Source organism: Lemur catta, unplaced genomic scaffold (assembly GCF_020740605.2).
Source record: "Lemur catta isolate mLemCat1 unplaced genomic scaffold, mLemCat1.pri scaffold_66_ctg1, whole genome shotgun sequence".
Classification (NCBI taxonomy): Eukaryota; Metazoa; Chordata; class Mammalia; order Primates; family Lemuridae; genus Lemur; species Lemur catta.
Genome location: NW_025423865.1, coordinates 6,249 through 150,427, shown reverse-complemented (window position 1 = coordinate 150,427; position 144,179 = coordinate 6,249). Strand labels below are relative to the sequence as shown.

Here is a 144,179-nt window from a genome sequence, read left to right as displayed (position 1 = left end):
CCTAATGTTTTTGAGGTTTTCCCACTTTGTAGTATGTGCTAGTACTTAATTCCTTTGTATGGCTGAGAAATACTCCATTGTACAGATATACCCCTTGTTGTTACCATTTGTCAATTGATGGATGTGTGGATTGTTTCCACATTTTGGTTAATATGAATAATGACAAAGTTTTATTTGAAAATAAGTTTTTATTGTCTTGGGTATACACCTAGGAATAGAAGGAACTATATGCTTAACATTTTTAGGAACTTCCAGTACCTAACATTTAGAAACAATTGTCCAAAGTGGCCACACTGTTTTATGTTCCCACTTGGCAATGCATGAGAATTCCAATTTCTCCCCAACTTCAATCACACTTGTTATTATATGACTTTTTTATTAAAGTCATCCTTGTGGGTATGAGGTGGTATCTCAGTATGATTTTGGTTTGCATTCCCTGGTTGGCTAATAATGTTGACCATCTTTTCATCTGCTTATTAGCCATTGGTATATCTTCTTTGGGGAAATGTTCATGCAGATCTTTTGGCCAGTTTTGAATTGGGTTATTTATCTTTATATTATTACATTGTAGAAGTTCTTTACATATTGTAGATATTAGAATACATTCAAAATTCTACATGCCTGTCCCTTATGAGATATATAATTTGCAATTTTTTCCTCATTTTGTAGGTTGTATTTTCAGTTTCTCAGTGGTATCCTTTGAGGCAAAAAAGTTTTTAATTATGATGAAGTCCAATATATCTGTTTTTCTTATTTGTGCTTTTGGTGTCATTGATCTTTATTCTTAAATAACATAGCAAACATTTTTGAATTGTTAATGCTTAAAAAATTGTTGTATTTTTTTTCCTGGAACTTGTGTTTACTATCATCTTAGAAAAGGATTTTTGGTGGCAAACCAGTAGAAGATTTTTTATACATTTTTGGAGGTTGGAATTCATACTTGTTGCCTAGGGCTGGTTTGAATAGAAACGCTTTTTAAAAGTAATTTTTTTTCCAAGAAGGGAATCAAGGGTACCCAGGAGATGAATGACTTTGGAATAAACCACAGGATAAGAATGTTTGGTGGCTGATTGACATCTGGTTATCTTGTCAGCGAAACCAAGATGATCCTGAGGTAATCAGTCTAATACTGTGTAATTACTAATTCTGGGTCCAAGGCTGGACTAAGTACTATGAGACGCTGACAAGCAATACAGGACAAACTCTGTTCTGTTTCGGATCTTACAAGCTAGATAGAAGCAGAAGCACCCACCAGAAGCAATTCATGCATGTACAGGAAGCAATGCATGAAAGATATTTCTAAGGCCCAGAGCATCCAGTTTAATGCTCTTCAGTAAGTCCTCAATAGGTAACAGAGAGTTGGGTATTAAATTACGCAGCATAGACCGTAAGCAAGGTGTGACCTTAGGCTAGTCACTTCACCTTTTTGTAAACGGGAACAGTAAAAATCCTTAGCTCAAGGAGTTGTAAGAGAGGGAAAATGTGAGAGGCACTGCCGACAAGTGTGCATGTGACTGTCAAGGTTCACACCTGCAATGGATACAAGAACAGAGGCAGCGCAAGGAGGAGTGGTTCAGAACATGGGTTTAGAAATTCAACTGAACTGGATGAAAATTTAGTAGCTCTGTGCTCTTGAACAAGTCCTCATCTGTAAAACTGACTTTGCAGGACTGTGTATTATTTTAAGTGTGTGTATTATTTTTAATGAGCTAATACATGCAAAGACTTAACATGGGAGGATCTTTTAGGTGAAAGAGGCAACAGGTGCAAAGCATAAAAGTATGCAGTTCTCCCAGGATGAGAAAGTGTGTCAGGAAGTAATAAAAACATAGGACTGGGAACACGTTGGGGAAGAGAATGAAAAACAGAATCAGAGAACTTAAACTTGGCCTGATAGGAAATCACTGAAAGACTTTAATCAATATCTATTTTTTGGATGCTGATTTCAGACCAGGGACAAGGCAATCTGCCATGTTGCAAAAAGCCTGGTGATGTTAACCCCTGGCCCTGGGTTTAGTTCTAGCTTGTCACCAGTTGGCAGTGTGTCTTAGAGCAGTCATTTGATCCCCCCTGGGCCTTGTCACCAGATAAGTTTATTCTGAGAAATAGTAAACTCCAGATTGATAGATCTCACTTTCCTAATGGTGCCATTGCTGCTAAAGTTTAGAAAATAAAGAACGTTGTTCACCTTGGACTTGAGTTAATTTTCTAATATCCACAGACTTGGTGCTTTGGAACACCTGTGATGACTTACATGAAAAAAATATGTGAGCATAAGTAGACATCTAATTCCAACCAAGTGATGCTTGGCAAAATGTTCCAGGTTGTTCGTGTGTCTTCCTGCAGGGAGACTGATGTTCCTGTGAAATTCCTACAATGCATTTCTTGAACATTTGTTGACATATAACATACATAGAGAGAGTGCTCCAGTCTTCAGTGTCCTGCTCTTTTAGCTTCACAAACTAAACACACTCAGCAATCAGTTCCTAAGAAGCTGAAAATGACCAGGGTCCTAGAACTCTCTTGCTTCCTCTTCTCATTACTACCACCCGAAAGGACAAACCACTGCTTTCTAGTAGCATGGAATAGTTTTAAAATATTGAAACACTCATTAAAAATAATGATTTCTGGGTCTTTATTTAAAGATCTTTAAATGACATTCAGAAGTCTAATTCTTTGCTTGTGCCTGGATAAGTAGGTACAAACACATTTGGAAAATAATTTGGTGATATGTCTCAACATCTGTTAACACACTTAATGCTATTCTGTTCTTGGAAATTGATCCAAAGAAAAATCAGCTCAACAACGAATCATTTTGCATTCATGAATATTTTCACTTCACAGTTATCTCTAATTACTAAACCAGAAAGTAACCTATTCAACAGCAGGTGAATTAGTAAGTAGTGTATAGATACAAACCATAGAACATTAAGCAGCCATTTAGAGGGAAAGTACTAATAATGTTTTGTAAAAATTAAAAGCACAAAATTGCAATGGGCCAAAACCACATCTATAAAACACAAATGCATAGGAGCAAAATCTGGAAAGTATTTATGAAGGGATGTTGGTTGCTTTCTATATCTGTTCTGTTATAAAAGTGTTAATGTAATAAAAATATGATGGGGAAAATAAGGATATGCAAACATTTATACTTAAAACAAAGAATCTTTAACAATAATCTATTGTGCATTTCAAAACGGCCAGAAGCGAATAATGTGAGTGTTCCTAGCATAAAGAAAATGTTAGTATTTAAGGTGACAAATATCCCAATTACCCTGATTTGATCTTTACACATTATACAAATATATCAAAATCTCACAGGTACCCTGGAAATATGGACATCTATTATGTATCTGTAAAAATAAAAATAATAATATAAAGAATATTCTATAATACTATAGTTGGGACTTTCAGATTACAAAACAATGAGGATTGCATAGCCTTTTTTTCAAATCTATAAGTCAACCAACTATTAGAATGACAAAAATGTTAAGTACAGCAACATCCAATATTGTCAATGACTCAAGGAAAAAGGTACTTTTCTTCATTGATGGTGAGTGTATAAATTACTATAGCATTTAGAAAACAAACAAACAATAACTGGTAAAATAAAAATGCACGTGCCCTTTGACCGAACAAGCTTGCTTTGGGGAATCTATCCCATGTTAGTAACAGCACCAGGACTCGAAGGTATTTGTATTAACTTCACCAAGTTGTCATAGCATTGTTTGTAGTACAAAACATAAACAGACACAAAAAAGCAAACAAACAAACAAGGAGTACTACTCAGCTATAAGAAATAACGGCGATATAGAATCTCTTTTGTTCTCCTGGATAGAGTTGGAACCCATCTACTAAGTGAAGGATCCCAAGAATGGAAAAATAAGCACCACATGTACTCACCAGCAAATTGGTTTCACTGATCATCACCTAAGACCACATTTAGGAATAACATTGATCGGGTGTCAGGCAGATGTGGGTGGGGGAGGGGATGCGCGCATACATAAATAAAGAGTGCCATGTGCACTGTCTAGGGGATGGACACGCTTGAAGCTCTGACTCGGGGTAGGGGGGTGTGGGGAGGCAAGGGCAATATACGTAACCTAAACTTTTGTACCGCCACAGTATGCTGAAATAAGATGAAAAAGTATGCTGAAATAAGAAAAAAAATGATAATAAATAAATAAATAAATAAATAAAAATAAAAGTTTTTGCTTTTAGCTTGGTAAAAAAAAAAAAATACCTGGACACAGCCTGAATGTCTATCAGCTGTGCAGTGATTAGACAAACTGTGGTACAACCAGAAAATGAAATATTTTGCAGGTATGATAAATGACTTCAGAGCTCCAAGACTTGGAGGAATATTCATGAATGATTGCTAAGTGAGTAGAAAAGGTTAAAGGGTAATGTGAATAATACAAATTCATTCTGTAAAAATATTACAAAACATCACACGTATTTGTAGAGTTGTGGAGAAATATGTGAAATGGTTCTCTGGTTACCTAGGAAACAAGGGGAATAAATATTAACTTTTTCTTAATGTATCTTTGCATCAGTGAGTTTGAGTAAGTGCTGTGTAATTTCTGAAAAGTTTAATGAAAAAGTTATAACTTCTAAAAAGTCAAAGATTTTCCCAAAGCAATTATACTTGAATACTGAACAAAAATTCTCTGACATAAATTGCTAAGTATTGAATTAATACTAATGAGACTATTTAATCTAATATTAAATGGCATCCATATAGGAGTCTACACATGATTCCACTTTTGCAGTTTTATGAAGAATCTAAACACTTCTGAAATAAATGTAAACCAGTTAAGAATATTTATTTTTACAGAACGCTCATTTTTTGGTACACACGAAGACTATTATTGTTTGATTTTTTTTTTTTTTTTTAGACAGAGTCTCACTCTGTTGCCCGGGCTAGAGTGAGTGCCGTGGCGTCAGCCTAGCTCACAGCAACCTCAAACTCCTGGGCTTAAGTGATCCTCCTGCCTCAGCCTCCCCAGTAGCTGGGACTACAGGCATGCGCCACCATGCCTGGCTAATTTTTTTTCTATATATATTTTTAATTGGCCAGATAATTTCTTTCTATTTTTAGTAGAGACGAGGTCTCACTCTTCCTCAGGGTGGTCTCGAACTCCTGACCTCGAGGGATCCACCCGCCTCGGCCTCCCCGAGTGCTAGGATTACAGGAGTGAGCTACCACGCCCGACCATTGTTTGATATTTTTTTTTAAAAAAAGTAGAATTGTATAGCATCGTTAATTTTTTTCCCTAAACGTAATATTTTCCTAAATGTAAGAACCTTCTCTTGATTTTGGACATTTACAAATGCCTGAGCCTCACTTTCATGTAGTGAAATACTGCCACCCCTTCCTCTGTTTACTTCCCATGGGGCGGGACAGAAACTTGAACCAGCACCCAGAAATGGCTGCTGGCATTCCCTGATTGTTAACCCTGTTCACACTGGCCCAACTTGCTCCATGGAAGGGGCTGAGCTCCCGTCAGTCTCCTCCTTAGCAACACCTGTATCACAATGACAGATGAGATAAGAGTTCTTGGTTCTCCAGGAAGAACAGCATTGGAGCCATAAAGAGAACAGAGGAAATACTTCTTAGATACATGGAAATCAGATATCTGACTGTTGAGGTCTGTCACAGGTAAAGGCGCTAAGAGTCATATGTTCCTCTTCCCAAAAGATCACCTAAGAACCTCTTGCAGTCAGTGAAGGGGGGTGATGGAGCATCTTTGATGCACTGAAGAAATCAGCACCTATGGACAGAAGCTCAATTATTATTTATTTTTATTGTGGCAAAAACCCTAAAACATGAAATTCACACTCTTAACAAAGTTTTTTTTTTTTACTTTTATTTTTACTTTTTTAAAAATTTCAGCTTATTATGGGGGTACAAAGTTCAGGTTATATATATTGCCCATGCCACCCCATCCCCCCGAGTCTGAGCATCAAGCATGTCCATTGCCCAGTGAGCCTGGCACTCATCACGTAGGTATGCACCCATCCCCTCCCCCCACCCACATCCCCCCAGTCAGAACTTCAAGCGTGTCCATTCCCCAGACAGTGTGCATCGCACTCATCAATTAGGTATACACCCATCGCCTCCCCCCAGCCCCCACCTCTGTCCGATACCCAATTGGTGTTATTCCCAAATGTGCACTTAGGTGATGATCAGGGAAACCAGTTTGCTGGTGAGTACATGTGGTGCTTATTTTTCCATTCTTGGGGTACTTCACTTAATAGAATGGGTTCCAACTCTCTCCAGGGGAATCAAAGAGATGCCATAAAGTTTTAAGTGTATGAGTTGGTTAACCTTTTGTAATTTTCCACCTATATATTTTTTTCAGTGTTTACTACTCAGGTGAGAAAGCTCTGGCACGATTTTCACCTCTCTGTCCTCCAAACCACAGAGCAAATGTGTATGGTGTGTGTTACACTGAATCATGATGGGCCTGGGTTACAGAAAAACAGGAGCTGCTGCCTTGGGTCTCAGGGCACATAGGACCTACAGCCCTTCCTTTCAACCATGCAAAACATCCTGTGCAGACTACCGTTACCTATTAGAAGGCTTTGTTCCCAAAGATCGTTTATAAATTACTTTGCAGAGGGAGTCATTTTAAAGAAGCCCATTGAATGTTTAACTGATATTTTTTTTAAAAAAAAAAAACAAGGGTAATTGTAATAAAAGAAATATTTTTGCATTGTAATATTATAATGACATCTTACAATAATCCTATGAGGGACAAAAGGGCAGATATTTTTGTTCTTATTTTAGAATCTGAACATTTTATTCTTATTTTAGAATCTGAAAATTGAGCCCAGAGAGGTTAACCTACTTGCCCGGAATCCCACCCCATAGATAAAGGTGCACATGCAGTTTTATCTAGGAGTGCAACCTTCAATCTCCCCTAATTCGGCAGGGATGATCCTTTTGAACACTAGAGGCCTAGAGTCTCCCTAGTATGGTAACTTTGCCCATGTCCTGAATTGAAGCCAGAAGGCATGGCATTCCACACCTGAACTCCCCTTTTTTTTCTTTGAGTGTGCTGCCTGTTTGTAGTTTGTGTTGGAAACTGCCTGAATAAATACATTCACTGTGGAACAAAATAAATAGGTATACAAATGCGGCACATAGTGCCCCATCGTAGACACATTTATAGCCACATAAAGGCAAACCCTCATCAGGGATGTAGTAAATGCATATTTATAATGTATATTCATAGAGGTGAGTTTTTAAAGTAAAATGTTTAAAGGGCAGCAGATATATTTTGACAGTGACAGGCAGAATACATTACATGTCTTCTAGAACCTCTTTGGTGATGATTCAGTGCAGCAGAAATCGCTGTACAATATATTCAGAATCCACTGACATTGCTCCACTCAAAGAAATTATTGTTCTCATCTTTACTAGTGCTTTCTGTGCTAGCCCCATATATTCCATAACATCATGTTGTAAATGTCAAAATGCACAAAATTAGTTTTAAAAAGACATTTAGACCACTTCATCCAATGACCTTCATGGTGCGTTGGTTAGTGTTTTGGGCTGTTACTTATAATCTCCCAATGAGAAAAATTATATAATTGTGTTAGGGAGCTGGTTCTGATTTGAGATGCTTATATTAATACTTACTGTGGGACAAACTACATAGCTTTGGTGGCAGACCAACGTGGGATGAAATGTGAGATCTGACCTAGTATTTACGAACTCTGAGCCCTTAGCCATTCTGAGGCTCAATTTCCCCATCTATACAACATACAATACATATGATTCACATATACAGTACACATAGTTCATTCTATGATTTCCAACTCTTCAGATACTCTGTAGTAGGAAGACGTTTCCATTTATGGAAGTGATATTGATGTTGATGGGAAATAGAATATTGGCTTTAAAGAGAGGACACAAACCCCACAAAATGACTCAGAAACACTCTCGGAAACTGGGTGTGTTTAATCTTCCATAAATTACAAAGCAGGTCATGGAGGATAGACTGCAGAGAACCACAGAGAAGCAGGAGTATTAATGATTAGTATGGAAAGAAAATGCCTATGGTGATGCTGAGGGCTCAAACTTTCCATCCACCACAGCCAGGTTGAAAAGTTCCAGATGGAGCAAAAAGAGGAGGAGCTCTTGACCTGTTGAATCCCTGTCAGGCCTGCCAGGTTAGTGCTGTGTTTTGTTCCATGTCAATGAGGAAACTCTCGTCATGTGACAAATTATGTAATCTGGATGCAATACTGTGTCCTCAAAGTCTCTATTTAGTGCCACTTTCATCATCAAGTCCCCAGTTACTAGTTCGTGGTCAGTTTTCCTTCTACTGGGATTGACCTATTACGAAGACCCATCAGTATAGAAACAGAAACCTTAATCTGTCCCATCTCCTACCTGTTTATATGTGCCAGTTCTGGCAAAACTCAATCTTTTCATTTAGGCTGTGGGAAGCAATCTCAATTTTGATGGTGTTGAACACTCCTTTTGCAGTTAGGGACACTGACACCCAGGACAGTTGTGTGACTTGCACAAGCAACTGGCTAATGGTAGAGCTGGGATAAGAACCCATTTCTCCTGACCCTGAGCCAATGCTGTTTTCACAGAACTATGCCTATTGTCTGCAAAATGGAACTCTGATGTAAACACTCATCTATATTCCTAAAGAAAATATACATGTTGTGTGTTTAGTAGCAACAGCTTTGGGAGAGGACCCCCTGTGGATGGGCCTGTCAGGTTTCAGTCTGAAAATGTCAGTTCTTAGGGTGCTCATGGCTGAAGAATGGCCAGACATGCCAAAGTAATGCAAGCAAGAAAATGAGGTTTATTGAAGAAAAATAGGATTATAGAAGAAGGGCAAGATATAGGATTACAGAGTGTGATACATAGCCACAGGTGACAACCAGACCCATTGTCACAGCAAAGGGAGAGCGAAAGGAAGGGCACAAAAAAAGGGACTTGGTTATGGTCTGAGTCTTGTGTTATAGTACTCAGATGGGGACCTCCCTAGTGGCTCAGATGTCACCATGGAACCACTTTGATTGGACAGTTGGAAGTTGCAGTACTGTGCATGTGGGTTGTTCTAGGTCAAGTTCCGGACTGTATGGTACCTATGCTGCTTGGGCCATGGGCTAGAGAGTCCTCTGCATTCTTTTACAGCTGGCATACTAAGTTATCATTGGCAGATTCGTAGGGTATTCCCTCCTCCCCAGACATGGTAGTTGGTTGGGAGATTAGGGTGGGGCAGGACCAAGATGGGGACCTTCTTCCCAGGTGGGACAATTGCACCAAAGCAACAGCACCCACTTTTGTCCCCAGGAGACCTGGAATCCTTCGCTATCTACCTAACAGCCTAGGGCCGAGTGGCTGATTCCCTAAAGTTCCGACTAAAGATTCAATGCCACAAATAATAAGAGGCTACACAGTGAGAGGCCGGTGGTGAGTCTGAATGGGCTTTGGCATGAATTCAAGAATTCAGTCTGAGTCATAGCTGTCTCAGTGCTGGGAGGCAATGCCGCTGCAGCCGAGATATTTATCCTAATGAAGCCTTTTGGGGAGCACCTCCTGCCATTTCCTGTGCTCTGTTTCTGTTTTTGGCTTATGGAATCACACAACCTAAGCTAATTTCTTTGTTGTGATGTGTCCAGGTAGATGCTACATGTCCAGAAATTGTTTTACAGAAAAGAACAAGAATATGAGGCCGGAGGCTTAGCATATTCAAGAGGAAGACTGGCTCTCTTTTAGACTTCCTTTTATTCTATTTTTTTCTTTGGCCATGACATTCCAAATCACGTAGCCAGAATCTCTTCTCCTCATTTATAGGGAATTCTAATAGTTATACCTCATCAGAGCACTTATGCATCAGTACCATCTGGGGTAAATGAAGGACTATTTCTGAACTGTCCTATACAGTAGCCACCAGACACAAGTAGCTATGTAAATTTCAATTAAATTGGTTAAATTCATTAACCAATTAAGTGAAAATAAAAATGCACTTTTAAAAATCACGAATCACATTTCAAGTGCTCAATGGCCACATGTGGCTGGGGTGATTTCCATATTGGTCAGTGCAGATGTGGAATATTTTATGATCACAGAAAGTTCTGTTTGGCAGCAGAGATCTATTTGATAAAGATTAAAGAAGTGGGTTGGGCAATTTGCTGGATTAGAATAGAACAATGAAAGGTTGGATGGAATATTTTTTTAATTAAAGATGCCATTTTATTAAAGAGATCGGCTGGTATGACAGACCCATGCCTTATAGTTCTTGATGAAATGGACATAGCACTTAACATCCCTCAAGTTCTGCTTGATTTCAGCCAGTGTTTTCTTTAGACGTAGGAGAGATCTAATCCATGTTCATTCTCTGAGTCTACTTTTCAGGATTTTCAAGTTCCATCTACTCACTGTTGCCTTAGGATTTACAAGTGCCTGGCTTCTTCCTCTTACTTTTATTCCAGGAAACTGTCTATATCTGTGCTGTCCTAGATGGCAGCCACTAGCCACATGTGGATATTTAAGTTTAAATTTAAATATATTAAAATTAAGTAGCTCATTCCTCAGTCCCACAAATCTCATTTATTTATTTATTTACTTATTGGATGGAATATTTTTAAAAATTATTTAAGTGCCCCATTGAGTTGGTATTTTTTTTTTTTTTTTAAATCTGCGGCCTCCAAACTGAAGTGAAAGCAGGATCCCTGTAATTCAGGTAAATGCAGCTCCTGGAGCTCTCCTAAGGGGTTCTAAGAAGCTTGGGGAACTTGAGCTTCTGACTGGCTTTGTGGGTCATGGGGCATGGGAGGTAAGTCTTAGGCCCACCCCAACTGGACCTCTGCTATGAGATTGCACAATGCTCAGATCCTTAAGGAAGGTCTATGCCCCAGTGGGTAAAGTCAACTAGAGAGAAACTTCTCTGTGCAGAAGGGAACATCAATAGAACTTGTGTTTTTTTTTAACCTTAGTGGTGAATGGCGGGGAAAGAAATCTCTTCTAAAAATGTGTAATCATAAACCAGCTCTCATGTGCATTTTAATACCTTTTCACATGGCCTTTGCAGTCTAGAAAATTTCAATCAGATCATTTAGTTTAAGTGGTAGCAATTTGGTAATGCCCTTAGGCACCTGGCAGATGAAAATGTATATCCTTTTGTAAAAACTCAAATTCAAACGCACATTGAAAAATTCCCACAGGTAAAATTTCAAATAAAAAGGAGTGGCTCCCAGTTAAAAATTCACAATTCACAAGGAAAGGAGATACCACTAAATGAAAACCAGCAGAAAGCATAAAAATGGTCAGGCATGGAATATAAAATAATATATGCCAATTAATTTGAAAACTTAGTTGAGATTGATAATTGCCAAGAAAGTGCAAGTAATCCAAACTGACCCACGATCAAGGGAAAATCTGAATATAACTAGAAACTTCAAAAGATTTACAGTTGGAATTAAAAAACTTGTCACACAAAAAGCACCAGCCCAAATTTTCAATGAGTTCTACTAGACTTTCCTAGGATAAACAGTTCCAGTATATACAATCTAGTCCAGACTATAGACAAAGAAGAAATGCTATCTTACCCATCGATGAAACTGTAGTAACCTTGATAATACAAAATCCTGACAAAAACATAAGAAAAGAACATTACAGGGCCATCTTACTTACTAGCATAGATACAAAACCCTTCAACTAAATACTGGCAAATCAAATCCAGCAAAATATTAACATAAAATTATAACATTTATCATTGTCAGATTTGTCTATCTTAGTTTGGCATTAGAGAACTCATCAATTTAATTCATTCCATTAGCATATTAAAGGAAAAAAACCTAATCATCTCAATATATGCAGAAAACTTGTCTGACAAAAGTTAACATCTAAATAATGAAAACACAGCACAAAACAAACACAACCTCTCAGCAAACTAACAATGGAAGGAAACTTTCTTAATCTGATAAAGGGCCTCTACAAAACTATACAGCAAGCATAATACTTAATGATGATAGATTGAAAGCATTTTCTGTAAGATTTTAGAGCAAGAAAAGATGCCTGCTATTATAATTTCTTTTCAAAACTGTACTACCTACCCTGGCAGGATCTCTAAAATAAGATAGATATTTGAAAGGATAAAAAATATTGTCATTATTCACAGATGCTATGACTATGTGAAATATCTAAAAGAAATTTTAGTTAAATATTAGAAGTAATAATAAAATTAATCAGGTGGCTGGATACATATCAAAATGTAAAATTAATTGAACATTCATAAACCAGTAGTGATCAATTGTATGAAATAATTTTTAACAGGTACTATTTAGAAAATAATACTTCATGAAAATATGAAGTATTTAGGGATTAATATAATAAAGGATGTATAAATCCTTTATGAAAAAATTATAAGATATATTGAAAAACATTTTTAAAACAAATGTAATGCAGAGATATACAACATTTTAAATGAAAGATTCAGTAGAGCAAGGATATAAATTCTTACCAAAGTGATCATATACTTAATGTAATTACAGGCAGAATCTCAATGGGGTTTTTCAGGCACAGAACCTGAGAAGATGATCCTAAAAATATATAAAAGAATAAAAAATAAAAATAGACAAAACCCTCCTCAATATAGATGAAGGTACAAGGATTTTCCCTACTGATGGTAAAAAACTTGTTATGACTTTATACTCATTGAGATAACATACTGTTCATGCCAGGATAGACAAAGCGTCCTGTGGAACATAACACAGAGCTCAAAACCAACTTTTGCCTGCATGGAAATTTGATCCATAAAAGAGCAGTTAAGTCAAGGTCAGACTAGAATATGCAGTAGTAACAGATTCTCCTTCACATTTCTCACTTACAACAAATCTAGTGTGAGTTGGCTGGGGTGGGTGGGGGTGGAGTGCGTAATCTGCTCCCCAGAATCACTCAGGGATCCAGGCAAAAAGAACCTTCATGATCTTGTAGTTGTACCTTTGAGAGAGCCTTGTGGCCGTTTTGGTCACTATGGCCTGAGTAGCAAGAATGAGAGGATCATGTGCCAGCTCGTAAGTCCTTTGACTTAAAAGTGACCCCTCATAAACCTTTTCCCATACATTAAAAGGAAGGCTCCATTTATCTAAAAAGGAACTGGGAAATGTGGAGGACCGTATGGAGATTCCATGAGTAACAAATATTACTGTTAGTGAAGATTGAAGATCATGGGCAAATCGATAGACTCTTTAATAGATTTAAAAAACAACAACAACAATCTTATGCAGAATGATCAGGCGGCATAAGCAAAGCTTTTCACAGAAGAGAAAATACACTGTCTCAAATTATATGACATGATGCTAAAATTCATTTGTATTAATAGAAATTAAAATTGAAACCAAAATAAGGCACCCTGGTACACCATCTTTTTGATAAGGTTTAAAATGCATGAAAATGATCAGAATGTGGAGGAACTAGAACTTTCATCTACTGTTGGTTGGGCTGTAATAGTATAGTAACTTTGGAAATCAGGTTAGCATCAAGTAAGCTATGGAACCTATGCATTTCTGTAACACTAGAATTTGTTTCGACAATTATGTACAGTACTCATTCAAGAGAATATGTGCCTAAGAATATTCATCGCAACATGACTCACAATAGCCCCAAACTGAAAACTACCTAATTTTGATAAAAGTAGACTGAAGCAATAAGTGGTAATATAATTATGCAATAAAATAAAGTTCAGCAGTGAAAATGAATAAATGACAGGTAAATGTCTCAACATGGATGAAGCTCAAGAACATAATGTTGAATGAAGAAGCAAGTCTTAGAACACTTACAGCATAATTCTATTTATATGAGTTCAAAACCAAAAAAAACTAAGTTATATGCATATAATTAACATTATATTTAATTCAATAAAAATATATATATTTTATAGATACAAACATAAATGGCAAACTTAAAAAACTGATGGAAAAAATGACTTACACACAAATCAAGATCAGAGATGAGAGAGGGCTGTGATCTGAAAGAAGCACATAGGGAAACTTCTAAATACTGGTAATTTTAAATGTTTTAAGTGGGGTGATGGAGATACACCAAATTCTTTAAAGTATACATATTACATACCCTTGTATATTTGATCTATGAAACAATAGTGAAAGTTCTGAATTAAGTAAAATGTCTAGAATCATCTGGGTAATGGAAGTGCAATCCTTTTTCCATATCCATTTCTCAGTGTGCATTCTAAGAAGCAGCTTTGCTTCCTCATCTGTTTCTCGCTCATCAATACCTTTTAATATGTTGTCTGTCTTCCAGAAATCTATGGGCACCTCTTGTCCTCTAATTGCAATTACAGTTCCTAGTTTCTTAATTATTTTAGGATAACACTTTCTCTCTGTCTGTCTCTCTCTCTCTCTCACCCTCATAAACACACAGATACAGAGATAATTCAGGGCACAGAAAGAACTTAAAAATCAATTTATACATAAAGCAAGAACAAGATGCCATGAAATGGAACAAATGTATGAAAGATCCTTTTAATTAAAAAAGATAAAAAGTGAAGAAATTCCCAGACTGTACAGCAAGAAGAAAAGAAGACAGAAAAAGTTGTAGAGAAATAATGGGGCAGAGAGAGGATCTATCCAGGAGGTACAACAGCAAGTCCTAGTGCCGGAAAACAGAACAGGGGAAATTGAGGGGACTAAATTATCTAAGAAACAATATGAAAATACTTTTCAGAGCTGAAAGGGAATGTATATTTTTAGATAGATAAGACTCACATCTAAATCCTGGTTATGAAATATGAGAACACTAAGAATGAAAAGAAGAAAAGACATTTTGGCAGTAAAATTATCATAAGGAACATAAGATGCTAAAAAAATAAATGGGTTCCTTTAGGTTGATGAAGAAAAGTAATTTCCTTCATCCCCTTCTTTTCCCTTTTCTTCTTTTTTCCATCCATCCATCCATCCATCCTTAAGGCATCTTTCCTGTTTTTTCTTTTAGAGTCTGTGCATTTCCTGAGCTGTTTCCTTACAGCAGTTGCTATTGGAACTGTAAATAGATCTGCCAAATTTTCCCTCTTAAATCTGACCATTATTAAGTCTTCTAGTATGACATTTGCTAGACTGTTTTTATACCTTATATTGGAATTTTTGCTCTTGTGATTTGTTGTGATCAAATAAATTCTTACAATAATACATTATTCTGAAACTTTGTTTTTTCACTTACTATATCACAAACAGCGCACCACGTCAATATGGATCTGATTAACTCTACTTATCAGCTACCTAATAGTCCCTTGTAGGGATTTACCACAATTTATTCAGCCACTTGGTTGTTAAAAGTTGTTCCATTTATTTCCAGTTACCAAGTTCTAGTCTTTTCAAGTAGTAGACAGATAATTAACAAGTGTCCAGAGGGAGGGCATAGGGAGACCCAAATTATCACAGTGTATTTCAGGAGTTTGCACTCTGCATGACACTCTGCACTGAATCAACTTTTTACACATCTAATTTCTACACAGAGCTATCATCTGCTTATCACTGGAAAACACACCTCCGGGTAACAGCTTAGCTTTCCCCCTAGAGAGAAGTTCATGAGTTGTACACACTGCAAGCCTGTATTTTCCTTCTTGAACAGACTTCCAACTACTCTTTCTTAACTCAGTTTTACTCCCTAAGCAGGTCACTGGAATGAGAGTCCACAGATCTCTATCTTGTTGTTTGAACATGAAATAAAATTTCATGTTTCCAAACAGGTAAACTTAAGTATACAGTTAGAGCTTATCAGGGTGACAGATGATGAATAATTTATTTTGCTTCCTAAGCTAATTGCATAAAACTATATGCTGCTTTTTTTTAAAAAAAAAGCTGAGCGCTATCTACCCAATAGACAGAAGGACACACTTCGTTAAGTACATTCCTTCTCCGTGTGAGAAATAAATGCAACCAAATCAGTTTTATTTCCAAATCCAATTGTATGAACCATGAACTTAATTGAAAAAAATACTCCTTAGAGTCTACAATTATTAATAATACTTTAAATGCAAAAATATGTTACTTGAGAATAATATTGGCTTTTTCTGCAGCAAGATTAAAATAATGTCCCTTTTATTATAATTTTCTTTAAAGACATCTCTGAGTGATTTTTTTCCCACTGACTTTCTAAATTTTTGGCTACAATTTAAGTATTAATTTTATTATATTCATCATCTCTTATAAAAATCAGTAAATTAAGTTTTAAAAAATCTAAGCATATTATTTTATTTTTACTATTTAAATACTGAATAAATAAAAGTCATACAGACATGATTTTATCAGGTATTCAATGTCATGTAGTCAACATTTGTTCTGCTTAATCTCTGTTAGTAGTATCATGAATCCACCAGTTTCTTTAGTAGAGTTCCAGAAATTTTTATTTAGTCCATTGTCCTTAAAGTTATCAGAATCCTGTATGTAAGAGTATTTGTTGGAGTCTTTTTCATGAATCTTACTGTAAATGATTTTTAGAGATTTTAAAAATCTGATGAAAGTTTACAGTCAATAAAGAAACTTCACTATATCTATGACAGATAGTAACCAGAATTATGACTGATAATATATTAAACTTCCATAAACTTTACATGCTTATAGAAATGATATTTTTGAAACATTCATATCAACAACATACCAATAAATGAAACTAAATAAGATCTAGTGTCACTTATCATTGGACCATGTTTCTTATATAATTTATCCAATGAGTCTAATCATTTAATATCCCTTTAAGATGAGATATATATATATATTTTGAATCTTTTCAGGGTCCCATCTGAAAATTAATTCTAGGTTAAAGATGCTTAAGTTAGAATTCAATTTGGGGGAGGTTTGTCAAAGATGTTAAAGGGCTGAAAACATTTGACCAAAACAAAATCAGAGAACACTGTAAAATAGTAGTCATTCATCTAACCAAAATCATAATCAAAAGACTTTGAAAGCAGTACAGAAAGTTACATGGATGTAAAAACCTTCACCAGTAAGCCGGTAAACCAGGCAAGAAAGTATGTTGACAACTTTAAAGACATTTCTAATTTTATGTTATCATTAATTTTTAAAACAATTAATTTGCCAAACTTTTCTTGTCATATGAACTAAAATTAATTTGATTTAATTACTAAATATTTTATGAGTGTTCATTTATTTAAACCAATCACAATACAACTTTTGAAAGGATTTCTTGCTGACTACACAAGATTTTATTATGTAGACATTACATATTATATAATGCATGTGTATATGCACCAATACATCAATATATATATATATATATAGTGTATATATACATATACATATAAAAAAGGTCTTACAGTTTTCATTTTAGGAGTTTAGTCATGAGATAGTAAAACATATAAACTCACCAGTTTATAAAAACCAGTTGGACCTAAATCATTTTTCTGTCAAAATGGGATAAGGTTAAGATTATCCTAAGTAGGCCATCTCATAAAGGCTGTCAACCAAATTTTGGGTAAAGCAGTTTGACTCAGTTTTCAATATACTGCATTGTACAAAGAACACTTAACTGTGAAAATGTGACTGAAATATGTGAGAAGGCTGAAAACATAAGAGTTCTTCTAAGAACAAAAAGACCAGTGTTATTTCCCGAGAGGGTCAGTTTGGAACCTGTGACTCCCAGTGTGGAGTTTGCTGTACTTGCTCTTTCTCATTGGCACTTCTACATCTCCAGTATCTGTTACAGCCCGACCAGGTTCACTGCCTGCTGCTCAAGAGGAGATCAACACACTGAGCCAGCAGGGGTTACAGCAGAGAAACAGTTTTATTATCACAGGCACCATGCGAGGAGAGGGGAGTAATTTCTCAAATCCATCTTCCTGAAGAATTTGGGAGAAAGGGTTTTTAAGTGCAGTTTGGTGAGCAAAGGGCTAGGGAATGGGGTCTGCTGATGGGTGAGGGATGAGCTCTTAGGGTTGGAATGCAAAAATTATCTTCTCAGTTGGTAGGTTTCCTGGGTAGGGGCTTTCGAGGCTGTTGGATCCATTCCCACATCTGTCCACGGGTCTGGTTGGTGTCAGCAGGTCTCCAGGATGCAGAGTTTGAAAAACACCTTAAGGACCAGTCTTAAGATTTAAACAGCAATGGAGTCAAAAGTCTTGGGATTAACAATAGCAATTTTATTTACAGAAGTAGTCAGGGGAGTCACAAATCTTGTGCCTGTCAGGGAGGACAGTGAAATTAAGTAGTAACCGGTTGCAGCAGCAAGGAAGTTAGAAAACATTGGATGGTTGATTTCTGGTTATATCTATACTTCTATAAAAATCAAACTTGGATTACTATTTATACTTTGTGGCTTCACAGTACTTTAATATGGACAGTTTCATCTCCATGTGTCCCTGCCAGTCTGTGAGAACAAAACAGTGTTGTGAAATATTTGATACAAAAGGCCTTTGGTCCAAAAAAACTCTGACAGGAGAATGATAAATGCCTCTGGTGAACACAAAAGTGTTATAGGACCCCAAACGGAAACGTTCACCCATGGCTGCTTGGACCAGGGAGAGATTTGTAGCAAATGTTCATGTAGATCTGAACTTGAGTAGCAGGCAGGATTTGCGGAAGCAAAGATCCATGGTGGAGAGGGCAGGGAAAGGTGACCTTTCCAGAGGGACAAACATGTGAACTTGGACAGGTGTGTGTATGCACACCATTAAGGAGTCCACTTTCTCTAGAGCTGAGGCTTTATGAGGGGCAAAAGCAAGGGAGCAGCCAGGGAAGGCAAGATGCCTGTGCTTCGTGTGCAGCGGATGCAGCTCTCTCAACACTTTGGAGCCAGGGAAGCACAATCAGAGGGTGAAGACAGCAGAGCAGTGAGGATGTGAGTGTCCAGATCAGACCTATCTAGGGAGGGGCCAGCAAGGTGGGGGCCAAGGAATAAAATGAGTTTTGTCTTTCATTGATTGCAAGATCATTGTGACAACAGAAAGCAGGTTCTTACACTCTTGTATCAAGGTACAAACCCAATCATCACCTTGTTTTTGTCTATAAAAGTATAGAATTGGGGTGTTATGTAATCACATAAGGTGAGTGAAGATCATATCACAATGAAAAGTAGCTGCTGACATCTGGCAGTGGCGGTGATGATGGTGGCAGCGGTGATGGAGATGATGATTACGGTGGTGTTGATGGTGATGATGTTGGTATGGTGGTGATGATGATGATGGTGATGATGGTGATGGTTGGGACAGTGACAGTGATTGTGGCGATGATAATGTGATGTTAGTGGTGGTGATTGTGTTGCTGATGGTGTTGACGATGTCAGTGACAGTGATATGATGCTTAATGTCAAAAGCTGAAGCTTGTTGGGGCAGAGTGTAAGCGCCAAGCCTGAGCAGGTGCTAGTGAAGAGATTCCTCTGTCTGCAGATTCACGAAATCGGGACACAGGTGAATCTTCTCAGTCACTTCACCTTAAATGGGAAACTGACCATCAGAAATGAATCACGTGTTCTTGTCCACCACTGGAACAAAAGCAGGCATTCCCTGACATTTGTGCCTCTGACCCCCAGAGATGACCATGAACAAGGAGAGAGGTAGCGTGAGAAAGGGGAGAGGGGAGCAAGAGAGAGAACAGGGAGGAATGGGTTAGAGGGGGAAGAGAGGAGAGAGGACAGAAATCTGACTTGTCCACAGGGGTTTCCACACATTCACTGTCACTTGCCTTGGAAGGTCTTTGTCATCCCAGATGGTCAGTTCTAGGTGCCCCTCCTTCCTGGGGAGGGCCAGTTTCATGCATTTCTGCTAAAGGGTTGGGGAGGTGGCGGGGAAGCTGCAATACCAGAGGCTGCTGCCCTCTCCTGGTGTCTGCTCTGAGCAGTGAAGCCCTGCATACCCAGGTGGCCCAGAGCAGCGAGGAGAGAGCCAGGGAGGGGGGCTCTGCAGAAGCCGGTACAGTGCTCGGGGAGTGTGTAGTTGCAAAGCTCCTTCCTTGAAGGCAGACCCTGTGCCAACCCCAGGGGCCACCTTCAGAACCTGCTGCCCACACAGCGAGGCAGGAACAGAAGGTGCCTGGGGAGGGCTGGTCATCTGTGGGTGATGGCTGCCCTCTGCTGGTCACCGTGGTCAAGTGGCAGACACAGGTGGAACCTGACAGAGGCTGCAAAGATGAGCAGGATTTACAGGGCAGGTGGCTGGGGGCCCAGGAACTGCCTTTTAGCTTGTGGTCTGTCTGGCACCTTCGAGGATTCTTTTAGTGGCACTTTCATCCTCACATGTGATATTTCAGCACATCTTCCTCCCTGTTATTGTGGGGTGGGGGCTGCTTCTTCCCTCCTGACTTTAGGAAGTATGCAGTTGCAATGCATTTCAGTTGAGAGTATAATTCATCTCTCATCAGAACAAGTATTCTGATCAGCTTGGATTCATTTGTAGAATGCTAGTTAATGAAAATATTCATTTTTGCATTAGTTATATGGGCTATTGGTATGCCTACATTTCTTGTATCCTCTGGGTTAGTCACCTTAAACTTTCTTGATATACTCATGCAAGAAGCCACAACAACACATCTAAGAAAAAATGCATAAGTTTTCAATATTGAAATAACAATTTTAGAATTTAAGGAATGAACTCTATAATTTGCTTTCTTTCTAAAATTAGTTTGGTTACCATGTAGTCTTTAAAAGACTTTTATGAAATAATTACCTTACCAAAAATTCAGCTATGTTAAAAAAGCAGCTGATGCTCCTATATTCAAATTAATCTCATTTGATTAACTAATATTAATACAACATGTATATTTGATGGCTGACAGCTATGGGCAGGAAAAATAGGTTACTATTGTTCACTCCCTCCTCCTTCCAGTAACTTTTAGAGCAGCAATAATCTAAGCTTCTGTTTGAGTGTGAACATACTGAAGTCATCTGAAAACCTCCCAAGTTTCCTCATCAACTCCAAAATAACCTTCCTAACTTCTTTTTTTCCTCCCCCCTTACCCCCTCACAATCCTTCTTCCTTCACAACAGTCATCTGGAGATCTGTGGTCCTTATTCTACCCCTTCTACATTTTTTGATGTATTATTCCCACCACATCTTTCCTCTTTATTTAGCAGTAGTATCTTACATCTCTAATTTCTCCTTCCTCATAACGTGGCTCCTTCCCCTCCGGCTACAAACATGCTCAGACATAGAAAATAAATAAATAAATAATGTTTTCCCCGATCCTGTAATGTCTTAAACTGTTTTCCAATGGCTCCTCTTCCAGATTTCTCTAAAAGGAAGTCTATACCCAAGGACCACCAGCACCAGCATCAGCTCAGAACATATTAGAAATGCAAAATCCCAGACATGCTGACTCAGAGTGTGCATTTTTAACAAGGTCCCCAGCTGACTGATGAAAGTTGGAGATGCTCTGGTCTACACTGAGTATGCTTCCACCTTCCTTTACCTGAACTGACCCTTTTGGAATCTAGCCTCCAGTTCCTCCCTATCATGTCACCCAAACTGAAACTGCATTACAAGTCATAATGTTTTGAATGTGCTGTTTATCAGCCTCTATCTTCCCTGATCTCTCCATAACTGACCCTATTCTCTTCTTCTTTCCAATGCTTTTATTTTGAGCTGCATAATTCTATCCTATGAAGTAACACCATTTCGTATGACACTGAATTATACACATGCATCGCTGACTATATATGCTTCTATTCCTCTGTAGGACAGAAAATGTAGTTCTACAGGTTCAGGTGCCTCAATCCTTCATACCTTCCCAACAGTGAGGGAGATAAGAAGAGTGAGAAATGTCTGCTATATTTCTCTGACACACACTGGTATTGGAAGCTCACTTTCTATTGGTCCCACCTTTCTAACACTCTGCTTATCCTTTTTCTGAATAATTATTTTAGTTGACCACCCTCCATTGCATATGCCTGCTTCTTGATGCTGGATGATATTTTTTGGATTGTAGAATATTATCAGTGCACATGTTTTTAAATAAAGTCTTTTAAATGACTTTCTTTTAATAAAATATGGTTCTTACCTTCTACTTGTCCATTGGCTGTATTTTTTTGTTTGTTAACTTCAGCCCCACATAAATCACCACCATAATTCTGTGGAAGATTCGTGGAGATACTCTGTAAAAAGTAATATCAATAATGAGTTTTAATTAAAACAATAACAATGAGTTCCATCAAGATTTCATAATCACATTCTTAAAAATATCTGAATTTCCTATTTTAAAAGCAATTAGATTTAAAAATGAGAGAAGCATATATTGAAAATCAAAGCATTTCAATAGGGAACCTCACATATGTTATCTAGAGCAAGCTTACCTTTTATCTATTTATGGCTATTGACTCTGAAAACCAAGAATGGTTGAGAAAGGGAGTATATTCACAGAAAAAATATTAATGGGTATACACATTTCAACAAGGAAGTAACTTCAAAATACCTAACTGTGCTTTGCAATCCCCACCAAGAATAAGAGTATTTAAAAAATGTATTTAATACACTTACTGTAATAATTAGGTAAATAAATATTTAATATACTTTTAACTATAGAAATTTTTAGTGTTAAGATACTTAGCATGATAAGAAACATTAGCGTATGTCAAGTTCAGGATGAAAAGCTCATTTAACAAGCTGTGCCATTTTGGAAACAAGGGCTTGCAAATATCTAAATATTTTTTAATAAAATTTTTACTAATAGTATGAATGGTTGAATAAGCTCATGAGGTAGTAAGAAAAACATTTCTTTATGTCATATTTCAATAAAACCAAGCAAATGTTAGAGATGTATAAAGTAAAGCAAGCAAACATTAGAGATACACAAAATAAATCTCAATGAAAAAAATACTTCAAAAAAGAATATCAAGCCTTAATAAATAGGGAAGAATAAGAATATTTATTCATGAGGCATCTGAAATGTGCTGGACACTTATTTCCACATTTTTTCCTATACTTAATAATAACAAAAATGAGTAGGACGGTAATTATCCCACTTCCTGGTCATTCTAGGATGTTAAGGGTAAAATGAAGAGATGTGATCCACTGATCTCTCTGTCCAAAATGTCCTCCTAGACTTTTGCATGGCTGGCTCCTTCTCTAGTCATGTGAAAGTGGGCAGCTAAAATGTCACCACCCTCAGAAAGATCTTCTCTGACTACAGAATTCTACTCCCACTTCCATCCCCATCCTAACTACAAATTACCTCCATATTTTCTAAACAAACCGTTTCTGTTTTATTTATATGCAGAACTTATAGTGACTTATATGTCTTTGTTGTTTACTTGTTTTTCTGTTCCTACTCCTATAGCATATTCCCTCCTCATCTTGTATTTTCAATGTCTTACTGCTCAGTATGTAGTTGGTACTCAATAACAGACATTTAATCAATGGCGAAACATTTAAAATCCCATCAGGAGGGTCTCAAGCATCAAATCACTATATTCCTATAGGACATCTCTAGTAATAGTCTGCCCAAACTTAACATAACCCAAATTAGGAATCCATATGCCTGTTATAACTTCCATTCTTTTCTTAGCACTATTGCCTTCTGTTTTGCAAAAAGTACTTGCAAGCTTTATTAAGTCATTGAATATCAGTGTAATCATTTGGTCCTCCATTGGTATAAACACCCTCTAGTTTACAAAATGTTTTCACATTTCTTACCATATTGGTTCATTACACATTCTTAAGGAATAGATGTCAGTACCATGTTTTTGAAGAAGGTCTCTGATATCTGAATAGAATAAATCATTACTTTCAAGATTCCATGGCTAGTAAGTGACAGTACCAGGACACTAACATGTCTTCCACTCAGTGCTGCTGCCACTGTGCAGCAGCTCTTCTATCATCAGACCCTTCCCATCCCTTTCCACAGTTGTCACCTTAATGTACAGTGTCATTATTTTATACTTACACTAGTACAAACATGGGTGCCACAAATATATCCAATGCGTTCTATTTTTAAAAAGGAATTCTACTTACTAAAACAGCACTAAACCAAACTGTTACTACAGTCCTACATATTTACTGTTCCCATACCTTTCCTTCTCCTGAAATGTTGCTTGCAGATCTATACCTGACAACCCAATTACACTAACACCTTCAAGTTATGGATATTATCTTTTTATGTTCCAAGTTGGAAAACGCAATAGTCCAGATGGTTTCTCTCTGAATATCATTAGGACTTTTACACATCTAATGATTCATTTGACCACAGGTTGACCTGGAATAATTCTTTAGATTGTAGATAAACATAACATCGGAACTCAAACTGATTCCTGTTCCAACCCTTATTTTTTTGCACTATACTATAGTAGTTTCTTAAATGAATCCCACCAATGAGCAGAGTTGTACTATGTAATAATAATCACTTTTTTAATTATGAGCTGAAAATATAAGAAAATAATTTCTTATGGGCATATGCAGAGGTGAGAATGTAAAGTCCAAACATCTCCTTTTAGGTTTTAATATCATTTGATACTTATATTTTAAAATAATAACAACAGTAGGCAGTACCTCCAAATCCTGAGGTGATTCTGTGTCTTCATTTTGTCCAGTTCCCAATGCAGACATCTTGTCTAAAACATGTTATTCACAGATACATTCATAAAAACATTTTTAATGTAAATTTTAAATTCACATACAAGTCTATCACCATTCATTTTTATTTCAATAAAATAAAATTAATAGCAAAAATAATTTCAAGGTTGAACCAGTTTTAGGGAGGGGATGGAGGTATGACTACATGGTGAGTGCCAGGCACACTGTCTGGGGAATGGACACGCTTGAGGCTCTGACTCAGGGGGCTGGGTGGGACATGGGCAATATATATAACCTGAGCTTTTGTACCCCCATAATAAGCTGAAATAAAAAAAAAAAGAAAAAAATAAAGACAGCAAAAGAAAAATATTTAAAAGAAATGGATAATATACTTGGGTCAACATACTTTCAATGTTTTTTTCATGATGGCATTTAAGGATCAAATATTGTCAGAGGTATTCACTAACTCACCACTTCTGTTATTTGTGTGCACACATAAGAAATTGACAATATTTTTTTGCTCTCTTGCAGCATTTTCAATAATACCAATACCATTTTCCTTTTGTCCAGATACTGGCTTTGTTGCTTCATCCTATTAAAAAAAAAATCCCAACTTCAGAAAACATTGCACTTATTATTTACTCACTCACATGCTCAGTCAGTCAGTAAGACAATAAACATTTACTGTGTCTGTCAAATCATAGGCACTATCCTGGGAGACGCTGATAATATTCAAGAGGAGGTTGAGATGCAAGAAATGTATGAGATATATCAAATCAGATAAATGAAAGAAAGAAAAGAATAATTCACTGTTTCTACCATTAAAGTGAATAAAGGACAGTAAGAGTACAAAGGAGAGAGCAGTGAGGTCTACCTGGGAAGCACAGGACATGCTGCAAAGATATATGGCCATATTATGAAAGACAGACAAAGTGTTGGAAAAGGACATGAAGGGTTTTTAGACAGGGCAGTGTGAGAAAAAGGATGACTATTTGTAAAATGTATTTAAATATACTAAACTGGGTAGAATTAAATAATGAAAACCTACATAGAACTCTGAAATTTTGAAAATGAAAACAAGAGGAGGAAAAAATATGATTCAATTTTTCAGTTATACCTTTTAATATTTGAATGATATGGGATACAAGAGCATTAATATATGAAAATATTTATTTCTTGATTATGGTAATATGCACTTTTAAATTGAATAAAATTTTAATTGTAAAATGCCAATTTAAGATGCTGCAAGAAGATTATTTTTAAAATTAATCTTAAAATTTTAAACTGTAGAAGAGAAATGCTTATGTGATGCAGAATTATGAGGTATTTCTAAGTACTACCATCATGTAAGAAAGAAACATAAAATCCTCTACTAAGTTTCACATGGTTTTCTTACTCCCACGTAAGCAACATACTCATAGCTCTAATTTCATATTTACATTATATAAGAAGGTAGTTAAAAATTGGGGATATCATCTATTATACAGAAAATAAAGCTATGATTACCCAAATTGAAGATTTAAGAATCTTCAAACACAACTACAATTGTCAACCAGGCCCCAAAATTCACATGAGGAGTGGAGAGAGGATTACAAAAGCAAGTCTACAGGATTTCTGAGTTTTACAGATGAACACACATTTATGTGCAAAATATAACAACTATCAATACTGAACTTGATAAAGCTTCCTGAGAACAATATAAAATGTTCCCAATGCTGGAGATATTTTTCAAGGTAAAAAATCATCTTCCAGAGATGACTGTGTATACTCTGTTGGCAGGTGCCCCTTCTTTGTAATTCTATGATAATAAGTAGGTTATTCTAGAGAACAATGATCAATTATGATTGCATTCATGTGATGTATACACAGGTGTGTCCATTATATGGAGAAATTATTGGCACAAGATAAATCAGAATACCTCCTGAAATAAATACTTGTTACCTTTATTTCTTCAAGAGGGTTAGTTCTTATTTAATGGATACGGATTAAGAACCTCCTTCATATAACCAGGAATTTTAATTTTGATTAATAAAAAGATCAAATAAAATGCTTATTTCTTTCACTCTATTCTCAAACAGATCTAAAATGGCTGTAAAGACTGAATCAAACAGCAAGATAAATTAGTTAAGTTATGGATATACAAAAGACAAGTTAGAAACCTTAAAGAAGAAACAAAAGAGTAAAAAATTAATAATTCATAAAAATCAGATAAGGCCTAAAATATATTTCACTTTGCATTATCTGGAAACACAGGTTTTACTTGATTAAATATAAGATATTACTTCAGTAATTTTTTTAAAAATGATTTTTCCCTTTAAAATTGTTTTTAATTGATATATAAAAGATGTAAGTATTTGAAGGGACATATGGTTTGATACATTCACAGAATCTTAGCATAATTGGGATATGTGTCATGTTAAATATTTATCTTTTCTTTATGGCAGAATCATTTCAAATATTCTGTTGCAGCTATTTTTAAATGTACAATATACGAATTTTCATTATAGTCACCCTTAACTTTTCTTTTTTCATAAAACCACCTAGAAGTCATTCAAAAGAAATTGAGCCTCTTTTTCATTGCCTTTCTTTTCTTAATTTGCATGAAAATAATTTCTAACATATAGAAGAATTCCTGCTCTCATTTAACTCATTTCTGTTGTCTTTTCATAATAACCTCTGTCATTTTGACTCTTATTCAAACTTTGTATCCATCTCACCCTTCCTCAATGAATTCTTCTCCTTCATCCCCCTCCTCATTTCCATATTTGTTGAGCTATTCTTTTGGGTTGCTTTCTAATTCTTTCCTTCCACAATTTCTAACCTAAGAATGATTTACTCTGCTCAACTTTTTACAAATCTCAATCCTGTACATCCTTCCTTCTGTTATTACATTTGTTTTCTATTATGGCCTTGAGGAGGTCCATTTCTTTATACCATTTTTGTCTGCATCATGAGGATGGGTGAGTGGTATATTAAAAAATATAGAGAAAAAATTTTAAATCCTAACTTGCCTTTGTAAGGCCACAGTTTTCCAATGACCGAAAGGAAGGTTTCAGAGGAGCCTCAGGTGATCAAAATGAAGGATGTGAAAAGCTCTGGACTTTGGCTGACGTAGGAAAGGATTCAAACACATCTTCATTTGCATGATCACAAACCTTGTCCTCAAACACGATTCCATCATCTGTTCTCACAGTACAATATTTTGCTTCTACTACAGTAAAAAGTAAACAATATATGAAAATATTTGTAATGAACAATCAGTGAATAACACAAGAATACGTTATCTTCAAATAGCTTACAGTTTTTCCTGGATCTCTGAGAAGCAGTAATTAAGTTTGTTAAGCTTCATTGTGGAACATCCTAGAATAAAAAACAATACGTTTAAGAATAACAAGTATCAAACTGGTAAAATAATTATAACATTGACCATTACTATATGATCTAACACAAAGAAAAGAGGATTTGGAGTCAATCGGATGCAGATTCAACCCTCAATTCTGTCATTTACTAATCTACATCTTCTCATGGGGTGAAGATTATGAAAAGATGATACAAATGTCCTCAAAATTTTACTCCCCTTACCCATACTTGATTATTCTACAAATACTGTAATATCCATTGGATTATATTCTTAACCAAAATAGCCTGGGGCAAAAATGTACCTAGTCAGCTTAGAGGATTATCAAAATAACTATCATTAAGATAGTTAATCAATTTTGAGTTATATTGTGATATGTGTTTGTATCATTCACATTTGGACGAATTATCTCTTGCCGGGGAAAATGTTACAGTTTGGTTTTTAGTAACAATTTATTTTAATGGGTTGGCTTTGCTAATAGTATAAACCACTTCTATTATGTTTGTCAAAATGCTAAAGATAAATTACTGTATAATTCAGGTTCTCTCAAGAAAGAGAAAAAAAATAAAAATAAAACTTGTGAGGCAACGATTGTTGAAAGAAAGCCACAAACAGCTACTCAGTAGAAAGCTGTAACTAAATGTGGTAACAATGAAGACAGAGGCACTGAAAGGATAGACAACTGAGGAAAAGTATTCTGCAAGGAGAACTTTAGGCTGGGGTAAATCATTTTTAAAAGGTGGAGGAGGAAGAAGAAACAAACAAAAAGAGACAGGACCACTCAATCAAGTATGTGCTTAAACCATAGCAGAAAACGGAAAATTGTATGATAAGGCACATGAAGAAATAAATCTATGTATATGTATAGAACAGAGGTTTTAGTTCAGAGTATATTCATAATAAAACTTATTAGTATTTACAGTACAATTTATTTTTGTATATATTTCTATAGTAAAGAATTTAATTTTCACTCTCTGGCTGGCTGGAGAGGCGGCCGGCAGCGGGGCTGGCTGAGACGGCGGCGGCGCGACTGGGATGGGACCGGCTCTGGGGCGCAGGAGCCGCGGCGGCGGCGGGGGCCGCGCAACTCGGGCCAAGCGCGGGGCGGCGGGCGAGAGCGCGGGGCACGGAGCTCCGGCGGCCCCCGGCTCCCCGGCCGCGCACGGCCGAGCCCAGGAGAGCGCGCAGAGGCGCAGCCGAGAAAGCGCCAGCAGAGCCCGCGCCTGCATATGAGGCGGAGCGGCGCTCCGGGAGTGAGCCAGGCCGGGCGCCCGGGCGTAGAAGCCGGGGCTGCTCCCGGGAGCCGCGGGCCGGGCCGGGCGCGCGAGAGGACCAGCCCCGCGCCGCGCCCACCACGTGTGTCGGACCGTGCCGCCCCCGGGCCGGGCGCCGCCGCTCGGGCTCCTGCTGGCGCTGACCACGCTCCGGTGTCCATGTAACGTGTACCCAGACCCCATCCCTGACCCCGGCCGCCGCGCACAAAGTTGGCTCCCAGCAGGAGGCTGCTGCCTCCTCAAGTCCGTGGCAGCTTGCATCTCCTGGACTTGGACAGATCTGGGGAGACCCTGGGAACCGAGGAGCCCTCGGCCCGTTGCCTTTTGCCCAGCGCGGGAGCCTGCCTGCCTTCACGCCCAAACCCCAAGCTTCCCTGCGGACCCTTTCCGGGCGCACGGGGCAGCAGACGGGATGTGCTCAGCCTCTCCAGGAGGGTGGGGACGCGCCTCCAGGCATCTAGCCCCCTCCCCGCCCCGCCTTGGGGCAGCATCATCAGGCCCTGGTTCCTGTGGGGTTTTGCTGTGGTAGCCCCTTTCCCTCTCCCAGCTGCAGGGAGTTGATTGGCTGCAGTTTCCTGCCTTCCTAAAAAGGCTAATCGGTAAAGCTTTCTTAGAATTATCCTCAAACTAAAATTACTCTCAAAGAATCAGGTCTTGTATCATTGCCCAATAGGTAAAAAGACTGCCAAAATTTCCATTACTGTCCCCTATTTTTAGGCTTTGGGATTACGCTTTTAAATCTCATTCTACAGTACAATGTGTTTGACTAAGTTTACACAGGGGATAAAATAAACATCCAAAAGTCTTCATCTTTTTACATCTAGGAAGAAATTTTAAGCTTCTAAACCTTAATCTTGTAACCTTAATTTTCATTATCTCAAATTAAAAATGAAAAAGTAAATATTGGCCCAGAAAGAGCAAGGAAAGGGAGACATCAGGAGGTTTTTGACAACCCAAGAGATAATGGTGGGGCGGACCAGGTAAGAGGGAAAATGAAAACCACCCCCAAAGGTGGAGAGATTGAGTTGTGAGCAACAGGACAGAATAGAATAGAGACACAGTGGAAGCCGCAGGTTCCTCAGGGAGCCGGATGAGTAAGGACTTCTGGAGCTAGTCCCCTAGGGAGAGAGAAATTGGCGCGATGTGCAAGAAGAGAAAACCCAGAGTGGCTGGAGAAAAGAGAAGAAAACAGCAAACCTAAGAAGGGCCAGAGGTGAGGGAACCCAACTACACCTAACCCGGAAGGCAGAGGCAGTGCTGCGGGAGGAGGACAGCTCAAGACAAGGAGCGAGGGGCTCCTGAAAGGCTTTCCATCCCTGCTGCGAGCCAGCAGGTCCCCTGCATTCCCCTCTTCCTCTCCTTACCTGGGAATCCAAGGCGAAAAGAGGTCTACCACTGGGGGCCAGGTCCATTTCCAGGCTCACTCTCCGCCACGGAGACTGAAGTGCTATCACAAGCCTTATTTTGGCCTCGGCAGGCCATTTATAGGCTTTCATATTCCAATAAGGCTTTCTGGAATGTACAATCTGGTTGGATGATAAAAACTGTCTAATTCTGATTGGATAGTGCAATCCAATCAGAACGAGTATTCTAGAAGAGGCCCTTTGAAAAGAGAAATTCACAGACCAATTGTGATTGGATAATGACATCCAATCAGAATGGGTATTTTACAATACCTCATTTGAATATACGAGGCTATAAATTGTCTGCCATGGGTTGAAGCTGTTTCTTTTTTCTTTGGCTCTTGAGAGCTTGCTGAGGGGTCTGTTAGTTTTTCATTTTGCTCTGGCCGAGAGATTTCCGTTGGTGAGGGCTTTGTGGCCAGAACCGCCTTTGAATCTCCTGGGAAGAGAGCATCCTACAGTGAGCAACACCCAAGGAAGGACCGACCTAGGACTTGAGAGGGACTTGCTGGTGAGCATCCTGTCGTGAGAGGCAGGTAAGCAAGGACTCAGTTGGCACGTGGGAGGGATTTGGTCCTCGGTACTCAGAGGCCTTGTAGACCGGGAATGGGCACGTGAGTGGGAAGGGGCACCGAGTGTGTGTGTGTGTGTGGGGGGGACACTGTGTCCAGGTTCTGCTTCTCCTCCCCATAGCGGTTTGTGTAGCTGCTGGGTGTAAGTACAGCAGGGAGATAGATCGGGGTGATGTTCCCCAGACCCGCCCATCGGTGGGCCTAAGTTGTCGGTTGGTTTCCGGTGGATTTTGCAGAGTGGGTGTGAGGGCATCAGGTGAAGCTTAGCCTCTGTACTACAGGGGCCAGTGTTAGGTGATGCCCTTTAGCACCACCACGTTCTCCACTGTGGTTTCATGCTGGGTGGGCTTAGGTTTCTGCTCCCAGGGGTGGCTCTGCAATACAATGTGAATGATGGTGAGTGGCGGATGTCCTAGGCTTGTGCTGCTGCTGGCATTGAAAGTGCAGAGGAAGAGGGAGACTGTTCTGTGAGGGCCCATGGGGCAAGGACAGGAGAAGGGTGTAAGGGCGCCATGGTCGCCAGCCACGCCCTGCACAGTGCTCCTGGTGTCACCCACCCTTCACAAGCTGCCAGGTTCCAGGCAGTATGGCAGAGAGGAGGTCGCCCCCAAAGTCAGCAGCAGAAGCATCTGGTGATGTGTCCACCTGCGTCTCCCACCCAGCCCCAGCCCCGGCTCCTCCTGCTCTCATCCTTAGATCTGTTGGCCCTTGTGCTCTCACCCAGGTGCCTACAGTTAGCAGCTTCTGCAGGGGTAGGCTGCCACCTACATCTGCCCTGTTGATACGGGATTCAGATTCTGGAGCTTCAGCAAAGTTTTTAAAGTGGAGGTGATGGTAAGTTGGCAGGTGGAGGTTTGTGGAAATTCACTGATAGTGAAGTCAGGTTCAAGTTATCGGCTGAGAGTATGTATGGAAAAGGAGGTCTTAGTGGTTTGTGGAGGAGGTACAGAGTCACGGAGGACTAGAAGAATGAGTGGAAATGGGAAATGTTATTGAGGCCTAACTGGAAGTTGGGGATCACGAATTTATATCAAGACCAGTCAAGATGAGTGTTTTCTCCTACTGATTTCTGTTTCTTTTATCTCTTCCAAATGCGAATTCTGGAACTATAGCCCCATAGGGCGCTGAGAAGATGAGTGTGGGGGCTGGCCTGCTAGCAGCGCAGTGCAGCTTGGCAGCAGTGGCTCCACAGATAGAGAGGCCTCCTCGGGTGACCCAAAGTTGGCATAGCCCAACTCCAGGGCCTCTTCCAGACCCTGTCACTTTCCGTGCTGTTTCCAGGAAGAGACCAGCCAGGGCCGTGTTCAGATGGGGTTAGGAAGCCAATGAGGTGTGATGCAAAAGGAAGATGTGTATGCTATCAGGATGGCAGGGACCCTGTCGTTAAACAAGAAGTAAGTCTCCACTGCGTATGTTTCTGTCTATGCCACCATGAAATATTTTTAATAGTACAGCTCCTGGGAGTCAGTGATTTATGCTCTAAGATGATATGCTTATATGAGTTGGACATTATAATTTTCAGTAATGTTATGATTGGCCATTGATAGAAACATCCTGAAAGACTGACTTATGAAAAAGGGAAGGTAAAACCTACATTTGTGGGGGCACAAATAAGCATTTGAATCTATTTTTGATTAACCTAAGATATTAACATGATGAAATAGCCAGAATAGTTATAGTCAATCATGGAAACTCACCTGAAATCCTGTCCCAAACGGGAATAGTGCTTTTGTTTTTGATAAAATAAATTGTAAAATAGAAGAAGATGGTGGTGATCAAATTCTTACACAGTTGGGAAAGAGTGGATGTTAAAAGTAAGGGAAGAGGATGCGAAACAAACTGGTGATGAAACAGAAATCAGAGAAACAAGCTGGAAGGATGACAATTATGGGTCTTAGTTCTGTCAGTACAGTAGTAAACACTGTGTAGCATGGCAGTGAAAGCTGCAACTCAGAGCCACCTTTGCAGCCAAAACATAGTCTTCCATAAGAAACCTCCAGCTTGGCAACTCTGTTTTCAGAATAGTACCAAAGCAATATGTATGTATCATGTGAAAGAATTTATTACAGGTAAAAATGAAAAAGACTTAAGTACAAGCTGTCTCCTGAGAAGGTCAGCACACACCACCGTGCTCATTCGAGAAAATGGAAGTGTATCTGCTCTGTCCTTAATTTCTTCTCCTTCACTCCTGTTTCCACTACAGCCTACAGATGGAGGAGACACGAGCACCATAATCTCACCCATCAAACTTGTCCAAAAGGTGGTATCTAAGATCCCATCGTGTCATCAAATAACAGAGGAATCTGTGTTTTCTTCTGAAGAAATCTCCTTTTCCATGTCCATCTCTTAGAAGCAGAGAAGAGAAGAAGCTCTGGGGGCGTCATCTCCAATATTCCTGACTCTCCAGCATGATGAAACCACAGGAAACATAGTAGCAAAAACTTTCCCCTTCCAAAGGCCACAGCTGGGTCCAGAAGATCTCCTGTCTGGTACCACTTCTGCATATGGCCTCCAGATAATTCTGAAGCTCTCTGTGTTCACTGCACGAATGAGTTCAGCAGAGGAAAGGATGGGAAGGATCTGGGCACCAGCTGTCTCATCAGACACACGCAGAGAGCACAGCGCTCCGCTGTGCTGCAGGAGAATGTGGACCCGGGCATCCTGCCTCTGTACTCCATCCACCCAAGCCAGATACCTTCTCTACTGTCTCCAGAGGTGGATCTAAGGTCTATGTAGTCATCTTCAGGAAAACTGGTCAAAGAGTCCCCTTCAGCTTCCTCCTCCCCTGATTGGCTGACTGAGGACCTGCCATTGCATTTGAACCCTGGTGATGTGCTGATGGAAGCTGTGTTGGTGTTGTCATCCTCCAGTGATGTTGGGGAGGCCGTGATGTCCTTTCCTGAGAAGCATCAGTCCCACGGGTTGAGGCCTGGAATGTTTGAGTGTGGTGATGTCTTCCAGAAGAATAAAAAGGTCATGAAAAGAATGAAATCAGAAGGTTGGAATCACTTTTCATTGCCAGTCTCAAGGCAGCGTGCAGATACTGCAGTTGTGTCATCAGTCTGGGAAAGAAGAGTGATGTGGGAAGAAGCTGTGTGATGAGACACCTGTACAGATGGCATCCTGAAGTAGTCAGGAACCAAAAGAGCTTTCTCTGTGAAAGTTTGGCAAATTGTATGCCACCTTTGTTTCTGCAGAAAGTTCCTTCTCCAGATGAATTGACTTGGGAACAATGGTCATAAGATGTAATCAGGTTATGTTTCCTATGAATAGCAAAAAGACCTCAAAGCTGTGGAATCATTTTTCTGTTTGCTCTGCACACTGAAGTTGTGTGATTACGCTGTGTCCAGATCAGCAGAGGAAAGAAGCCAGTTACCCTGGGCACCCGTTGTCTCCTGAGACATTGCAGAGGCTCCACAGCAATGTGCTGAAACCAATGTCTCTGAGACAATGCAGTCCTCTTCTCTGGACATATGTGTGCCACTGAGCACAGAATTATTAGGACCTCCCTCCTTTGGTGGCACCAATGACATGTTTTATGATTCTCACTCAGTTGCAAAAGTAACATCACAAGTCTAATAGCTGCAATGGTCATACTTGACTTTCCGTCTTTGTAGACAATGTTGGCTCTAACAGACTGCTCCAATACTTGAAAACTCAATGTTCCTTGCCCTCCCCATCTTACTTCTCTAGAACAGGTATCCCAGCTACGTGTGGTAATGTGAAGCAGATAATTGTGTCACATCTTAAGAAAGGTGAGATTCGGATCCAATTCACTTTGGGAATAGGTATGAATAACCGGACTTAAGAGGACCTGACCATTTAAAGGCTCACTGGGTCTCCTTCGAGTTGTCAGTGTAACCACACTGTGAGGACCACCATTGGTCAGCACTTTTTAGATGTGTCACAGATTGTGGCAATAGCAGCAACAGCATTCAGAAAAAGCTAGAATGATGGTGGGATGTCTCGGATACCTCAATTGGCTTTCAAATTGGTATAATGGTGACTGACAATCCAAGCACAGAAACGACATAGAATGAAGTACAGGAGCATGCAGTGCTTCAGCCACATGATCAACTTGGTTGTATATGTGAGGACAGTAAGAGCCACAGAGTGGTGCAGAACTTCCTTAGCATTGCACAGAAGATGTGTTATTGGGTACATCAATCATTGAAAGCCAAAAAGAAGCTAGCAGAGATGCAGAAGTCATATAAATTGCCACAGCACCATTTTATTCAAGACATTCCATCCAAATGGAGGACATCATTTCATATGTTGGAATGACTCATTGAACAAGAAAGGGCAATTAACGAGATGGCAACAGAGTATAATTTGGGAGAACTGATCGCTTGTGACCAGTGGGAGGTCATCCAGTCTCTGATATGCACGAAACTTTTCCATGCTAACAGTCGGGAGACAGCCACACCAGTTTCTGCTTTAATCCAAGTCATCCCCATGATCCACATTCTCAATATAAAAATTGAGGTGCTCTTTGAGGAGACGGTGGACATGGACATCATGCTAAAGTTCTTGAAGGAGTCTGTGGTGAGCTGATTGTCCACCATCCTCCATGACCCCAGATACACATTTGCTACACTGTTGGACCCTCATTACAAATCTTCTCTGTTTACACAGGAGGCAGCAGAACAGCAAAAGTGGGCTTCAATCAGGGAAGTATGGAAATTCTGAGTTCTATCCAGATGACATGCCTTCCTCCAATGGGTGTGATTCATAAGAATTCGTTGGAGAGGATAACTTGTGGTCACTCCTGGCCAAGATGAAGAAGAAAAATCTGAGAGCAAAGCTACCTGAGGACATGGTACTTGCATAGTTGGCGGAGGAAGTGCTTGATAAACAGAGCTCTGAGCTGCTTGCTTACTGGAACCTCAAGAAGTCATCCTCAACAGGGCTGTCAACTTTGGCCATCAGAGTTTTGGGCTGTCCCCCAGTTACCATCCCTTCAGAGAAGCTGTTCAGCATGCTCACTGAGAACAGTACCTTCGGCTAGTCCAGGCTCATGATGGAATATTTTTAAAAACTTATTTTTTTGAAAGCAAATATTTTCTTAATATATTTTCAGTATTGAATCTCACGATGGAGCCACCAGACTAGAGTTGCTATTGCTGCTTAGGCATTAGCAGTTGGTACAAGGGGCTGTGACTGTGCCCCGGGCCATGTATGTTACCAGACCAGACACTGAGGGTCACTCTCCAGCTTTCACCATAATGTCTGCAGGTGCCCTACTCCTACTCCTTCAGGCCAGGTATAGTGGTGTGTTTTTTAAGAAGTCTGTTAGAAATAGCTCGTCCTGTCAACTATGAAATAGGACCACTAGGTTTTAATTTGTAACTAAAGTTTTTTGAAAGTTGGGGTTTAGTAATTTGTCTTACTAGAATGGCAGAGAAAAGTAAATAATTTTATTCTGTAGGTGTTTTACTTCAAATTGGTATTATGGAGACTGACAATCCAAGCATAGGAAAGATGTTGAATGAAGGGGAGCATATGAGCATTGCCGTGCTTCAGCGGCATGATCAATTGGATTCCAGCTGAGGACAGAAAGAGCCACAGAATGGTGCAGAACTTCCTGCACCAGCTTTTGTGCCTGTCAAATAAAATCTGTAAATAGGAGGTGGAGGCCAAGCCATCTGACCTTTGGAGTTTTTACTACAGGCTCTAAAGCTGTGGTCCCCAACCTGGGTACTGGTCTGCCGCCTGTTAGGAACTGGGCCATGCAGCAGAAGAGGTAAGCAGCAGGCAATTGAATGAAGCTTCACCTGTTTTTACAGCTGCTCCACATCACTCTCATCACTACCTGGGCTGTACCTCCTGTCAGATCAGCGCCAACATTAGATTCTCACAGCGTGAACCCTACTGTAAACTGCACACGTGAGAGATCTAGGTTGTGAACTCTTTATGAGAATCTAATGCCTGATGATTTGAGGTGTGGATGAGATGGTGATGCTAGTGCTAGCACTGGGGAGTGGCTTTAAGTACAGGTTATCATTCTCAGAGAGGTTTGACAGCACAGAGACCATAATAAATCAATTGCTTGCAGAGTCATATGAAAACATTATCAGTGAGGATATGTTACAATGGTGGAACAATAGAAATAAAGTGCACAATAAATGCAATGCATGTGAATCATCCTGAAATCATATCCCGCCACCAGTCCCCTGGTCCATGGAAAAATTGTTTTCCATGAAACCAGTCCCTGATGCTAAAAAGGTTGGGGATTGGTGTTCTAAAGTATGTCTCAGGGTACAGAGAATATTCTGGAAAGTAACTGTTTACTGCAACAGAGACATGGCATTTGAAAACAAAACTAAAATTAGATGTATCATGTCAGTTACATGGTTACTTGCTACCGAGAATTTTCCCTTTTCAAGTTTTATGTGGTTTGTTAACTCACAGAGCTCACAAGTTTTTAATGTGAGCTCCTTTGAAATTTGCTCCAAGTTTGTCAATTCATGCTCATTGTGTAGCCAGTGCTTAATATGACAGGTTTCCAGCAGATGATCTGCTGCTTAGTGTCTCTGCGCTAAGGAAGGTGTCTTGTAAAATGTCTGCATTGACCCACTTGTTTGTTCAAATTATGTGTAAAATTCTTTTAAGAGAAGATGGCTTAATAACAGGGAAGAAGCTCATAAAACAGTTTTAAGAATAGCCTTAGGTGTTTGGATTTTTTGTTTAATGGTAGGGAAGATTCAGCCATTGTTGGGATATTTTAGAATCCCAAGGACATCAGAATGAAGTATTGGTTGTCAGATTCTTTGAACAATTATGTCTTCATAGTTTTTGTTTTATGTTTAAAAAGGTGGTTTCTCAATCAAACCAATTAAATGTTCTGAGTTAGAAAAATAACTCATTTACCTATGACCTTTTAGAAAAGTTGCTGTTCTGTTAAAATACTATAGCTATGCTTAATCAAAATTGCATCGCATTGGCTGTCTTGGTGTATTTATAAATGGTGAACTCAATTTCTGGAATTAAATTTATTTACAATTTTAAAAAATATTGTAATATATTATTAATGTAATTACATGAGATTTCTACTGATAAAAAGTTTAGTTCTTAATGGCTTTGTTGCAACATACATACTCATTCTGCAATCTTATTTTTAGAACTTAGAATGTTTATATAACTTCAAACATACAGTGAAGTAAGACAATACTACAAAGGATGCTTCTTAAACCCTTAACCAAGACTCACCAATTTTTAACATTTTGCTCCACTTTTTTTTATCATTTGCTTTGTAACTCTTTACAAACATACTTTATTTTTTACCATTTGAGAGTAAATTGTATACATAATCACCCCTAAGTGTGTATTTCCTAAGAATGATTCTTTTACATAATTCGAGAATAATTACCAAAATCAGAAAACTTAACATATATACAAAATAATTATGAAATTCACAGTCCATATTGAAATTCTACTGTTTATCTCAATAGTCTCCTTTGTAGTGTCCCCTACACTGTGGTTCAGGACCCAATCCAGGATCACACATAACACTTACAGTTTCATATTAGAGAAAAAACTAATTCAGCCTTTTTGCAGGGGCAAGGAGAAGAGGATCTTTCATGATCTTTAAAATTGTGAGGAGTAAATTGCTAATTATTTATAAAATATTCCTTTAGTTTGTCTTTGTCTGACATTTTCTCACAGTTAACATAATTCTTGGTGAGTTTGTGATTAGCCTCCTAATGTATGGTTGTATCATATTTTTTTTTTTTTTTTTGAGACAGAGTCTTGCTTTGTTGCCCAGGCTAGAGTGAGTGCTGTGGTGTCAACCCAGCTCACAGCAACCTCAAACTCCTGGGCTTAACCGATCCTACTGCCTCAGCCTCCCGAGTAGCTGGGACTACAGGCATGCAGCACCATGCCTGGCTAATTTTTTCTATATATATTTTAGTTGGCCAGATAATTTTTCTATTTTTAGTAGAGACGGGGTCTCGCTTTTGCTCAGGCTGGTCTCGAACTCCTGAGCTCAAGCGATCCACCCACCTCGGCCTCCCAGAATGCTAGGATTACAGGCATCAGCCACCGCGCCTGGCTGGTTGTATCATAATTTAACCATTTATATTGAATCGTTATATGGTTTGGAGGGCTTTTTTTTTTTGCTGCTAAAAATAGCAGTGTGATGGTCATGATAACTCAAAACTTTGCCTACATGCTTAATTTCTTTCCTTAGAATAAACTTCTACAAATGGAATTGCTGATTTACAGGATGATATTCCTTTATATGGTGTGTTTTGATACTGACAGATAACCTCATTTGAGAGTTCAGCAGTGAGATAGTTTGCATGAACCTTTGTTAATTTGGGGCTCACTCACCAAATCAATGCTAGTAGGTAACAGAGTGAGTGTTTAAAACCATAAATTTAGTTACACTCTTCTTTCTAATCACAAGGGGTATTTGATAAATTTGTGGAAAAATCCCAAGGTACCAGATACAATCTATAGAAATTAATGTGATTTAAACCAGATAGGTATGGCTAAAACATAACAATGGTAGAACAGTTTTATGACTATTTCTCAGCTGTCCTTATTTTCTTATGTTAAAATGTGGCATTAATATAACTTTGTTGCCTTTATATTTACTGAAAAGTATATATGAGTCATCTAATTCTGTTTTTGTAAGAAAGCTACAGTCATACCACCAGTGTCAACACTTGGACATGTAAGTTGTTTGTAGTTTCTCTGTTTTCAAATAGAGCCTTCCAGAAATTTACATAGGAACTTGCTGATTTAAACATTTACCAAAAAAATTCAGCTACTTCCTGTGTTTGGTACTTTATTTCACTTCCTAAATCATCTTGAAATCAGATATATTAGTGACATTTTTTCTGTTAATAGAGAGTATTTTCTTAATATATGTTACATTATATATTTATATTATGAAATTTAGTTAAGGAATGGTAAGAAACCATAATTCTTAAATGTCTAATTGCTCTGCCTCCCCCCAAAGAGACAAATTACATGTCATAGTAACTGATTTAATAGTTATGCTAAGATTTTTCTCATTTGTTGTAAGTTTCACCATCATATCATTCCAAATATAGACATTTAAAAATTACTCTGTGACTGGGGTGGGGAACAGTTCTATTTGAGCATTATGCACCTATTGGCTAAGAAAATACACTTTTGCCTCATAAAGAATTTTCCTTCTTTCCTAAATTGCCAGTTTTATCTTCAGTCACCTCATGGTCATCTCTATTAAATGTTTCAGCTTTCAACATCATGGTGTCAAATATACCTCAGTGAGAGCTGAAGTGATACTGATAATGGTTTTTAATGCAACTATTTCAGAATTGTATCTGAAGTTGTTTCTTTAGTTATAATTTTTCAATTTACTAGGTGTCCCTGTTGTCTGAGAATGACAGGTGGAATGGAACTGGAGCCCGGGTGCTTGTACAAATCAGTGTTAATATGGGAGGAAGAGTGGAGTTATTTTGACCTGACCATATTACAATAGGTTTGCTTGAAACAATGGCTTTAGTTCAAATTGTGTTTGTAGGATTAAACATATTCTCAAAATCTGAGATACGTGTGTGTGTGTGTGTGTGTGTGTGTGTGTGTGTGTGTGTGTGTTGTGTGTATTTAGTCAGGAGGAGAAACAGTCAGGAGGGGCCTCAGGGTCAAAAACAGTCACAGTAAGGGGAAACCACAGAGCCAAGAAAGGCTGCAGAGCCAGGAGTGTCTGCAGAGCCAGGAGGGGCCTCAGATGAGTGAGAAAACAGAGAGCCAGGAGGGGCCACAGAGGGAAGAGGAGTTTCAGGACCAGGAGGTGCCTCAGAGATAGGAGGATCAAAGGGACAGGAGGGGACCAAGAGTGAGGAGGGGCCTAGACCAAGGAAAGGAGACAGAGAAAGATGGGACACTTGGACAGGAGGGGCCTCAGGTTCATGAGGGACTATAGGGTCACAAGAGGGCTTAGAGCTTGCATCACATAACCAGGAGGGGACATAAGGCATGAGATGGTTACAGAGCCAGGAGGTCACAGAATCAGGAGGAGACACAGAGCAGGATGAGTAATAGAGCCATGAAGGGCCTCAGGGCTAGATGTGACCTGAGAGACAGGAGAGGATACAAAGGCACAAGGGGGCACAGAATCAGAAGGGGCCTCAGGGCCATCAGAGGACACAGAGCTCTTAGGTGCCTCAGAGTAATGACAGGCTACATAGCCATTAAGGGACTCAGAGCCAGGAGGGGCCTCAGGAGGGTTTATAGAGCCAGGAATAACCTCAAGGCTAGGAGGGAAGTCAGGATTCAAAGTGACTTGGGGTACTGTCACAGAGCCAGGAGGGGACACAGAACAAGGACAAATTCAGCCATGAGAGGCCTAATGCCAGGATTGGATACAGGGCCAGGAGGGGAGACAGGATAGGAGTGGCCTCGGGCAGGAAGGGACAGAGCTGGAAGGAGTCTCAGAGCAGGAATAACCTCAGGGCCAGCAGGGGATATGAGCCAGGAGGGGTCTAAGAGTGGGGAGAGGCCTCAGAAATAGCAGGAGGGTCACAGGCAGGAAGGGACACATCCAAGAGGGGCCTGAGAGTTAAGAGGGGACACAAATCAGAAGGGGCCTCAGAGCCTGAAGAGGACACAAAGCCAAGAGTGGCCACATGACCATGAGGTGACACAGAGCCAGGGAAGGTGACTGAGAGCCTAGAGGGCCCTCAGAGGGAGGAGGGCCCACAGAGCCAGGTGGGAATATAGTTCCATTGGGGCACAGGTCCTTTAGGGCAGCAGTCCCCAACCTTTTGTGCACCAGGGGCCAGTTTCACAGAAGACAATTTTTCCATGGACCAGGTGTGTGTTGGGGGGCATCTAACAGGCATAACGGACGCGGTGATGGGAGCAATGGGGAGCAGCTGTAAATACAGAGGAACTTGACCTGCTGCTCACACCCTGCTGTGTGGCCTGGTCCCTAACGTTTAAGTAATAAATCTATATAACAAAACATATGTACATTAAAAAAACTGTATGTAAAGATTCGCTTTACTTCTGAAGGGATAAAAGTAGGCAGAATACTCCAATCCACAAAATAATTTTAAAATAAATTCATGGAAATTAAGAAATTACTTCTATCTGTGCAAGATTCATATTACTGCTCTTCCCAGGATTATATCCTTAATAAACTTTTACTAGAACTTTCAAATCGTACATGCTAATTGCCCAGAAATAACAAATTTTATCACATTGTGTACATATTTTAAGCTAACACAAGATGACAGTGTGTTTGTGTATATGTATAATAATCAAAATGACTTTTATTCTTACTTGATATACCTAAATACTCTTCACATGTCAGCACACATACGTATCTATGCCACCTTTTATGATCACATATTATTCCATCTATGGACACAATCAAATTGATTTACAAAATCCATCATATGCATTCCTCTTAAGACCTTATTATTTTAACTTCTGAGAAAAACAAATTGTATGATCTCTATTTCTTGAGGATATTTTAGTATAATGGAACTGATGGGTAAAGGGCATATACAATTTTTAAATGTGTAGTTACAGTTGCCTCGTTAGTGCAGTAGGCAAGCAGCGCGTCAGTCTCATTTGTATGTAGTTACCACCAAGTTGTCTATTTGAAAAGAAATCAGCAACATAAACTGTAAGTACCAATATAAGTATTTTCCATGTTTAATATTAGTATTTAATATCTTCATTCTTACAAACTTTCTGGATAGATTAATGGTATCTCATTTCTCTTTTAACTTAAAATCCTTCTCTTAGCAGAGACACTTAATACTTTTTCCTATGTGTGTGGGGCACTTGTAGATCTGCAAAAAAAGTACTTTGCCAATTTGAAATTAGAGGTCAGCTTTTTCTTGTTTGATTTGTCACCATCAAGTTCTAAATTCTTTCATATATTTGGGTGTTCCCAGATTTTCTATTCTGTTCCATTCATTTATCTGTCTCTTCAACTGTTAATAAATGATTTAATTTGTGAAAATTAATAGCACATTTCGATATCTGCAAGTGCAAGTCTTATTCACTCCATCACAAAATTTTTCTTCATGTCATCACAATAGTAAAAGACAGACACCATGTGTAACTCAAAAATTTGGAAACCTTATTACTTTTATTTAGCTCCTGTAAAATTTATTAAGAGCTCATATTTTCAGAAAAATGAGTCTTCCTATTGAAGACTATGGTAGCATCTAACCACTTCAAAGTTTCCTTCTAAGTTCCTTGAGTAAAGGACACATTTACATAGTTTTATATTGACGTAAAATGGATATTGAACTTCTTGCTAAGATGTTTTAGCACAGAATTTGATACAGTGTGTGAACTGTTCCTCTTGTTATGTACCTTTCTATAAGGTGTATAACATAATGATTTAAAACGTGTACATTAACAATAAAACACCGTATATACTTGTGTTAGTTAAGTAGCTAAAATTGGCAAGAAAGTGTCCTAGAAGGGGAATCATGAGTGAACGGGGAAGCAGCTGAAGTTTTGTTTTTGTGCTGCTGCCCATGAAGATGGCCTTGGTGCTGGACCCCTCCCAGGTTTCCACATCCCAGGTGCTGCGGGGCCCACAGGGAGGACAGCCGGGTGCCCTCACTGACAGGACTCCGGGCTCCCGCCAGTCTGGGAAGGGCGTTTCCCCCACACCCGCCAACTGCACCCAGGCCCGGAATGGCTGCTCCCATTACCTCTTCTTTCTATCTCTGGCATCCAAGACCTTTTTCTTCAGCGAAAGGATCCTCTTCACTTTTGCTATGTCACCAGCGCTGGCAGCTTGGTGAATTTTGCTGAGATCTTTTTTCCAGATGTGGTACCATGGCTGTAGGAAGGCGCTGTCACCTGCCTCACCTTCCAGGCCCACTCTGGTCTTGTCAGAGCTGCTGAAGGGGTCCAGTGCAATGAAGACAACTCAATCTGACCACGACCTCCAACAAGGGAAATCCCGGTTTCCAACTTCTGACAGGAGCAAATCGCCAGGCAGCACCAAACACAGCCTAGCAAGGACAAGCACCGCCAGAGCCGTTAAAGCAAGTGTGCATGCACGCATCAGAGAGCCGTCACTGCACATGAGCACAACCGCCAGCAGGAAACCGTCCCCCCAGTGACACACTCTAGAGCACACGGACTCCGGGCTGTTCTGGCTCTGTTGCCCACATGTCCTGCATGTGTGGCTGCAACTCAGGCCCCTACGTGGGCTGGCGGAGCTCACCCTGGGCTGCATCAGGGTTGCCGAGCATGGCACCCGCTGGGCCTATGGGTTACCAGCCAACTGAACTCTCTGCTGACCATGGCTATAAAATTATAGACTCTAAATAAAGCTATTTTTCCAAATCTATTAGAAAATGTGTTTTTCTTTTGAATACCTAAAGTTGGTGCAATTACTTTTCAAATATGAGTGGTTTGAAAAGAGGCTGTCCATGGAGAGCTAGAATAAAATACGATCCTCCAAGATTTGGAAAAATAGAGAGATTTCCCATTCTTGGGTGATAGCATTTGGGCTGGGGCTGGTTAAAGTCCCTGACCTGGTGTTTGCTATATAGGAAGGATCACAGGGAACTGGCATGGGTAGACTCCTGTAGCCTTTTGGTCTCTCTCTGCTGACTGTGGCTATAAAATTATAGACTCTAAATAAGATACGCACATCTCATTGATACATTGAAGCTGAAAAAAAAAAAAATCAGTCAAGACCCAAAGATTACCTGGCCACAAAATATTATCTGAAAGCCAGCTTAGGCTCTTATTTCTGGAACTTTTTTCTTCCCCTTTTACAATTTCTCCTCTTAATCATTCCCTTAGCTACTCTTTTTATAAAATCCTTAGCTATTCTGGCAGACTGCTTATTAAAAAAGGAAACCCTCTTGAAAACCAGCAGATTTTTTAAAGAAATATTTTGCCATTCAGACCTTTTTTAAAAGTAAAACATAAAATTCCTATAAAGACACCTTCCCTATACTAAAAGAAATGGTGACATTATTATCTTCAAGGATGAAGAATTGAGTCCAAGAAACTGTCAGAACTTGTCAGAAGAACTCTTGTTTTCAGCCTTCTCACATATTTCAGTCATATTTTCACAGTTAAGTGTTCTTTGTACAATCCAGTATATTGATAACTGAGTCAAACTGCTTTACTCAAAATTTGGTTGACAGCCTTTATAAGATGGCCTACTTAAAAAAATCTTAACCTTATCTCATTTTGTCAGAAAAATGATTTAGATCCAACTGGTTTTTATAAACTGACGAGTTTATATGTTTTACTATCTCATGACTGAAATTCTAAAATGAAAACTTTAAGACCTTTATGTGTGTATATATATATACACATTATATATATATATATATTTAGGTATATTGATGCATATACACATGCACTATGTCCTATGTAATGCCTACATAATAAAATCTGGTATAGTCAGCAAAATTGGTTTAAATAAATGAGCACTCAAAATATTTAGTAATTAAATCAAATTTTCAGTTCACATGACAAGAAAAGTTTTATAAAATTAGAAATGTCTTCAAAGTTGTCAACATACTTTCTTTTTTTAGCAAAAATTATTTTTTATTATAATAGTGAAATTATTTTACTGTATTTCACCACTACATAGTAATGGAAAATTGGAAACATTTTAAATGTTCAACAATTGAGAAGATTATTGTAGTTGTATAAACTAGAATATTACACATCAGTTAAAATAACCAGCTTGAGCTATATAGATCAACATGGATAAATCCCAAAACCATAGAATAGCAAGTTTCAGAAGAGCATACATGTTACCATTGATATAAAAACAAACAAACCAAAAATACACATTTACAGATACAAACATACGAAGTAACAATGTAAATAAGTAGAGAATATCAGCAAACACAGATGAGAGTGGCTGTCCACAGTGGGAGAACTGTTGTCTAGGGGATGATTTTACATAGATACATGAGGACATTGAGTTTTGTAATCTTTTACTTGTTAACAGGGGAATAGGTGGTCATGTTATTCTCTGTTCTTTTCTGTTCATGTGAAATCCTGTAAAAAATTACCAAGCTTCCTATACTCTAAGAGGGTTGGCTGTATCTCATGTCTCCTGCATGTCCCCTGCCCCCACAGTGGCATCACCCCTTCAACATACTTTCTTGCCTGGGTTTACCGGCTTACTGGTGAAGGTTTTTACATCCATGTAACTTTCTGTACTGCTTTCAAAGTCTTTTGATTATCACTTTGGTTAAATGAATGACTACTATTTTACAGTGTTCTCTGATTTTGATTTGGTCAAATGTTTTGAGCCATTTAACATCTTTGACAAACCTCCCCTAAATTGAATTCTAACTTAAGCATCTTTAACCTTGAATTAATTATGAAAATTTCCAGTTGGGTCCCTGGAAAGATTCAAAATATATATTTCCCATCTTAATAGGATATTAAATGATTAGAAAAGATGCCTGCTATTATAATTTCTTCTCAAGATTGTACTGACGATCCTGGCAGGATCTGTGAAGTAAGATAAATATTTGAAAGAATAAAAAATATTGTCATTATTCACAGATGCTATGATTGCTTATGTTAAATATCTAAAGGAGATTTTAGTTAAGTATTAGAAACAATAAAATTAATAAGGTGGCTGGATACATATCAAAATGTAAAATTAATTGAACATTCATAAACAAGTAGGGATCAATTGTATGAAATAATTTTTAACAGGTACTATTTAGAAAATACTTCATGAAAATATGAAGTATTTAGGGGTTAATATAATAAAGGATGTATAAATCCTTTATGAAAAAATTATAAAATATATTGAAAAACATTTTTAAACAAATATGCAGAGATATAAAATATTCTTAAATGAAACATTCAGTAGAGCACATATTCTTTAATGAAACATTCAGTAGAGCAAAGATACAAATTCTTACGAAAGTGATCATATATTTAATGTAATTGCAGGCAAAATCTCAATGGGGTTTTTCTGGCACAGAACTTGAGAAGATGATCCTAAAAATATATAAAAGAATAAAAAATAAAAATAGTCAAAACACTCCTGAAGATAGACGAAGGTACAGGGATTTTCCCTACTGAGATGGGTGTATACATACATAATGAGTGCGATGCGCACTGTCTGGGAGATGGACACGCTTGAAGCTCTGACTTGGGGGAGGAAGGCAAAGGGCAATATACATAACCTAAACTTTTGTATCCCCATAATATGCTGAAATAAAAAAACACTTTATACTCATTGAGATAACATACTGTTCATTGTGCGATAGATAAATGGTCCTGTGGAACATAACACAGAGCTCAAAACCAACTTTTACCTGCCTGGAAATTTGATTCATAAATGAGCAGTTAAGTCAAGGTCAGACTAGCATATACAGTAGTAACAGATTCTCCTTCACATTCCTCACAACACAAATCCAGTGTGAGTTGGCTGGGGTGGGTGGGGGTGGGATGCGTAATCTGCTCCCCAGAATCACTCAGGGATCCAGGCAAAAAGCAGCTTAATGATCTTGTAGCTGTACGTTTGGGAGCCTTGTGGTCGTTTTGGTCATTATGGCCAGAGTAGCAAGAACGAGAGGATCATGTGCCAGCTCATAAGTCCTTTGACTTAAAAGTGACCGCTCAGAGACCTTGTCCCATAAATTAAAAGCATGGTTCCACCTATCCAAAAAGGAACTAGGAAATGTGGAGAACTGTATGGAGATTCCATGAGTAACAAATATTACTGTTAGTGAGGACTGAAGATCATGGGGAAATCGATAGACTCTTTAATAGATTTAAAAAATAACAGTCTTATGGAGAAATGGTCAGGTGACATAAAGCTTTTCACAGAAGAGAAAATACACTGTCTCAAAGTATATGACATGATGCTAAAATTCATTTGTAGTAATAGAAATTAAAATTGAAACCAAAATAAGGCACCCTTGTACACCATCTTTTTGATAAGGTTTAAAATGTGTGAAAATGATCAGGATGTGGAGGAACTTGAACATTCATCTAATGTTGGTTGGGGTGTAATAGTAAAGTAACTTTGGAAATCAGGTTACCATCGAGTAAGGTATTGAACCTATGCATTTCTGTAACACTAGAATTTATTTCAACAGACCATGAGTACAGTACTCATTCAACAGAATATGTGTATAAGAATGTTCATACAACATGACTCATAATAGCCCCAAACTGAAAACAACCTAATTTTGGTAAAAGAAGACTGAATCAATAAATGGTAATATAGTCATACAATAAAATAAAGTTCAGGAGTGAAAATGAATAAATGCCAGCTAAATGTCTCAACATAGATGAAGCTCAAGAACATCAAGTTTTTGTTTTTTTGAGACAGAGTTTCACTCTGTTGCCTGGGCTAGAGTGCCCTGGCATCTGCCTAGCTCACAGCAACCTCAAACTCCAGGGCTCAAGCAATCCTTCTGCCTCAGCCTCCCAAGTAGCTGGGACTACAAGCATGTGCCACCATTCCCAGCTAATTTTTTTCTATATATTTTTAGTTTTCCAGCAAATTTCTTTCTATTTTTTTTTTTTTTATTTAAGTAGAGATGCGGTCTCGCTCTTGCTCAGGCTGGTCTCGAACTCCTGAGCTCAAACGATCCTCCTGCCTTGGCCTTCCAGAGTGCTAGGATTACAAGTGTAAGCCACTGCGCCTGGCCCAGTGAATGTCATTTTAAAAATTCAAATATTAGCTTGATTTAACTATTTAAAAAGTACTATCCAATTGCCCATCAACAGGCAAACCTTGCAGTAGTTGAGATAAAAATGCTGTAGGTAACATAAGAATTAGAGATGTACTTTTATGTAAGAAAATGACAATTAGTAAGACTAATAGGTTGTGAAATATATGTTTTACAGTGTTGATAATGAAAAATAACACCCTATTAACACTCACTTTATCAGTGCCTCCAATGCATTATTTTTTAGGATAATCAAATGAAGTTGTCAAATAGAATGAGTATACTCTTTTTTGTGCACGTGTGACATTGATCAATTTTTCTCCCCAGGTGGCATGTTAATTCCATCCAGGCTGCTCCCCAACAGATTAAAGTATTAAAAAAAAATACTTGATTCCTGTGGGGGAAGAGCTGTTGAATTGATCCTCAAATTTGGACCCCAGCCCTCAGAGCCTCTCTTCCCCACACCCAAGCCCCCAGGCTGTGCCTCCCCAAAGCTGAGCACACACCTGGGGGCTCAGTTTCTCCTGGTTCCTATTCCTCACAGCTATGTTCGAGCTGATTTACTGTCACCCTCCGAACTCATGGACGTGGCCGGGAAAGTGCCTCAAAGGGAGGGGGGGGGCAAATGCTGGTGGCAGAATCAGGACAGTAGACAGCTGCAAGTCTCCGACCCCTCCCTACCCTGTGTTTTTGTGAAGCCTGTCCGCTTGGCTCCTGGGGCCCAGTCATCCCAGCATCCTGGGAATGAGCCTCAATTATGAGCCACCTGAAAACTTGGGACATCTTGCTCCGCTGGACCAGTGGAGGCGGCTAGGTGAGAGGGAACGGCTCGAAGGACATAAGGGGTGAAGCTAGTGGGTGCCCCTGGCACAGGGACAGCGAGAGGAGGACTTGCCTCCATGAAATAACAGGTGGGTGGGGTCAGGAGTGGGGGAGTGTGAGGTCACAGGGGTGACATTGTGACGCACCTGGAGCGGAGTTGGGGATTGGCCGTGCAGGCAAAGGGTAGTGATGAAAAGCTGGTTGCTGAGCTTGAGTGCAGCAGAGCCCGCATGGACTTGAAGGGCTGAACTTGGGCTCCAGCACCCGCCCTTTGGGTGTGACCACCTTCCTGTGGTCATGTCTCAAGGTCACCCTCTTGCCTGCCACTTCCAGTGAGTCTCATCTATTCTACAGCTTCCTGCCCTCTGCTTCCTAATCCTCCATGACTTCTCAGTTTCTGGCTGCCACAGTCCTCCACTTTGCCACTTTGACTTCCAGAAATTTCGTCCGGAGCCAGCCCTGCTTTCCAGAGTCTTCGGCTTACCTGCTTATCCTCCCTTGTGTGTCATGTTCGCCTGGAAGTCCAGATGACTGCAATGGAGATGGCCACTTGAGTTTTCTGGATCACTGTGCCTGTGAGGGATGCGTCCTATCTGCGTGGACAGAGAGAGCTTCATAGCAAGGTCGGTTTTCTTAGTGAGAAAGCCCACGCAGTTCCCACTGTAGCCTGGGCTGCAGAAAGAGAATTCAGGTGGTGGGAATGAAAGTGGCCACCTGAGAGAGGTCCTTAGAAAATAAACCATCAGAGAGCTCAGCTTTGTTCCTCACAATGAAATTGGGAAGTTTTCTGCTATCTCTCAATGATGTCCCGACTTGTGAGGTCTTCCTCTTCTGGAAATGGAGGGGTTGGGCTTATATCTGAGGTAAGGCCTACATCTAGTCCTAGTGAGTCATCAAAAGGGCTCAGTAACTTAATGACCTCAGAGCTGGGCCCTCTTTTGGCCACATCTATAAGTCCAAGCAGCCTGAATTCTTCTGGATGGAGGAGTGATGTTTTTCACATTGATGCTTCTGACATCAAGTTTTTCCTGAAAATGCCAAGAATGATCTCACTCGCTAGGAGATTCCCACCCCTCATGTAGCCCATTTATTTATTCATATGTTTATTTAATGGTAAAATTTTGTTCATTTTTGTTTTATTTTGATAGAATAGGGTACAACTTGAATTCTGTCACATGTATATGTGATATAGTGAAGTCTGGGCTTTTGTACCCATCACCTGAATAGTGTGTATTGTACCCCATAAATAATTTTCATCCCTCACCCCCTCCCGCCTCCCTCCTTTTAAGTCTCCATTATACCGTTCTGTGTGCCCTGGTGTAGCCATAGTTTACACTTATAAGAACATACGGCATTTATTTTTCTGTTTCTGATTTTTAAGGTTATAAATGAGCTTAATAACTCTGTAGGATACAAGATCAAACTACAAAAATCAATTGTTTCTATATACTAGCAATAAACAAAATGAAATAAAAATTTCTTTCAAAATAGTATGAAGAAGAATAAAATAGGAATAAATTTAGCAAAAAATTTGTAAACCTGTACACTGAAAATTATAAAACATCACGGAGAGAAATTTAGAAGATAGGAATAAGTGGAAAGACATTTTGTATTCATTGATTAGAGATTCAGTATTGTCAAGATCACAATTCTACCCAAATTAAACTCTAAATTCAAAGCAAGTCCTATAAATATCCCAGTAGACATTTTTATTGGAATAGACAAGTTGATTTGAAAATTTATATGGAAATGAAAAGGACTTAAAATAATGAAGACACATTTTTTACATAAAAGAATGAAGTTGAAGGACTTATGTACCTGTTTTCAAAACTTACTATAAATCTCCAGTAATCAAGACATCATGGTGTTGACACAAGGTCAGGTATATAGATCAATGAAAATTATTTGAGAGTCCTTAAAAAATGTTTAAATTTATGGTCAGATGATTTTTGACAAAGTTATACAGTCTTTTAACAAATAGTGCTGAAACAATTGAATACCCATAAGCCAAAAAAAGCATTATTACTTCACACAGCACATAAAAACTAACTGAAAGTGGATCATAAATCCAAATGTAAGAGCCAGCACTTTAAAATTGCAATAAGAAATAGGGAAAAAATGCATTACCTTGTGTTGTGGAAAATGTTCATACAGACAACATTAAAAGCATAGTCCATAAAAGAAAACATTAAAATGGATTTTATAGAAATTACAAAGTTTTTCACTTCTAAAGACACCATTAAGAAAACTAAAACACAAGCCACACACTGGAAGATGAAATCACAAATAATATATCTGATGATAGACTTGAATCCAGAATATATAAAGAACATGTAAACCTCAACAATAAGAATAAAACTAAAAAATGTTCAAAAGACTTGCACAGACATTTCACCAAAGAAGATATAAGAATGGCTAATGGGCCTGTGAATGATGAGCACATTGTGATAATACTCAACATTATTGACCATTAGAGAAGCTCAGATTAAAACCATAATGATATACTATTACATACCCACTAAAATGACTGCAGTAACCCAGAAAATAACAAGTGTTGATGAGCATGCAGAGAAACTGGAATCCCCACATGTTGTAGGTGGGAGTGTAAAAAGGTACAGCTACCTTGGAAATCAGTTTGGCAATTTCTTAGACTTACCACACAACCTGGTAAGTCTACTTCTGGGAATCTCTTTAAAAGAAATGAAAACACATTCATACAGAGACACATACGTGGATGTTTCTAGCAGTGTTGTTCATAATGGCTCAAACTGGAAGCAATCCAAATATGCATCAATTGGCAGATGATTAAAGAAATGTGGTATATACATACTATGGAATACTATTCAGTAATTAAAAGCACACTACTAAGTACTAAAATATGGATGAAACTTAAACATGCTGAGTGAAAGGAGCCAGACCAAAAACGTCTGCATATTGTGTGATTCCATTTACATACAATGTCTAGGAAAGTAAGTTTATAGAGACAAAGCAGGTCAGCATTTGTCTAAGGTGGGGAGTGGGAGACGGGATTAACTGCAAATGATTGTGAAGGAACTTTTTGCATGTGATGAAAATGTTCTAAAACTGGATTGTGGTGATGTTTGCATAAGTACAAATTTATCAAAACAATTTGAGTTTACATTTCCAGTGGGCAAATTTTAGGGTATGCTAATCATACATCAATTAAGCTATAAACATAAAAAGGAAGAAGAAAAAAGTTATTAAGTGGTGTTTCTTTTGGTAGACGCTTAAAAGCTTATTTACATAGTAAGCTTCTGTTACGATAGTTAGGAGCTAAGAAGTAATGGCTTTGGTTTCAACATCAAAAAAGTTTAGTGTATGGTATGATTTCATGTTAAAAAATCAGCTTACAATGGAAACATTTGTTAGGAACAATATTTTTGTTTGTTTAATAAGAGGGTAAAATTTCTTGTGACTTAAATTTTATAAATTTCCTATATTGGATTTATAAGTAAATTACCACTGATCTCATCACTGCTTAAAACACAAAATTATATGTACCAACTTATATTGAACTAAATGAAATAATAATGGATCCCATTCTAAACGTTTTAAATTCATAATATTTTTACAAGCTACAAATCATAAGGATTTAATGTATTAGATAAATTACAATTTCCCTATCCTTATCTACCTTTAAGATCTTAGATAAATCATTCAGTTAATTAATAAGTTTTGAAAGCCTGGAAAGTTTCTTAGTAAAAAACAGACACAAAACACTTATAAATAATGATAATATCTATTCTTGTTATTTTTGAATGGCAATGGCTTAAGGACAAAATATATATCCTCCAGTTGCCCTCAGAGGAGATATATATATATATATATATATATATATATATATATATACATATATATATATGCATGCACATACAGTATGTTCAAAATTATACAACACAAATAAATATGTATGTGTGTGTATATGTATGTGAATATGTGTATATTCATCTATTTCAATTGTTAATCAATTGTTAATATGTGTTGATAGAGAAAAAACAATAAAACAATTCATGTTTTTTTATTCTCTAGTTCTTTTTTTCTGTGTGGAAAAGGTTATTTTAATTAAAGATGATATTTAATATAAATATTATATAATTTCATTTATAATATATAAACTATGTTTTATGATATATAACATTTATATTTAATATGAAGACACTTAATTTAAATAATTATATAAGATACGATAATTAGAGACATGAAAATATGTATACAAGAAACTAGATATGATTTCCTTCTTATTTAAGAAATTAATAGTTTATCCACAGGACAAATTTAATATGATATATATGTATTATTTAATATACTGATTAGTTAATTATTTGTTAAAACCATAGGGAATTTTTATTATTACCAATTTTTATATTTATATATCTGTGTATGTCTAAACATATAAGTCCTTTCCTTTAAATTATTATATAAATACTTATAAAGCAGAAACAAAATGAGTGACATTTTTATTTAAAATGACTGGGCTATTTTATGCTTATGTGGAAGTTTCTTCTTGTAATTCTGTTAAATTTTGGTTATTGTTTTTTACACTCCTAAATCAGTTTTTAAAAAGAAGTCTTGTTTGCTTTTCATAATTTATTTTCAATACAATTGTTACAGTGTTTTTAAAATGTATGAAATTATTTCTGACATTAGTTATGATTTATATCATGTCTTCTGTAACTACTATTTTTTGTTTTAGCTTTCCAAAATTCAAAACAGTAATTTTGTTCTACAAAACAAAGGAAAATAGGAATAATTAGGTTTGTTAAAACTCTTTAGGTTTTAAATAATTCAAAACTGTTATGAGAGCCATTGTCCTTCAACCTTGGTATTTAAAAACAACAAAAAAGTAAGTTTTACTTCCCTCTGTGCAAAAATTAAAGTGCTCCAAACCTGGCAAATCCAAAAGAGAGTTGATATTAGGTTAATTATATATTAGTAAAACATATTAATAGAAGTATGTTTTAATAACTGTGTACTTTTCAAGTTAAAAGAAGCATGCTGCTATTTAAACATAAATACTGAAATATAAACTATCAGATTTTTCTCTAGGATTCTAGGCTCACAAATCCTTTTTCATGTTTTGTTCATGAAAACTCTGACCAAGTGCTGACTCAAGTATGTGGGAATCATTAGAGACCTACTGCTTATTTCAGTATTTTGTTAGATCTAGTGGCCAAGCCATATCCACCTTGTTTGGAATCTATAACAGCAATAGAAAAATGTATGAAAACTTCCATTGATTTAATTCCAGAGTTTCTACTACACTTACTGATTCCTATCCTACATAGACTATTTTATTGGCAGTCACCTGACATCCTGAGAAATATTACTGCTTTCCTCTTCAGAGGTCTCTGTCCATTGCTGCTTCACTCTGAATCCAGCCACCCTTCATTCATCACCTAAAGAAAGAACCCAGCAATTACTTGCCAGCATTTTGGGAACTATTCACAATAATTTAAACCTTATAGACAAAACAATCATAATTTTAATGTGGTTTTATGTGGTTGATAATTTAAAAAAACTAAAAATTATGAAGCTGAGTATGCTATAAGAAACTTAAATCAGGCCTTGAAATATAAGCTTCTCACAGAAATAAAATAATTCCAGATGGTTGCATTAATTGCCATCATCCAGATATATCAATTGCCAAAAGATAAAGAAAGAAATATTTTTTTATTATGGTAGGTATGATTTTAGGTTAGTTCACGACTATGAAATGTTTTAGAAACAAAAAATGTCCTATTATAAGATGGTGCATTAAAAGCCCTAGTATTTCTATAGGCCATGCTCCCTAGACAAGCAGCTGATTAGCAAATCACAGAAATGGTAGAGGTCATTGATTTACATCCAGAAACCTGACTTTAGCTTGGTCAAAAGGAGACACTAAGAAGAGAGAAGCAACCTCTAATATTTGGAAACTCACCTAGCACTGTTAAGATTTGGTGTTGCTAGGAGTAGACCAGGTATTCATAGCAAGGTGATAATATTTTTCTGCTTAATGTAAATAATTCCGCAGAGCACTAGCTTCAGAAGAGGCCGCACAGTGATTGTGGTGGATCAAGAGAAAAAGAACAACTCTCTACAGTCAGGTTTGTATGAACTAAAATAAAATCTTAAGCCCCCCAGCTGTGATGGAATGGACGCCCTCTTGGCAAAGGGGACTGCAGAAATAACCTAAGGCTCAGATACTGGCTATGAAACGGTAGGTGCTCCTTTATCCTTTTGGAGACATCATACTTTATGACAGTGAGACACCAAATCATGAGCAGACCTAAGGCTATAGAAGGAAAATAGCCTAAAACAAACCTATATGCCTTCAATTTACATAAGAGACCTCTTGAGTTTCAGTAAACATCCAATGGCTTATCTCTCATTAACAGATTTCTTTTTATTTTTATTTTTTTATATTTTTTATACTTTAAGACAGAATCTCACTCTGTTGCTCAGGCTAGAGTGCCATGGCGTCAGCCTAGCTCACAGCAACCTCAAACTCCTGGGTTCAAGCAATCCTCCTGCCTTAGCTTCCCGAGTAGCTGGGACTACAGGCATGCACCACCATGCCCGGCTAATTTTTCTATATATATTTTTAGCTGTCCAGATAATTTCTTTCTATTTTTAGTAGAGATGGGGTCTCGCTCTTGCTCAGGCTGGTCTTGAACTCCTGAGCTCAAACAATCCACCCACCTTTGGCCTCCCAGAGTGCTAGGATTACAGGCGTGAGCCACCGAATCTGGGCAACAGATTTCTTAAGTTAAGAAATTCCAAGACTTAAGACAAAGCTTCATACTTTAACCAGTTACAAGTCAAAGAAACTGTAAGTGCACATATAACATATAAGAACACACTTTAAGATGTCCTGCCATTTCAGGGAAAACAATACATGCCCTCCACATACTGACTTAGGGAGTTATTTGTAGTTCCTACCTGCATGAACCTATACAACCAAACTGCACCGCAGTAGTGTGGGCACATATTCTCAGGACCTCCTGAGGCCATGTGCTCCAGGTGAGCCAGTCATGCATGTTCAGATCAGAATAAACCTCTTTAATTATTTTAAGGAGTTTGGGTTCTTTTCTTTTCACAAGATGGTGCTCACACCTGAGGTTCAAAGAAGACTCAGGATTCCTTGAAGGAGGAGCCCAAAATCAGCAACAGGTAGCAGCACAGCATCCAAAGCCACCCACCTCCAAGCTTTCCCTTGGGCTGAACTGGTAAGTCCTCCTGTGTCCCCAGACCTCACAATCTTGGTTGATGGTCCTGGTATATTCTGAGCCGTGGATACTTTTTCTAGGAAGCTGTTTTGATGGATCCTAATTTTGACTTGGAGGTGCACTCTGAAGGGTCTTCTCCATTCATTGCCTCTTCCTCACCAAATTTCTCTGAATTGGCCTTTCTGGGCCTTTGTGAAATGAAAGAGGAAACTGAACTGTCCCATTTGTAAACAAATAAGAGTCTCAGTTGCTCAGCTCCGAAGAGAAAGGGCATTTTCCTCCTCCCAGCCAAAGGGAAACCTGGGTGACTGCAGGTGCAAGTGGGAGTGCTTGGGGTGACTGCCCCCGGTCGGACATGTCCCTGCAGGGAATCCCCAACAAAATTAATTAAAAGAAGGATCAGCCTGGAAATGCACATAAGAGCTGATCACTTGGCATTTTGAGCCTTCTCAGAGGTGGTAGACCCCTGGAGAGAGAACCTGAGACACGGGTGAGAGGCAGCAACCAACTCAGTGGTGAAACCCTGTGCGGTCCTGCCCACAATCAGCACATGCTGATCCAGTACACTGACCCGTAGACCGCCGTTCGGTTGCTTCCTGTAAAGAAAAATGGGAAGCCAATCCTCTACAAGTGAGAAAAGGCAAGGAGAATGATCCTATCTGGGCACCCCGGTCGCATTCCGGCAACTCTACTCACAAGTGTGTGTGTAAATGGCAAGATTCAAAGGCGTGCCAGGTACGCTAGGACTGCAGCTGGTTAGGGCCAATTCTTGTGCACATGTTTTAACTGAAGGGCAAATTGCATCCATGAAAATTCAGAGCTCAAGTGCTCGACCTGCCTCTATGAATTTAAAATGTCCAGTTTTTCAAGCTCTCTGTCTCTGTTGTCTGTTCTGTCAACTCTCAACCTGCTAAGTTTTCCTGTTGCTCTTGAGGTGGACTCAAAGTTTATGCTATTTGTCATTCAAAGCTACTTGGAGATCTTACAGTGAGTTCAAGCTAAAACACAAAGATTGAGCACTCTTTTTCCTCTAAGGAAAAGAAAGAAAAAAAGGATAAAAGGGTCTTTTTAAAATCAGACTGCCACCAAACTCTTTTATCCAACACTTTGGTCCATAGGCTTAATTAGCTTAACTCTCACAGCCATGAAAATTCAAACATATGAAAGAGACCAGTTTTGTCAGAGGTAATTCTGGTCCAGTGATGTTTTGTAAACCGGGGAGTTTCTATCAGAACCTCATGGCTAGAATTGTGAGGTTAAAGGTAATGGAACATTGTGTGTGTGTGTACGTGTGTGTATGTTTATATGTGTGCATGTGTTTAGATTTATTTGTGGATATCCATGTAGTATGTGTTGTGTTTACATGATGCCAGACTGGTTTATACATAAGGCAGCACTCCTAACTTACTTAAAAAGAAGCAAGATTACTCTGTATTTCCTATGAATTTAGTAAACTTTGGTAAATGAATTGGCTTATTTAAACAGGGTAAGTATGAATGGTGAAGTGAAAGTGAAAATTTTTTCAAATTGTGAGCATACATTTTTATGTATGCTCCTGGACAGTTTGATGTGTTTAAAGTGTCAGTTTTTAGCACAAAAATCTTACAACTCTAAACCCATCCTAAAGCAAAATGGTCTGTGTTTGTATCATTTCTGATAAGTTAGGGATATTTAATGTTAGTCTCACAATAACAGCAAAATCTCCTGCCTTATGAACAAAACTGCCCATGTGTTTAATGTTCTTAAGTATCTAAAAAGGGAGACAGGCTGAACTAAAATAAATGGTCAGAAAATTAACATAATGGAAACATGAAGCACATAGGAGCACAGAAAGACATACTTATGGTCAAAAGCTTATGAAGTTATTATGGTTTTGGCCATTGAATCCTAGATACGATGTATTTTCTTCCCCTGATTTCAATGTCTCTGCAAAGGTACACATAAAATGTGTTTCTAACTCCCTCTTTCTATCATTTGATATGAACGTTACCATTAGGGATTTGAAGCTGTGGTTACAAGGGCTTAAACTGGCAGCTTCAGTTTTCCCTTTGGTCTTATCCACTGTTCATTTGTCCAACTCTTACTAGCTAGGACGTTATGTGTCCACTGCACAGACACAGCACAGTTTCTGCTTAGGAGAACAAATCCCTAAGCTGTTAAATTTTATATAATACTTTATTTTAGGATAAACACAATGGTTATTACAATACAAAGAGAATCTCCAAACAGTATCCTTAAACCCACCAGTAACCTGTAATACCCCCCTTTGACATGTCATGCCTTTTGGGGCAAAACCAATGTATACCTTCTGTATACTGAATTATGGGCAAACCCTGCCCTTCTGAAAGGTATAAAGCCAAGATGTAACCCAATCAGAGTGAGAGCACTCGCTGAAAACCTCTTGCCTGTGATTTTCCGGTCCATGGTCACACGTACTCAGCTCAGGATAAACCTCTTTCATTTACTTTTCCGAGTTTGGGTTCCTGTCTGTTCACAAGATGATGTCAACCTGTGTGGCACCCAGAAAACTCACCAACCCCTGAGAGAGTAGCCAACCATGAGTGCCAGGTAAAGGCATGGCCCCCTCGGGTGCTCACCCTGCTTCAAGATTTCACTTGGTCTGAACAGGTTAGTTCTCTTGAGACTGCACGGCCCTCACGATCTTGGTTGATGGTCATGGATTTTTCTGATCTGTCAATACTTTTACTGGGAAGTAGTTTTGAGGGGTCCTAATTTTGACATGGTGATGAACTCAAAAAGGTCTTCTCCATTCATGGCCTCTTCCTCCCCAAATTTCTCTGAATTGGCTTTTCTGGGCCATTATAAAAGGAAAGAGGAAACTGAACTGTCCCGTTTGTAGACAAATGAGAGACTGAGTTGCTGAGCTCCAAAGAGAAAGGGCATTTTCCTCCTCCCAGCCAAAGGCACGCCTGGGTGACTGTGGGTACAAGTGGGAGTGCTTGGGGGGACTGCCCCTGGTGTGACGTGTCCCTGCAGGGAATCCCCAACAAAATTATTTAAAAGAAGGCTCATCCAGGAAATGCACATGAGAGCTGATCACTCGGCATTTTGAGCCCTCTCGGTGGTGTTAGACCCCTGGAGACAGAACCTCAGACACAGGTGAGAGGCGGGAACCGACTCAGTGGTGAAACCCTGTGTGGACCACCCACAATATCCATCTGTGTCATAAAGAAACTCCCAGTAAATTGTTAGGGTACAATCCATGTTAGTCATGTGTTCAAGAATTCACAGATATTTCTGTATTGCATTCCTTTCTTTCTTATTCTTGTCTGGTTTTTATGGAGAAATAATGTTTTAATTGCTAATGGAGACCTATGAGTCACAGCCAAGATGCAGCCAAATATGGGATCCTTAAATTAACTACTTTACTTCACCTACCTATGCATGTATACATACTAGGTGTTTGTCTAAGCAAACAGTTACAGAAATTGCAAAAATTTCCTAACAGCGAAGTGTTACCTAGCTAGCAATTGCTTAAAACAACAAAATATGCAAAGATTTGTAGTTAGATTAAAATATAATTTTAAGATCCATGGAAAAAAATTGTTTGTAAGACTGATTACATCTTCTTCCATCTGTATAGCTATATTTCCTTGTGTCTATATATGTTATGTATATAATATTTTGCTACCAATATATACAAAGGTACTTTAATTATCTTAGAAATAATTGCTACATCAAATATTTTTCTAGAAAATAGAAACTAATTGAAATGCTTTTTTAGAGTATGTGACTTTAATAGTACAATAATTGACCTCTGCTCAACTTTTTTTTTTAATTCCATTTCACTCTACTTCACAATTTCTGTTACATTCACCTACACAGTGAGACTATTAACATGGACCTGAGTATTCAGAGATACTGTGAATGTCCTTCAGTATTCTCTCAAATTGTCACAGCTGATTCATACTTTGACGTTTAGCCGGGGATCCATTCTTTTTCCTTACTTGTTCAGCATATGGACAATGTTTTACTCCATAAACCAGGTGTCCTCTTAGACATCCTCATTCTTTGAAAGTCTCTGACTGAGTGACGCCATAAAGCCTCTAGGTCCAAACTCCAGAGGGTACATGCAACTGTTACTTAGTTTTAACATAAAATATTTCTGGGCACTCAAAAGCTCACCCAAAAATTCCTTGAGTCAATTTTGTTATAGCCCTCATTAGAGATTATATATTGGTAAAAGGAAATTTTGCCACTATTTACACAGACTCCAAAGATGCCTGTGGAGGCAGGTGATATTCTATTGCCAGGGTGTCTGGAAACTGTTGGGATTTAAGTGAACAATTTGATACCGGGACTAGCTATATGCAGACACTGACTAATATGCTTGAAACATATCATCAGCAGGTGAAAGGATCATGGCTTCCACCAACTGATATGCTCTGCCATCCTTTTTGACCAAGAGAGTCTGTATACATCAAAATTTTTAGAGAAACACATGTACTATCATCTCTCCGGGCAGGCCCCTTTGAAGTACTGTTAACTACCTACATGGCCATCAAAATAAAAGAAAAATTTTCCCGGATTCATGCGAGCTACACCAAAGTGCACTGAGACAGTAGGAAGATCACCCCTACAGTGACCTGAAAGCAAGGATTTCCAGGGCTAATTCCCGGGCCCCTGAAGCAGACATCACATCAAAAAGTAGACAGGTTTCTCCCAAGATGTTAGATCAAGAAACCACATCTTCTATCTAACAACTCCTTTTTGTGTTTTTTTTTTTTCTCTTTTTATCCCCTCCCCTCAAGAAGGGTTCTTCATAAACCCTTTTTCTTTTGAGCCTCCCTGTTCGAGGATTGCACATGGGAAGCTGAGTGGGGATTGCCTCAACCTATCCCAATTTCCCTTTTAATCTTCCACTATGACTTTTCTTTCAAACTATGACTCACTCTTACTAACTCTTACTGTTTTTCCAGCAGGTCAGACACAGACCCAGCATCCCTTTGCACCAGTTTTTCAAACCCTGGCCACACTTACTAATCAATCCAATTGCTAGTTATGCCACCATGTAAATCATACAAAGGAACTTGAACTCATTTTTGTTTCTGCCAAAGTGAGTGCCTGGTGGGACTGGTCTGGAAGATGGAGATATGACAAGCAGTGGCATCCACAGCCAAAGAAAACATGTTATGGTACTGCTGCTGTTGGTGAGTAACTGAACACAGAAAAAGTGTCTTTTTCTCAGGTAAAGTCACTAGAAAGAAAATTTTTATCTCTTCTGGGTGACATTCTAGGGCAATATTGTGATCAATGGTTTGATTCCACAGAAGGCATTCTTGCACCTCTTAGATGATGTTGACACTACCCCTCATGATGTCAATGCTTGCTAAATGATAAGATGTTCTGGATGGCTCGCAAGCCAGGCCTCTGCAGCTTGCTCCCTTTGCTAAGTTGACGGACACTAATGATTACATATGGACAGACCAAAAGTCTGGACTGACTTGGTTTCGTGACAAAACCAAGCCCTGTATCTGCCAGAACTGGACCAAAGGCCTTTTGTATCAAATATTTCACAACCTGTTTTGTTCTCACAGACTGGCAGGGACACATGGAGATGAAACTGTCCATATTAAAGTACTGTGAAGCCACAAAGTATAAATAGTAATCCAGGTCTCATTTTTATAGAAGTACAGATACAGACAGAAATCAAAGAGCCATTGTTCCCTAACTTCCTTGCTGCTGCAAAGGGTTACTACTTAATTGCACTACTTGTGCCTCCCTGACAGGCACCCGATATGTGACTCCCCCCACTATTTCTATAGATCAAATTGCTATTGTAAATCCCAAGACTTTTGACTCCATTGCTGTTTAAGTCTTAAGACTGGTCTTTGAGGTGTTTTTCAAACTCTGCATCCTGGAGACCTGCTGACACTAACCAGACCCGTGGACAGATGTGGGAATGGATCCAACAGCCTCGAAAGCCCCTACCCAGGAAACCTACCAACTGAGAAGATAATTTCTGCATTCCAACCCTATGAGCTCATCCCTCACCCATCAGCAGACCCCATTCCCTAGCCCTTTGCTCACCAAACTGCACTTAAAAACCCTTTCTCCCAAATTCTTCAGGAAGATGGATTTGAGAAATTACTCCCCTCTCCTCGCGTGGTGCCTGTGATAATAAAACTGTTTCTCTGCTGTAACCCCTGCTGGCTCAGTGTGTTGATCTCCTCTTGAGCAGCAGGCAGTGAACCTGCTCGGGCTGTAACAGATACTGGAGATGTAGAAGTGCCAACGAGAAAGAGCAAGTACAGCAAACTCCACACTGGGAGTCACAGGTTCCAAACTGACCCTCTCGGAAAATAACACTGGTATTTTAGTTCTTAGGAGAACTCTTATGGTTTCAGCCTTCTCACATGTTTCAGTCACATTTTCACAGTGAAGTGTTTTCTGTACAATCCAGTATATTGATAACTGAGTCAAACTGCTTTACCCAAAATTTGGTTGACAGCCTTTATGAGATGGCCTACTTAGGAAAATCTTAACCTTATCCCATTTTGTTAGAAAAATGATTTAGGTCCAACTGGTTTTTATAAACTGGTGAGTTTATGTTTTAATATCCCATGACTAAAATCCTAAAATGAAAACTGTAAGACCTTTTTTATGTGTATATGTATATATATATACACACTATATATATATATATTTAGACGTATTGGTGCATATACACATGCATTATGTCATATGTAATGTCTACATAATAAAATCTTGTGTAGTCAGCAAGAAATCTCTTCAAAAGTTGTATTTTGATTGGTTTAAATAAATGAACACTCATAAAATATTTAGTAATTAAATTAAATTATTTTTAGTTCATATGACAAGAAAAGTTTGGCAAATTAATTGGTTTAAAAATTAATGATAACATAAAATTAGAAATGTCTTTAAAGCTGTCAGCATACTTTCTTGCCTGGTTTACCGGCTTACTGGTGAAGGTTTTTGCATCCATGTAACTTTCTGTACTGCTTTCAAAGTCTTTTGATTATCACTTTGGTTAGATGAATGACTACTATTTTACAGTGTTCTCTGATTTTGTTTTGGTCAAATGTTTTGAGCCCTTTAACATCTTTGACAAACCTCCCCTAAATTGAATTCTAACTTAAGCATCTTTAACCTAGAATTAATTATGAAAATTTCCAGTTGGGTCCCTGGAAAGATTCAAAATATATATCTCTCATCTTAAAAGGATATTAAATGATTAGACTCATTGGATAAATTGTATAAGAAACATGGTCCAATGATAAGTGACACTAGATCTTACTTAGTTTCATTTATTGGTATGCTGTTGATATGAATGTTTCAAAAACATCATTTCTACAAGCATGTAAGTTTATAGAAGTTTAATATATTATCAGTCATAATTCTGGTTACTATCTGTCATAGATATAGTGACGTTTCCTTGTTGACTGTAAACTTTCATCAGATTTTTAAAATCTCTAAAAATCATTTATACTCAGATTCATGAAACAGACTCCAACAAACACTCTTACATACAGGTTTCTGATAACTTTAAGGACAATTGACTAAACAAAAATTTCCGGAACTCTGCTAAAGAAATGGGTGGATTCATGATACTACTAATGGAGATTAAGCAGAACAAATGTTGACTATATGACATTGAATACCTGATAAAATCATGTCCGTATGACTTTTATTTAAAACATTTTTGTTTGTCTACTTGAAATGTTTGTTTTCCAGATTTATTACCAAAGCTTTGACTAAAATATCATATTTGAAAATATGCATACAATGCCTGACTTCAAAGGTCCCTAGACTTAAAAAAAGTAAATAAAAACTCACTTTCTGTCAGAGCCAGCATCCTTACAACAGTAAATAAAACCTGAAGTCTGCCTTGGTTTGGCTTCCCAGCCTTAAGAAGTTATTAAACCTGAGGTTTCTATGTGATCAATATAGAGAAAAAAAAGTTATACTTCTAAAAAAAAACAGGTATAATACATTCATTATTTGACTGTAGCTCTGTATACTATTTTCTTAATTTTTTCGGGTTCTTCTCATCCAAATTTCTTACAAAAAATTACAAAAAGGCAAACTTCTTTGTGCCTTAACCCCTATAAGTTGAAACTAGATAAATTTCAAGAAACAAGTCTGTGGGTAATGTATGGGCCACACAGAAATTCACCAAACTATCTGATGCTATAGCCAGAGACATGGAAATGTAAACCAGGACAAGTTGAACTTCCCATGCTATAAACGGCTTTTCCTAAGTGGTTGAAGCAAGACTCCATATAATAATTCTCACCACGTATGTCTGGACTTTTTAATATGTTCAGCTGATTACCTTTAAAATTAGTTTCATGGTTTAAAGCTATTATTCAAACTGGGCTTATTATGCCATTCTGATTTTAACTTTGTTCTTATTGTCTGCCTAATCTCTGTAAATCCAGCTCTCTTCACAACATAATTTGCCTAAATGCTTCAAGATAATTTCTGATGCCTGTGGAACTGATAAGATGGAACTTGATGCTGGAATCCAAACAGCTGTGCTCAGAGAACATGTTTCCTTCTGGCCTCTTTGTTACTGTAATGTGTCCTGGGTCCCTGACAGGGCCTCATACTTTCTCCTGACTTGGGACAGAGACCACCAGGACAGGTTCATTTTCGCACCTGTCAGGTGCCAAGGGACAGGGTTTGGCACTCAGTTTTGTACCATTTTCTGCACAATTTCCCACGTGCCTTTGTGGCACCCCGACATGACTGTGTGATCTCTGGGTTAGAAGCTATGTCTTTACAGTCAATTACATTCTTAAAGCCTTCATGGGTCCCTTATTACCCTGTGGGTGCAAAGCAGTGTTTTCAGGGTATATGTGCGTGTGTCTGTTAGAGTATGCATGTCTGTGTTTGTGACTGTGTCTGTGTGTGTGTCTGAATGTTGGTTCGCGTCTATATGTGCACGTGTGTAAGCGTGTCTGTGTGTGAGAGAGGGACACCAAGGTGAATGAGACACACCCTGCTTTGAGGAGCTCCGACTGGAAGACAGGGCCATCCAGGGCACAGGTGACTGTGGTGGGAAGCAGACATGTGGTGGAGACGGGGTAGAAATCTGGGAAGGGGTGGGAAAAAGCTCCGTGGAGTGACGGGCCTCTGGGCTGGGTCTTAGAGGTGAAGCACATCTCACCTGGGCACAGCGCAGGGGGACAGGCCTTCTGAGGAGGGAACTGCTGGAGCCAGGCTCAGACGGCAGGGCCAGGTGTGTCCAGGGTCAGGGAACTCCAGTTTGACTGGGTGTTCTCAGAGTCTCCTTTGGTACTGGGACATCTGATGTGGTCACGAGGCCCAGGCCACAGACCGAACCCTCCTCTGTGTCCAGGAGGTCGGCAGGAGTCAGGAGGGGACATGGCTGTTTGGACTCTCTACAAGCCACACTGGGGGCCCAGGAGACTCAGCTGTGAGGTGTGATGGAAGATGGGGCATGGATGTGCTCTGGCTGCACCTATGTTCTCAGGGCCCCCCGCCAAGCACTTCTCACCCCTCAAGCCAGGGGCCCCAACTGAAGTTTTGGGGGGAAGCCACAGCCCACAGCTGAGTGAAAAAACTGGGCACAGACTCTGATAGGAGCACACCCTGATTTTGTCAACCCATGTCAGTTTATTTTCCCTCACCCCAGAAAGTTCAAGGCAGAATTGAGCACAAGCTGAGGTCCAGGCTCTGAAAGAAATCCAGGTGTTTCCCATTAGGAGCACGTCGTAAAACCAGCACACACTCCGGGCCCCAGATGCCCACTCCTTCCTACCAGGGGAGCCCGTTCATGTTCTCGGTGAGAAGGCACCTCCCGGAGGTGGCCACCATGCAGCATCTGATGTGACTCAGTGCCCCTTAGGCCGCTGTGTCAGCTGGGCCAGCTCCCTCCCATGCTCGAACTGCTGTTGGCCGCCTGAAGGAGCAAGGACAGCTCCCACTCCAGGTCTTCAATCCTCTGAGCGAGGTGGACTCTTCTCACCTCCAGCTCCAGGGCCTGGTGGCTCTTCAGGGCCCAGGGTCCCAGCTTCTCTCCATCTGGGCCACTTGTCTCCAGTGGATGAAGTTTATCTTCCTGCCACTCACAAGGGGAGATGCTGGGAGACACCTGGGAATGACAGATGCACAACATGGACAGGTGACCCCTGAACGCTCTCAGCTCACTCTATTCTGAGCCCTCTCTGTGGTCTTGGCCCTGACTTTTGTCATTTAGACACTCTCTAGGCACCAACATCCACCCCAAACATGGGAATATGCCAGTGAGCTCCCTCCAGGGACTGACCTCATGATTAACAAATGAAGACACAGTGTTCACAAGTTTCTGTCACCACAGTAATGCACAACAGTGGCCAACTATATCATTATACAATTGTCATGTTTAATAATTTAGAATGATTATTGAATAATTAAATCTCAGCATATTTTATAATCCCTCATCTAATCCTAATTTTCCCTTCCTTAAAACCAGGGATATTTGTATAGAATGTATTTTTAAGGATGATCACCTGTTACTTTATCCTCACCGAGTCATGCTCTTCTGGCCCCTCAGTGCAGGTGAGGACAGGCTCCTGCACCTACCTAGTCCCTCTGCTGTCGAGCTACCTTCACGACTGCCCCTCTGAGGTGGACGGAGGGCGGGTTCACAGAGGAACTGACCCCTCAGCTTAGAGCAAACGCTGTGGAGGAAGTCCAGATAAAGCTCAGGGCAAGAATGATTGGTGCGATGAGATGACAGGAAGCCAGCATCTGCATTTGGGTTTCCCGAGGGGACCCACCTCTGGGGCTCAGGGACCCTGGAAGGCCGTGAGAGACACAGTTCCCGCAGCCTCACTGGGAGGGGCATCTGTGCCTCTCGTGGCCAGTCCTTGGGCCACACCCTGCCTTGTCTGCTCACAAGAGAAATGTCCCCTCAGCTGTTTGTGGACACAGGTGCCCTTTCTTATCATTTCTGTACTAAGAGAGAGGTCAGTTTGACCAAGAAAAGTTGATATTCCAGATCTTCAGACATCAAGACCCAGATACCCACGATGTTCTCCTGAAACTCTCCATATTGAGGGACCAACCTGACTTTCCCTGCTGAGTAAGAATGAGAAGAAAACCTGCCCCTTGGCCCGGACTCCTGGGGTCACCGTGGCAGAGGGTGTTCCCTGGCAGGGGAAGAGGGGATTCTGTGGTATTTCAAGGTATCCCAGCCCAGACGCCCACACTGGGAAGGCGGATGTGAGAAGGTGCCTACCCATGCCCCTCCGCCACCCAGGGTGCTTCGCTAATTTTAGCAACGCACGGACGAGGCTGGGACAAGTGAGGCACTGGGCTTCGGTGTGAAAGTCCAGAGGTCCAGGGTCTAGAAGAGAGGATTAAACATGACCCGATAGCAAATTGGGGACATGACACACAGAGATAAATGACATAAAAGGTGTCAGAAACTTCAAGTCTGGTTGAATAGTATGTTATGCAGTACGAAAACAATCAAACTGGTGAACTAACACCCAAAGACTGGCTGTCAGCTTTAGCAAATAAAGTTGGCTTTTTTGCTTTACTTTTTCTTTTTTTTCTTTTTTTTTTGAGACAGAGTCTCGCTTTGTTGCTCAGGCTAGAGTGAGTGCCGTGGCGTCAGCCTAGCTCACAGCAACCTCAGACTTCTGAGCTTAAGCGATCCTCCTGCCTCAGCCTCCCGAGTAGCTGGGACTACAGGCATGCGCCACCATGCCCGGCTAATTTTTTCTATAGAGATTTTTAGTTGGCCATATAATTTTTCTATTTTTTTAGTAGTCACGGGGTCTCGCTCTTGCTGAGGCTGGTCTCGAACTCCTGACCTCGAGCAATCCACCCGCCTCAGCCTCCCAGAGTGCTAGGACTACAGACGTGAGCCACCGCGCCTGGCCTTGCTTTACTTTTTCTATATTTTTAAGGAAATAAAGTTATCTTGAGCTCAGTGCAGACACAATGGCATGATCACTTCTATCTTTCATCCTCCTTTCTTCTCCATCGTTTCATGTGTCTGCAGCTAGGACAGGGAACAGCCTGGATGGAAGATGCATCTTGCAGAAAGCTCCTGGTCCCAGAGGTGTGCACTATTAATTAGGCTACATCTACAACAGCCATTGTTAGTGCTCCTTTTCCATGCCCGTCCTCAGTATTTTCAGGCTGTGAATTAATTTAGAGAGTTTCAACCTAATCTGACGGTGTGGGCTTCCCTGTCTCCAGCCCCAGCTCTAAGCTTTCCATTCATGAAACCAACAAAACAGAACCTGACTTTGACTGGCGGACATTCTGGTCAGAGCTGGCTATTGCAGTCCTAACACCTCTCTGTGGAAGGGGCCGTGACTCCATGGGTCCCACCCCCCTGGACACCTTAGGAGCTGAGATGCTCATCTGCTGGGCTTACCACAAATGTGGAGCATTCACCTGGGGGCAGTGGGTCTGGCTCATCCTCCTCTTTCTGGAGCTCCAGGGCTGGAGAAGAGAGCTGGAAGAACTCCTCATTCACCTCATGCACAGTGTCTTCCACATGCCGTATCTTTCCCTAGAAACAAGGAACATGTGGTCTTTATTACTTTCATTTGTATTCTAAGTTCATTGAAAATTTCTTGTGCTCCTACTCCATGATTGACAGCGGGGTCAGTGCAGGGCACACAGACTCAGAGTCAGGTGTTGCTCTCGGACAGCTGAGCATCTGAAGGCAAGGGGAGCCAGACCTGCAGCCCAGCACAGCAAAGTAGTAAAGCTAATTGTAGAGAGATACACCAGGCACTGCAGGAGCAAAAAGCAAGACACCTAGTCCAGGAAGGATGGTCAGGGAGAGCTTTCTGGAGGAGGGAATGTCTCAGCTGAATATTAAAAGGTGGACAGGAGTTAGCAGGGTGGAGAGAGGGAGAAGAGCATTTTAGGCAAAGGGAGCAGCATTTGGGTAAACACAGGCATGAGAGAGTATAGGTAACATTGATCTATTTGTCCATCTATTCATTTGTCCACCCATTCGTTCATCCATCCATTCATCTAACCTTTCATAAATGAACTGAACCATCCATCTACCCATATATCCATCTAGCCACCCATCCACTCGGTTATTTGTCCACCCATATATCCACCCATCTATCCACCCACCCACCCATTCTCTACCCAGCTATCTATCTATGGTTCCATCCATAAGTATAGAAAGACTTACTATGAACCCAGTGTGTATCAAGACAATGGTCAGTTATGGGACACTATTAGGGAACTTCCATGGAGTTTATAACCTGTGAAGAAAGGCAGACATATGGCAAGAAATTACATGCGAAGGGGGTTATGTGAGTGGATGTTTGGGTTGCAGTGGGGATTAATTAAAGTTCATTTGGCAGTGGCATAGAATTTGTCAGGAAAAGTGTCAAGAGATGATGCTAGAGAAATGAGGGTGGCATGCTTTTCTTACATTGTGGGGTCATCTAAAGGCCAATTTGGTAGAACCTTTCTTATGAATAGAACCTTCATTTTCTTGGGAGGGTCAATTTGCCCAGCTGAAATATGATTTATCTCAGACTCTCCATAAGATAGAGATGATCATGTGGCTAGTTTTGGCCAAAAAGATGTAAAAGGCAGTATTGCCTGCCCCTAAATGATGGCTTTGTTGTCAGGCTGGCCTCATAAAATGACTGCCAGCAGCACGCATGCTGGCTACTCCTTCACATCCAACAGCAGAGCAAAGGCCAAGGCCCCTTGTTAGAACCGGTGGTTCTAAAACCATATGGTCTCAAGCTTCACTCTGACTGGGCCACCCCGATCCAATTTATCTAACTAGGAAAGTGTCATTCCCTGATTGACTTACATCTGCGTCAATCACTATGACAGGGAAATGGGATTATTTCAAGTGGTTTAGAGCAACCAGAGCCCTCCTCTGGATCTGAAGATGAGGTTTCCCCTTCTAAACACCATGGCTGTCGCTCGAGGGAACTGAAAATGGATGGTAGAACAACTTCAATGTTTGCTACAATTAAAAAAATAATTTTTAGCTATTTAGTGCAGTGTTCCTCGTTGCCTTTTTTTCATTTTAAAGTTATCACTTATTTTACTACATTAGACACTTTCCAAATAAAATATCATGCTTTAGCATCCACAGGCAGGCATAGCTTAGAGTGAATTAATGGAAGCCAAGACATTAGCAACAATTTCAGAATATCCAGGTTAGCGGTCTTGTCTTCTCTCTCCAATTCTCCTGATTTTTCTCTCCCTCCATTTTCTCAATGATCTTTTGTTTTCCCTTTCCTTCCACTTATAATCCTGTTTTTCTTCTCTCAATATGACTTTTAACATATGCAAACATAACTGGATGTATAGTTAGACATTTGCCTACCTCCCACAAGTTTAGCTAAAGCCTCAAAGCTGTTGACACAGGCGACAATGTCCTCCCACAGAGGAACTACACATGCCCTCTCAGGAGTTATTCAGAGGAAGCCAAAATCATCCATTGCTCATGTCCCAGGCATCGTGTGAAAGAGAAAAATAGAGATTCATTAGAAAGAAAGTTCTACAGAGGTGAATTTATAGGTAGAGATGAGACAGGGATGGTCTCACCCCCCCAGAGCCAACTGGAAGACTTTCAAGTGACTCACTCAGAGAGTGCTGGTGCTTGTCACAAGGGGGAGCTAGTATCTTATTCTCCAAATGGATATATCCCAAGAGCCACAGTCTAGGAGTTTGGAGGGTGAAACAGGCGAAGAAAGAAGAGAGTAAAAGAACAAATATTGCCCATCCTTCCCACCGCTGAACCTCAAGCTTTAGGGACAGGGTTGAGCTGGGCTGAGGGTGGAGAGCTTACAGGAAACCTTTAAGTTGCATGCAGGACGGAAAGTTGGACTGAACTGGGCTTTCTAATACCTGAAAACAGCACTCTTCAATAATATCCCCAAAAGGCCCCGCCGAAGCTTTTTTCAAGAATTGAGAAAGAAAAGTCCAAAAGAATACCATTTTAAGTTAGTTGTGGAAACATTCCTTAAAGTTTTACATTACCTGTTTAATGTGAAGAAAAAGGTGGTTTCCTAATTCTACCCTACTGAATTCAGTTATTTATTAAGCAGGAGGACTGGCTGCCTGAGCCCACAGAGAGATGGAGCTGAGCTTCTCTGGCTTGTGCCCTGGACACCACCAGGGGAGGAAGCCCGGCACTGCTGGGCACAGAGCAGAACGTACGTAAACAGCTCACTGCCCCTGGGAAATGGCAAATATTTAGCACATATGAAATATTTCCATTTCAGAATTCTGACAAGCAGAATTGTAATATACAGAATATCCAAATTACTTCTGACTGGTAGAGCTGTGTAGAATAAAGTAGAATTTTTCCATTGAGTCTTTTGTCAAAACATGCAATTACCTTCCTCTAGGAAAAGAAATTCACTTGGGATCAATGAAACCAGCCTTAAGAGTGTAGAGAATGTATTTGAACAAAATTATTATTAGCCTAAAATGAATATGGATAAGTACCTGATAGAAAATAATCACCAAGGCCAGGCACGGTGGCTCACGCCTGTAATCCTAGCACTCTGGGAGGCCGAGGTGAGAGGATTGCTGGAGCTCAGGAGTTCAAGACCAGCTTGAGCGAGAGCCAGACCCTATCTGTACTAAAAATAGAAAAATTAACTGGGCATAGCGTCTGTAGTCCCAGCCACTCTGGAGGCTGCAGCAGGAGGATCGTTTGAGCTCAGGAGTTTGAGGCTGTGGTGAGCTATGATGAGGCCATTGCACTCTAGCCCAGGTGACAGAGAGAAACCCTGTCTCAAACAAAACAAACAAAAAAAACCCACATTACTCACTTGGTATGATTTATACTCAAAAAATCCCTATCAATTTGAATCCATTATATTTGAAATCTCCAAACAACTTTCAAATATTGAAAAAAGACACATGCCAGAGCTCCTGCCTAATAACTTCCAAAGTGGAGAGTTTATGGATAATTCATTCTAACATTTCGTAAGCAGGTAGCATACCCGCATACGTTATGACGGTGGAAAACATAAAAGGGAAAAGCCAGCGAAAGCTCTGCTCATTCACAGTCAGCACAGCAGTGGGCTGGTGACAGTTTTCTAGGTGACTCTCAGGGAGGCTCCAACCCGGCTGCGCTGGGTCAACGTGATTCCTTAACCCTGGCCCTTACAACTACACACCACTGTGATGCGCTCCGAAGCTGATTACAAAAGCCTGACTGCTTGGGCACATCAAGTACTTGGGCGTCCTTTTATATTTCTCTCCCACGGAACACGAAGCCTGACACCTGAAACTCGTCTAACCTTGTTCAGGGGCTTTGGAGTTTTTATTACTTTTAAAGCCCACTGGGCATAAATTCAGTTTCGTGTGTGCTGTGTATGCAAGACCAACCCATCTCCCGCATGCACGGGGAAGAACGCGTGACAGTCAAGCGGCTCCGTCTCCCGAGTAACTTTTTTATCGGTTAGTCCTGAAATTTCCACAGGCAGCAAACGTCAAGCACCGGCCTGGCCACGCGCACAGACCGGGCCCTGGCGCCTCCCGGGGCGGATCTGTCCACCCTGGTCCCGCCGGGCCCAGCCCCGGCCCGCTCCGCCCGGGGCCCTGACCCGCGCCCCCCTCGCTGGCTCGGGCAAAGCAGGGCGCCTCGTCGCGAGCGCGGGGCTCCCCCGACCGCCCGCCGCGCGTGTCCCGAAACCGTCCCGGCCCGCGCCCGCCCGCCGTCCCCACCCGGGTCGCACCCACGCCTGGCCCGGCGGCCGCACCCCAGTCGCCCGTCCAAGGCCCCCGCGACTCCCCCAGAGGCCGCGCCCGGAGCCCGTAGGCGCCCCCGGAAGGGGGTCCCGCAGGGGACTGAGCTCGCAGGGTCCTCTCCTCTCCGGACACGCTCTCCTCCAGCCGCGCTCACCTGGCCGGCTCCCGCCGAGGGGCCGCCCGCCCGCACCCCGGGCCGCGGCGGGAGCGGGGCTCGGCGGGTCCGCAGTCGTCACGGCGCGGGGCGGGGGCTCCCTCTCGCCGGTCAGGCCCGCCCTTGAGTTTGACCTTTCCCCCCAGCCTGGCTGTGGGGAGGGGCCGAGGGGGCTCGTGCATGTCTCTGTGTGCGTGCGCGCTACCGGGCAAGGGGCCAGGGTCGCTCCCCGATGCCGGCGTCATTGCCATGACAACGGCAGCCCATACCCCCCCCCCCAGTTTTCCAATTCCTGTCCCCGCCCACCGTGTGCGTCCCTGGGCCTCTTGTGCTCTCTCACAGGAACGCACGCACTCTCAGAGCACTGGGGCGTTGGGAGGTCATCTGGGCCTCCTCGCTCCCTGTCCCTCTATCTCCGCCTCTCGAAGTTCGACCAATCCGGTGAGGAGTAGGTGTGGGCGGGGCGGGCTCGGTTCCCAGAGAGGTGTGAAAAATTTCCCAAGGCAGAGTGAAAACTGTTCCAGAGCGACAGAGCATGTCCAGTAGCAAAAGGGCGCGCTGGAGGCCAGTTTAGGAAAGAAGAGGAGGTGGCGGCATTGGGGTAGGTGAGAGAAATGTTAGGGCAGGTACTCTGCTGTCAGATTCGGACCCTGTGGATTGGAATGTAGCTCCGCCGCGTCTGGCTGTGTGACCTGGGGCGTGCTCCTTAAACACTGAACTGCACGTCCCGGGTAAAATGGGGATGGTGAGTAAAATCGACCGCTGTTCTTCCAAGGATCGAAAGAGAGAACGTGGGAAACGCCTCACCTGGCAAAGGGTAGAACCTAAACGCCTGGGTATTATTATGGAGCCCACATCCTCCGTATTTCACAGATGGAGGGGACAGGGGACTTAGTCAAAACTTAAGGGACTCGTTCCAGGTCAGGTAGTGGCAGAGAGCCAGGCTTCAAGTTCAGTAATCCTCATCCTACGTAGCCTGTCTTGTGCAGGGGCATCACAAATCCCTTGTGACCTGTGCGTCACTTCGTAGTCTTGCCTCCTTCCCAGCCCCGCGAAGGTTTAAAATTCCGCACATAGGGTTGAACAGCTTTGGGGCAACTTTTAGAAATTCAGCTTCTGAATTTGCCCCTGAACGACCAGCAGAACGGTGCTTTCCTCAATTCCCTTGGGGCCGCTGCATTTCTTCTAAAGTTTTGGTTAAAGCGTAAACACAGTAGCAAGGACCTCCAGGACCTCCACAATCCCTAGCTAGTGGAGGGAAGGTAACTCGGTTAACCAACATTTACCTAACATCCACCAAGCAGCAAATGTATTGAGCACCCTAATGCTTACCCACACCCTAATCCCTAACCCTAACCCTAGTTCTAACCCTAACCCATTCACCATTGTTTCTTAGGCCTGAGTACTACTCCATGGTATACATATACCAGATTTTATTAACCCACTCATGTATTCACGTGCACTTGGGTTGTTAACACCTCTTCGCAATTGTGAATTTTGCTGCAGTAAACATTTGAATGCAGATGTCTTTTTTATACAATATCTTTTGTTCTTTTGGGTAGATGCCCAGTAATGGGATTGCTGGATCAAATGGTAGGTCTATTTGGATCTCTTTGAGATATCTCCATATTGCTTACAACAGCGATTGCACTAATTTGCAGTCCCACCAGCACTGTATGAGTGTTCCTATCTCTCTGCATCCACACCAACATGTATTGTTTTGGGACTTTTTGATAAAGGCCATTCTCACTGGAGTTAAGTGATATCTGATTGTGGTTTTGATTTGCATTTCCCTGATGGTTAGAGATGTTGAGCACTTTTTATATGTTTGCTGGTCATTATTCTGTCTTTTGAAAAGTTTCTGTTCATGTCCTTTGCCCATTTATTGATGGGGTTGTTTGATTTTTCCATGTTGATTTTCTTAAGTTCTATATAGATTCTTGTTACCAGCCCTTTATTGGATGTATAGAAAGCAAATATTTTCTCCCATTTTGTAGGCTGTCTATTCACTCTAATGACAGTTTCCTTGGCTGTGCAAAAGCTTTTTAATTTGATCAGATCCAATTTATTTATTTTGGTTGCTGTTGTGATTGCTTTGGGGATCTTCTTCATAAATCCTTTACCTAGGCCAATGTCTAAGAGACTTCCCAACATTTCTTCCAGAATTCTTAAGATTTCATGCCTTAGGTTTAAGTCTTTTATCCAATGTGAGTTGATTTTTGTGAGAGGTGGGGATCTAATTTTAATCTTCTATGTGTGGATATCCAGTTTTCCCAGCACCACTTATTGAATAGAAATTCTTTTCTGCAATGTATGCTTTTGTGTGCTTTGTCGAAGATTAGATGACAATATGAGGATGGTATTATATCTGGGATCTCCGTCCTATTCCAAAAGTCTGTATCTCTGTTCTTGCGCCAGTACTATACTGTTTTGGCTGCTATAGCCTTGTAGTAAAGATTGAAGTCTGGCAGACTGATGCCTCCTAATTTGTTCTTTTTGCTTAAGATTGCTTTGGCTATACAAGGTCTTCTCTGGTTCCAGAAGCAGTGTAGAATTATTTTTCCTAAATCTGTAAAGGATGATGGTGGAATTTTGATATGGATTGCATTAATTGTATAGATCACTTTAAGTAGAATGGACATTTTAACAATATTGATTCTACCAATCCATGAACACGGTAGGGATTTCCATCTGTGCACATCCTCTACACTTTCTCAGTGTTTCATAGGTTCACCCTATACATATCTCTCACCTCGTTATATATATTGCTAAATATTTAATTTTCTTTGATGCTATTGTGAAAGGTGTTACATTTTTTATTTCATTTTTGGCTTGACTGTTATTGGCATATATGAATACCACTGATTTTTGTGCATTAAGTTTATATCCTGAGACTTCACTAAATTTATATATCAATTCCAGGGGTCTCTTGTTTGAATCCTTGAGATTTTCTAGGTATAATAGCATATCATCAGCCAAGAGTGAGAGTTCGACTTCTTCTGCCCCTGATCAGACACCCTTAATTCCCTTCTCTTGTCTGATTGCTATGACAAGCACTTCCAGCACTATGTTGAATAGAAATGGAGGTAGTGGGCAAACTTGTCTGGTTCCAGTGCTAAGTGGGAATGCTTTCAATTTTTCCCCTTTCAGTATGATATTGGCTGTGGGTTTATCATATATGGCCTTAATAATTTTAAGGAATGTTCCATCTATGCCTATTTTGTTAAGAGTTTTTAACATAAAAAAGTGCACTGTATTTTATCAAATGATTTTTCTGCATCTATTGAGAGAATCATATGGTATTTATTCTTTCTTTATTTATGTGGTAAATTACATTTATAGATTTGCATATGTTGAACCATCCCTGCATCCCTGGGATAAAGTGGACCCCACCCCCTGGTCATGGTGAATTACTTTTATAAATGCTCTTGGATTTGGTTTGCTAAAATTTTGTGGAGGATTTTTGCATCTATATTCACCAGTGATTTCCATCTGTAGTTTTCTTTCTTTTGCTACATCTTTTCCTGGCTTTGGCATCAAGGTGATACTGGTTTCACAGAATGAGGTGGGGAGGCTATCATCCTTCTCAATGTTGTTGAATAATTTCTGCAGTATAGGCGTGAGTTCTTCTTTGTAAGTTTGGTAAAATTCAGATGTGAATCCATCTGGTCTGGAACATTTTTTTCTTGTTGGAAGACTTTTAATTGCTGCTTCAATTTCTGTGCTTGATATTGGTCTGGTCGGGAATTCTATTTCTTTCTGATTGAGCCTAGATATGTTCTGTGTAAGCATTTGGAACTTGAAACTTTTCTCTAACTTTAAGACTGTTTCCAAAAGTTAATCAGAAATAAACAAATGAAGGAATGAATGATCAGAAAAATGAAAAGCCTTAGGCAAATTTTATTTCTCCAAGAAGAAAGAGTCATATAAATCAGTGCTTAAAATTAAAATTATAAACAGCTAACATTTTGGCAGTCTGAGGATGTAAAACTGGCTTTCATTTGCAAGACCTACTTAAAAGTCTTTCACATTGTATATTTTTTTTAAAAAAAAATTGGCACATATTTCCATGATGCTTTCTAAAGAATGTCTTCATTTAGATTTGACTCATCAGTGAATCTAGAGAAGAAGCTCTTCCACAGGAGAATATCCAGCAGCATCTGGAAAGGAAAGACAGAGTATTATTTACCTAACAGATTTCATTGGAACTAAGTGAAAGTGAGTAAAAAAGAGTCAAGAAGTGTATCAGCATGTTAATAATAAAAAATATGTATGTACAAATGTAATATAAAATTATTATTAAATATAATTTGCCTGTAGTTGCACATTGAATTAATTGTCATTGTGGTTAGGTATCAGAGCTTCTGCTTTTCTGAGTCTTCATTCAGTTAACAACCATGTGCTAAGGTACTATGACAAGCACTGGTATACAAGGTAAGGATAATACAGCCACATCATTGACCTCAATAATCATATAGTATACTATGAAAAACAAAACAGACAAATAGGCAATTTCCATGCAGAGTCATAGAGACTATAACAAGTTTAAAAGAAGGCACAATTGGAACACACAGAAGGGCCATATGTCTAAGTCTTCTCTCCAACACTATAAACTTTGTGATGCAGTGATATGGAAGTTGATAGCTGAGAGACAAGGAAAATGTGTGCCAGATAGAGGGCAGCAGCAAATGCAAAGTGCTGGACGTGAGGAGGAATGCTGTAGAATTCTAAGTAGTGGAGTTTAGTGAGATGCTACGGCAAAGGGGCAGAGTAGGTACATGGTAAGAGGTAAGGCTGAATAAACTAACAAGAACCACATTAATATGGGTGCTTTTTCCCATGCTAAGAAATATGGAACTTTTTCTGAGGGCAAAAGTACACCAATGATATAGTGAATGACTCATTTACAATGTCACCCGTCAGGTGACTGCATGTGAACTGCAAGTGCTTGGCTAAATGTTGCTAGTGAATCTGGGGTCTTTTGGCCTGAAGTTGCTAACCTAAAGGTAGAAAGTTGAAGATGCCTTGGTTTTCTGAGAATAGTTCCAGTGTGCTGGCTGACACACTGACAGATTCGTGGGGATGGCAGGAGTAAATAAAGTGTAGAGCCAGAAAAAAAAAAGTTAAATACACTTCATGAGATTTGTAAAAAGCTATGAAACATGATGATGCAATCACGAGGCACAAGTATACTCTTCAGTATGAATGCTAGTGTTTTCAGATCTTTAATTACATGTGTGGATGAGGAAATATTTAATGCAGTATCTATTAACCAAACAATAGAGAGGAAAGCCACTTGTTTTTTACAGTTGATCTCAGAAATCATTTTGTTAATCTCAATTTCATTCATAAAATTTGACAGGATACCTTCTTCCAGTTCTATAGTTATTTCTTCATAATATTCCTGCCATATCTCAAATAAGTCAAATACTATTTATAATATTTAGGTAAATCAGATATATTTTCATGAGACGATTGCAAAGACTAAACTTCAGTTGAGAAGTGCTTAAATAGAAAAATAATCACAGAAATAAAATAAAATTCCTATTTATTTACATGCAGACAATAGAGAATATATATGTGTGATGCTACTTACATTCATCTAATAAAAAGCACAATTAATATTGGTCTATTGAATATTCATCATTTCAAAAGGGTAGCATTTTCTCTTATCAGTACAAAGGGTGCAGAATTCAAGTAAGATTTTCGCATGAATGTGTTACTTTGTAATTCTTAGAAAAATCCTGCCTTTTATATAAAAGTATGATGAGTTCTTCTCACTTTGATGGATTTTTCCTTAAAATTAAGTTGCTATAGTCCACTTCTAGAAAATTAAAATTTTAAAATATGCTTTATGCTGCTAACTTTTTAGCTCAAAGTCTTAAATATACACATGAGGAAAGTGGCACTATCATAATGTCATGTGAATATTGTGGCAGAGATTAAATAAAAATATTTTGCTGTCTGTATTATGACTAACGTTTTTTCATATGAACACAAAGAGTTCATAAAATTTGCTTGAAAAAAGGAAAAATATGCATTACAGCCAGTTTTCAAACCTAGTTTCTTAGATTCATGATCTTCTAGAATTAGAATAAGGCAAAAAATATATGGTTCTTTAATTGTTACTTTGATTTATTTTCAGAAATTAGTACCAAGTTTCTGAAACATCTGACTACTTATAGATGCAATTATCTACTTGTTTATGAAATGTGTGAAAACATTTCAAACTATATTGTAAATGTTCTCATCTAGAAATTTCTTATTTAAATCTTTTATATAAAAGATATTGTCCCTCTATCCTCCTGCCTAAGCCTCCCAAGTAGCTGGCACTGCCGTATGCACTGCCGTATGCACTACCGTGCCGAGCCTTTAAAATTCTCCCCCTAGTCAAAAATGGTGAAACATTGAACAAATATCTTAAACTGGGTCAAGTATACTTGAACTATTTTTTTTTTCCTAAACAGCTCTACAATTACCATACCTTTTCATTGTTGAATACATTTTGAGATTTTCCAGAAATAGATTCTTTGGTGAAATCAAATTTTGGATTGGGATGCTCTTCTTACATCTTCAGGGGACATGGGCACCATGTTTGGCATTCCATGGAGTTCTGGGTAGGAAGAATATAATTGATTCTGTTTGGTCATCATTGCTGTTTAAAGACTCTTGATGGTCTTTGCAATCATAGTCACAATCATTCAAATGATACCAACACAGAGAGACAAAAGTGAATGCCATTTTAAAAATTCAAATGTTTGCTTGATTTAACTATTTAAAAAGTGCTGTTCAATTGCCCATCAACAGGCACATTTTACAGAATTGAGATAAAAATGCTATAATTACCATGGGAATTAAAGGTGTATTACTACTTATGTGTAAGAAAAAGACAAATCTTTTAATTTAAAAAGAGAAGTTAATCTTTGTAGTTCTACAGGTTTATTTAATTCATAAAGCTTATTTATCTTGGCTTGTTATAAATAATAAACATCCAGATGTGGTTAAGTGTTTGCATGCCAATCATTCCCTTATGATTAAGGGCGGAAAATTTGATATGGTAGAGGAAAATCTTAAAAGTGTTATGAATCACAACCACAGTCAAACTAAAATCAATTAGAAGGAAGCCAAAGCACCTCTCAATATACTTTCTGTTATTAGCCAATAAGATTCAATCTCTAAAATTTAACTTATATGCAGCTTTTAAAGAAATTTAAAAAGCGTCATTTTCATTACATATATTGAATAGCATTAATATTACTACATGGGTATCTCTTAAAAATGAGAGCTGCAGGGACTTTAAGAAAATGGAAAAATTTCTCTTTCCTCTCTTTATTAACACAGAAAATTATAACCTTTACTTAGCATGCATAGGTCCTTTAAAAAACTCAGTATTTCACCAAATAAAAACAAGTATTATATCAGAATTCGGAAACCCAAAGGAAAGAAGATAATATAACTAACCTCACTCAAGTTGTTCTTCATGCCGGTATGTGAAGTCCATGGGCAGGAAAAAGAGAACGTTGAGTATTCTTTTGAAGTAAATTCTCTGTGAAGACCTAAACCATTATTAAGATTGCCACCAGGAGGTGACTATAGGACTGTCCATGAGTGGTAAAGAAAGTTCTGGTCTCCTGTCTCCACAAAAAGATTGCTACTGAATGCTGCTAGTCTCTCAGTAGTTCTGTGAAGACTGCAAAAGACAAAGTTTAGTAGTTCATTTTTTTCCTAAATGATTCCTCAGTGATTATATATTTAAAAAGTGACCTTGAGAGAAAATGGAATTTCCCACTAAATAGTGTTTTAACTCGGAAAATGTGTCACAGCATGCCGACTCTGTGCAGTTATAGTTTTGCAATTGTTCTAAAGAAGTATAAGCATTCCTAGGGGAATGTCTGAAAATAGTAATTCAAATGAAGTAAGGAGCAGAGAGAAATGTCTAACAATAATGTGAGGCTTAACAGGTAACACTTGCTGCCTTCTGGAATGGATCTATTTATAACATTCTTGAGGGTGTCATTAGAAATACTTGTATTTAAAGGGTTAGTAAGTGAAACATTACTAACCTATTGGAAATATGTTATTAGCTTGAATATAATGGCCATTCACTATGTGTAAGTAGATCAAAACACAACATTGTACTCCTTAGATACATACAGTAAAATGCTTATCACTAAGAAAAGGTAGAAATTATTGTATTTAGTAAGGCAGTATAAAGAAGTTAATATACTGAGTGCCAGAAACCACCAAGAGTAGCTGCAGTAATTGACTCTTTTGGTTTACTTTGTAATCTTTCAAAAAGTAGATAAACTCATTAATATTTCTATTTAGGGACTGGTAACAAGCAATTTTATAACAGCATCATTGTCTAAATTATAAGACTTCAAAAATACTTAGCTGAAAGCCTATTAGGTCAGGTTAATGACATGAGAATATTAAGGGGAAAGAAAGTCATAATAAAACAAAAAAGATGGAGAGATATAAACTGTTCTGGACTACCATTAAAATTATAGTATGTACTTAGCTTTCATGTCCCACTAATGTCATAAACCTGTCTCACTAAAAAGCATGTTTTCAAGGCAAATTAATGAACTAAATTTATTTTCTATTCCATACTTTGACTTACTTTTTAATTTTGTTTGACAAGTATTTTCTAGCTTCCAATTCTAATTGATAGAGGTGCTTGTATTTTCCCAATTCAATATAATGAAAGACTTCTCAAGAAGTTTTCCTGTTGGAGACTTCAGATTCAAGATCTTTCATTCTGAGTTCCATCTGACTTCTAAGTGAAGTTCTCTGTATTCTTCAGATGCTGCTTGTGCCTGAATCAAATTAAAAGGATACATTTTTAGCAGTGACAACCTGAACAATTCTTGCATATTTGTTTCCTTCACTTTTAAATCAGACAGCCATTTTATTTTATTTTATTTTATTTTATCTTAAATTTTCGAGACAATGTCTCCTGTCACCCAGATTGGAGTGCAGTGGCCCAATCATAGTTCACTGCAGCCTCAAATTCCTGAGCTCAACCTATCCTCCTGCCTCTACCTCCTGAGTAGCTGGGACTGCAGGTGTGCACCACCATGCCTGGCACATTTTATTACTTTTTGTAGAGATCGGGTCTCATTATGATGCCCAGGCTGGTATCAAACTCCTGGCCTCAAGTGATCCTCCCACCTCAACCACCCTGGGAGGCATGAGCCACTACACCCAACCTCAGAGAGCAATTTTAAATATGTGACAAAAGAAGCTGAGGTTTAAAACATTTAACATCAATTGTCAACTAAATTGATAATTTCATCTGGCTTATAAAGAATTGAATCATTCCTCAATTACTACTTATGTGATCTGATAGTCCAAAGAAAAATAGGTGTAATTTAAAATTTTAAAATTTGAACAATTTAACAGAAATACAATTCAAGAATATGGTACAATTTCTAAATCACAATTTTTTTCTTTTCCTAATAGTCTTCTTTTATGCTAACTGGCCCAAATAATCAAATGATTCTCTAAGGAGTATCAGCCTTCTCAAAGATCCATTTAGTTACAATGATGACAGAAACTAAAAAAGCTAAAGGGAGCAACAGAGGCAACCTTCCTTCTAGAAATCTGCAAATCCAATTGCTGTAATGGAAACAGAGGAAACACACACAATGTACACATCAAAAATATAATGTGCAGTGAAATAAAGTAAGTGCATTTCACACTTAACTAACCTGTAAAAATAGATTGACTTGTTTGAATTTTTCTACAATACCTTTCTTGTGCTTTCTTCAATCTCTCACTTATAGTGTTCAACTTCACCACATTGAAAGCGCAAAAATCCTGTGGTGCTGGATGAAGGTTGGAGATATCAGTATATAAAGAGATGAATATACAGATTATATAGAGATATAAGTATAACCATGGGTTCATACACACACAGATTTTCTAGTTCTGACTGCCAAGAAGCAATGAAAATAAATCTTCGTTTCTATTTTTTTATCTTTCATTTTATTAGTTTTTTTTATTTCTTGGTTTCTAAATAACATTTTCAACTATAAGGAGTCAGGTCTTTGGAGAAATGATTGATTCTAGGACCAGGCCAATGAAAATACCAGATGATCCTGGAGCATCCTGTGGTGCCAAAAACAAATTTAAAAAGTGTCCAAGAAGAAAAGGAGAGGTCACGTCAAAGAGGCATAGAGCTTACCTGAACAAGCTACCAATTGCCAAAGCTAGCACTATCTGAGCAACAACAAGAAATAGTGTGATATTGGGGGGTTATAATCCAAAGTGAAATATAAATATACATGAGTCATACTCATAAAAATAATATGATGGATAAATAAATGGGAGAGAGGAATCATCTTTCCTATGGAAGAGTTTCCAATAATTTATGTAGAAAACATGGGGAAATAGGAAATCACTATTAGAACACCACAGCAGTAGTCGCTGCAGGCAAGATCCAAAGTCGGATCGATATTATTGGGTGAAACCTGAAAACGAGATTTGTAAAAGCTCAATATATATTTAACCACATATTTACTACCTGCTGTGGTTAGTCTGATGCAATTATTACATACACAGTGTGGAAAGGGAAAGATAGTAAGTTCACATTGGAGAAACCTGGCAGACTCCACCTTAACCAGGTGATCATGGTTAATGTCAGCAGTGATACCTTGCCCCCGTATGATGTGAGGAAAAGGTCGCTTCGCCTTTGTGTTAGTCTCTCCACAAATCCATAGCCCCAAACTAGACAGAGAAGCATAAACTAGGGGAATTCTATAAATATATAATCTGTATTCATAAAAAGTGCCAAGGTCATGAAAAACAAGGAAAAAGTGAGAAACTGTCAAGATTTGGGAAGACTACAGAATCATAATGACTAAACACAACACTGTATCTAGTACTGGATCCTGGAACAGACAAAAATAGGAATGGAAAAATGGTAAAATTCTAATGAATTACACAATATAGTTAATAGTACCATAGCAATGTTATTTATTTTTTTTAGTTTTGTTAAATGTATTATAGTTAAATAACATGTAAACCTTAGGGGAAGTTAAGAAAAGGACATGTGGAAATTCTGTGCAGTCTCTGGAATTCTTCCTTAAATCTAAAATTATTTCAAAATATATTTTTAAATAAAGCATGGAGGAGAATAAACTCTGCAAAGTATGGAGGAGAGCAGTAGGGTTCTTTGTTTTCATAGGGAGGTCAGAGAAGTTCTGACACCATTGTCATATTGTATCTCCAGCAAAGAGGAAGCCAAGCCTGGGCCATGTCTACAAAACCCTGATGACAGAGTGAACAGCAGATAGAGGGGAACTGAGGCAAGATGCTGGCATGTTCAGGGAAAAGAATAACAGCAAAACCAACAAGGCAGGTAAGACAGGGATGAGGTCAGAGAGGAGCACTGGGAGTGGCAGGAGGGATCTGTTAGCCCTGGGGAAGAATCTGGGCTTTGCTGTGTCACCTGAAACCATCTTAGGTGTTTGAACTGTGGGGTGGCTTGCACTGTCTTGAAGGCAAGACCCTCTTCTGGTTTCTGAGAATAAAATGTGGATGGGCAAGGACTAAGGCAGCAGAGGCCATCTGAGATAGAAAAGGACAATAAAAACTACAGCAAAAGATGATGCTATTTGGGTGAGAGCAGTGGTGGAGAGGCAGTGAGGCCTCACAGATACCAGATAAAAGTATAATTTAGGGCCCCAGCACTGGTGGATATATGACATATGGGTTTAAGTGAAAGAGAGACAGCAGGGATGACAGCAAGAACACTTTCCTAAGCTACTGGTATGATGTGGTTGCCATTAACTGAAAAACAGAAAGATTGGAGAGGAAGAAGATTGCAAAGCAGAAGAATGGGAGAATAGTGATTCCAAATGACTCCCAGGTACAAAGGCTAAGTGACCCCACAGGCAACTGGACATCCCAGACTGTAGATCAGGAGTGTGGGACCAGGCTGGATATATACAATCATGAGCCATCAGCACAGTGATGCTATTTAAAGTCATCAGACTATATAAACTTCCCTCTGAAATAAGTTTAGAAAATAAAAACAAAGAAGAAGGAAAACAAACTATCAAAGGAGTCTGCAAAGGAATGGTTCCTGATGTAGGAGGGTAAATGAGACAATGTGGTGTTCTAGAAGCCAAATGAAGAGAGCTTTAAAACTAGACAAGAGTGGGGATGAACAAGGCCAATGATTACTCCAATATTAAATTAAGATGAAGGCTAAGAATTAAACTTTGGATCTAGGAAGAGGCCAATGGTGACTGACCGTGGCAAAGTTGGGAGAAGGGGAAGATGGCTTGTATGAGTTCTACATAGAATTGGAGGAGAAGAATTGAAAACTATAAATATTGATATAAATTGGAAAAGAGAAATAGAGTGGCTTGAGGAGAATATATGGTAAAAAAAGAAGGTATTATTTATTTTCGAGAAGCAAAAATTACAAAATAATAGTGAGGAGAAATTCTCAGTGCATCAGGGGGCATTGGTCAATGTCTAGAGGTATATCCGTGTGTAGAACATGGTAGATAGATTCTAGTGCAAGGGGGAGGGTTTGGTGTGAAAGGGGCATGGGCAGTGAGCATGCCTATGGCATCAGGAGAGAAGGCCAGGGCATAGACACACACAGCATGCAGGTGGACAGGTGTGGAGAAAATATGGAAGATCCCTTCTGATTGTTTCTGTTTTCTCAGTCTCAGTAGGAAGAAGGACCTCCACCAAAGAGTGAGCACTAGAGGTTTTGGAGGTTTGCAGGAAGAAAAGCTGTGAAATATTAAAAAAAAATACCGTGGGAGCATCACCAGACTAGAGAACATGTTAGAATTTGGGGGCAACACTGAATACCTTCATGAAGTTACTGGTCATGAGTCAAAGTGAGAACAAAGCTTAGATACCCTAGCAGAAATCTTGTCTGGATGAGATGCTGGTGGTTGATCATTAGATTCATCACCTAGCCCAGGGCTGTTGGTTGATGCCTGAGACCCATGGAGGAAGGGACAAAGAATCATATGTAAAAAAGCAAAAGAAAACACTGCACCACTAAAAGCTTTGAAATATTAACACTACTTTTAAAGCATGTAAACAAAAGATGAGAAGATGACCGTCTCTCCCCATCCCACCGCTCATCATGGAGCACCTCAAAGAATCTCCTGCTTTGGCACTGGTGGAATTTTCAGCCTTACCAGGTGAAAGTGGTGGTGACCTGAGGAGGATTATGGGACCTGTGAGTGTGCACAAGCAGGAGGACACTGCTGGACCCACGAAGAGGAAAAGGATCAAGATGTGAACACCATGTGGTGACTGACTAGAACGTCTCACCACGAAGGTCCCTCTGAGAGTTCCCAGAAGGACCTGAATGTAGACTCTGTCGATAAAAGATTCATGAAGGTTTGCTGTGGGAGGAGGAATTCTAAACACAAACCTTGCTCTGGCTGGTACAGAAGGGAAAGTCAAAAAGATTTAAAGCACAAGTGGACCTGGCACATCACTGCTTGCTTGAAGACAGAAGAAAACCCATGAGATGGAGTGCAGATAGTTATAAGATGCCATGATTGGACCTTGGCTAACACCCAGCAAAGAAATAGACCCCATCCCCAAAACTGTGAGGAACTGAATTCTAGCAACCTGAATGAGCTTGGATGCAGACTTCTCCATAGAGCCTGCAGACAAAAAACCCACCTGGATATCAGTTTGATTTCAGTCTTCTGATACCCTGAGCAGAGAATCCACCCAAACTGGGAGCTCTTTGTTAATAAATGAGTGTTGTTTTAAGCCCCTAAATTTGTGGTAGTTTGTTATGCAACAATAGAAAACTAGTACACTAGTCTTCATACATCTCTAGTGCAGGGCCTCATGAGCTTTAGAACCAGGACATTCATGTCTGGTCGGTGGCACTCAGGGAACTCAGTGAACTGGGGCCGTGGGGCATCAGGTTCTCTCAGAGGCATCAATGTACCTGGAAAATTGTGCTCATCTCCACAGTGACGGAGTTAGTTCCTGAGATCTTTTCCCAAAACTTGTTGGGTTAAACTTTGACCATGATTCAGTTTCAAAGCCATTATATTATATAACATAATTCTATCCACAGACTCCCATTTACTTATAGAAGAATAGTAGGACTTTAATAGGCTGTGAAAAAGTTTTACAATGTTGATAATCACAAATGAGACCCTATTAACACTCATTATATCTGTGCCTCCAGTTCATTATTTCTTAGGATAATCAAATGAAGTTGTCACACAGAAGGACTATAGTTTTTATTGTGGAAATTACAGTTTTTTTTCCCCAGCTGGCATGTTAATTATCTCCAACCTAATTACCAGAAGATTCAAGGATTTAAAAAGGAATCAAATACACAAACACACACACACACAAATTTTAACTTTAAGACAATACAAATCTGGATCTAGCCAAGTTGGAGAAGCCTCAGCATCTGAAAGGTGAAAAGAAGGTGCAGTTACTGGGGAATAACACAATGATGAGCTCCTTGGGTCCTCAATTTCTTCCCATATGCTCTGGAGAGAGTGCTGCGGAAGCCTCCAATCAGGACCACTAAGTGGCACAGACAAAACAAAACAAGAAGCCTGCTCTCCCAACCAAAGGATTGGAAAAGAATGGTCTAACAGCAGAAAACCTTGCTGGCAATACCCACCCAACTGCAATGAAATACCAGGATGGTTTCAGTGGAGTCCATCGGGGAGCAGATTATCTACTTCATATCCACTGAACAGAAGCAGCCGTGCTCTGATGTTCTTGCCTGCTGGTATTACTGGCACCAACGAAGGAGCTCATCTTCTATTTCCCATCTGGCAAAAGTAGGCATTATGATTTTCACTTTGGAGTGGTAGCAACAGACAAAGTAGGAAGCTGTTCTCCATCCCCTGCCTGACAAAAGGAAATAATTTTACAGTTCCCTTGGCAATGTAGTATCAATGGGGTCCAGAGGGAACCTGAGCCCCCACACCCACCCAGCATGCAAAAGATTTACCAAGACAGTGTGAAGCAGAGCTAGTGTCATCTGTGCAGCCCTGATGGCACTGGAGTTCAGTAGGAAGCTGAGCCTCCACCTCAACTCAATAAGAAAGAGTCCCACACACTGAGAGGCAAGGTGAGTGTCACCTTCCCTACCCTGGAGTCACTGGAGACAAGTAGGAAGCTGAGTCACCACTGCAAGCCAGAATCAACACACTGACAAGATAGTAGAGTCCAGGCTAATCAGCACTTCCATTTCCCATACTTCTGTTGTCAGCAGGGCCCAGCAGGCAACTGAACCTCTACGCTGCCCCAGCTACAATGAGACTGAGTGAGGTCATGCCAATAAGCAATTAGGAATTGTCTGGAAACAAATGAAAACCTTAAAAATTTCAGGAAAGGAAAAGAAGTTATGAGAAACAACCAAATGGTTATGGGGGGTAAGACGGTGGACCGAAGGCACCACCAGCCAGAGCATCTCTATAGAAGGAGAAGTTTTAGATGAAAGAGAAAAAACAGACAGACAAATGTAGATCAGAAAGGGGGCTTAAGGAAGGGTTCCTGAACCCACAGGAGACTGCAGGGGAAGAGGAGGAAGAGCAAGACTGGAAGGAGAAAGGCATCGATGGGAATTAAGCCCAGTGAGGCTAGGAGTCCAGGCGGAAGGGTACCTGGATCCAGTACCATACCCCTCCCTTGTATCTCAGACTTTTCCTGGGCTCCTGAGGTGCTGGAGAGACATTCTGTTGACACAAGCCCAGACAACGCTGCTCCCAGTGAGTGGAGAGCTGCTTTCAAAAAGGGCACCAGACTCCCAGCACCGCTTAGTGCATCTCATGCCGCACAGACCCAAGCAAGATGGGAGATTCCACATTGCTTTTTGACACACCTGCTGCCTTTGTCTTCACCAGGGTGCCCCAAACATTCCGGTTCCATCTTCCTCATCCCAACACAGACATTTATCAACTCTGGCCCAGACTGCAGGAGCCACATGAGTGCAGTGGGTCCTGGATGATGAGAGTGATTCCACACACCCGTCATTCTGTGTGGACTGCCTCCCAGAGAGAGGTTTGAAGAAGACCAGAGAGTGGACTTTCCTCCACCTAGACTCTTTTTCTTCCCTTCCCCTCCCCCTCCCATGGCTACTGAGAGAAAAAATTGAGCCACCACACAGAGGCTCCCACAGGGAATGGAGCTCATACCTTTTCTCTGGAGGTCCTGTAGCAGAAAAAAGAGGTGCTTGGACTGTGAGTGCACTGCCTGCTGGCCATTCCTGGTACTGTTGCTGGTGACTTCAGCAGAGTGGGACACAGCCCGAAGTGGAGGGACATTGATCCAGCTTGAGCATCCCAGGAGGGACTTGGGAACAGTATGCTTCTCCCTGCTATGTTCAGGGATTGATCTCCAGGGCCCAGAGGATTGGGCCCACATGTCAGATCCAGTACACTCAGGTCCCAATCACAAAACCCAGGGGCAAGAGGGGATATTTGTGAATAATTCTCATGAGCTGTGGATGCCTGCAGGGGCAGATTGGGAGAGAGTGCAGTTTGGGTTCACACCTATGGTGTACATGTGGGGGCACCCCTCCTCCTCCAGAAGGGCCCCATTCCCAGCTCTGGCTGGGATCCTGGACAGGGAAACTCTCAGTACCCATCACAGTCATAGTACAACAAGGCTGGCTTGAGATCCTGCCTGCCAGCAGAGGCTTGGAAGAAACCACAGAATAGGGGAGGGTGGAAAGAAGTGAAGTTTGTTCCAGACTACCTGATTCAGGGTCTCAGACAGCCCTGCCTCCACACACAGACTTTCTGGCTCAGTAGGCCCTACTTCAGCCCATCCCTGGCAGCTTTGCCCAAAGGCAGGTAGCAGAAATTTGGCCCCTGCTAAAACTTCTGTGGAATTTTAGTGCAGGTTCACGAAACCAAGCCACACCCAGCCTCACTCCCCTACCTGGACCTGCTGAAGTGTAAAATAAGGACACACCTGCCAGTTCCAGAGCCCCACCCACCACGTGGGACACTAGAGTTCTTCTGAGTAACTAGACGAGGTCACAGGAACCAAAAACAACACTGAAGCTTGTTCTTCCCAGCAAGCAACACCTACGGATAGGGAGGTCAGTTTACATGCCCTTTTACTACATTTACTGACTCACCATACAGGGTGTGGTCAGTTCTCACACAGAAGCATGACCTCAGGGCTCAGATATTAAACTCGGTATATGTCATTATCGAAACAAAAGAAAATCGAAAGGTTTTACCTCCAAAGAGGTAAAAATTGCTCCATACGAGAAAAAATCAGCAAAAGAACTCTAGAAGTATGGAAAATAAAAGCTAAAGAACACCCAGGAAAGGCTTCACCAGCACTCTAGCAATGGATACCAACCAAAATCATAACACTGAAATGACTGGTGAATAATTTTGAACATGGATTGTAAGAAACCTCAATGCAATTCAATAAAATATGGAAATACAACACACACAAAAAGCCAAAGTGCAGGAAATGAATGAAAAATTCACTAAAGCAGTTCAAGTATTAAAGAAAAATCAAACAGAACTTCTGGAGATGAAAAATTCATTCAAGGAATTACAAAACACAGTAAGAAGCCTTAAGAACAGGTTAGGTCAGGCAGAAGAAAGAATCCCAGAGCTTGATGATACCACCTTTCAATTAAATCAGTCAGTCACAGAGAGAGAACAGAGAAATAAGGGAAATAAACAAAGCATACAAAAATATGGAACTATGATAAGAGGCCTAACATAGGAATCATAGGCATTCCTGAGGCGGCAGAAGAAAATACACAACGGTTAGATAATTTAATTGAGTGAATGATTGAGGAAAATTTCCTTGACCTTGCTAGAATTCTAGATATCCAGGTACAAGAACCTCCTAGGACCCCTGGCGGAGCCATGATGAAGAGGAAAACACAACACATAGTCATCAGAGTGGAGAAATTAAACATGACAGAGGTGCTCTTATGAGCTGTAAGGGGAAAGCAGTAAGTAGCTTACCCAGGGAAACACATCACACTAACTGCAGACTGCTCAAGTGACACCTTACAACTGGGGCTCTATTCTCACTCTTCTCAAAGGAAATAAGGCCCAACTAGAATTTTGTATCCTGGAGAACTAAGTTTCATATATGATGGAGAAATAAAATTGTTCTCAGATAAGCAATCTCTGAGGGAGTTGTTCAAGACAAGACCTGCCATGCAGGAAGTACTCAGAACTGCATTAGTCATGGATCAGCACAATAGAACTCATCAGTGTAAAATTACCCAAAAGCTAAAGGTTAAAGGCCAGATACCACAATGGCACAGAGATAAAACAAAGCAACAGAAATCTAATCAACAGGATGAACAGATCCGACCCACTTATCAAATATTTCAATAAATATGAATGACTTGAACTGCCCACTGAAGAGACATAAATTAGGTGAATGAATACATATACATATGCCAAGTAACATCTATCCTCAGGAAATACATCTAACTCACAAAGACTCATTCAGACTCAAACTGAAGACATGGAAAACAATATTCCATGGAAAGGAAAACCAAAACAAAGCTGTTGTAGCAGCTCTCATATCGAATAACTTAGTCTTCAAATCAACAAAAGTAATGAAAGACAAAGATGGTCATAATATAATGGTAAAAGGAACAATTCAACAAGAAGACATAACAATTCTAAATATTTACATGGTCAACAGAGCTGCACTCATATTCATGAAGCAAATACTACTTCATCTAAGCAAAATGATAAATGGCAGCACCATAATAACTGGGGTCTTCAAAACCCCTTTCACAGAACAGAACAAATCCTCCAAATAAAATATAAACAAAGAAACAATGGACTTAAAGTGAACTCTATGAGAAATGATCCTAACAGACATTTACAGAACATTTTACCCAAAAACTGCTGAGTATACATTCTTCTCATCAGCTACTGGGACATTCTCTAAGCTTCACTATATCCTAAGCAATAAAACATGTCTCAACAATTTTTTTTAAAAAATGCAAATTATACCATGTATCCACTCAGACCACAATGGAATAAAATTAGAAATCAGCTCCAACAGAAACAATCATCTCTACACAAATTCATGGAAACAAAACAACATACTTCTGAATGATACTCAGGTCAAGGAGGAAATTAAGATGGAAATCAAAAGATTCTTTGACCTAAATGATAACAAGGACACAAGTTATCAAAAGTCTGTGGGACACAGCTACTGCAATCCTGAGAGGAAAATTATAGTCATATATTCTTTTTTCTAAAATACAGAAAGATCACAAATCAACAATCTAATGAATCATCTCAAAGAACTGGAAAAGGATGAGCAAACCAATTCCAAACCCGACAGATGAAAAGAAATAAGAAGGATCACAGCAGAACTAAATGAAATCAATAATAAAAGACCTATACAAAAGATTTATGAAACAGAAAGTTCATTCTTTGAAAAGAAAAGAAAATTGGCATGATCCTGACTAGATTGGCAAGATCCTCACTAGAACCAGAAGCACAAAAGTCAGGGTGCTAATAAGCTCAGTCAGGAATGAAAAAGGAGAAATTACAACTCATACCATGGAAATACATAATATCATGTATGAATACTATGAAAATGTCTATGCAGGTAAACTTGTAAGTGTGGAGGAAATGGACAAATTCTTAGAATGACAATGCTTCCCTAGGCTCAATCAGGAAGAAATAGAATTCCTGAACAGACCAATATCAAGTACTGAAATTGAAGCAGCAATAAAAACTTTCCTAAAAATAAAAGTCTCAGACCAGACGGCCTCACAGCTTAATTTTATCAGACCTACGAAGAAGAACTGGTGCCTATACAGCAGAAATTATTCCACAATATTGAGAAGGTAGGATTCCTCCCCAACACAGTTTACAAAGCCAACATCACTCTGATCCCAAAGCCATGAAAGGACTTGCCAAAAATAGAAAATTACAGACCAATATCCATTATGAATATACATTCAAAAAATGTCAAGAAAATCCTAGCAAATCTAATTCAACTACTCATCAAATAAATAATCTATCATGATTAAGAGGGCTTCATCCCAAAAATGCAGGGATGTTTCAACATACACAAACCTATAAATGTAATTCACCACATAAACAGAAGTGTAAGCTAAGACCATATGATCCTCGCAGTAGATGCACAGAAAGCATTTGATAAAATTTGGAACACTTTTATGATAAGAACGCTTAACAAAATAAGCATAGATGGGACTTACCCCAAAATGATAAAAGCCGTATAGGATAAACTCTCTGCCAACATTATACAGCATGAGGAAAATTTGAAAGATTTCCTGCTCAGAACTGGAACCAAACAATATTGCCTTCTATCACCAGTTCTGTTCAACATAGTGCTTGGGTTCCTAGCCAGGGCAATTAGATAAGAGACAGAAAGCAAGCCAATACAAATGGGGGCAGAATATGTCAAACTACTGTGCTTTGCTGACAATATGATATTTTATCTAGACCCCAAAGATTCAGCCAAGAGATTATTGCAATTGATAAGTTCAGCAAAGTCTCAGGTTACAAGATTAATGTACATAAATTGGTAGCATTCATATACGCAAACAACAGTCAAACAGAGATCCAAATCAAAGACTCCATACTTTTCACAATGGCAACAAGGTAAATAAAATACCCAGGAATATATTCACCTAAGCTGGTGAAAGACCTCTACAGGGAGAACTACAAAACACTGAGCGAGGAAATAGCAGAGGACATAAACAGATGGAAAGCCACACCATGCTCATGGTCATACTGCTCAAACTGATCTACAGATTCAATGCAATCTCTATTACAATACCAACAACGTTTTTTTCATATCTCAAAAAAATAAATGAACACTTTATATCAAACAAGAGAAGACCCCCGTATAGAAAAAGCAACCTTAAGCATAAAGAAAAAAATGGAAGGCACCAATTTAGCAGTCTTCAAGCTATCCTACAAGGCTAGAGTATCCAAAACAGCATGGTACTTGCACAAGAACAGAGACATAGACCAGTGGAACAGGACTAAAAACCCAGATACAAAACCATCCAGATAGAGCTATCTGCTCTTTGATAAACAAGAAACATACACACAGTGGGGAAAAGAATACCTATTCAATAAGTGGTACTAGGAAATTTGGATAGCCACTTGCAGAAGACTCAAACAGGAACTGCCCTTTTTGCCTCTCACAAAAATCAATTCACAATGGATTACAGACTTACACCTAAGGCATGAAACCTTAAGAATTCTAGGAGAAAATGTTGGAAAAACTCTCACAGACATCAGCCTAGGCAAAGAATTAATAAAGAAGACCCCAAAAGCAATCATGGCATCAGTGAAAACAAACAAATGGGACCTTATCAAATTAACAAGGTTCTGCACAGCCAAGGAAACTCCCATGAGAGCAAACAGACAATCTAGAGAATGGGAGAAAATATTCACATGCTACACATCCAATAAAGGGCTGATAACCAGAATCTATATGGAACTCATCAAACAAATCCATACAAAGTGGTCAATGACATGAACAGAAACTTTTCAAAAGAAAATACTAATGGCAGACTAATGGCCAAAACACATCTTTAAAAAGTGGTGAACATCTCTTATCCTCAGGGACATGCAAATAAAAACCACTATGAGATATCACTTAACTCCAGTGAGAACGGCTTTTATCAAAAAGTCCCAAAACAACGAATGTTGGTGTGGATACCAAGAGATAGGAACACTCATATACTACTGCTGGGACTGGAAACTGACACTACCCTCTATGGAAAGTACCATAGTGATAACTCAGAGAACTAAAAGTAGAACTATCATTTGATCCAGCAGTCCCACTATTGGGCATCTACCCAAAGGAAAAGATATTCTATGAAAAAGACATCTGCACTTGAATGTTTATAGCAGGATGGTTCACAACTGCAAAAATATGAAAACAATACAAGTGTCCATCAATACATGAGCAGATTTAAAAAATGTGGCAGATGTGTACCGTGGAGTACTAGTCAGCCGTATAAAAAAATTAAAAATGATTAACTACCTATTCTATTATATTGGATGGAGCTAGAGTCCATTTTTTTAAGTGAAATATCATAAGAATGGAAAAACATCACAGGCACTCACCATTAAATTCGTACCAAATGATCAACACTAATGTGCACATATGGGAAGAAACATTGATAGGGTGTTGAGCAGGTAGGAATGGGGAAGAGGGATTAGGTAAATCCACAAATAGCGGCTATGGTACATACTCCCTAGTGAATGGGCACTGTTTTGGGACAGTGCAAAGGCAATTATGTAATCAAAGCCTTTGTAACCCTATAATACTCCGACATACAAAATAAAAACAAGGAACCAAATGGAAATTGTAGATTTTAAAACTATAATAACTAAGTTAAAATTTGGGGGATAAACTCAATAGTAAAAGGGAGAAGATAGAATAAATGAACTTCAAAGCAAATCAATAGAATTTCCCTATTTTGAACAATAAAGAAAAAAACAGATATAAAACAGAACAAACAAGACAGCCGTGGGGACCCATCAGACAGCATCTGTACCATCAGAGACCCAGGGAAAAAAAGAAAGTCGAAAGAGACAGTAGGACTGAAAAAAATATTCAATGAAGTAATATCTGAAAATATCACAAATTTGGCAGACAAAACCCTACAGATTCAAGTATCTAAGTGAATTCTACATAAGATAAACCCAAAGAAGTCCAGATCAAGACATGTCCTTTAAAACCTTCTGAAAACTGAAAAATGAAGACAGATAAAAACTCTTCAAAGCATGCCCAAGAGAAATGATGTAGACTGATGGAGAGATATGGATTCAAATGACAGATTTCTCATTCAAAACCATGGAGGATGGGAGGAAGAGGCCTAACATTTTTAAATTGCTGAAAGAAAAGAACTATCAGCCACTAAATCTGCATCCAGCAAAATTCACACTCAGAAAGGAAGGGCAAATGAAGGCATCCTCAGATGGAGGAAACTAAGACAAGTTGTGCTTAGCAAACCTCCTCTTACCAATGTATAGAGTGAGTTCTCTAAACAGAAAGGAGCTGGTATCAGAAGAATGCTTGGAACCTCAAAAAGAAGAACATCAGAATGGGAAAATAGGGGAGGATAAAATATGCTTCTTCCCATACGTTTTTGAATGATATTTGATGTGGCATCCAGTGCAACAGGGGCGTCACTTAGCACCATTCCATTTTAAAAAGTAAAAAGCTGAAGGAAGCTAAATGGAAATAAGGTTTCTACATTTCACTTCAAATGGTAAAACATCCACACCAGTGGACTCTGATAAGTTGTGCATGTATAATAATAATTAAAGTCACCACTAAGAAAATTATAAAAGATATATTATCAAAAACACTGTAAAAAAATCAATATCTAATCCTAAAACTCCTGAAGTATCCAACAGGAGGGTAAGGAAAGAGATGCAGAGGAAAGAGCAAGATAATTAACAAACAGAAAACAAATCAAATAGTAGCACACACCTGACCCTTAAGCATATAACAATTCCCTTGAATGCAAATAGTGGGCATGTGTCAATTAAAAGACAATACCAAAGTGGAGGGGGAAAGAGCATGATTCAACAAAATTTATGCTGCCTGTTAATGAACGCACTTCAAATTTAACAGCATAGTTACAGCGAATGTAAAAGGATGGAAGTGATAAACTACACAACCTCAGTTCTCTTTAAAAACTAATATGGCTATGTTAATATGAGATAAAGTAGACTTCAGAGCAAAAACAATTACTAGACATAAAGAGGTACATCACACAATAATGGAAAGGCCAACAAACAAGAAAGACATAAGAGCTGTTTAAATGTGTACACAATATGGCCTCTGTACACATGGAGTACAAACTGACAGAACTAAAAAGAGAAACAGATAAATGCACAATTTTACCTGAGGACTTCACCACCCCACTCTAGTAATCTACAGACAGAAGATCAGCACAGGCGTAGAACAAGTGAATAACACTCTCAGCCCCCACAAGTGGGTAGTCATAGAACAGTCCACCCAATAATAGCAGATGAAACTTTTTTTCCAATAATCCATGATGAATTCACAAAAATAATCCATATTCTAAGTCACAAAATAAACTTCAAGAAATTTAAAACCATTGAAATCATACAAGTACGTTCACTTAAAATAATTGAATACACCTGGAAATTAATGAGAAAGGTAACAGAAATTCTCCAAACAGTTGAGAATTAAATAGTACCCATCAAAGAAAGCCATGGGTCTAAGAAGAAAGCTGAAAGGAATATAGAATACATGAAACTGGATGAAAATAAAAATATAACTAATGAAATTATGTGAACGCCACTTAAACAGTGCTGAAGATGACATTTATTGCACTAAGTACCTACATTATTATAAAAGGAAAAGTTCAAATCAATAGTCCTAGTTTAAGAAACTAAAAAAGAGCAAGAGAAACTGAAAATAAGAATGACGAGGAAATAGTGAATATAAGAAGAAAAATAATTATATGAAAAACCAGAAAAATAATAAGAAATCAAGAAAAGAAGTAGCTAGTTCTTTAAAAAAATAAATAAAATCAACAAAAATCTGACAAGACCGAGAAAGATAAAAACAGAGAAGATACAGATCACTAATATCAGACATGAGCAGCAAAAAAGGCAGATGTTACAGCCATTAAAATGATAACTAATGAATGCTACAAAAAATGTCATGCTCATCAACTTAACTATGTATAACAAATGGAGCAATTTCTCAAGAACCACAAATTATCCAAACTGAGCCAATATTAAATAGATAACCTGAATAGCTCCGTAACTATTTAAGAAACAAATGGCATTCGGAATAAAACAGCTCCCTCTCCCCAAAGTCTCCAGGCCTAGAGGGTTTCACTGGAGAATTTTAACCAACATTCAAGGAATTAACACCAGGGTTATACAAACTCTCCTAAAAAATTGAAGAAGACAATTACTTACCAAATAGTTTTATAAAGCCAGTATCACCTTCACATCAAAACCAGACAAAGACAGCAAAAGAAAAAAAGAGAACAACAGACCAAAGGATGTCACTAATTTAGAAATAAAATCTGCACCAAAATATGAGGAAATTGAAGCAAGTAAGGTTAGTGTAAAAAGAATTACACACCTGACTGAGTTAGATTTATTTCAGGTACTATGCTTGGCTCATTCAGCAAGTCAAATCTCAAACACAGCAGATACCACCATTAGCGGTCAATGCTAACATCATCAGGAATAAGACAAATCAGATGTAGATCCCATGTTAGGATGCAAAGAGAAGATCCACAGGATCACTTCTGTGATACACTTGTCAAAACACACATGATCTAAATCTGAATGAACAGAAAAAATCAAAAGAGTTAGGCAAACTTTTTGTCTCTAGGAAGAAAGAGCCATATAAATCTGTGCTGAAAATTAAAATTACATAAGTCTGATGGCACTGTAACAATTGTAACACCTCCAAACATTGACAATGACCACAGTACCTGAACCAAAATGATGTCTGTCTAAATGTAAATTTATCATTATGTATAGTGATGAAAATGGTAAAAGACGAATGAGAAATCAAGTAACTTCACTAAAGTATTCATGAAAACTTGCGTGTTTGGTTATTGAAAGAGCTCACACTTTGACAGTTTGAGGATATAAAATTGGCTTTCATTGGCAAGATCCAATTAAAAGTCTTTCACATCATATAATTTAAAAAAAAATTGGCATATATTGTTGAGATGCCTTCCAAAGAATATATTCATTTAGACTTGACTCATTAATGTATCCTAGAGGAGAAACTCTTCTAGAGGACCGTATCCAGCAGCACCTGGAAATAAAAGTAAAGAATTATATTCTTTACCTAAAAGATTTTGTAGGAAATAAGTGTAAGCTAGTAAGAAAGAGGCAAGAACATTATTGGTGTTAATAAGAATGATAAATATATATGTAAACAGGCAATACAAAACTCGTATTGTAATATTAATATTATATTATCATATTATTATTATTATATTAAATATTATTGCCCATAGTTGCACATTAAATTAATTATCATTGTGGTTCAGCATGTGGTTTTCTCAGCTCCCTTCACTCATTCAACAACCACATGCGAAGGAACTATGACAAGCACTGGAATGACAAGGTGAAGATGACACAGTCCACATGACCGACCTCAACAATCGTATACTGTAATATGCAAAGAGGAGAAGCAGGGAACACCCTGCAGAGTCAGAGAGACCATAACAAGTATAAAATGGGCACTCTTTTAACACAGACAAGGGCCATCTGTCCAAGTTTTCTATCAGTAGAGTACACTTTTTGGTAGGAGTGATACATAACTTGATAGCTGAGGGACAATTATCAGATAGAGGGAAGAAGTAAAGGAAAACAGGTGGCCGTGAGGAGGTACATTGTGGAATTCTAAGTAGTCTAGTTTTTGAGATGCTAGAACAGAGGGGCAGTGTAGGGTATGTGGCAAGATATGAAGTTGAAAAAATTGACAAGAACCACATTGATGTGGGTGATGTTTCCATGCTAAGAAATATGGAACCTTTTCTGAGGGCAAAAGTATGCCAGTGAAAAAGTAGATGATGGATTTAAAAGGTCACAGGTCAAGTGACTGCTTATGAACTATAATTGCTTGGCTTAGTGTCACTAGATGAGTCTGGGGGTTTTGGCCTTAAATCATTATCATAAACGTAGAAAGCTGATGATGCCTTCGTTTTCTGAGAATAGTTCCAGTGTGCTGCCTGACGCATGAATAGGTTCATAGGGATGGTAGAGTGAATAAAGTGCAGATCCAGAAAATAACAAAACAAAACATAAATTTCATGAGATTTCTCTGAAGCTATGGAATATGATAATGAAATCATGAAGCATAAGTATACTGTTCAGTATGAATGTTAGTGTTTTCACATCTTTCACTAGATTCACGTAAGAGGAAATATTTAATGTAGTATCTATTAACCAAATAATAGAGAGGGATGCCACTTCTTACAGTTGATTTCAGAAATCAAATCATTACTCTCAATTTAATTCATAAAATTTGACAGCATACCTACTTCTAGTCCTACAGTTATTTCTTCCAACTCCTGCTGCATCTGAAATAAGTCAAATATTATTTATAATCTTCAGGTAAACCAGAGACATTTTCATGGCATTGCTAGAGAGACTAGACTTAACTTGAGGATTGCTTAAATAGAGAAATAATCACATAATAAAATAAAATTCCTATTTATTTCACATTTAGATAACAGAGTGTGTATGTGTGATGCTGTCTACAATCATCTAATAAAAAAGTACAATTAATATTGGTCTACTGAATATACATGACTCCAAAAAGGGTGACATTTTCTCTTATCAGTACAAAGGTTGGACAATTCAAATCACACTTTCACATGAATGTGTTACTTTGAAATTCTTAGAAAAACTCTACCCTTTATAAAACATGATGAGGTTTTTTCACTGTAATTGATTTTTCCTTAAAATAAAATTTTTATTTTCCACTTCTAATAAAACTAAAATATTAAAGTATGTTCTATGCTACTAACATTTTAGCACAGAATCATGAATACACACATGAAGAAAATGGCACTGTCATAATGTCATGTGAATATTCTACTGGCTAAGATTAGGTAAAAATATTGTGCTGCCTGTCTTATGACTGATATTTTGTCATATGAACACTAAGATCTCCCAAAATTTGCTTGAAATAAGGATAAATATAGGTTAGAGCCAGTTTTCAAACTTAGTTTCTTTGATTCACGATGTTCTAGAATTAGAAAAGAGGTCAAAAATATATAGCTCATGAATTGTAATTTTTATTTCTTTTCAGAAATTAGTACCAGGTTTTGGAAACATCTGGCTGCTTATAGTTGCAATTTTTAGTTATTTCTAAAAATGTGTGAAAACATTTCTAACTATTAATGTATTGTAAATGTTCTCATATAGAGGATTCTTGTTTAACTCCTTTGTATAAAAGGTATTCTCCCTCTAAATGCCCAAAACGGGGCCTGAAAGAGTATATTCAAGCTAATAAATATATTGTGGTGATAATCATAATATGACATCTGATGCCTTCACAAATGTCTGACTAACACTTTCCCCAGTATTTTGAGAGACTGTTTTCCAGAACACTTTTGTGAGAACACCACCATAGAAAGGCATGAACAAATGAATAATCTGATAACAGTATTACCAGCCAGCTGTTGTAAAAGTACAACTCAATACCAGATAAAGGGAGAAGGCTTTATCAACAGAATCTTACGTTACCATTAATAAACACTATGTAAAATGTACATCGTAACGTGACTTGAACTAAGGGCCTATTAATGTAATAATCTTTTCCCAGGTTACATATGAAAGCTCAGAAGGGAAAGGGATGGACCCAGATCCCAGGAAGGGAGCTGCTCTGGGAGGGGCACCCAGAGGCTTAGGAAAAGGGTCTGGAGTATTGATGCTTCTAGTTTTGTCCTGGCTGGTGGGAGGCTTGAGTGATTTTATCTATATTGACAAGTGATACTGTCAAATATTAAATGATGTTTTAAAAGACTCTTTCATTTTATTCTTACTTTCCCCTTAAATCACACATTTTCCTCATATTTCCCTTACTAGAAATTCAGAATTGTTGTCGCCTGAAGGGCAATACAGTGCCTGGCACAGATTATAGAAGGAAAAAAGACAGCAAAATGTCTTGATAGATTTTCCATCTTAGTCATCAATCATTCAAGTGATGGCAAGATAGAGAGACAAAAGTGAATGCCATTTTAAAAGTTCAAGTACATGCCTCATTTAACTAAAAAGTGCTGTGCAATTGCCCACCAATAGGCAAATTTTACAAAACTTGAGATTAAAAGGCTGTAATTACTTTAGCAATTAAACATGTACTTTTATGTAAGGAAATGACAAATCTTTTAATTTAAAAAGAGAAGTTAATCTTTGTAGTACTACAGGTTTATTTAATTCATAAAACTTACCTCTCTTGGACTGCTATAAATAATAAATATCCAGATGTGGTTAAGTGTTTGGATGCCAATCATTCCCTTGTGACTAAGGGTGGAAACTTTGAGATGGTAGAGGAAAACTTCAAAAGTGTTATGAACCACAACCACAGCCAAACTAAAATCAATTGGAAGGAAGCCAAAGGACCTCTCAATATACTTCCTGTTATTACAGAAAATTCAATCTCTAACATCTAACTTAAATGCAGCCTTTAAACAAATCTAAAATGTGTCATTTTACTTACATGTATTGAATAACATTACTATCTGGGTATCTCTTGAAAATGAGAGCTGCAGGGAATTTAAGAAAATAGAAAACTTTCTCTTTCCTCTCTTTATTAACGCAGATAATTATAACCGTTACTAATCATGCATAGGTCATTTAAACAACTCAGTATTTCACCAAACTAAAAACAGTAATTATATCAGAAATCTGAAACCCAAAGGAAAGAAGATCATATAACTAACCTCACTCAAGTTATTCTTCAAGCTGGTATCTAAAGTCCATGGGCAGGAAGAAGAAAACAGTGAGTATTCTCTTCCAGGAAATTCTCTGTGAAGACCTAACCCATCAACAACAGTTCCAGCAGAAGCTGACTCTGTGCTCATTGTACAAGGGCCAGAGAAACTTCTGGTCTCCTGTGTCTCTGCAACAAGACTGCTACTGAACGCTGCTGGCCTCTCAGTAGCTCTGTGAAGATTGCAAAAAGACAAATGTTTAGTATTTCATTTTTTCTTAAATGATTCCTAAATGATTACATTTTCAAAAAGTGACCATAAGAGTAAATGGAACTTCCCAGTAAATAGTGTTTTAACTTTGAAGATGTGTCAAAGCATGCCTACTCTGTGCAGTTACGCTTTCACAATTGTTCCAAAGAAGTGAGTGTGTGTGTGTGTGTGTGTGTGTGTGTGTGTGTGTGTGTGTGTATGTGTGTGTGTATATATATATATATTCATATTCCTAGGGGAATTGCTAAAAAAGAAGTAATTTAAATAAAGTAAGGAGGGTAGAGAAATGTCTATCAATGATGCAGCAATGTATGGCTTAACAAGTAATAATTGCTGCCTTCTGCAATGGCTCTATTTATAAGATTCTTGTGGATGCCATAAGAAACACTTGTATTGAAAGGAATAGTAAGTGAAAATGAACAATGTGAATTTATCAGTTTGGTGCAATATAATGGCTATTTCACTATGTACAAACATATCAAAACATCATTTTATACTCCTTAAATACACACAACAAAATGATTATCCCTATGAAAAGGTAGATTAGTAGTATTCCATAGTTACATATCTGAAATTTTACTAATCCACTCATGTATTGATGTGCATTTGGGTTATTTCCACATCTTTGCAATTGTGAATTGTGCTGCTATAAACATTGGAGTGCAGATGTCTTTATGAAAGAATGTCTTTTTGTTTGTTTGTTTGTTTTCTGAGACAAAGTCTCACTCTGTTGCCCAGGCTAGAGTGCCATGGCATCAGCCTAGCTCGCAGCAACCTCAAACTCTTGGGCTGAAGCAATCCTTCTGCCTCAGCCTCCTGAATAGCTGGGACAACAGGCATGTGCCACCATGTCTGGCTAATTTTTTCTGTCTATGTTTAGTTGTCCAGATAATTTCTTTGTGTTTTTAGTAGAGACAGGGTCTTGCTCTCGCTCAGGCTATTGCTCAGTCTCAAACTTCTGAGCTCAAATGATCCACCTGCCCCGGTCTCCCAGAGTCCTAGCATTACAGGTGGAAGCCACCATGCCTGGCCCTAGAACATCTTTTTTTCCTTTGTTTAGATGCCCAGTAGTGGGATTACTGGCTCAAATGGTATTTCTACTTTTAGCTCTTTGAGGTATCTCCAAATTACTTTCCACAGGGGTTGTGCTAATTGGCAGTCCCACCAGCAGTGTAAAAAGTGTTCCTATCTCTCCGTATCCAGGCCAGCATTTGTTGTTTTGGAACTTTTTGATAAGGGCCATTCTCACTGGAGTTAGGTAATATCTCGTTGTAGTTTTGAGTTGCATTTGCCTAATGAGTAGAAATATTGAGCACTTTTTTATATTTGCTGGCCATTATTCTGTCTTCTTTTGAAAAGTTTCTGTTCCTGTCCTTTGCCCATGTATTGATGGGGTTGATTGTTTCTTGTTGTTTTCTTAAGTTCTATATAGATTCTTATTATCAGCCCTTTATCAGATGTGTAGAAAGCAAATATTTTCTCCCATTCTGCAGGTTGTCTATTCACGCTAATGATAGTTTCCTTGGCTGTGCAAAAGTTTTTTAATTTGATCAGGTCCCATTTGTTTATTTTTGTTGATGCTGTGATTGCTTTGGGGTTCTTCTTCATAAATTTTTTGCCTAGGCTGATGTCTGAAAGAGCCTTGCACCTCTTATATTATCCTGGACAGAGATCGAGCCCGTCCTTTGATGTGAGGTATCACAAGGGTTGAAAACATGCACCACATGTACTCGCCATCAAATTGGTACTAACTGACCAACACTATGGTGTTCACATGGTAGTAATACTGAGTGGGTGCTGGTCGGGGGGAAGGGTAGAGGGTAAACCCACAACTAATGGAAGCAGAGTACACTGTATGGGGAAGGGACATGCTTGTAGCCCAAGCTTGGGCAGGGCAAACAGTATTGTATGCAACTGTTAGGTTTATTACAGGTAGAAACCCAAAAAGGATGTATAGGACAGAATGTGGTTAATGCAAAGCTTAGGCTCATAAAACAATAGCCACAGCAGTCTGGGGAGACCCCGGACTTTGTAGATCAGACAGTTGCAGCCAGCATTCCTTCCCGCTCCCTCCCTGATGTAGACCAAAGCTATCCCTCCCTAGGTCTCCTGATAAGGACTATGCCAGAACAGAAGGATGGATGCGACTGGGGAAAGGGGCCATAGGACTTGGTCATTTTAAGAAAAATGTACTACAAACAACTGTTGTGCCCACTGTCCTCTGCTGCCCATAGCAGGAAGCAATTCTCCACCTGCCAGTGTGGCCCAGAAACAAAGAACTGAACACAGCTGGTGGGAGGGGGTCGGCTATCCCGGTTTATAAAAAACCTGATTGAACTCCCTTCTGTGTTGACACTTCTGACTCAGCCCACCCACACCCGGGTGAATAAACCAGCCACATTGCTCTCACATAACCTGTGTGTGAAATGTGTCCTTTAGGTCATTCATTCACCCTTTCAGTAACCAAAATGTTTGTACCCCCATAACATCCTGAATAAATAAAAAAAAAGAAAATGTAGAAATTATTATTTTTGGTAAACCAATATAAACAAGATAATTTACTGAGTGCCAGAATGCACCAAAAGTAGTTGCAGTACTTGGCTATTTGGTTCGGGCTGTAGTCTTCCAAAAAGGAGTCAAACTCATTAATATTTTCATTTAGGGGGATGGTGACAAGCAGTTTTATGACAGTATCCCTCTCTAAATCATAAAGCTTCCAAAATACTTAGCTCAAGGACTATCAGGTCAGGTTAACTACGTGAGACTATTAAGGAGAAACAAAGCCAGATAAAACAAGAAAAGAGGGAGAGATGTAAACTGTCCTGCACTCCCATTTTAAAGGCAAGTTTATTTATTAATATAATTTTCCAAAATTATATTATCTAGCTAGCTTTCACTTCCCACTAATCTCATGAACCTGTCTTAGTAAAAGGCGTGCTTTCAAGGCAAATTAATGATCTTAACTTATTTTCCATTCCATATTTTGACTTACATTTTTAGTTTCTTTGGCAAGTATTTTCTGTCTTCTAACTCTAATTGATAGAAGTGTTTATATTTTTCCAGTTCAATACAATGAAAATCTTCTGGAGCAGTTGTCATATTGGAGACTTGGGATTCAAGATTATTCATTCTGAATTCCCTCTGACTGCTTATTGCAGCCAGATGATTCTCTCTCAACTGTCGTCTGTATTCTTCCGATGCTGCTTGTGCCTGAAACAAATTAAAAGGATACATTTTTAGCAGTGACAACCTAAACAATTCTTGCATATTTGTTTCCTTCACTTTTGAATCAGACGGTGATTTTATTTGATTTTGCTTTATCTTAGTTTTTAGAGAAAGTATCTCCCTGTCACACAGGCTGGAGTGCAGTGGCCCAGTCGCAGTTCACGGCAGCCTCCAATTCTTGGGCCCAAGCGATCCTCCTGCCTCTACATCCCAACTAGCTGGGACTGCAGGTGTGCACCACCATGCCTGGCACATTTTATTATTTTTGGAGAGACGGGGTCTCATTATGATGCCAAGGTTGGTGTCGAACTCCTGTTCTCAAGTGATACTCCCATCTCCACCACCCAAAGTGCTGGCAGGCATAAGCCACCACACCCATCCTCAGAGAGCAATTTTAAATACATGACAAAAGAAGATGAGGTTTAAAATACTTACCAGCAATTATCAACTAAATCGATCATTCAATTTGGGTTTTAAAAAATTTAATCATTCATAAATTAGTACTCAAGGAATCTAATAATCTAAAGAATAGAAATAATTTACAATTTTAAAAACTGAACATTGTAACACAAGTACAATTCAAGAGTATGGTAGAATTTCTAAATCCCATTTTTTTTTTCTTTTCCTAGTACTATTGTTTTATGCTAACTGCATGCTAACTGGCCTAAATATACAAATGATTCTCTAAGGTGCATCACTACTCTCAAAGATAAACTGAAAATGTTAAAGGGAGAAACAAACGCCACCCTCATTCTAGAAATCTACAAAACCAATTGCTAAAAGTGTAGTAGAAAAAACACACACAATGTACATATGACAATATAATCTGCAGGGAAATGAATGCAAGTGCAGTTCACACTTAACTAACCTGTAAAAATAGGTTGACTTCTCTTAATTTTTCTGCAATAAACTGTGTGGCTTTTTCTTGAATTTCCTGCTCCTACTGTTGAACCTGACCACGGTCTACCATGTTCTGTTCCAACCTAAGTGCCCGTCAATTCATGACTGGATTACTAAAATGTGGTATATGCATACAAAGAATATTACACAATTGTGTATGACAATAAGAAATGACAGTGGTCTAGCACCACTTATACTTTTCCTGGATTGAGCTTGAGCCCATTATCCACAATAAGGTATCACAGGATCAGAGGAATAGCCTCCACATGTACTCACCATCAAATTGGCACTGACTGATCAACACTATGGCGCTCACACGGTAGTAATATTTTCCAGGAATTAGGGGTTTGGGGAGGGCATAAACTCACAACTAATGGACATGGTGAGCATGGTAGAGGGGAAGAGCGTGCCTCTAAACCCTGCCTGGGTGAGGCAAAGACATAAAATGTAACCAAAACGTGTGTACCCTCATAATATCCTGAAATAAAATATAAATTTAAAAAAAGTATTTTTTATGTATAACTTTTATTAGCTGGAAACAAGGTATGTTTCTAGCCTGATATTGCAAATACATTTATCATCTAGATATGTTTATATTCAACTAGATTCAACATATGGTCACAAACAAAGATTACTTTAAATTTTCTTTCAGGAACTTTGAAAAAGATTTATGTTTCTTGATACTTACTTCTTCTGGTTTCCCTTTTTCATTTTGATACAGCCTTTCTTTCAACTGATTGCATTCACCGATTAACTGCTTAATTCTATCTTCTAGCAGACGGGTTTGCTTTCCGTTCTCAGCTAGAAGGTTTTTCACAGTATCTTGAAATTGCTCTCGCATATTCATCAGTGTCTCCTCTTTATGCTCTGCTCTGCTGTGAGCGTACACCAGTTGCTCTCGAAGCAACATATTTCCTCTTTCTAGTTCAGATATTCTCTCCTCTAGATATTCCTGTTGTCCAATGTATTTCTTCACTTGATATTGTTCATTTTCATACATTTGATTGATCTTTTCCATTTGACATTCTGTTTGGTAGAGGTGTCTTTGGACACATTCCAAAGACAGAGTCTTATCTCTCAGAACATTTCTTGTGCTATGGAACTCATCTTCCAGGCTACCGATTTGACTTTGAGCCTTAGAACAGTTTTGACCAAAAGTCTCATGGTTTTCTTTGAGATCAGACACAGGTACATTTATTTCATTCCGTAAGCAAAACCACTCATGTCCTGCTCTCTGGAAAGACATTTCGACGTCTCTTCCTGACATCAGAATTTGATCAACGTATTGATCATGTATTGCAGCAGTCAGTCTAGAACTGCAGGATGCAAGTTCTGCTTGCAGTTGTTCCTTGCTCTCTTTTTCATTTTGTAGTTGAGCATTTAGCAAGGCATTCTCACATGCCAGAGCATTAAGCTGGTCACTATACTGAGATACTGTGTCTGTTAACTTTTCCACATTCTTTTTCATGGTCATTTGAAGGTTCTCATTCACTTCTTCCACAATTTTAATGTGGTTGATATACTTATTTTCTTTTTCCTCATTCTGATATTTTATTGTGGCTATTTCCATTTGTAGCATGGCTATTTCTTCATGCAACATGTCATTTGTACACATGAGAAATCGTTCTTTTTCATAACTCTGACAAATCTAAGTACAACAACGGGAACTTTTAGTTAGCACTCAATGAAATGACATATGATTTCTTCTTAAAATAAAGGAGAACGTATCCATTTATACATTGAAAATGATGCAATAAGAGAATATCCAACTGGAAATAGAAGATGGATCAAAACCTCACACTGTATAATAGAGCATAAATTCTCAAAACATCAAACATTCATTTCTGGAAAATGAATCCATGAAAGGAAAAAGGAAACCATTAGAGAATTTTTAAGAATCTCAAAATTGGAAAAGCCTTTCCCTGAATTACAACAAAATCAAAGGCATAAGAAGAAAGATTTATAGATTTGACTACATTAAAAAATTGGGTTTACACTGTAACAGCTAACCTCTGCGTTACCCATAGGAAGAGACTTAGCTTTGCATATATTTGGACAGATAAAATTTCCTTATAGATATTCTACCTTCCTAGCTATTTGTAGTCAGTGTGTATGGTACATTGGTGGACAAATGATGTATCTAGGCTTTGTCCTACACCATTTCTACATACATCAACAAACTCATTTAGTTATCACAGTTCTGAAAAGGAGAGGTTAACAATGTAGGCAAGCTGTGGAATTTCCCCCAGGTCTTCTGATTCTACCTCTACCAAATCACAGTTACTTCTCTTGTGTAAGCATATAAACACAAAGGAAGCCTTTCATTTCAAAACACCAACCATAACTAAGATAACATTGATTGAGCTCTTCTTAAGAAGATCATGAATTGCCATCACAATGGCTCTTATTTTCTCCTGGTTACAATGTTTGAAACCGTAATCAGTGTGAACAGGGGAAAATGCACTCAATCATTTTACTAGGAATAAAACAGTTATCAAAAAATTCTCACTAAGTCTATGTTATGGCATACTATTGTTTGCAAAACCTCTTTGTACTGAAATAAGACACTACTTGGAGCAAATTGTAACTCCTCTCCACAGTGAGGAGCATGGCATCCCAAATATGGTCTCTGAACTGGCTGTGCTTTTCCTCCTTAACCATCAGTGCAAGTAATAAACTAACCTCTCCATTAATATATCAAGGGAATGGAATCACTTCCCAAAACTAGAACATCTATTCTTAGTAGCAAGGGATTTGAGATTATGAAAATACCATCAATTCCTACAGAAAACATTAAAAGCCTCTGATTTGGATGAGGCCATTGTGACTATAACTACTGGACTATGGCAGAGAAATGTAACTAAATTGAGAACAATATTTTATTCAATGGGCCAAAAATGCCACCACCATCACCGCCATACATGTATAAATACACAGACACGCAGCTTAAAATACTTTATACTTTCCAAGATGCATATAGTTTGTGTTTTACATATTAATATATACACATACAAGCACACACAAACACGTATGTGAAAATGACTAAAGAAAATACCTGAGATTCCATTTCCCTCAGAGTCATTTCTGTTTCAGTTTGTGTGTAAAGTTGATTGGCCAGAATCCAACCTTGTAATTGTCTGGCATTCCGCTCTCCATATAGCTGCCTCTGACTCTCGTTGTACTTTTCTGCAAGCTAGAGATATAGTAAAGTTTTTGGTCTAATAGCATCAGGGAAAAAAGTCCAAAAAGTTAATTAAGAGTATAACCTTTAACAAAGCTGTGAAAAGCAAGAGCTTATGAAGACAAGGACTTTTATGTCTCAAGAATTACTCCAATTTTAATTGAATAAATGACAGCTAAATTCATCAAAGAACAACAATTTTAAATACACACATATATAGTACTGTGAAAAAAAATTTACAGAACATTAAACTAGTTTCATTAGAGTTTCAAAGCTATAGACCTTACTGTAATATAAAAATGCCTAAATTAACATTTTTATTAGTGATTAAACTCAACTTTCCCTTCATTGCTCCATGCAGAACGCATATACTGAACACTTATCAGATGCCAATATTTATAATAAGGAATTTTAGCTAAAAATGCCATAATTCATTTTTAAGATAACATTTTTCTTGTGTTTTAATCCTACATAACATATATTTTACCAAATTGATGTAAGCAATATTGTTGACATAAAGTTAATCTGGGGAAAGGAGATGGTTGAAGTTCTGACTCGGGGGCGGGGGGGGGGTGATGGGCGGGACATGGCAATATATATAACCTGGACTTTTATACTCACATAATAAGCTGAAATATAAAAAAAAATAGAAAGTTTTACCGAAGATCAATTTACCTCAGACAAATAGTTTCTTAATATATTCATTTCTGCATTCAGTGTTTTGACAGACTCTTCAGCTTGTTGTTTCATTTCAACTTCTTTCCTGCATTCCTCTTCCTTTTTTCTTATCTCTTCTCGAGTGTTTTCATGTAACAGATCAGCATTTCTTCTCTTCTCTCCTTCTTCTTTTAAGGTACATCTGCAATTAAATACACTTATCTTTTAAAATTAGTTTTTTGTAGAAAATACAAAGTCCACTTTATGATCTGCCTCTTCATATGTTGGTCTATTATCCTAATAAAATTTCCATGCTCTTGAATATTTTTCCTACTTCTCAGGTTTTTAATTTCTCATTTCAGTCTCTTCCAAAGGATATAAAGAGTACTGATGAAAGAACTATCTGCTAACTGATAAGTTTGTGTTACTAGTACCTCTGGTAAATATTATGGAAAAGAATACTGGCAATGATCCACTAAAGATACAAGTTGAAAGTTTCCTTGTTTTCACACAGTCATAATTACCCCTCAATTAGGGCAGATCATTTCAAGTTAACTAAGTTTTAAAAAGTCACTGTTTATAAACAAGCTTAGACATTCAGTAGAAATAAATTGTCAACTTCATGACATATTGCAGGTATCCCTAACAATAATTTACCGTGTAGGAGAGCACCTTCCCATGTCTTTCACAGAACATGTATCTACAGATTACCATGATCCAGGAACAGCCTAAGGAGTCCAGTATCTATTACCCCACATCTTTTGCATTTCTTTGTTTGGTAACATGTTCAGTGTATCTTGCTCATTATTTTATATTTCATAAAAAATTTTAAAATCTGCTTTGGAACAAGAGAAGATCTAATATTTAATTAAATAACATAGGATAATATGTATTTTAACATAGAACTTTGAATTAACTTTATCTCTGTATGAGAGAGTGATGTTGAAGAAACAAATCCGTAATTATGTTCCATGTTACTTTTTGTTCCATGCATATTCAGAATAAAAGCATATAAAATTTTTAAAATTCATTCTGGGTTGAGAAAAATGGCCATTTCACATTCTGTTCAATTGTAAATTAATATGAAGTTTCTTGAGAAAAAAATATCAATATTGATCAAAGATCTTTCTTTAAAAGTTCCTATACTTTCACCAAAAGTTCTACATTGAAGAATTTATTCAAAGTAAATAGTTAGAAATGTAGGAAAATATTTATATCAAAGCTGTTCCTTGTAGCATTGATTATAATACAGAAAATTTTAAAATTCAAAATATAATTTCTGGAATAATGAGATTTCCAAATTTTAGACTTCTATGTAGCCATTAGCATTAAGTAGTAAAAGAATATGCATTTGTTTATTAGTAGACATATTCACAGTTTATAACTTACTGTCTTACTTTGAAGAATTTCACACTCTACAACATCACAGATTTTACCCCTGTTAAACCCCAGAATGGAAGTAGCAATTACTCAAATTCTCCTGTAGATCTTTAGTGTGAAGTAAACAGTACATGCAAACATTTCTTTAAAACTAGGATGTCATACCTCAAAGTAGAGAGTTCACATTCCCATACGGCTTTTTCATAATTTAACTGTGACATTATTTTTTTGGCTTCATAGAGCTCATCTTGCAGAACGCTAACCTCGTTTTCCATTTTTCCAATTTTTATTGTGAGTCTTTCACACTCATTGCTTTTAAGTTCTACTAATCTTTGCTGGGAAAGAATGGCATCTTGCATTTTCAATAGGATAACAAAATCTGTATTAGGGAGAAAACAATAAAGATATAAAATACATGAGTACTTTTGGGATATAAAGGACTGCACATTTAACAGTCACTCATTCATACAATGAACAAATATATAGCAAGGGCCTGCAATGTGGAGGACCTTACACCCAGCTCTGAAGATAAAACAGATAAGACCTCTGTTCTTATTTAAATACTTTAAGTGTGGTCAGGAACAAAGACAATTATAAATTCAGATAGATGCTATAAGTAAAGAGAGTTCTATGAGCACTTAAGAAAAACTGATCTACACTGAGCCCAGCGAACTGTCTCTGAGGAAGGGATGGCAACACTGAAAAACAGAAGATGAAAGGAAGCAGTTGAGCAAAGGGAGAAGGAAAACATTCCAGCCACTCTACAGCCTGGGCTGAAGCTCCACTGCAATCTGCTTCCAGCCAAGTTGGAGGAACAGGTGCTGATTGACCTTCTTACCTGAAACAACCAGAACAAAATAGACAAGGCACATTAAACAATGATTTTCAGGAAAGTGGACTTCAAGCAATGGAGACCATGATCCCCGAAAGAAAGGAAACAAGTGAGCTAAGCCTTATGAATGCCTCAGCCCTCTGCCTTGACAGACGTTCCAGGCCATGACTGAGGGAGGAAAAACCTCAGGTAGAGTCTCCCAGACTCCCCGAGTTGAGGTGATGAAGCTGAGAGTCTGGTAAAACCAAGGCAGAGAGAGATCACAGGACAGAACACTGGATAGGAGAGAATAGCACAGGGAAAGAAACCTGGAGACCTGCAGAGATCCCCTGTCGGGTATTTAGTAGAGTAACGAACAGTGCATGTGTGCTAGGAAACTACCTAAACCAAGGGTGGGGGGTGGGGAAAAGCTAAAAGAAATAGAGGAAACCATGCCTGGTGTTCACACAGAGCCAGGAAGAGTGGCCATTCCCATGAGCCAGGCTGGGAAAAAAATCATACTAGCAAAAAACAAGCAAATTAAAATTTTAAAAATATTTACAACTTCATCAAACAATGAAATACAGATAAAACTGGTAAAACCAAGAAAACCTATACACTGAAAACTATACAATATCACTGAAATAATTAAATTCCATTATATAATTGGAAAGATACCGTCTGGTGCCAGAACAGTTGAATATCAATAACCAAAAATGAACTCAAAATGGAACCATAGATCCAAATATTAATATAAGCCCTAAAACTAGAAAACTTCCAGAAGAAAGCACAGGAGAAAGTCTTTGTGATCTTATGCTGGGCAAAGACATTTTAGACATGCTATGAAAATCAAAATCCATAATTGAACAAATAGATAAATTGGACTTCATTAAAACTATAAACTTTTTCTCTTTATAAGATACTACCAACAGAAAGAAAAGTTAAACCACAAACTGGGACAAAGTCCTTGCAGAAAAAAAACAAAACAAAAACATTGTTAATAAAGTAAAAGTATCCAAAATGTATTTTAAAAAACCTCCAAAAAGATAGTTCACAAAGAAGTCATAGAGATGGCAAGTAAGCATATGGGAAGATGCTCAAGGTTATTAGTTATTAGGATAATGTATATTGAAACCATTATGATATGCACAATACACACCCACCAGAATGCCTAAAATTTAAAAATTCTAAAAAATGGCACAACATGGTGTTTGTGGCAATACAGCGCAACCGGAACTGTCAGATACTGCTGATGGCAATGAAAAACTGTACAAATACTTTGGAAAACAATTGAGTAGTTTCTTAATAAAGGAATAGAAAGGGGCATGAGGAGACTTTTGTGAGTGATGGATGTTAACTATCTTGACAGTGGTGATGGTTTAATGTCTCCATATGTGTCCAAAATTATCAAAATGTATATTTTATCTATGTCTTTATCATATATTAATTATGCTTCATGAAAGCCATTGATTAGAGCGACAAGCATCTAAGATGGTGGCTGGAACACAGAGAGAAAGAAGGGTAGAAAATTATGCAGTATAATGCTGGAGAATTGAGATCTTTAACCTTATAGCAATGAAAGATGATAGCTGCGTTTTAAGCAAGGGAGGACCATGATGAGATCTGGAGTTTTCAAAATATATAATTATAGTTGAAGAATAGACCACAGTTTGGGCAGCTAGGGTAGAAGGGAAAACAGTTTTAAGTGTATTCCAATATTCTAGGTGGGAGTTAATGGCAACCTGCCCTTGGCTATAGGTAGGAGGAGAAGCAGAGTCAACAAAAAGACTGGGCATGCCATTCACACAGAGAAAAACACAGTGGAATTATCATAACTCTTCAGCTGAGAGTGCACAATATACATTAGTTCTAATTGTACATTAACATAAAGTATATTTCTGGGATGAACTCGTGACTATAGCACATCAGTGCTGTATGGTGCAGTGCTAAGCAATGGGTACATATATGTTACTTAGGATACGTAAGAAGGTCTTACATTTATACAATGGTTCTACCTTTACAATACATTCCAAGCTGTTCAACAAGCAAGATAAAATGCTGATAGTAAGAGGAAGGCAACTCACAATCCTCTGGGGCTGTTGCAGATGACCAAGTTAAGTCATCATGGTCACCCATAGACTGTATTTGTTCTTTCACCTACAAAATAAATAACACTGCTTCAATATGTCTCCAAATACTCATAGCATAAAAAAATGTACAGAAGTGCTAGTTATCCAACTTTTATATGAATAAAATCATAGGTTCTTCTAAAAGAAATGGATTTTTGTTCGAAGGATACCTTTATCGATGCCTACTGCTTCTTACCACTTTTTCAAAGCAAATGACTTTACAACAAAATGTCCACTATTTTCTTATTTTATGTTGTATAATACATATTCTAACAATATTTTTGATAATTTATTTTTAAATACCTTGTTCTTTTCATTAGGTGTTTTCTTTGCAGGACTGGAAAAACACAAACAATTTCTTTCAGACAAACAATAAATATATGAAATACAAAGAATAGCTAAAACTTTTGTATATATAAAATGTCTAATTTTTATATGATAAAATTCATATGTAAATTTATTTCTCCTCTTCAAAATGTTACAGGTAATTATATTTACAGGCAATATAAAATATAATAATTTTTACAAGGAAGTTTAAATGATAGAAAGTAATATGAAGAGATACAGAAAATATATTAATAATATAACAAAGAATTAAATTTAGATCAAGCTTTCTGACATTCAAAACAAAAGGAAACACATCTTAGCTACATTATTTGATAGAAAGAAATCTATCAGGGTATTTTTATTGTGATTATTCTCCTTTTCACTAAAAACAAGCTTTTACTGGCACTGAAACCTACTTGGGAAATCATACTTATGTCCTTATATGAGGGAAACGTTTTTCTCATGATGGTATTAGCTAGCTCATTCCGAACTTATTATGCAGATACTATGCATTATTTTAAGCACTGTGCATGTGGTAAACTCACTTTTGTCCTCACCAAAATCCTGTGAGGTAGGTGACACATTAGGTATTTTATAAAGGAAGAAGCTAAGCACAGAAAGGCCACAGAACTTGCTCAAGCCCATAAAGCTTGTCCGTAGAAGACCCAGCATTCAAACCCAGGTTTCTGACTCCAAAGCATGGGTTTCCCCATGTGATGTGAAAGTAACATTTATTTTTAAGTGTTTTAAGTGGGATGATAGCAGAGGAAACAATATTATCATTCCATTTCTTTCCAAAATCATACATAATAATTTCTAAACCTTACAAATGTTTTCTTAAAAGGTTTTATACTCAACCAATTTTGGAAACCTATTTTAATAAACTAAACATTTATTTTTTCTACAGAACGTCATCAGCAAGCATTCATTTATCTATTCAACTGTTCATTCATGCATTCAACAAATACTTATTCAGCATGTAATACATGTGAATGACATTGTTGGTACAATGAAACTTTATTTTATACTTTAGAACTTTATAATCCAGAAGTAATAATCTGTGGTAGATCATAATAGTTTGCTTTTTTATTGTACATGAAGAAAGCCCTCCCCACAATCTAAATAATTATAAAGTTGACACATATACCTGATACTTTAGAGCACCTTACCAAATCATAGGTATTTATTATGCTACTGGCAAAGGTACTGTAATATATACATGGTCAAAAAGAAATGTTTAAACTGTAATAAATATGCCTTAAGTGTCTGTGTGTTTTTACTACACTTTTTAAAAATCCTATCTATTACAGTTTAATTTTTAAGTCATCATTGGCATCTTTATTTTTTTTTTTATTTATATATATTTTTTTTATTTCAGCTCATCATGGGGGTACATAAGTTTAGGTTATATACATTTTCCATGTCCCACCCATCCCCCCGAGTCAGAGTCCCAAGCGCGTCCGTTCTCATTCTCCAGACAGTGCACCTGGCACTCATCATTTAGTCATACCTCCATCCCCTCCCCCCCCCCACCTCCCTGGGTCTGCACCTTCAAGCATGACCATTCCCCAGAGGGTGTGCAACGCACTCATCATGTAGGCATACACCCATCCCCTCCCCCCACCCCCATCCCAGTCTGATATCCAATTGGTATCCTTCCCTGATGTACATTTAGGTGATGATCAGGGAAACCAGTTTTCTGGTAAGTACATGTGATGCTTGTTTTTCCATTCTTTGGATACTTCACTTAGTATAATGGGTTCCAGCTCTCTCCAGGAGAACCAAAGAGATGTCGTATCATTGTTATTTCTTATGGCTGAGTAGTACTCCATGGTATACATATACCACAGTTTACTAATCCATTCGTGGATTGATGGGCACTTGTGAAAACCCAAATATAAAATCATCCTCATATAACTATCTAATCTTTGACAAAATAGACAAAAACATACTCTGGGGACAAGAGTCCCTATTCAATAAATGGTGCTGGGAAAACTGGATAGCCACATGTAGAAGACTGAAACAGGACCCACAGATTTCACCTCTCACAAAAATCAAATCACGGTGGATAACAGATTTAAACCTTAAATGGGAAACAATTAGAATTCTAGAAGAAAATGTAGGAAAGACTCTTACAGACATTGGTCTAGGCAAAGAATTTATGAAGAAAACCCCTAAGGCAATCGCAGCAACAACAAAAATAAACGACTGGGACCTGATTAAATTAAAAAGCTTCTGCACAGCCAAAGAAATAGTCATGAAAATAAACAGACAGCCTACAGAATGGGAAAAAATTTTCGCATACTACACATCAGATAAAAGACTGATAACAAGAATCTATTTAGAACTCAGGAAAATCAGCAGGAAAAAATCAAACAATCCTATCAAAAAATGGGCAAAGGACATGAATAGAAATTTTTCAAAAGAAGACATAAGAATGGCCAAAAAACACATCAAAAAATGTTCAACATCCCTAATCATTGGCATCTTTAATTCAATTAGAAAATTTCATTTCTGAACCAGTTCTGAAGAAATAACATCCTACTATAAAATCATACATGAATAGAACTTCTAAGGACAATTAGTTTACTACAAATGCTTAAAACGTAATGTATGAAGGTTTCTAGTGCTCAGACATGTAAACAAAATTAAATTTCCTTCTCTACTTGGTCATTCCCAACAGCATACAAATATATTCTCTAAAAGCTTCTAATTTAAAATAAAGAAATAAAACTCCCTTGAATCCCACATTCTTCTTCAGTTATTACCCATTTCTCCATTGCCTTTCCCAGGAAAATGTCACTCAAGAGCTGTCCATGCTGTCCACTACAGTCAGGGTTCCATGGTAACCATTTATTGAAACTGCTCCTTTCTTGAGCTACTTCACTTAGGACAATGGTCTCTAGTTCCATCCACTCTATAATAAATTGCAACTAGCTAAGGGGCACACACAGACACACAGGGAACTGAAGTCATTGGAAATCAAGCAGGGGGAAATAGGGAAAGGGGCACAGACCGCCCTGAAGGGTATACTGAACACTGCTCAGAGGATACGGGCACACTCACAGCCCTGACTCAAGTTTTACAAAACCCACCCATGTAACAAAAACATTTGTACTCTCTTAATATTTTGAAATGAAAAATAATAATACTTAGCTTAAAATACAAAAAAAAAAAAAAAGAAAGAAACTACTGCTCTACTCCTTGTCCAAGTTCACTTGTCCTCATCTTAATCAATCATTTCACAGCATGGATACAGTTGAGCATTCTCTAGTTTTGGCAGACAACACTATTATATTTCCAGTAAAAGTAATCACTGCTGACATTCTTTCACAAGGACATAAAGGACTTAGAGATTTTATGTTCCTTCATTCTATTTCACTTCAGGCGCTGTCATCACTCACACCTCCAGGTACTAAACTGGCCTTCTCATACACTGCTCGTCACAGACTCGTTTGAGGTCTGTTTTTCATTTTCATTTTTCTTTACTTCCCTTATATGCAATGCAGGACCAGTACTTTAAAACAAACACATAAAAGAGATAATGTTTTCTAATAATTCTATTGACAATATATAAAAGGGAATTTTTTATAAACTTCTACATCTTCTCCATTTCAATTCACTTATTAATTTAAAAAAATATTATGAAGCACCAACAATATGCAAAGAAATACATATTCCTTGCTTCAAAAAAAAAGGTCAAATGCAATTATGATACAGTGTGATACACAAGACTGAATCTTTTTGAAAAGTTCTACATGAGCCCAGGGAAGGCTTCACAGAACAGACAAAATACATAAAAGAAGCTCACCAGGCAAAAAGTAGGAGAAAGCCAACCAACTTAAGGAAAGAATGTGAGTACCAAGATGAGGCACAGGGTGTCTAGGTGTTTCTTAGGAACTTGAAAGGAAAAGTGTAAAATACATAGAAGCAAATGCTGAGAGGTGAACGCTACACTGACCTTGAATCCTACACTGAAAGCTGGGAGCTCACTGCCTACAAGAAATGATTCTTAGGCATAGGAGCAATAATTAGATTTGTGCTATATTTTTGGTTTTCTGTTTAAATATGACAATGTTTCACTTCAAAAGTTATAAAATAGCATGAAGCACACATAACATGAATGTAAGAAATCGGCAAATATCTTAGGGGAAATCCTTACTTTTAGAATACCTATATATCATTCTATATAGGATTTATAAATGGTAATATTGTGATGAATTATAATTTTGTTTGAAAATAAAATAATTTTTTGACTTTTATATACTTTTAGCCTAGCTAATTCTAATGTAAATAGTAAGATATACCAACAGAAAAGTGTATTTACTTTTTTGTGGAATAAACACATGTGTAAGAAAATCACTATCATATACGTATATGAATTTACAAAGAAACCAAAATTTCCCACAGGAGATTATGTTAGGAGTTGAGCATGAGCCTTTAAATATATCAAAAACAAAAACAAAAGTAACAGCTATAAAATGAATCATGTAGATAACTGTTCTGTTTAAGACTAAGCAGGCCAGAAAGAAAAGGGGGTTGGGGAGAAATCTTCCTGAGAGCAATTATCAAACAACTGCTCTTGACTCAAACTGCAAAATAAGTTTACGATTCTAGAATAACAAATAGTTTTCATTTTGAACATAGTTGATAGAAGGCTGATTACAACACAAAATGTCTGGTCCTCACACTTAGAAAATGACTGATCTGTAGCCATGGTAACAAATAGCCACCCCCAAGTAGTTTTAAATCTAGTCAATCCATCAGTGACCACTGGCCTCATTCACCAATCAATGTCAGCCACTTGCTTCTGAGAGACAGCCAGTCAGACACAAACTCATTCCAATAAACATGCCTGGGAGTGCCCAGCACTCAACCACTGTGTCACTCAAATAACCGTGCTAGTACAGATGATGTCAACCCATGTATTCCTCTGAAAGGCTGCCAGTCCTTCAATGCCACTCTTCCCAAAACCCTGTGTAAGATCAGCAACTGCTCTGTCAGAAGAAACTGCCTCACCAGCATAGCTCTCTTAGTAGAGAAAGCAATAAATTCCAACTTCATCTTCTTATTTCAGATATTGAAGGCTCACCATTCTTTGGAAAGAATTGTTAAGTCCATTAAAATTACCTCACTTATATTTTACTTTTCTTAATAAACACAAATGAAGTTTGCAATTCCTTTGATCTGTCTTACCATATGTAAAACAATCATCATTACAGTAAAAGAGTAAATACTGAGTAAACACATTATTGGGCTTTTCTCCCCAAATGAAAACAAATAAATATACAGAATATAGCTTATTAAAGTGTACATAAGAATTCAAAAATGCATAATCGCTAGGTAAAGTTGTCACAATGAACCCATGTCACACTTTTAAATGAGATTTAGTCTAATGATTAAAACAATACCCACAGGGTAAACTCCATACACTCAGTTAATACAAGTGTATGGAGTAGGTCCTTATGACATTACATGCTAGGCTGTTTTCCAGACACAGGGGTATGGCAGTGAACACGCAAAAGTCCTATCATGAGAGTGAAGGAAACACACAATGACAGTAAACAGAACAGCTGGGCAAACTGCATCATATGTTAGAGGAGAAAAGGTAAAGCAGGATAATGAAATGTTTATGTGTTGGAGAAGAGGCATGGTGGAAATGTTAGCATGTCTAGAAGAAGCCTTGCTGAGAAAACAGTTGTTAAGGAAAGAACTGAAGAAATAGACAAAAGGAGGCCAGAAAGATTTCTGAGGGAAACCATTTAAAATAGACAGAACTGCCAAGTACAGAGGTGTGCCTGTAGAGTTTAAGGAATAGTGAGAAGTTCAATGAGGGAGTAGCAGAGCTAAAGGGATTTAAAAAAATGGAAAATTAAGGCAGAGGGACTAAAGATCAGATCATGTGCTTCCTTTTAGGTATTAAGAAGAATGGTGACATATACTCTGACTGAAATGGGAGGCAATTGGGATGTTCTGAGCAGAGGAATGACATCCTCTGACTTGTTTTAATATGAGCACTGGGTTAAGCACTGATGGAAAGAGGACTAGAAAAAAAAGACCATTTAGGAGTGCGTTACACTCACCTAGACAGCAGATGGTGGTGGCTTAGACATTGGTGGTGGCTTCACCAATCTGTGAATGGTTTCTGCATCTATTTTGAAGGAAGACCTGACAAGATTTGCTGACAGATTTGGTATGAGATGTCAGAGACAGAGAGGGAGAAAAAAAGAGGGAATGAGAGAGAGAGAGATGTCAAGGATTACACCAAGGTTTTTGCCAGAGTAACTGAAAGGGTTCCCATTAACTCCGGTAGGAAAGACTCCATGATGAGGGTGAGGTATAAGAAAGAACATCAATAGCTCAATTTTGGACCTCGTAAGCTGTGATACCTAATAGCTAACCAAAGAGGGAGGTCAAGTAGGCAGTTTTGTCTATAGGTCTGGAATTAAGAAAATCATTAGCACACACAAGGTAGTAAAAGTCATGAGAAAGAAGCCTGAGGACTGAGCCCTGGGACACTTCAATGTGTGAAAGGTGGGGTGTGAGGATGAACACACAAAACAGACTAAGATGGATGAACTAGAAAAGAAGGAGGAAAAACCAGGTGAGTGAGTGATACCCTGAAAGTCAAGGGTAAAAGGGATTATGGAGGAGAGAGTTTTTCACTGGAGAAAAGATTGCTGACAGAGTGAGTAAAATGAGGTCTCAGAAATTATATCTAGATTTATTAAAGTGAAAACCAGTGGGAACTTTGAGAAAACCAATTTTGCACTAGAGGTGGGAGTGAAAATTGCTGGAATGAGTTCAAGAGTGAATGGCAAAGAAATTCAAGTCCATGTGCAGACACTAGGCAGTTTTTTCAAGGCCATCATACCTAAGTGGCATGATCATGGGCACTCTAATGTTCTTCTTGTTTAGCTATATATTTCAATCACTATAAAATAATTATATAGCATATTTTCACACTTTAAATGTTTCCAAATTGTATACATATGGCATTTTAAAAAACGCCAGACCAAGGTATTAAAGAATAAATTCACAAAAATTATAGAATTACAAGATCCTATGAACATTTCTAGATCATATAAGCTGATTTTTGCTTATACTTTTGCCCATACTTATAAGAAAGACCACAGAAACACCAAAACATTCAAAAGTAGTATTTTTGCCTTTAGAAACATCATCCAATTGCAGGATATTTTATACTCATCAAATATAGAAAGCAATCACTCATACTAAAATACTGATTCAAGGACAGGAATAAAAGGGGTAAATGCACAAAATAATCTCATTTTTAAACTGAATGTTTGTAACATATAAAGTCACTGTAGAAAATACGGTATGATGCATACTGACATATATTTAAAAGGAAGGTTAATGCCATGAATTCAGGCTATCTTTACAAAGAAGATTCACCACATTAGCAGCACCTTGGTGTTGGCACGGGGGTCAGCAAATTAGTGTCTTGGGGCCAAGTCAAGCACGCTGCCTGTTTTCATAAGTAAAGTTTAATTGGGACACCACCATGTCTATTTATTTACTGTCTATCACAGTTTGTGGACTACAATGAACAGAGGCCCTGTGGTTCACAAAGCCTAAATCATTTACTATCTGGCTTTCTACAGAATGAGGTGGCCAATACCTGGTTAGTAGATTAAAGATCCTTTGATGTATTTTAGTAAGTTTTACCCAAAATATGAAAATGTTTATATGGGATATGGATATGCAATCCCTTGGCAATATCTGGATTAATGTGAGGATCCAGCAGGTGAGCACTCATGCATTGAGAACAAAACCCCAACAAATCAATAATTAGCAATTCTGTTGGGAACAAGGTAGAGCTGCAGTGTAGCATGCGGCATCCTTTTGAACCTCAGCAGATATTACAAGAATTCTAACATAATTTGCTTAAGATGTGTCATCAAACTATATGCTTTAAATATCCGTCAATTGTGAAGTAATCAGTACACTACAGATCTAACTTTGTTGTTTAAATGGTTGCATATGACATTATTATATGGACATGACAATGTAACTATTTCCTTCTTGATTGGTATGTAGACTACCTCGAAGTTTTTGAGATGATGATGTTACAGTAACTATCTTTAACATGCATATACATGTATGCACGTAACACACTTGTATAAATATTCTGAACACACATATATTATAGATCTTTGACATACATAGGCTATTTTATGAATATATTGGCTTCTTGTATGTTATATACAATACAGAATAAATGTCCTTAACTCGTATGTGTTTACATGTGTTTCTACAAGTCATGTTTTCCTGCAGCATCTAGTCCCAGATCCTAAGTTCCTGGTAGGCCAAAGGAGTGACATATTTGAAGTGTTGATACATGCTACTAAATTACACTTCAAAAAGGATTTGTCAATTTTATTTACCAACAGTGTATCAAAATGCATTTTCCTCACATTTGCCAACACTGCTAATCTTTTAATAAAATGCCAGTATCATTGGAAAATATGTTACATCATTAATGTGCATTTTTCTGATCACCGAGCAAGGCTGAATATACCTACGGAAAGCATAAAATTTGTTAATCATGAATATTAGTCCAATTAGAATTAATTGTATAGCACAATAAAATTATCTACTGTTAAATATTGCTACAGGCTTACCTATCACACACTTCATTCTCCATCCTAGGAAATTGCCAACTGTCAGTTTTTCTACTCTTTCTTTCTTGAAGTAATGCGTCATCGTCACTGTCATCACCAGCACCATCACATAGGTTTTCTGATGCTGCCATTTTATTGCTTTTGTGCTTCTCCTTTTCTTCAACCTTTAATGAAAGCTTGATAGTACGAATAATTGTTATTACCTTATCAATAAAAATAACTTTTTCTCTTTTCATTGATTTTATCCCTTGACTCACCTTAACTGTCATATTTTTAATCATTAAATATTTTGTGCTTACTTGAATATTATTGTACATAATTATCATATAATTATAATTATTATGGTATTATTGAAATTTTTATAAAGTCTACTTCATTTCTGTTTGAGTGAATGAAACAGAATTTTCCCAAATTTCTAAAAGGGCCCTTCTTAATTTTTTGCTGTTATTCACATCCACTCTTCTCTGGATAACAGGAATTTCCACCCCCATTTGACTGGCAGAGACAGAAAGAAAAAGACAAAGACATAAATCACGTCTTCTTCTGTCTTATCACCTGGATTTTACGTTAAATGGCCAGATTTAGAGGATGCAATATTGTAAGGCTTCAGGAACAGAGAGAAAGCTTTCCCTTTTCTGCACCAAGTTAATCTTTTGCCGCTGCCGTTTATCATTCTTTTTTCATTTGGATAGAGAAATATCAAAAGATGAAGATACACACAAATGTATATGAACCAAGTTTGTCACCACACAAGGAGCAGAGTGCAAGTGCTCAGTTGCTGGTGTGGAGTCCTGAAAAATGAGATGCTTCCCAAATTTCACATTCAGTAGCCATACAATTTTACAGCTGGAGGATGTACAGTATAAAGTAATTATCTACTTTAGCTCCTTCTCCTACTGATAACTGGAGTAAAACCGAGAAAGATTAAATGATTCATTCAAAGCTCCTAAAGTGGCATTACCTAGCAATTTGTGACAAAAAAAAAAAAAAAAAAGAGATAGTGGAATTGCATCATGCTGAATCAGGTAAATTACGAGATTAAACTAGTCAAAAACTAGTCAGATAAATTAACTGTCTGACTTTGGCAAAATAACTAAATGCCTTAATTGGGGGGCAGGCCTCATCTACATTGACATTTAAAAAAGAGTATCTCTAGATTTTTGTGTAGCTTTAAAACTCAACGTACAGAACTCACCTTTCCATTTTGGAGTCAAATACTGTATTTTGGGCTGGGGATTTTTCTACTCATATGATCAAATCATACTTGTCAAATCTTATACCATATTTCCAACATAATGTAAATTCTGATTTCACAAACATTTGAGAGTGGCGATTTTAAAAGCTATGTGGAACTATATATGTTTCTGGTCAATAATATTTAAAGTGGTTATGATGGAATTTTAAGTTCCAACAGTTTGAATCAAATAGATGAATCTTGCACACATAAAAGCACATTAAACAGATTCACTTGGCTGGGCATATTTGTTGCAAATCTCAAGGTTAGACACATATTTATCTCTTCTCAGTCACTGCTTCCTTCCCACTGTATTTTCATTTTATTGTTCAAATCAATGCAATTCATCTTTAAGTCACTAGGGGGTGAAAAAATCCTAGACCTTACTACATACTTTTATTAACTTATTTTACATTTATTCTTGTTCAGATGATATGGCATGTGAATGAATTAGCTTCCCAGTCCTTAGGCCACTTGGAAGACTGGTGATAAACAGGTTGATTAAGGAATAATGATTATGAAAAAACTATTCTGAACTCCTATCATTTACATAACAGATATAATCTATTTCTATATACAATTATATCTTTAGATAACTCCATCTTACCCATGAACTTTTATAAGTAGAAAATCAGAATGGATCAGGCAATTGATGAAGAGAAAGTAGAAAGGGTAGCACTTAAGTACTTTTTCTAAAGATTGCTAACTGGAGAGTGTCACACTTTTAATTATTAGGATCCAAAATCAACACACCAATTAGAAAGAAAAGGAATTTCTTAAATGTTAATTCAAATGATATACCATAAGATGATAATGTCACCAATCTAGATGGACAATCTGCTTAAGACTGGTTCTAATATAGTCTTGTTAGAAGAGAAGTTTCAGAGACAGGGCTGAGATCACATGTGGGGACTTGCAAAGTGGGAGCAGATGTTAAAGTAAATAACCCTTAGACAGGAGCTGACTACAGGGGCTGTTAACCATAGGCAAGAACCAGCTTCAGCTGGCTTGTCATTATGATTTCTGTCATTTTACATGAACTTAGGCCAATTATTACTGGAGTTTTACAATTGCTCCACCCTTGAAATCACCATGATGGCTCAAAGACAGCCATATACAGTATTAAAATGAGAGCAAACCCAATTTTAGGAATTACTACCCAAATTCATAGCAAAAGTCAGCCCCTTACTCATAAATACTCCTCCCCTCGATTAATAAGACTTCAAAACACCAAAAACCTCTTCCTCCTGATGCAGATGCTCTTTTCAAGCCTGCCCACTCTCTTACTCTTGAGAGAGTGCACTGTTGCTTTCAATCATTCAATATAAAGCTTCCTGCTTGACTTTCATGGTCCATCCTAAAATTCTTTTCCTGATTAACACCAAGAACTTGGAAAAAACCTCCATTCAGAGGCCACTAACAGTCTAAAGTCTCCTAATGACAGTGAATTTAAAAATATAATAACATTTCATGATTTCCCACATTAAAACAAGTTAGAAAGTTGTTTGTACCCTAACACCAAAGGACCCCTTCTTAAAGATATGAGTCCCTTAACAGACAGTACAGATGACTTTATGACCCTATTCTCACCCTGGACATAGATGATGAAGTCAATTAGAGACCACAAGGCAGAAGAAATCTTTAACCATGCCATTAATGATTGATAACATAAAACTGAAAATTCTGAACCACTGGCAATGATTACTCCTTTGACATGAATACAACTCAGTGGTCATCACTCTTAAATTACTCATAATTTCTATTGCTTATAATTCAATATTTGATGTCACCCTCTTTATCATGTAAGGAAGTTGTAAAAATGGAAGAGTAAACAAAATTTGGAAAAACATATGCCTCAACTCCAAGGTAAACATCAGCTATAAGTTACTAGAGATTGTAAGAATATTTTCAGTTGCATAACTACTTTAAATGGGGGTAGGTAAACTCATAACTAATGAGCGCATAGCACACTGTATGGGGGATGGGCACACTTGTAGCTCTGGCTTGGGCAATGCAAAGGCATTACACATAACCAAAATGTTTGTAGACCTATAATATTCTGAAATTTTTTTGAAAAATGAAAATAAATAAATAAATTGGAAAAATAAAAATATAAATAAATAAAATTATAAAATAGTAAATGATTATTTACTCTAACAGGTTAGTGCAAAATGATGTTATTAAAATGAAGAAAATTATGTTAAACCAGAAATTTAAATTTAAATCTTTACATACCGGTGGCTGGTTATTTTCACTTCCTTCATGACTCTCTTGCTCATTCTCTGATGTCACTTCTAGGTCTTCTTCTGCTAAAAAATCCATACATTGAATTAAATTGGATTAGTTAGAAGAGTGAGGTAAAAGACAGTCTTTATAGAAATAGATAGAAAATAAAATTTTCATTGTATAAATTTAGAGTTTAAATGAAGCTAAATCTATGATGAAATACTTACTTCTTTAAGAAATACTTCTAATTAAAAAAAGAAAAAAAACCCAAGCTTCAAGAAATCACTTGGGGTGACACCTGGTGCAAGGCATACAACATCTCAAAGATTCACTCACAAATTCTATTAACTATTAGCTATGTCTGTTAACTGAAGAGGAAAGTGGCCATAGATCTGTGTGAACATGCTGATTGATGAGGGGAAAAGGGATCATTAATCAGCGGAGAAAGTCATGACCCTGAGAGGGTAACCATCAAAACTGATGGGAGAATGCTACAGCATATCTGTAACACAACCCAGCAGAATTATTTGTACCATTATACTATAATTAGTTATCATGTTCTTCAATTTGTCCCACGATTTAGAAGTACTCAGCTGCAATGCAGTTGAGAGCATAATTCATCTTTCATCGGAAAAACTATTCTGAACTGATCAGCTTGGATTCATTTGTAGAATGCTAGTTAATGAAAATATTCACCTTTTTCATTAGTTATATGGGCTATTGGTATGCCTACATTTCTTGTATCCTCTGGGTTAGTCATCTTAAACTTTCTTGATACACACACATACAAAAAGCCTTAACACCACATCTAAGAAACAATGTATAATAAATTTTCTATATTGAAATAACAATTTTAGTATTCAAGGATGAACTCTGTAATTTTTTTTCTTTTTAAAATTAGTTTGGTTACCAAGTAGTCTTTAAAAGACTTTTATGAAACAATTACCTTACCAAAAATTTAGCTATCTTAAAAAAGGGGCTGATGCTTCTATATTCAAATTAATCTCATTTGATTAACTAATATTAATGCAACATGTATATTTGATGTCTGACAGCTATGGGGAGGAAAAATAAATTACTATTGTTCACCCCAATTCTAGCACTCCCTCCTGCTTCTACTAACCTTTAAGTAGCAAGAATCTAAGCTTCTGTTTGAGTGTAAATATAATGAAGTCATCTGAAGTGCTCCCAAGTTTCCTCATCAACTCCAAAATCACCTTCCTAACTTCTTTCATTCCTCCCTCCTTCACCCCTCACAATCTTTCTTCCTTTACAGCAGTCATGTAGAGATCTGTGCCCCTTATTCTCCTCCTTCAACATCTTTGATTTATTATTCCCACCACATCTTTCCTCTTCATTTAGCAATAGTACCTTACATCTCTAATTTCTCCTTCCTCATCACTTGGCTCCTTCCCCTCTGGCTACAAACAGGCTCAGAAATGATAACAAAATAATGTTTTCCCCTGATCCTGTAACGTCTTAAACTGTTATCCAATGGCTCTTCTTCCAGATTTCTCTAAAAAGAAGTCTATACCCAAGGCCCACCAGCAGGAGCATCAGCTGAGAAGTTACTAGAAATGCAGAATCCCAGAGCTGTTGACTCAGAATGTGCATTTTTAACACAGCTGATTGATGAAAGTTTGAGACGTTCTGGTCTACACTGAGTGTACTTCCACATTCCTCTACCTGAACTGACCCTTTTGGAATCTAGCCTCATGTTCCTATCATGTCCCCACAAACGAAATTGTATTACAAGTCATAATGTTTCTAATGGGCTGCTTATCAGCCTCTATCTTCCCTCATCTCTCCATAACTGACCCTATTCTCTTCTTCTCTCCAAAGTTTTTATCTTGAGCAGTACTAATTCTACCCTATGAAGTAAGAACATTTCAAACCACATTAAATTATGCATGTGTACAGCTGACCACATATGCTTCTATTCCTCTATGGTATAGAAAAGATAGTGCTGCAGGTTTAGGTGCCTCAATCCTTAGTGCCTTCCCAACAGTGAGGGAGATAAGAAGAGTGACAAATGTTTGCTGTACTTCTCTGACACACTCTGGTATTGGAAGCTCACTTTATATGCTTCCCAGATTTCAAACACTCTGCTCTTCCTTTTTCTGAAGAATTATTTTATTTGACCACCCTCCATTACATATGCCTGCTTCTTGATGCTTGATGATATTCTTTGGATTTTAGAATGTATCAGTGTACATATTTTTAAATAAACAGTCTGTTAAATGATTTTCTTTTAATAAAATATGGTTCTTACCTTCTACTTGTCCATTTACGGTGTATTCTTGTTTGTGAACTGCAGCCCACCGTAAATCACCACGATACTTCTGTGGGAGATTCGTGGAGACATTCTGTTAAAATTAATATCAATAATAAGTTTCAATTAAAAAATAAAAATAATGAATTCCATCAAAATTTTCCAATCATATTCTTAAAACTACCTGAATTTCCTATTGTAAAGGCAATTAGACTTAAAAATAAGAGAAGTATGTATTGAAAAACCAAAACATTTGTACAGGGAACTTCACATATGTTATCCAGCTCAAGGTTACCTTTTATCTATTTCTGGCTATTGACTCTGAAAACCAAGAATGGAGGAAAAAGGCAATATAGTCACAGACAAAATATTAATGGGTATGCACATTTCAACAAGGAAGTAACTTCAAAATACCTGATTGTACTTTACAATCCCCACCAAAAATAAGAAGAGTATTTAATATATATACATACATACAATACACCTACTATAATAATTACATAATTAAATATTTAGAATAATTTTAACCTTCGAAATGTTTAGTGTTAAAATAAGATACTTAGCATGATAACAAACATCAGAGTATGTCAAGTTCAGGAAGAACAGCACATTTAACAAGCTGCATCATTTTGGAAACAAGGGCTTGCAAATATCTAAATATTTTTTAATAAAGTTTTTACTGATAGTATAAACGGATGAATAAAATGATGGAGTAGTAAAAAAACATATCTTTATGTCATATTTCAATAAAACCAAGGAAATGTTACACATGTACAAGGTAAAGCAAACAAATATTAGAGATACACAAAGTAAAGTATATGTAACTCTTTCCCAATTAAAAAGAAAACTGCAAAAAAGAATAGCAAACCTTAATGAAGAGAGAATTATAAGAATATTTATTCATAAAGCATCTAAATGGTGCTGGACACTTATTTGTACATTTTTTCTATACTTAATAATAATTGAGTAGGATGGTGGTTGTCCCATTTCCTGCTTCCTGGTCATTCCAGGATGTTAAGGGTAAAATGAAGAGATGTGATCCACTCATCTCTCCGTCCAGAATGTCCTCCTCCTAGACTTTCACGTAGCTTGCTCATTCCTAGTCATGTGAAATTCGGCGATGTAAATGTCACCCTCAGAAAGATATTCTCTGACTACAGAATTCTATTCACATTTCCATCCCCATCCTAACTACAAACTACCTCAATATTTTCTAACCAGTCTCTGTTTTCCTTATATGCAGAACTTATAATGACCTATAGCTCTTTGTTGTTTACTTATTTTTCTCTTCCTACCCCTATAGCATATTCCCTCATCTTGTATATTCAGTGTCTTACTTCCCAGCATGTAGTTGGTACTCAATAACAGACATTTAATCAACGTCAAAACATGTAAAATCCCATCAGGAAGGTCTCAGGCATCAAATCACTATATTCCCACAGGACATCTCTGGTAATAGTCTGCTGGGAAACTGAACATAACCAAAATTAGGAATCCATATGCTTGCTATAACTTCCATTCTTTTCTTAGGACTACTGCCTTCTGGTTTGCAAAAAGTACCTTCAGCATTCATTAAGTTAGTGAATATCAGTGTAATCATTTGGTCCCTCATTTGTATAAACACTCTCTCCAGTTTACAAAATGTTTTTATGTTTCTTACCACATTTGTTCATTGCGCGTACTTAAGGAATAGATGTTAGTACCATATTTATGAAGAAGGTCACTGATATCTGAATAGGATAAATCATTCATTTTTTTCAAGATTGCATGGCTACTAAGCGACAGCACCAGGACACTAACATGTCTTCTGGCTTCCACTCAGTGCTGGTACCACTGTGCAGCAGCTGTTCTATCATCAGACCCTTCCCATATCTTTCCACAGTTGTCACTTCAATGTACACTGTCATTATATTATGCTGACACTAGTACAAACATGGATGCCACAAAAATATCCAATGGCTTCTATTTTTAAAAATGAATTCTACTTATTAAAACACCACTAAACTGAACTGTTGTTACTATAGTCCTACATATTTACTGTTCCCATACTTTTCCTTGTCTGGAAATGTTGTTTGCAGATCTATACTTAACAACCCAATTATACGAACACCTTCAAGTTGCAAATATTATCTTTTTAAGTTCCATGTTGGAAAAGACAATCGTTCAAACAGTTTCTCTCTGAGTATCATTAGGACTTTTACACACCCACATATAACATAGAATGATTCATTTGATCATAAGTTGACCTGGAATAATTCTTTTGTTGTGGAAAAACCTAAGTTGAGAACCCAAACTGATTCCTTTTCTAAGCTTTATTTTGTTGCACTATACTATAGTAGCTTCTTAAATGAATCCCACAGGTGAGAAGAATTGTACTATGCAATAACCAATTTGTTAATTGTGAGCTGAAAATACAAGAAACTAACTCTTTACGGGCATAAACAGAGGTGAGAACATAAAGTCTAAACATTTCCTTTTAGGTTCTAACATCATTTGATACTTATATTTTAAAATAACAACAACAATAGACAGTACCTCCAAATCCTGAGGTGATTCTGCATCTTCATTTTTTCCAGGCTTTAATGCAGACATCTTGTCTATAAAATGGTATTCACAGATACACTCATGAGAACATTTTTATCGTACATTTTAAATACATATACAAGTCTATCACCATTCATTTTTATCTCAATAAAATAAAACTAATAGCAAAAATAATTTCAAGATTGAACCAGTTTTAGGAAGAAAAAAGTAGACAGTATCAAGAAAGACAGCAAAAGAAATATATTTAAAAGAAATGGATAATATATTTGGGTCTGCATACTTTAAATGTTTTTTTGTGTGTGTGATGGCATTTAAGGATTAAAGAGTATCATAGATATTCACTAACTTACCACTTCTGTTATTTTTGTGCACATAAATAAAATTGACATTACTTTTTGCTCTCGCGGAGCATGTTCAATAATACCAATACCATTTTCCTTTTGTCCAAATGCTGGCTTTGTTGCTCCTTCCTATTTAAAAAAAAAAAATCCCAACTTCAGAAAACATTGCATTTATTCCCTCACTCACTCACTCAATTAGTCTATAAGACAATGAACGTTACTCTGTCTATCAAATCACAGGCACTATTCTGGCAGAAACTGATAATATAAAAAAACGGTGGATTTTGCCCTAGATTCAAGAGGAGTTTGAGATGTATGAAAGAGAGATGGAAAAGAATAATTCACTGATTATACAATTAAAGTGAATAAAGGACAGTAAGGGCACAAAGGAGAGAGCAGTGAGTTCTGCCTGGGAAGATCAGGAAATACTGCAAAGATATATGGCCACATTGTGAAAGATAGAAAAAGTGCTGAGAATGGGTGTGAAGCATTTCAAGACAGGGCAATGTGAGAAAAAGGATGAGTATTTGTAAAGTATATGAAAATGGTAGAATTAAATAATGAAATTCTATACAGAACTCAGAAATTTTGAAAATGAGAATAAGAGGAGGAAAAATACGGTTCAATTTTTTCAACTATACTTTTAAAAATTTGAAGAATGTGAGATATAATAGTACTAATATATGAAAATATTTATTTCTGGAATATTATCATAACATACACTTTTAAATTGAATAAAAAGATTTAATTCTAAAGTACCAATTCAAGATGCTGCAAGAAGACTATTTTTAAAATTAATCTTAAGTTCCATCTGGATCTCTCCCTTGACCCAGTAATCATTCAGCAAGAGATTGTTTAATTTCCATGACCTTGTGAAGCAGTGTTTCTGTTGGAATTGATCTCTAGTTTTATACCACTATGATCTGACAAGATACATGGTACAATTTCTATGTTTTTAAATTTGTTGAGGTCTGATTTGTGGCCTAGGATTTGATCAATTTTGGAGAAAGTTCCATGAGATGATGAGAAGAATGTATATTCAGCTTTATTTGGGTGGAATATTCTGTAGATGTGTGTTAGACCCATTCGTTCTAGAGCTTTGTTTAAGTCCATGATTTCTTTGCTTACTTTTTGTTTGGGAATCTGTCCAATTCAGTCAGTGGGGTACTGAAATCCCCTCCTAATATGGAATTACTGTTTATCATGCTATTTAGATCAAACAGGGTTTGCTTTATGTATCTGGGTGATCCTGTGTTCGGTGCATAAATATTAAGAATTGTTAAGCCTTCTTGTTGGATTTTTCCTTTCACCATGATTTTGTGACCATCTTTGTCTTTCTTTAGTCTTGCTATTTTAAAATTTATGCTGTCTGAAATCAGAATCACCATGGCCTCTCTCTTTTGGTTTCCATTTGCTTGGAAGTTTGTTTTCCAGCCCTTGACTTTGGGTCTGAAAGTATCTTCAAACTTTACTACAAGGCTATAGTAACCAAAACACCATGGTATAGGCACAAGAATACAGATATAGAATTTTGGAGTAGGACAGAGATCCCAGACATAAAACCATCCTCATATTGTCATCAAATCTTCAACAAAGCAGACAAAAGCATACATATGGGGAAAGAATCTCTATTCAGCAAGTTGTGCTGGGAAAACTGGATGTCCATGTGCAGAAGATTTAAACTGCATCCCCACCTCTCACCTCTCACAAAAATCAACATACGATGGATAACGGACTCAAACCTGAGGCACGAAACCTTAAGAATTCTGGAAGAAAATGTTGGGAAGAGTCTTTTAGACATCCACCTAGGCAAAGAATTTATGAAGAAAACCCCCAAAGCAATCACAGCAGCAACAAAAATAAACAAATGGGACCTGATCAAATTACAAAGCTTCTGCACAGCCAAGGAAACTATCATTACAGCAAACAGACAAACTGCAGAATGGGAGAAAATATTTGCTTTCTACACATCTGATAAAGGGCTGATAACAAGAATCTATATAGAACTTAAGAAAATCAACAAGAAAAAATCAAATAGCCCCATCAATAAATGTACAAAGGACATGAACAGCAACTTTTCAAAAGAAGACAGATTAATGGCCACCAAACATATAAAAAAGTGCTCAACATCTCTAATCATTAGGGAAATGCAAATCAAAACTACAATGTGACATCACCTAACTCCAGTGAGAATGGCCTCTATTAAAAAGGCCCAAAATAACAAATGCTGGCATGGATACGAGAGATTGTGACACTCTTATACTGCTGGTGGGACTACAAATTAGTACAACCCATGTGGAAAGTAATTTGGAGATACCTCAAAGAGCTAAAAATAGAGATATCATTTGATCCCGCAATCCCACTACTAGGCATCTATCCAAAGGAAGAGAATAAAGACATTTGCAATCAAATGTTTATAGCAGCACAATTCACTTTTCCAAAGCTATGGAAACAACCCAAGTGCCCATCAATACATGAGTGGATTAATAAAATGATATATGTATACCGTGGAATAATACTCAACTACAAAAAAGAACAGTGATCTAGTACTTCTTATGTGATCCTAGATAGAGATTGAGACCATCCTTTTAAGTAAGGTATCAGAAGGATGAAAAAACATGCACCACATATACTCACTATCAAATTGGTACTAACTGATAAACACTAAGGTGCTCACAGGGTAGTAATACTCACTGGGTGCTGGTCAAGTTGGGGGGTGGAGGACTGAGGGGAGTAAACCCACAGTTAATGGAAATGGGGAACACTGTATGTGGGAAGGACACTCTTATAGCCCTAGCTAGGGTGAGGCAAACAATATTTCATGTAACCAAAATGTTTGCACCCCCAAAATATCCTGAATTAAAAAAATTAAAATAAAAAAAGGAATGACACTAAAAAAATAAAATTAATCTTAAAATTTTAAACTGTAGAAGAGAAATGCTTATGTGATGCAGAATTATGATGTATTTCTAAGTACTATGATCATGTAAGAAAGAAACATAAAGCCCTCCATTAAATTTCACCTTGTTTTCTTACTCCCATGGAAGCAACATACTCATAGCTCTAATTTCCTATTTCCATCATATACGATGGTAGTTAAAAATTGGACAGAGCATCTACTATAAAGAACATAAAGCTATGATTACCCGAATTGAAGATTTAAGAATCTTTAAATACATCTACAATTGTCAAACAGGCCCCAATATTCACATAAGGAGTGGAGAGAGGACTACAAAATCAAGTCTACAGGCTTTCTGAGTTTTGCAGATGAACAAATTTATGTGCAAGATATAACAACTATGAATACTAAACTTAAAAAATCTTCCTGAGAATAATATAAAATGTTCCCAATGCTAGAAATATTTTGTAAAAGTAAACAACCATCTTCCAGAGATGAATGTGTATACTCTGTTGACAGTCACCCCTTCTTTATAATGCTATGACAATAAGTAGTTTATTCTAGGGAACAATAATCAATTATGATTGCATTCATGTGATGTATACATATGTGTGTCTGTTATATGTAGAAATTATTGGCACAAGATAAATCACATGTCCAGAAGTAAACAATTGTAGCATTTATTTCTTCAAGAGGGTTGCAGCTCAAAATTTATATTCTTATTTAATGAATACTGATTAAGAACCTCCCTTATATAACCTGAAATTTTAAAAAAGATCAAATAAAATGTTTATTCCTTTCTCTATTTTCAAACAGATCTAAAATGATTGTCAACATTATACCAAACAGTAATACAAATTATTTAAGTAAGTTATGGATATGCAAAAGATAAGTTATAAACCTTAAAGAAGAAATGAAAGAGTCAAAAATTAATAATTCATAATATCAGATATGGCCTGAAATATATTTCACTTGGCATTATCCAGGAACATAGGTTTTACTCGATTAAATATATTACTTTAATAATTTACTAGATTAAATGTATTACCTTAATAATTTTTTAAAAATGAGGATTCATTTTTTTCCTTTTTACATAGTTTTTATTTGAGCATAATAGATGTACAAATTTTGAAGGGACATAAATTTTGATACATTTCTAGAATCTTGTCAGTGTACTTGAGATATGCATCATGTTAAATAGTATCTGTTCTTTATGGCAGAATCATTTGAATTATTCTCTTATAGCTAGTTTTAAATGTACAATATATTAATTATAGCCACCCTTAACTTTTCGGTTTGTTTTTCATTAAAGCAATCTATAAGTTTTTAAAAGAATATCAGCCTCTTTTTCATTGCCTGTCTTTTCTTGATTTGCATGAAAACAATTTCTAACATACCTTACGATACAGAGTTCCCACTCTCATTTATCTCCACTATTTCTGTTATCTTTTCATAATAATTTGTGTGATCTTGTCTCTCTTAATCAAACTTTGTATTTATCTTGCCCTTCTTCCATGAATTCTTCCCCATCATCCCCCTCTTCATTTCCACATTTCTGAGCTGCTCTTTTGGGTTGCTTTCTAATTCTTTCCTTCTACAATTTCTAACCTAAGAATTGTTTACTCCCCTCAACTTTTACAAATCTCAATCCTGTCCATCCTTCCTTTTGTTATTACATTTGTTTTCTATTATGGCCTTGAGGAGGTCCATTTCTTTACAGTATTTTTGTCAGCATTATGAGGATGGGGGAGGGGTACATAAATATATGGGGGAGACAAGTTTTTCAAATAATAACTTACCTTTGTAAGACCACAGTTTTCCAATGACCCGGAGGAAGGTTTCCGCTGAGGCTCAGGTGGTGGAAAGGAAGGATTTAAAAAGCCCTGGACTTTGCCTGATGTTGTGGGAAAGCATTCAAACACATCTTCCTTTGGATGATCAGAAATCTTGTCCTCAAACACGTTTCCCTTACCTGTTCTCACAGTAGCATATTTTGCTTCTACTACAGTAAAAAGAAAGTAAATAATATGTAAAGATATTTGTAATGAAGAATCAGTGGATAACACAAAAATAGGCAATCTTTAAAAAGCTTACAATTTTTCCTGGATTGCTGAGAAGCAGTAGTCAAGTTGGTTAAGTTTGGTTCAGAAACATCCTAGAACAAAAAACAATAGCTTTAAGGATAACAAGTATCAAAGTGGTAAAATAATTATAATATTCACCATTACCATATGACCTAATGCAAAGAAAAGAGGTTTTGGAGTAGATTCAACCTCAATTCTGTCATTTACTAATTTACATCTTCTCATGGGGTGAAGATTACGAGAGATGGTACAGATGTCCTAAGAATGTTACTCCCTTTGCCCATAATCAATTATTCTACAAATGCTATAATATCCATTAGATTATATTCTTAGCCAAAATAGCCTGAGACAAAAATGGACCTAGTCAGCTTACAGGATTATTAAGGTAACTATCATTAAGATACTTAAATTAATCAATTTTGTGTTACATTGTGAAATGTGTTTGCATGATTTACATTTGGATTAACTATCTCTTGCCAGGGAAAATGGGAGAGTTTAGGTTTTAGTAATAACTTATTTTAATGGGTTGGCTTTGCAAATATTATCAATCACTTCTATTATGTTTGTCAAAATTCTAAAGATAAATTATTGTATAGATTCAGGTTCTCCCAAGAAAGACAGAAAACAATAATAAACCTTGTGGGGCAATCATTGAAGAATGAAAGCCACAAAGAGCTACTCAGTAGAAAGCTTTCACTAAATACGATGACAATGAAGACAAAGAGGCACTGACAGGGTACACACTGAGGAAATGCATTCTGCAAGGAAATATTTAGATTGGGGAAAAGCATTTTTGCAAGGTGGAAGAGGAGGATGAAACAAACAAACAAAAAGAGACATGACCACTCCACCTAATATGTGATTAAACCATGGAAGAAAAGGAAAAATATTCTGTATGATAAGGTACATGGAGAAATATGAGAATAAAACAGAGACTTTAGTTTACAGTATATCCATGATAAAACTGATAATTGATTAATATTTACTCTACAATTTACTTTCCTATATTCTTCTATAGGAAAGAATTTAATTTAATTACCATAAAACAATAAATTATTGAAACATAATCATCTTCCACTATGTGGAAGCTGTGACACTATTGCTACAGAGATAAAAAAATCAGAAAAAAGAAATATTCCATCTCTTTTGTACTTGGAGAAAAAATTGGTAATTAGAATTATAAAGATTAATGTATTGCTTAAAAAGACATTTTTTAATAGAACTTCGGTTGAAGATAAGGAACACTTAAGAAATTTTAATCTGAAATCCTAATCTAAACTTCTAGTTGGATGATACTAGAAAAGATAACATAGTTCTCTTTCCTACTTATGATATGTTGCTAATTTGTTCATTTTTATGAAATATTTTCTCATAATAACTCTCCTGAAGTTGTACAGTCTAATTATTAAAGGGGAACATAAATTTAAATTATATTTTAAAAATTCAATAGATTTAATTATTAATTATACTATGGATATTGTTACTTTTAACATTCCATTGTAACCTTAATATTCTAACATTTCTTTCCACTAAAATTCATTTATCTATTCATTTATTCCCATTAAAATATATTAAAATGCTTTATACATGCCAGATTACATTCTCCATACTCTAACACACACACAAATATGTTTCCTAACCTGTAGTAACTCATAGTAATACAGGAGTTATAAAATTATTATTTAAATAACTAGGAAAAACATGGAGTGGATATAGCTTAGATGGCTGACTAGAGATATCAGAAGCCAGATCATCTCAGAAAGAAGAGAAAGTTTCAGATGAAATCATAGCCCAGATGTAATTCTGCAGGAAGAGTACCAGAATCTGCCAGAGACGCCAAGGAAAGAAGTCACAGGAAATAACAAGAAGGAACAAGATTTTAGAAGAAATGAACCCCCAGGGAATTAGTGGCCCCATGGAAAGGGTAGGTGGGTGTGTTTGATTTTCCTCCTTTCACACCTCTGGCAGTCCTAAGGCTCCAAACTATTGGGTAGACCCTGTAGCCTCATAAGCCCAGCACTGCTGCCCTTAGTGAACTGAGAGCTTCTTGACAATACAGCACCAGGCTTCTAGCCCACTGGTTATCACTCACGCTTACCACAGACCCAAGTTGAGGCAGCAGTTGTCATACTGCTTTTCCAGCTATTGTGTGCCTTTGCCCTGCCCAGGGGAATTCAGCATTTTACATTTCTTGACACTGGAACCCACACAAATATTCTCTAATACTCAGTCAGATTGCAGTAACCACAGGGCACTGGTAGGTCTTAGGGGAACTGTGTGATCCCAGAGCTTGGACATACAGGGTGGGCTCCCTTCAAGTAAAAAGAGAGTGCATCCCCTGCAGGGTACACCTTGGGAAAAAGAGGACCAGAGTGCCAGCTCTCCTCCATTCAGACTCTTCTCCCCTGACTCACAGCACTGGACCTGCTCTACAGAGCAGAAAATGCTACATTCTACAGAAAATGCTCAAAAGTGCTCTAAAAATCAGAGTGCAGTCAATACAGTGTAAAAATAAGTAGAAGTTAAAACTCAAAATTCTTACAAAATAGTAAATTAAGTGAGAATACAAAGCTACCGGTAAAAATCAACAAGACTGAAACAGTATTTCACTAATCAATATTAACATTCAATGTAAACCTTCTAAATATCCCACTGAAAGATATCAATTGGTGGCATGGATGAAAAAACAAAACCCAAAAATATCATGTCTCAAAAAAATACATTTAATTCATAAAGATTCTCACAGAATCAAAGTGAAGGTCTGGAAAAAACATTATACGCAAATGGATATAAAAAGCAAGCAAGAGTAGTTAATCTTATACCAGGTAAAATAGACTCTAAAACAACAATAATGACAATACAAAGATGGTTATTATATAATGATTAAGAGATCAATTCAATAAGAAGATTTAACAAATCTAAATATATATGTACTTAACACCAGAGCTCCCCAATTCATAAAACAAATGCTACTACAGCCAGGAAAAGAAATCAATAGGGGCATAATTATACTGGGGTACCCTAACACTCTACTGACAGAACTAGATAAATCACTGAGGCAGAAAATCAGCAAGGAAACAATGGATTTAAGATGGTAGAACACATACACCTAAGAGACATTCGCAGAATATTCTGCCAAAAAAACTGCAGAATGCACATTCTTCTCATCAGCACATGGAACATTCTCCAAGACAGAACTTATTCTAAACCACAAAACACATCTCAGAAAAGTTTTAAAAAATCAAGATCATATCATGTATTTATTGTCTCATACTACAGTGGAATAAAATGAGAAACAATTCCAAGAGGAACTCTCAAAATTGGACAAATATATAGAAATTAAACCACTTCCTGTGAAATGATCTTTGGGACAAAGATGAAAACACGACAGAAATGAAAAAATATTTTTCGATTGAATGACAATGGCAACAAAAGCTATAAAATTTTCTGAAATGCAGAAAAAGTAGTAACAAGAGGGAAGTTTATAAGAGCACAAAATATCTACATGAGAAAGACAACAAATTAATAACCAAATATCATACCGCAGGAAACTAGAAAAAATGAAAACAAACCAATGCCAAATCTAGCAGGAGACAAGAAATAACAAATAGCCAAGCAAAACTAAACAAAAGTAAAACCAAAAAGAAAATACAAAATGTCAATGAAATGCAAAATTCGTTCTTTGAAAAGATAAAACCATTGACAGACCATGAGCCAGATTAGCCAAGAAAAGAGATGATTCAAATAAACTCAATCCAAAATGGAAAAGGAGACGTATTTTAAAAGAAAATCTGAGATTACTACAAACACCTCTATGCACACCAACTAGAACATCTAGAGGAAGTGGACACATTTTTTGGAAAAATGCAAAGTCCCCTGCTTGAATCAGGATAAAATAGAAATCCTGGATGAACCAATAATGAATAATAACATTGAGTCATTAACAAGAAAACTCCCATGGGAAAAAAAAAAAGCCTAGGGTGAGATGGATTCACAGGTATATTTTACCAGAGCTACAGAAAAGAACTTGTACTATCCTACAGAAATTGTGCTACAACAAGGAGGGAATCCTCCCTTACTCACCTGACAAAACCAATATCATCCTGATAACAGAGCCAGGTAAGGACACAACAACAAAAAAAGAAAACTATAGGCCAATGTCCGTGATGAAAATAGATTTAAAAATTCCTCAAAAACAAACAAACAAACAAGCAAAACCTAGCAAAAAACACTTCAACAATATAATTCACCATGATCAAGTGGGTTTCACCTGAGAGAGGCAAATGTGGTTCAACATACAAAAGTCCATAACTGTAATTCACCACATGAAAAGAATTAAAAACAAAAAGAAAGCCTAATCTCAATACATGCAGAGAAAACATCCAACAAAATCAAATACCCCTTTCATGACAAAAACCCCCAAGACACTAGGCATAGGAAGAATATGCCTCAAAATAGTGAAAACCATATATAAAAAACTCACTGCCAACATCATACTGAATGGGGGACATCTGAAAGCATTCCCTTGAAGAATTGGAACGGACAAGGATGCCCACTTTCACCACTTCAATTTAACACACCACTGGAAGTCCTAGCCAGAACAATGAGGAAAAAGAGAGATAAAGCGCATACAAATTAGAAAAAATTGAAGTCGAACTATCCTTGTTGGTTGAGAATATGATCTTATACAAAGAAAAACATAAAGACACCTCCAAGACATTCCTGAAATAGATAAATAAATTCAGTAAAGTCTCAGGTTACAAATTCCATGTATACACATCACTAGCATTTCTATGCATTAACAACAAACAAGGTAAGAATAATATCAGCAACTCAATCTCATTTATAACAGCTTCCAAATAAACAAATAAATAAATAAATAATCTGGGAATATACTTAACCAAGATTGTGAATCATCTCCACAAGAAGAACTACAAAATACTACTTTAAAAATGTCCTAGATGATACAAAAAATTGGGAAAGTATCTCAGGATTATGGATTAGAAGAATAAATGTTGTGAACATCGCCACATTGACAAAGTAATCTACGGATGCAATGCAATTTATACCAAAACACCCATGTCACTTTTTTCACAGAATTAGAAAAAACAAACCAAAAAAACCATATGATACCAGAAAAGAGTACGAACAGCCAAAGCAATGTTAAGGAAAAAAGAAATCAGGTGGCATCGCATTACATGATGTTAATTTACACTATAAGGCAATATTAACCAATAAATCACACTACTAAAATAAAAGTAGATACATACACCAATAAAACAAAATAGAGAACCCAGGAATAAAGCCAAATACCTACAACCAACTGATCATTCACCAAGCAGACAAAACCATAGACTAGAAAAAGGAAACCCTATTCAATAAATAGTGCTAGGAAAATTGGATATTCCTATACAGAAGAAGGAAACTTGATTTCAATCTCTCACCATATACAAGAATTAAATCAAAATGGATTTAAGACTTAAATGTAAGACCTGAAACCATAAAAAAAATTTAGAAAAAAAATACTAGAAAAAACTATCCTCAAAATAGGGTTAGGTAAAGAATTCATGTCTATGACCCAAAAAGCAAATACAATACAATCAAAAATAAATAAATTGAAATTAAGTTAACTAAAATGCTTTTACATAGCAAAAGATGTAATCAACAGGGTAAACAACCTACAGAATGTATGCACAAGCTCCGTATCTGAAAAAGGCCTAATACCCAGAATCTATAAATAACTCAAATCAACACGAAAAAAGAAACAAAACCATCAAAAGTAGGCAAAATAAATGAACATTTTTCCAAAGAAAAGAAACAAATGACTAATAAACATATGAAAACACATCACTATTCATTGTACATCACTATTCATTAGAGAAATGCAAATCCAAACCACAATGCGATACCACCTTACCCTTGTCAGAATAGTTGTTATTAAAAA

General features: G+C 37.9%; 2 protein-coding genes and 4 long non-coding RNA genes across 27 annotated transcripts in view; 3 read left to right on the top strand and 3 right to left on the bottom strand.

Annotated features, from left to right (window-relative positions):
- The first annotated feature begins 31,878 nt into the window (after nt 1–31,878).
- On the top strand, nt 31,879–33,425 carry LOC123629996. The gene is made up of 3 exons (XR_006732513.1): nt 31,879–31,947; nt 32,395–32,507; nt 33,317–33,425. It is a non-coding gene; the product is annotated as an uncharacterized LOC123629996 (long non-coding RNA).
- Nucleotides 33,426–55,632: 22,207 nt separating this feature from the next.
- LOC123629997 lies at nt 55,633–59,314 on the top strand. The gene is made up of 3 exons (XR_006732514.1): nt 55,633–55,696; nt 56,693–56,818; nt 59,293–59,314. It is a non-coding gene; the product is annotated as an uncharacterized LOC123629997 (long non-coding RNA).
- Nucleotides 59,315–66,422: 7,108 nt separating this feature from the next.
- Nucleotides 66,423–72,198, bottom strand: LOC123629989. Of its 6 annotated transcripts, XR_006732501.1 has the most exons (7): nt 71,145–72,198; nt 69,981–70,053; nt 69,221–69,338; nt 68,756–68,959; nt 68,049–68,156; nt 67,318–67,488; nt 66,423–66,920 (listed from the first exon to the last, which is right to left on the bottom strand). It is a non-coding gene; the product is annotated as an uncharacterized LOC123629989 (long non-coding RNA). The 6 variants fall into 6 exon arrangements; XR_006732503.1 differs by lacking the exon at nt 67,318–67,488 and having other exon boundaries at nt 71,145–72,190; XR_006732502.1 differs by lacking the exons at nt 68,049–68,156; nt 68,756–68,959 and having other exon boundaries at nt 71,145–72,177.
- Nucleotides 72,199–74,026: 1,828 nt separating this feature from the next.
- On the top strand, nt 74,027–87,452 carry LOC123629994. Of its 4 annotated transcripts, none has more exons than XR_006732509.1 (4): nt 74,027–74,120; nt 77,780–77,897; nt 84,916–85,044; nt 86,366–87,452. It is a non-coding gene; the product is annotated as an uncharacterized LOC123629994 (long non-coding RNA). The 4 variants fall into 4 exon arrangements; XR_006732508.1 differs by lacking the exon at nt 74,027–74,120 and adding an exon at nt 74,189–74,280; XR_006732511.1 differs by lacking the exon at nt 74,027–74,120 and adding an exon at nt 74,197–74,284.
- On the bottom strand, nt 77,565–124,805 carry LOC123629983 (ankyrin repeat domain-containing protein 26-like). Of its 14 annotated transcripts, none has more exons than XR_006732490.1 (13): nt 124,636–124,805; nt 112,889–113,102; nt 111,362–111,545; nt 110,561–110,698; nt 108,194–109,153; nt 106,373–106,590; nt 103,120–103,342; nt 88,324–88,477; nt 88,133–88,223; nt 83,434–83,509; nt 82,303–82,498; nt 81,141–81,369; nt 77,565–77,839 (listed from the first exon to the last, which is right to left on the bottom strand). XR_006732490.1 is itself a non-coding variant. In XM_045539323.1 (9 exons), the coding sequence occupies exons 1-9, from the start codon at nt 124,739–124,741 to the stop codon at nt 88,467–88,469; spliced, it is 2,097 nt and encodes a 698-aa protein (XP_045395279.1). In that variant the 5' UTR covers nt 124,742–124,805; the 3' UTR covers nt 88,452–88,466. The 14 variants fall into 14 exon arrangements, 2 of the variants coding, with proteins under 2 accessions (XP_045395279.1, XP_045395278.1); XR_006732489.1 differs by having other exon boundaries at nt 88,342–88,477; XR_006732491.1 differs by having other exon boundaries at nt 83,393–83,509; nt 88,133–88,477.
- An 8,419-nt stretch (nt 124,806–133,224) lies between these two features.
- The window catches only part of LOC123629974 (ankyrin repeat domain-containing protein 26-like), a 13,874-nt gene continuing 2,919 nt past the window's right edge, over nt 133,225–144,179 (bottom strand). Inside the window, exons 2-4 of the mRNA XM_045539314.1 lie at nt 138,246–138,306; nt 137,951–138,153; nt 133,225–133,381 (exon numbers count right to left, since the gene is read on the bottom strand). Coding sequence (XP_045395270.1) covers nt 133,253–133,381; nt 137,951–138,153; nt 138,246–138,306 — 393 coding nt within the window. The 3' untranslated portion in view covers nt 133,225–133,252. The remainder of the gene's footprint in view (nt 133,382–137,950; nt 138,154–138,245; nt 138,307–144,179) is intronic.

Excerpts from the sequence above, each read along its gene's own strand:
- LOC123629983 (XM_045539322.1), bottom strand. The coding sequence starts at position 124,741 with ATGGTGCTGGTGATGACAGTGACGATGACGCATTACTTCAAGAAAGAA. Across the intron at positions 110,699-111,361 it reads TAAGAAACTATTTGTCTGAG|CTTGCAGAAAAGTACAACGA; the intron begins GTAAATTGATCT and ends CTATATCTCTAG. Across the intron at positions 100,753-103,119 it reads TGAAGAATAACTTGAGTGAG|ATGCAGCAGGAGTTGGAAGA; the intron begins GTTAGTTATATG and ends GACTTATTTCAG.